The sequence below is a fragment of the Coffea eugenioides genome, chromosome 4 (genome assembly GCF_003713205.1).
Source record: "Coffea eugenioides isolate CCC68of chromosome 4, Ceug_1.0, whole genome shotgun sequence".
Classification (NCBI taxonomy): domain Eukaryota; kingdom Viridiplantae; phylum Streptophyta; class Magnoliopsida; order Gentianales; family Rubiaceae; genus Coffea; species Coffea eugenioides.
Genome location: NC_040038.1, coordinates 2,720,198 through 2,858,909, shown reverse-complemented (window position 1 = coordinate 2,858,909; position 138,712 = coordinate 2,720,198). Strand labels below are relative to the sequence as shown.

Sequence of the window (138,712 nt, the reverse complement as noted above, 5' to 3'; positions counted from 1 at the left end):
CATTTGTGCTGAAATAGCAGTAGGGCAGCACCGTGGGAAACAAGTTTTCTTGCCAAAGATTCCTCTTCAATCCTCTGACAGCGAAAAAAATGGAATCCCTTTCAAAAGAACTCAATTTCCTGTCAAATTATGTTTTGCAATGACAATTAACAAGTCTCAGGGACAGACTCTGGATTATGTCGGAATATATTTGCGCGAGCCCGTTTTCTCTCACGGGCAGTTATATGTTGCCCTTTCTCGAGCAAAAACTTCAGCTGCAGTGAAAGTGTTGATAATACCAGCAACTTTTCATGACATGGTTACTGAGTTCAGAACTAGAAATATTGTCTTTCATGAAGTTCTTGAATTATCTAAGCAGTAGTTTTTTGTTCAGATATGTAGTATCCATATTACTGGTTTAATAGCTATTTTATGCTTCATATTTCTCTGTTGTTCTTTGCCGAATCTTTTTTATCAGTCTGATATTTCATGAATTATCTAAGCAGTAGTTCTTATTCAATTATGTAATATGTATATTAATGCTTTTTTAGGTATTTAATACTTTATATTTCTCTATTGTTCTTTGCTGAATCCTTTTTATCAGTCTGATCTTTTTATTTTGCTTTTCGAAAGAATGGTTAATTTGCTATGCATTGATGATATCAAGCCAAGAATGAAGGGATGGTCAGCCCATGTAACTGTTGAGGAAAAGATTCATGTGGCTACCTCCAAGCATTCTCCCACCAGATATCAAAAAGTTGTGCTTGCTGATTCAAAGGTATGAACATACTGTATAGCAAGCTATTTTTTCTGATTTCTTTTTAGTTCAATAGAGCTATAAATTCAAATAGATCTGTTAATGTAATGTCAGGGATCAAGAGTTGAGGGAATAATGTTCAATACTGCTGTCGAAAAGATGGGACCAAAATTCCATGTTTTCAAAAAGTATCTTATATCAAATGCTGATGTTAGAGAAATTGAGGAAAAGTATCAGACTAATGGTCTTACAATTCAATGGCTGATAAGTACACGAACTGTTGTTGAAGAATTAGATGAACAAGCAACTGATCTTTTACCGTCTCAGTTTACTGCTGCGAGCTTTAAAGACTTGCCCCTTTATGCTGATTCGAAATCTCATGCTGTTGGTGAGCATCATTTATGGTTTTATTTAATTGTAATTCAGTCATTATATGAACTTTAATTCATCTGTTAACTTAATCCTTACCTATATTTGCTAGACATTATGGCAGTAGTTGTTGATTCAATGCCTGTTGTACCAATTAAAAAAGACTTAAAGGAGTCATTTGTGCAGAGATTTCTCATTGTGAATGAAGAGTATGTCATTCATCTAAGTTTTATAATCTTTCAGGTTAATAAAAGAATTATTTAAACAGTCTCTCTGACAAATGTTTGTTAATCTGATGCTTGAATATTAGGATGATTCCTACTGTGTTATCTCTGTGGAATGCATTTGTTGAGAATGAAGGCAAGCTAATTACTGATCAAAGCAACAAGCATCCAGTCATTTTATGTCGTAGGCTTAAAGTTGTTACTTACAACGGTAATTTAAATAGCTAAATCATTTCTGCTGCAAGCTTGTTAATTGCAGTTTCTTTATCAGCTGAAATCATGTCAGTGTTATTCTTGGAACAGGAATATCACTCTCAACAAGGAATGATTCGGTTGTTATTGTTGATCCACCTATAAGAGATGCAAGAACGTTGAAAAATTGGTGATTATTGTTATATAAATGCATTTTTATGTTCTCAGTTAGGACTTCTAACTTAGCATTGATTTATCTTGTTCCCTTCTATTTTGTATATACAGGGCATGCAGAAATGAAAAGGAACTGCTTGTTGTCAGCAATGAGAAACCATATACTAACCAGTCTCCTAAAATGTTTTATGGCCCCCAACACAAACTAAGTACTATAACAGATGTTCTTCCAACGGAAAAGGCAAGTATCTACTGCCTTTTACATTTTTTTCAAATATGTTTTCAATTAGACTCTTATATTTGTTATACATCAATTGACATTGTTTTTTCCCTAAAAGGTTTCCTGGGTCAAGTGTATGTTTTCTTTTGAGCACATCTTACAAAAATATTACTATATGGCATGTGTGAAATGCCGACGGCTAACTGATGCTGACTATGGATGCACCTACACCTGCAACCATTGCAATGAAAAGCAGTCTGCTCAACCAAGGAAAGATGCTTATTGTGGTTAATAAACCTTTCTTGACTTACTTAATATTCTACACATATATTCATTTCTTTTGTTATTTACATCAATTGCAGATGTCGTTTTGATATTGACCTTACTGATCACACTGACACGATAACTGCATCCATTTTCGGTGAACAAGCTGAGACTTTGCTTGGATTTACTGCCTTACAAGCAATGGATTACTTCAATAGGGTTTGAATACGCATTCTCTTTACTTACTCAAAAGATTCTGTGACTGATGCCTATATGATAAAGTTTTCTAAACCCAGCATTGATTTACAGAATGAGGAGCTACCATTAAACAAACTCCATGAAGAATTAAAGAGTAAGATGTTCATAGTGCAGCTCAAACCAGGGAACACAAAAAATGATGGATCATACCAGCGTTACACTGTTGCATACTATTTTGAAGACAATGCTGAAAATACCTCATTCAGATGCCAATCACCTGTCGCCTCAAAAGTTCAGAACAGTGCCCCTGAAAGCACAGCCTCTGCGCATTTATCTCCAGGTATATACTTCCTTCTGTTTATTATGCAGTCTGATTTTCCTAAGATAATAGTTTCATGTTCCTTAACATAATTATTTAACTTTCTTTATGAAATCGATGAAAATCAAGGCACTGCTATTTAAGCTTTAACCTGATCGTTTTACTTCGTTCATAACTTTCTTTTGCAGAAAAAACAGAGTCATCATCGAAAACACGCCGCTCTCTTCTCGAAACATTTAGTGGATCTGAAGAATCTGCTGCAAAGAAGAAGCGAAGCAAATGATTGTATTGCAGCTTAAACTCTATTCTCGAAATTGGCGTTAAACTGATTAAGCAATTGAATACTTATCAGTTGCGTTTGGCAAATTGTATTGCAGCTTTAACTCTATTCTCGAAATCCTTAACTCATTATGTTTATGATGCAACAGTAATTTTATAATTAAGTATGCTGTGCTGAGTTTCCTGAGAAAATAGTCTCCTATTTAGGCCTGTTAGAATTTATTTTTCCTAAGTTAATGTGTGTCAGAGTAAAGCTACCTATTTTTTTTACTCCATTTTCTGCATAGTATTGCAGTGGCTCATTAAGTTCATCACGTACTTCTCTGATGCTTTCCTATACAGGAAGATCATCTGGATGCTTGTCACTTTTTGCGTAATTAGTGATGCACTATTTTTAGAAATTCCCAGCTGTTTTATACAAATCTCTGCCATTGACTTTATATACTAACTAGCATTGGGTAATTGCCAGTAGAGCAACAGGTCGTGAACTGTAGAATTGAACACAGTTAGCATCAATTTGGCAGTAGAAATTTATTATCCTTATGCAGCTTTTTTGGTTATTACTTCCATTCACCTACCATATTTACTACCATTTTAATGTTCAGCGATTAAATACAGACAGCTTTTTCATAGTTTTACACTATATAAACATATGAACAGGTTTCCTTTGCAATACCAGTTTTTCCTATTAGTCCCATAGCTCTTATTCTAATACTAAAGTTTTGTTATTTCATAGTTCCTTCCTTTTCTGCCTTTCCAATTAGTAATGACTAAACCAAAAAATCCCTTCAAGAAATGGTTGGCAGTTCCTCAAGGAAATAAGACTAGATTCTTCCTCTGTACGTTTGATAAAACAAAAATTCATGCAGCAACGATGGTTAAAACTTCTGAAGAACAAACCATCTATTACATCAAAAACAATTTCATGGAAAGCTATCCACAACTAATAAAACATACAGGTGAACCATCTTTTTATTCTTTCGATTCAGTTGCCCAGTGGTTGCATACTATAACCACTCTTTCTCCTGAAGCTTTTACAGATGCAGGTATACTTTCATTTCCTCTTTTATACTTATGTATATTGTTTCTTTGTTATATATTTCCTACATCTTATGCTTTAACTTTTTTGCTAGATACAATTGCCCTTGGTTCTCAGGACGTACCAACAGGACAGCCATGGTGTTATGTTCTTTTTTGTTCAAGTAAAACCAAACAAGTTAGTCAATGACAACATAATCTCTTTCTTTCCTTCTTCTTGGCATAATAAGCAACCTTATTTGTATTTGTCCTTTATAGGAGATTTCAGCAACTGTATTTAATTCAATGGGATTTCAAGATGGTATAACCATTAAATTATATCATGGTCTTCGCTGCTGGGAAATAAAAATCAAAGACAGGTGTTTTGCGGAAGGCTGGGAAACTTATTGTGCTCAAAATCTGATTGATGAAGCTAATATGCTTTTCCTGCGAATCAAAGGCAATTTATCCTATGATACTATGGCTTTTTGTACTTCACAGTCACATATTCTCATGCCATGGACGCTTCCTTTGCCTATGTTACCAAGCATTAATCTCAATGTTGAAGGTTAACCTTCCTATTTAACTATACTTTGTTTATTTACTTTACTGATAACGCTTACACTTACACCTTCTTTCAACATGTACAGATGATACAGCTCCACAGGTCAATTTAACTACTATCACATCATGCATAAATCAATTTTTCAAGCATGATTGGTCATCATTTGTTTCGTTCTACCAGTTTTACACTCCTCAATCTAAATACAGCTTGGTAAATAATTGTTTTCTATACAATATATTCTCAGCTCCATTGTCCAGTATGCCAGCTAAGAATGCATACCTGTTGTCAACAGGAACTTCCACAGTATGCTGATATCCAGCTTAATGAGAACAGAACACCAACAATTATTCTCACCAGTGGATACAAAAGTTATGCCATCGGCATGAAGCAAAGATCTTTTCACCAGAACTGGAACAACTTTGTGACTGAACATTCTCTTCGTCCAGGAGAGTTATTGCTCTTTCTTCCCCAATCACACAACTCCTTTGCTGTTGTTGTATTCAATCGAAAAGGCATCGAAAAAATGTATCCATGGCATTTTAACTTTCAGCTTCAGGTCAATTAGGCCATAATTAATGACGCGCATTTCAGTAATGTATCAATGATCTGGCATTTTAATATATCAGTACTTTTCGATGTTTTAATGCTTCTGTTCATATGCAATGTAAGGTTATGCTCTATTTTCCCAAGTAGTATCTTCTTCAAAAAATATATCTGTCTTTGCTACAACTATTTCTGCGGCAATAGATTAGTTTTAATTGCTTTCATTTACTTTTTTCAAGTTCATCAGAAGACAAAGGTTATGAATCCAAAAAGGTATAGCATCTGCTTATAAAGCTTCAGCCTGCAAGCTACTAAGTTTCTGTTTATAGTTTTTGCTTTTCATATCCAATTCACTAGCCAGTTACATAATCAGAATCGTTGTCGTGTTTATGTAGTGCAATAGATTTAAAGTCTTTGCATTACCTTGAAGTTTATAGCACTTTGGAAACAGTAATTTTTCTGATTATCCGCACCAAAAAATCAGTCTTCTTTTCCAAATTTTACAGCTAAAACAATAATTAAAAACACTGAAGTATTTTATTCCTAAAGAATTATAAACAAAAAAAGTATTTTTAAACCTTATATTAACTGATATTGAATAGGTAAGTGAGCTTATCTTCAAGCTTGGATTAGTTATAGAATTCAAACCAAAAAATTTAACAAGGTCCAACTTTGACTTTGTTATCCCTCTATGACTTTTGTTTTTGACAAGGGTAAAAAATCTAAGCACATTAATTTCAAATCTTGCCAATAAATGTTATACAAACCCTTAAGATTTTGAGTATTGATTCAAATTTAAAGCGCTAATTCCGTTGTGCATTCGCCTAATAACGTATACTCAATTCTAATTTTCCATCTTAAATTTCAATTTTGAACATATTACACTATAAACTCTTGGATCTAATCCATTTGAATCCAGTCTAAAGAGTTTCTTATGTTACCAACGTCATAATTTGAGGAATAATTCAATTTGCTAAAGCTTTTAAAATTAAGTTTATTCATTATTGAATCAAACTCAAAAATAATTTTATTAATTCAAACTTAAATAGCTTGAGATTTGTTACACAAATCCCAAATTAGCATAAGATTGAGTTAAACTTAAAAATTTACACACTCAAAATGTTATTCATTTTGGTTTCATTAGTTAGTGATCCTCTGAAATGAACTCTTATTCTACTATTCTCAATTTGAATATCAAATAAATTGATTTTCTCTTTTAACTCTAAGTTTAGATACATATAGGCTTCAAATGTTGCCATGCATATTCATATTGATATCCAAAAAAAAAAATTGTATACCATGCTGGATAAAAGAAGAATGCATCGAAATTCAATCGCTCCCTTAATCTACATATTGGCAGATTATTCCAGTCTCTTATATAATCTATACTTTACACACTCCATGTTCAGCTTCAAACAATTAGTGTAATCAACCTTATAATTTCAACATTAAACACTAAGCACTATTACCCACGCATATTTAGCATACTTGGCAGGGCATATTGTCTTCAATTACCTACGCGCATCGCGCGTTTTATACCTCCTAGTATCAACATAATAATAAGTAGATAACGTCCCACCAACATTCAGCCAAAACTTTCGTCGTCCTCTCACGTGCCCGGCATGTGGTTTGGAAGCATCATGTTGTTCGCGCATTGCGCGTCAGCTTCCCATCTGGCTTCGCCTGCCAGTGTCCCATGTGCCCGTCCGTCCTTTCTGTGTGTCTGCTGCATTTGCTTTCTTCCCGCTCCCTTCTCTCTCCAACTGCATTTACTTCTCCCTACAATGTTGCTCTGCCACTTACTCGCATGCTCTGGAGCCTGCTGCAACATTTTGTTGAGCTCTGGTATTCGGTTCTCCCAAGCCCATAGCCTTCTTACCGCCCAAGGAGCTGCCACCTTCGCTGTCGGCTGCATCGGTACAGATCTTGTGCCGTTCGTTTGCCTCTAAGCTCTCTTCTTTGTCTTTTATTTTCCTTTCCAGTGAGGTCCGATCCTCTCTTCAAGTTTCCTCTGTTCATTTTTTTTCCCTGGCGTTCCTATTTTTTTCCCTTGTCCGGTGACGTGCAGCTTTCTGTTTTTTTGCTCAGCCACTGTCTTCTTTCTCTTCCCGCTCCCTTCTCTCTCCAACTGCATTTACTTCTCCCCACAATGTTGCTCTGCCACTTACTCGCATGCTCTGGAGCCTGCTGCAACATTTTGTTGAGCTCTGGTATTCGGTTCTCCCAAGCCCATAGCCTTCTTATCGCCCAAGGAGCTGCCACCTTCGCTGTCGGCTGCATCGGTACAGATCTTGTGCCGTTCGTTTGCCTCTCCTCCTCTTTTGTTGTAAGCTCTCTTCTTTGTCTTTTATTTTCCTTTCCAGTGAGGTCCGATCCTCTCTTCAAGTTTCCTCTGTTCATTTTTTTTCCCTGCCGTTCCTATTTTTTTCCCTTGTCCGGTGACGTGCAGCTTTCTGTTTTTTTGCTCAGCCACTGTCTTCTTTCCGCCCAAGGAGGTGCCATCTTCGCTGTTGGTTGCAACTGTCCGGATCTTCTTCCATTTGTTTGGATCTCTTCCTCTTCCTTCGTTGTAAGCTTTCTTCGTCTCGTCTTCCTGTCCAGTCAGCTTCAGTCCTTGCTACAAGTTTCCTTCTTTCTTCTTTTTTTTTTTCCCTGGAATTCGTATGTTTTGACGCCATCATCGCCGACCTTCAGTCCCAGCTTCAGTCCCTCGATGCCTCCCTTTCCGACGCTTCCGACAAACTCACCCTCGCTGACCAAGAAAAGGTCCGATTCTTATAACCAACCCGACCAAGTGAGCACTAATAAAAAAAAAGGAAAGCCTGCCAGTCTATATTTTTACAATGAAAGAGAAATCCATGACCCGTATCAGTTTTCCTATGCCTCGCTCTCCCTTTTTTTCTTTTTTTGTCAATTTAATCTATATCTCAAGAAAGACATGGAAAATTAAGTTCATGCTTCTGAATATCATTGATCAGCTCTCTGTGTTCGTAGAAAATTCAGCCCAACTCTTTGTGCCCGTTTGTCTAACCTCCTTTCCTTGCTTAAGCAGGTCACTCATCATGAATATGAAGTCGAAACAGCAAATGGAAGAACAATTACAAAAAAAGGAAAACCAAAAGTACTGTAATGTTTGCGGTATGTAATTTTGATTTCTGATCAGTATGCATTGTCGTAGGGGAACGATTCTTTATGTGTATATTTCTTGGTTATGTGTAATTGTCCCTATTACTACAGGACCCAAGTAGACATAAAAAACTAGAGACACCAAAAGCTGTTACACCTAGACCTGTTACTAAGGTAATTAAACGATGAACTAGGATAAATTTTCCTTCTCAGTGTCATCATGCTGGTTGTTTTAGCTTTTGATCTTTTGTGGAGTGTCAGTCATGTCTCACCCAACAAGAAGTATGATTTTTGCCTATTTTTGATGAATGGGGTGTACTAGACAGACAATAATCGTGGTCACGAAATTCTCTTACCTTGAAATGGTGTTACTCTTATTCATATCATTTAGGATTAAGTTGTGATTACTAATAGATTAATGCAATGAAACAGAGCAATTGGTTAACCTGAGCAAGGTAAAGTAGAAACAAGGAGAAATTTAACTGTATGTGATGAAGTTTGTCTCTGTACACTGCAAGATGCCTTGTGATTACGGTCACATATAATTTTATGTTATGTGTACTGACATTTGTGATTGGAATTTCATGATAGGGAACAAAGGGACAAGTTCATACAAATTCATCTAATATAGGTGATCTGTTTTCAGAAGGATCTCTGAATCCTTATGCAGATGATCCCTATGCATTTGATTAGAGGTATCCCCGTTTCATGTTAGTTCTATTTGAATTGCAGTACTTTAATTAATGTGCAGTTGACCTTTCCTGCATTGGGTTAATAGTTCATGTACTCAGGTGCAAGATTTACTCCATAAACTAGACAATTATTTTTATTTTTTTTGCTACTGGAAATGGAATGGGACAGCTTTTGATTGTTAAACATTTTCCTTTTTATTAAGTATGAAGTGTTTGGGTCGACTGTGAAGAAGCCGGTGCAAAAAAAAAAAAAGGATTTGTCTACAAAAAAGGTTGCTTCTACCCACTGATTATTCTATAAGATTTATTGCATGCATTGTTTTCTATGTCCTGAGCTACATTAGACGAGGAAACTTTTTTAAACGTTTAGCTTGTTCAATATTGATCAGGTATAATGCTATGAGATCATTTTGGTAAATCTGCAGTCTGGCATGAATACTAAATGTTCAGTTGTTCTTGATACTGCTAAGGAGCTGTTTCTCTTAGTTAAGTTGTTTGTAGTATCAAATCACTGCTGCATCTGGATTTTGGCAGGAACTGTATCATGCAATAGAAGGCTTTGCAAATGGAGGATGAAATTTTTTAATTCTAGACATTTTAGCACACAAAAAATGTACATTGCAACTGTAATAATGTTCCTTCATTGATAAACAAGAATTAAATGTTTGCATGTGTCTGAAATGCGAAATTGCCTGTTTTCGTGGCTCCAAAACTCTTATCTGGAAGTTTGATTGCTATAATAACACAGAGCTCTTGTTAAAGATGTATGGCCAATGTTGCATTCCCCTCTACATCTTGATTTTTTGTGAAAAGAAATTATGTTGATTTTTCGTGTCACTTTTGTTTGTGCCTCCAATCTTTTACCCCAACGGTATCGTGCCACGTGAGAAAACTAAAATCAATTGAGGGTGTCTTGTCAACATATAAGACTATTTGTATACCTTGGTTGAGGTCAGGGAATGTATGATTTCCCTAGGTGCATCGTGGATTTGTTATTAGTTATTAGTTTTTAAAAACCCTATGTATTCCTTGGTTTCCTTTTTTTTGGTGGTTAATGTTATTTTTGTTATAGAGCATGGATCCGGCTCACTTTTCATGATGATACTGGGTGTGTAAATGTTATTGCATTAGGTGTCGAAGCTGAGAAGCTGATTGGTGTTAGCGCGCTTGACATGTTTGAGGCTGCTGACGATGAGGTTATGTGTTGCTCTATTCTCATGCATAGATACCTGAACTTGGAGATTGTTCAACTATGTAGCCAGGTCATTTGGATTTGTCATTAATGAACTTTCTTTTATGCAATTTTAATGGTCTGATTTGTGTACAGGGATTCTTGAATTGCCACTTTATTTCGATTCAACCTTTTTGCAGACCTTTAAGTTGTACCATCGTGTGGCTTGTCGAATTGAACTGACCAGGCTCCTATGCTGTTTTAAGCGTTCATCCGATGTGATCAACAAAGTGACGTGCACTAAATACGCTGTTGTTGCTTGCTACCCAGTTTAGAGAGGTTGTTTTTGGATGCTTATTTCTTGTGCTATCTTGTCAGCTCGTGAACTTCTTTGAGCTTGTAGTGGCGTCGGTATTAGTTTTGAGGCTTATATGCTATTGATACTAATAGCATTTAGTGGTTCTGTTCTTTTTAAAAAATTTTCTTTGGGATGCTTTGTTATGCTGCCAGCTCAGAGCCTTTCTTCTTGGGCTGAGTTCTTAGGCAGCAGTAGTATTTGGAATAGTGATATGTAGACTATAGACCACATGTTTGTTACTTAGACGATTCATTCACTGGACAATTACTAAACTTTGTTTTGTTTCTGCGTTTCTAAAGCCTAGATCTTTGTATAGTTCTTTAGCCTTTGGAGTTTTAAGCAACAAACATTCCTTCTGTCCTAGCTGTTACTTTTGTTATTCCAACTTATTACATCTAATAAAGTCAATGTCCTTTTTATTTTCAAAATTATATACCCACTACACTACATATGTTTTATGGGCATCCATAATAAATTATCACCGCGCCCTGCGCGGTTCATGCCTCCTAGTTCGAGGGTATTAGGCATCAAAGACTCAAAAGCACATTCCTTTGTTGCTTATCCTTTTCTGAACTTTTAACGTACTAATTGTTTCTTCCATTTGCTAATAGTGCATTCTTGAACCTTCCTCCTTTTCAATCAGGTCCAGCCATCACAAGCAACAGCGTCTTAAACAATTTATGGCTAAACGCCACGAACCAGTCGACGGAAATAAATAAATTTTAATCTGTGATGAATGTTTAGCAATGCATGGAGAGACATTAATGGGATAAAGAAAAAAAAAATCAAAATGTTTGTCCCTAGAGACATGCCGATTCAATCATCATTTAGGCCGACAGAACAACCACCACCAGTGCAAGCTTTAATAGAGTGAATGTTTGTTATTAGAATGCACAAAAATCCGTCCTTTTTCTAACATTGAAATGTGCCAGAGCCAGAATCCATTAGAATCAAGTCATTCTGGGCTTTATAATAATATTCAAGAGAAACTATTCCACCATTCCCTTTTTCACCAGTTCTTCTAACCCTTCTCTTAGTCTTTCTGAAGCAACTCGACAACCATCTGCAGCCAATCCGCCATATGAGATCCTTACATAACCAGGACAGCCGCTGGAACTCCCCGGAATTATAACTATTCTATGTTTCCTTGCTAGCCAGCGAACGACTTCAAAGTCGTCCGGATATTCCTCTGGAAGCTTTGCCCACAAATATATTGCACCTTCTCCACCTCTAACAGCACCCTCTCCTAAGGGTGATAATGCTTGAAGAACAAGTGCTCTGTTCTTGACAAGGTCTTTCACTTGATCAGTGACCCACTCCGGTCCCATTTGCAATGAGAAAAGAGCCAGCTTTTGCGAGATTATGGGTGCGCAGATGGGTATGTTGTCTTGGACTTTGAGAAGTTGATCTTTCAAGTCCTCATCTTCTGAAGGGAAAGCAATCTGGATGGAGCAAAATGTTATTTCAAACATCAAAACTCAATGCAGGCATTCTTGCCTCAGAGACAAGTATGTCTAGTAGCATTTTCACGTTAGCAAATAAACAAGTTGGTGCCATCACTAAGTTCACAAGAATAGTTGCTATGTCATGAAGTGAAAGAAGAAGAAGAAGAGGGATGAAACAAAACAACTTCATTATTATTTCTTTAAACAAACATGGGACAATCTCAGGACGGAGCAGTAAAGCATTACTTACATAGCCAACTCGCCAACCCATCATACCATAAGCCTTGGAGAAGGAAAAGATGTTGACTACATGAGTATCCTCTACACAGACATGTTTATGACCATCATACATAAAGTACCTGCACATTTGACATTTTAACCCCGTGTAAGCTATGCGTACTCAAAAGTAGGATTAGACAGATATTTAATGAAACAAGCAACAGGACAGTGATTTTGTTAGCTCTTTTGTCATGCGTCGTCCTTGTTCTTCCATCAAAACACATTTGCGACAACCTTACCAAAATGCACTACCAATCAAGTCTTGTATGACATATTTTTGTAACAAGCTGCTGAATGGAAGGTCTTCAGTTTATTCTGCCTTCTATAAAGAAATCAAACTTGATTACATCCAGCTGTTGGCCCATGCTACTCTTCTTATTTTCAGTTTAACCCTAAACTTAGATGAGACTGCATCAGTGAGATTGCTCTAACAAGGGTGGTGTCATGTAATGAACAGGTTGACCAAACCTGATTTGGGAGGTCATAGCTTGCATAGGTGATAAAGCTTTGTACCACCTATAGAGGTAGCTTTGTACCACACATTCATTCTTAGGGTCGTCCAGACGAGCAAGAGCCTCGTGCTGAATCAATCGTGACTTTTCACGTGTATCTGGTCCATGCAATGAGTTGATTGACAGATATAAACTTAGTTCCGTATATTAAGGGATCTTGTAATCCAAAGCTAAGTTTACGAAGAATCATCCATCTCAAGTCTGTGTGGTCACTTCAGTAATCTAAGGAGTCAGATTGTCAGACCTTTACCCAATGCTGTAGTAAACCAACTATATTACCAGCTGAGGAGGTCACGCATGAAATAGCTATGAAGAATAGCTTAAACCTTTGCAACATAGACAAGCACCAATGAGATACTGCAGAAGTGACTTATGCAGTACAAAAACAGGCATTAGTAGCATATTTCCATGAAGTGAACAAATGTCCATGAGAGAAAGGATAGACTTCAACACAAGTAATTGCTCATAAAAGTAAACTGAAACTGTACTTACTCGTATGTATTATCCACAACAAGCCAACACCCTGCACTTTTGCAAATGTCCGATATCCTCTGTTGAACATGTCATATGTGAATGTAAGTTGGTTTTCCAGAGGATAAGGGCACGTGTGAATATAAAGAACAGACTGCTACCATCATTAGCCGAACAGCACTTAAACAGATATAGAAGTAGTTTTAGAGAGAGACCTTAAGAAGAGGCTCCGGGATATAGGTTCCAGAGGGGTTGCCGGGATTTACAACAGTAACAAGCTTAGGTGTTGGTTTAGTCTCCAGTAAAGTCTTTTCTAACCAATCTGAAAATCAAGTGAGATTTAAGTGAGACACATTGTTCATCACCCAATATGCTATCCATTGTTTTAGCAAACAGTATTGAACTATGACTGTTGTAAACATGGGGTACTTCTGAATACCTCCATATCAATAGCCACAACTTTTTGTTTAATTTCTAGTGCTGGACAAACTTTATACACATCATTACCCAAGCAAGTTGCACTTGACTAAAATTATTAGGACAAAAACTAAGTTGAGAATACTTGTTAAATGCATGACAAATCCAAGAATAGACTTAAACTTTCTAAGCTTTAAAACGACTACAAAACGAGAATAAATCTGCCTAACAAGCAAACGCTACTTCAGAAGCCAAAACCGAAAAATTTAGGCTCTACTTCAATGACAGCAAAGTTTCAGAACAGTGCATCGAAATCAAGAATAAACATAATGGAACGAATAATGACACGAAACAAGTATTTTGCAGAGTAATCAACCTGCATCTGGATGAAGAGTCTTTGGATCACTGGGACCAACAAGAATGTTAGTAACACCTGTCATCTGGAATGACATGTATGCATTGAAGTAGTACGGTGCAAACATAATTACAGAATCCTCAGCATCACATAATGTCAGAACAACATTGACAAATGCCTGCAATCAGTGTAGACAGAAGCTTAAATGAAGATTATTTTGAGTTTAAGGGCAAAACATTGCTGATCAAAAGTCTGAAACTTTGTGAAACAAAGTTCAATCTTTGCATTCTGCCCACATACTTTTTTACGAACCTCCAAATCTTTACCAGCTTCCCTACTTTATCTCTGCTTACTTGGTTGCATCTAAGGCTAGCCTTTTTAAGATCTGACTTGGCTTAAATAGCTTAGAAAGCCTGAGATATTTCTATACATGAGTTGCTGGCTCTTCGAAAAACTATTTTCCCATGCATGAAAATGTACAATATACATGGCCAAGGGATGGGGATGAGTTCAAATTGGTTTAATAACTTCACCAAAACAAAAAGAGAGACAGAACAGAGTAAAATGAAGATAGCAGGCACAAATAACAAAAGAGAGATGCCATGAGATGATTATAATCACAAGAAACCAAGAGAACCTAAAGAGTTAGAACTTGTGTTCTTTATTGTGAACTACAATGCAGCTTGATACCTGATTTGCACCAGCAGTCACCATTACAGAGGATTTGTGCAGCTTATTTTCTTGGCGCATCTGAAGAGACAAATTGAAAAGAATTAATTTGAAAGGATTGGCTAACTTTCTGAATAATAAGTAGCTTTCAGTAGGTTAGTAGCAACTAAAATTTGTTCATTATATCTAAAAAGCCAAATAGCAAAGAACATTCTAGTCAACAATGAACCATCTATGACAAGCAACACAACTTCCAGCTAAAACTACTAGAGTAAATGATGATAATGAAGGACCAAACCTTTTCTACTATTGCCTTCCTTAGTTCAGGAAGACCTTCATCAGCACCATAACGACTAACAGAAGGCTCCCCGACAATTTCTTGTACCTTTTGCAATGCCTGCTTTGGTGGTTGCCAGTATACTACTCCCTGCATGATAGCGTCATAATCAGTGATAGAGAACCAATATAGAAAGCACATCAACTTCCCAAAACAAGAAGACACATCAGGAGATTAACAAATTAAAAATTAATTTTTAATAAGAATACATCCTTTTATTTAAATTTTCATATATGCTTGTAAATTTAAGCAAAGAGGTCTACAGAGTAGATAGACAGACAAGCACATATTTACGTCTCTCTTTCTCTTTCTCTCACTCAAATTGAAATAGAAACAAAGGCGGCGTCCTCCGGTTGATTAATCAGGCAGACTGAGTAATGAGGCAAGTCATGATGACAAGTAAAACGGTTGAAATTGGTAACAAGTCAAAGTCCGGAAAGGAGATCAAGAACAACCACTTTGGTTCTAGTTTTCAGTGGTCATATAAGTCAAATTCAGTCCAATTTATTTGTCCAAGAAATTCCGAATCCAAATTCCAAAGTCGCACATTACAAGCTATTGACAGGGGGAGACAAACAGATATTGATTCCCATTTTTTCGATTTCTTGAAATCCAAAACCAGAAGAACAACCAAGCAAAGGTATACTCGGAAGAACAAACTCCAAAACATAGGGGATAGTAAACAAACCTGAGCAAGAGAAATGCTATCTTTTACACCTCGGATCAATTCTTGAATCTACAAAATGGTAAGCACAAAACTGATTCAGACCTTTACCAACAAAAAGCCCAAGCACGCATTTCAATTTCTTCCACAGACTAATAGATACCAGTTTATGACATATAGGTGCACAGGCTGAATTGAAGCAAATAAGACAAGTAATAAATGAAAGGGCCAAAAAAAACACACAATTGAATTTAACAATCAAATGTGCAATACCTCAACCATAACAGGATTCTCAGTGAGCAGAGCTCTTCTAGCAAGCATTCCATGAGAACCCATATTTCTCAACTCGTCTTTTTCTCTCCTCTACTCAACTCCCCCACCGAATATGCAACTGCATAAAATATAAGCCGAATAGAGAGAACTTTGTCTTCACCTACTCCTCAAAGCCCCCAAAATCAAGTCTTTTTAAATCTGAATACTTTTATGGTAAAAGCAGAAAAGGCCCTTGTCTTTTACGCAGTCTACCGAATTTAGAATTCAGATTACTGAAATGTGGAAAAAGTTGCCAATCATAAAAAAAAGGCTGCCACCTTTTGATTTTATTTAGTTGTCTTCTCCTTTATCCATTTTTCCTTGTAGGAAACGCCTCTTATTGGCTGCCGCTTATCTTCACAAGCAACTGCAGCCAAAAATGAAGGCCAGAGAGATGCACTTACGTTCCACTTTTGTTTTGTATTCTCTTATCTGCCTCTTTTCGCATTCTTGACCTGTTTTAACAGCTTCCAAACAGTTTGACCAACATTTTCTTTAAATTGGCAGCAAGATTAGATTTTTATTTTTTTTTCCTTTTTTAACTTTTTTGGTAGAATAGAAATGTTTTAACAGGCTTCGCATATTATTGAGTTGCCAATAATTTGAAAAGTTTAAAGTCTTCATGGGTTAATGTAACACACAGTTTCTACGCATATTATTGAGCTATTTTTATAGATGTTTAATACTTTTGATACTTCTGAGAAATTTCGTTCTCTATATAGGAATTTAGAGAATCTTGCAACATGAACTGTCAAAAGAACATCGTATAATTTTTCCTAACTAGTTTGGGTGGTGGGACAGGACGGAATGAGGTGGATACTGAGGAAGGGATATATATGAACATAATTCTTGATTTTCCTGAACGAATTAAGTATAAGTAATTGGGATTTGACTTTGGATTGGCATTGTTGCGTTCCAGCCTACGGATGATTGATAAGTCGGCAGAGAAAATAAAAACAAAATCTGGCATCTATAGATGCTCATACACTCCTCCTCCTTTTACCCTTTGGATTTTTCTCTCTAGTGATTTGTAGGTTATTTCCAAAACTTTAAGCACTGATGGCAATAATTCAAAAAAAAAAAAGAAGAAGAAGAAGAAGAAGAAAGAAAAAAAGAATCATCTAGAGGCAAATTAAAGTACACTGTACTAAAGCATTATCAAGAACCAAATGAAGGGCCCTGTATGCCTTCCGTGAAAACATGTGGAGGTTGATTGGCCAATTACTTTTTTCCAAGACGTTACATTTGACCCTTTCGTCTCCTTGATGGTAGAAGTACTTTGGAGTTTGGATCAATATCCCTAGTTGGTTACTTTTGGTTGGTGGAGTAGAATATGTAGATGTCAAAATTGCACCCAACATTATGGGAAAGTAAAAGACCTACTATATTAAAATAAAATAAAAAAGACCTACTATATTAAAATAAATTCATGCTTTTTTTTTTTTGTCAACACATGGACTATTCTAATTTTTTGCTGGACTAATTTCTCTGCGCTTGTGCATTCAGCCCCCTAAGGATATATAAGTAATAGAGAGGTTACTTGAACACGTGATCTCATAACCTAATTAGGCTATCTCGAAACCATCCGAGCTAACTTTAAGGTGCGAATAAATTCATGCTTGCAGTGAAGGGTTTTTTGTGGTATATGGAGGGAGTCTTATTTTTCACGTTTTTGTGGCTGCTACATTTTGGATTGTCTTTTCCGAAGTTGGTCCAGTGATTTGTTTGGTAGTTTCTGTTGCTGGTCCTTGAAGCCAAAATTTGTTGAACCATTCTGGATTTATCTGATTTGGACGACCCACCTGAAATGCATTTGAGAATTTAAAAAGATGCTGATAACTCTTACGGATTAAGCCAGTGCGGTCTGCTTACGTGATCAAAGTTTTTTTTTCCTCTCGTTTTGGTTGAGTTTTGAGGATTATTTGAAAGCACAAATGGAACCCAAAAAATAAAAAATAACGACCATCTTTTTCCAGCTCCAATGTTTTTGGAACTTAGTTGGATTTGTTTCATCTTAACATTTCCAGGAGTGAGTCAGCTAGCAGGCATAATTTCCTGCACAGTTGATTCGAGTAATGTTTTGTATTAGCAAGAAAAGCCTTGCCTCTCCAGACTTAGTGCTGGTCATCTACTCTAACTAACATGATTAATTTTCCTTTTTTTAAAAAAAAAGTAAAAAAAAAAAGTCTAACATGGAACCAAATATTAGAGGACATATTCCCATTCTTGGATTACATTGACATAACAACGATCTAGAGGTTCTAATATTTCGGGTTTTGGATTAGGAGTAACGCTACAATTGCAGGCTTGTAGCTATATAGAGTTAAACTTGCAAGCATACATGCAATTTAATTAGTTGTCAGGTAATAGAGGATCCAAGATGTCGATGATAAATCGTACTAACAACAAAATTATGCAGATGGGTCAACTATTGTTCATGAGATTTCAATCTCATCATTTAGTAAATTCATGCCACCGAAAAGATATCTGTGACAGTCCCACCTTCCCCTAAGGCGAACCAGAGTGGTTAGCGGACTGCCTGCCCAACTCTCGCGCAGGACTAACGGTGCAGTTTAGAGCGATGTATTGCGTTCCGGAACTTATAACGCGCGTAAACGAGTCAAAATGGCAAAATAACTCAAAATAAAAAAAAATAAATTCGGAGTCGGTCATGAATAGTAACCGACCCGTCAGAATCCAACAAAATAGCAAGCAAACATTCACATCTTGAACTTTAGCAATTACAACCCAAAGTGGCATACAAAGGTTTTCAAAAGTTCATATATACACGGGTTGCCAAATTAAAAGTGAAAACGGCCCTAAAGATACATTTAGGGTTTCACTTCAAATACAATACAAAAGAGATATTCATCAAGTTCATTCGGCAACCATCTATCAAGATTCATTCCAAAAGAGTCATATTCCTGTAAGGAAAACAAAAGGAACGGTGTGAGCTAATTGCCCAGTGAGATTACTACTCAAGCAACCAAGTTCATAGATGCATCAAGCTTCTCAGTCCAATTCATCAAGAGTAAATAAAAACACACATCAATAATGAGGATAAAAGGATACGGGCGGCTCTCAAGAGCCCTTTTCCTCGTTGGCATTCTTGATCGGATCGCATTGACTCTCCGTCAATGTTTAAAAGTAACCAACCGTAGACTCCACTTTACTTCCGTTCCTTCCACCTAACATCCCCCTACAGGGCCCGAAATCCAAACACTTGCACTTTGGTATTACTCGAGTAAACCGGAATCAAGAGTCTCTCATACTACAAGATTCCATATAACACTTCCCCAAGGCACATTAATTGGCACGACCAAGCCCTCGCCGGCTCGATTCAATCAACTACCAATGGGGTTGAGCTCATTGATAACAATTGTAGTCGTTGGATACTCGTCCAAACGACACCAAGTCATGTACTTTCATTTCAAGTAACACTTCGTGTAACATTCCAATCACATGATAACAAGGATATAAGGCACATAGTGAGAGTGATAAAGTACACTTTCACTTCAAGCAATTAACATTCAAAGCACCAAGTTCAAGTATCAAAGCCATATATTAACACACAAGTGAGTAGTACACTCACCAAGCTCGCAAATGCGGTTTCATGCACTTCCATCAAAAGAACGTTGTGCACCAACGTCACGCCCTAAAACATGCAAACAAGTACAATGAGACTCGATAACGAGTCATAAACCAATGCCAAATACAACCCCAATAGGGTTCCATAAGCATATACAAACATTAGCGGAAACCAGAAAATGCGGAAATGCAATTAGCTTTGGCCCTGAAAAAAATAGTTTTTGACCTCTTTTTGCGGTAATGGTACCAAAGGCACTACGATTACCAGATGAAGGTCCAAGACCCACCGTTTCGAAGCTAAAAGACAGGGCTACAACATTACAGAAGGTCACTCAACCCAGTTTTGAGTGTAACCAGGTCAAAAATGCAAGATACTACACCAGAATCACAAAAACAGATTCACAGAACGCATTCTAGCGGAAGCATCATAAATCAGGCTATCCAAGTCCAAATACAGAAATTCCAAAACCATCTGAAAGCTAAGAAACAGGGATACATTTCATCAGAAGACCTCAACAACCAATTCTGAAGCAATTCCAGCCAAAACAACCAATTACAGGCGCAATTCTTACATTCGGGTAAAACCAGAATAGCAAGGGTAATTTCGACTTTTCTCATTCTACGCTACTCCGATTGACCTGAAATTTTGTAGGCACCTCTAAAATGTCATTCCATACAACTTTAATGTTTTAATCCAAGGCCAATTCGGCCTCTAACTAGGAGCTATAAATTCGGGCAGAATGTTCCCTAACCAAAACCTAACTTTCCAAAATTTCTTCCAATTCAGCAATTGTTTGCAATTAACCACTTTTCCCACCTCTTAGAGTCATTATATACCATTTCCAATCATCATAGATAGCCACACAATCATGCTCATATTAAAACAGAAAAATCCCCAAAAATAATAAAACTTCATCACTACAACCACAAATCAAGAAATAATCCATAAACTTGCATCTCATACTACCACTAAGCATGATTTAAGCATCAATTAAGAGAGGAGTGTAGTTCTTCACAACTCACCTTAGAAACAAGAGAGAGAGAGCAATAGGTCCTCCTAGCTTTCCAAATAACTTCACAAATCAACTCACTAACACTAATTGAAGAGGTTTTATGGAGAAATTGCAAGTTTCAATGGTTGGTTGGAGGGATTTGAGCTAAATGGAAGCAAAACTTGAAGAGTTTCTTCCTTTCTTTTTGAGAGAAAGAGCCGGCCACAATGAAGAGCAAAATGGAGAAATTTTGGTTATTTTTTGATTTATTTAGTCAATTGGTAAGACCATGAATAGTGGTCTTAAAGGTAAACCCACTTAAATGGTGACACTTGTCACCTTTTATTAAATACTTACCTAATTTGTCTCTCTTATACCAATCCACTTAGCACCCTCTACTTATCTATTAACACTCGGTAAATTAATTCCAGTATTCAAAACTTAATCTAGTTGGCCGAATTTTTCCGAACTTCTCACACTAGTGGGTCACACGTCCGGTATACGCTCTTAATTTCTCAAAATCTATTTGATACTAGAAAAATCATCTAAAAATTATATCTGCTCCTTAAAATTATCTCGAAATGTTTCTAATTACGAAAATGCAGAAAACAAGCCATGAAAAATCCTAAAACCTAGAAAATAACAAATTACGGGTTCTCACAATATCTTTTAATGACAAATATATACAACTAATTATTGAAGTTAAAATTAATAATTTGTTACTTTGAACACAGTGATCATTTGAAAGGAAGAAACGATGTAAAATTTTCAAATTCGGTTTCCAAGTTATGTCTCTTGATTAACAACATCTTATGTATCTCTTGTCATTACCTACAACTTGTATATATAAAGCATCAAATCTAGGGCTCTTAAGTTGAAGTGTTGTCGAATTCTATCCGGCTATATAATTATTATGACGTTCATATAAACTTTTTCCTTTTTAAAGTAACGTAGGTAAAATGTTTCGAATTCGAAATCTCTTACTCACGCTTCGTTTCCCCATCCCACCCAATCAATCCCATCCCTCCTTATGGCATTTGTATAAAGTATAAATTGATACGACCTTAGTGTAAACTTGGGATTAAGTAGGACTAAACATCATAATTACATTAAAATTTTACGAATTTATGACAAAAACAACCAGACAGAACTCAATTAGCGACCAATTGACTGTTCAAAGGTATAAGGTCACCTTTCTGAACATGTAATTATCAAATTTGTTATTGTCGAGTTGCAGAGCACCAACATGAAACTTTTAGGACTTTATATAGCAAATGAAGATGCATGAGACCAATTTCGGACAAGTTCCACAAATGTAACAATTCAAGAAAGTTGGGAGCAATCTAACTAGCTTTGATGCTTATTACCTCAATTTAGCAGCTTTGGTGAGCCTGTTTTGCAATAGTAGCAGATCTTTTTCACCGGAGTCAAGTAATTACCCTCGTGCTGCATTCCGCAAAGGGAAATTTGCCAAATTGGTCCCTAACATTTACCAAAAACACTTTTTTAGTCCCTGACATATAAAATCAGCCAAAATGCTCCTTCACATTTAAATTGTGAGCCAATTTGGTCCTATTGCTCATTTTTCCTCATTTCTCCGGCTAAAAATAGCACGCCCCTCTCACGTGGTCATATTTTTAGGGGCAAAACCGGAAACACATTTCATTACCGGTTGAAAGTAAAAGGATAGGGGACCACCACCAAAATACACATTTTACCTTTGGCTCTCAAATTACCCTTTACCCTCTATGGAGCCACCGGAAAACGACGCCGTGGCTGTTGCATCAGCTGAGAAAATCATCCTCCGCTGGGACTCCACAGCCTCCGAGGACGCCAGGGACAGAATCATCTTCGATGGCGATCGATATGAGATCGACAAATACTTCCAAGCCGTGGATGAAATCCAACGGTCAATGGAATCCGCCAGCATCTCAGACGACTCTGCTAAGGCCAACAGCGCGATCCAGATCGCCATGGCCCGCCTAGAAGACGAGTTTCGCAATATTCTCATTGCTCAAACTTCCCCTCTCGAAGCCGACACTCTGACCGATCCCAGCTCTTGTTCCTTCCGCTCCACCGCTTCTATTGGCAGCAGCGACGGCCACTTGAGCTTGCTGCCGCCGCCGCCGCCGCCCCTGCACACCGAGGAAGACGACTTCACCGAGACCAGCTTGGCAAGTTTGGTAAAGAAAATGTGATCCTTCCAGGAAACTTAGCCTTTCTTTTCGTGTGATTCCTTTGCCTAAAAGGGGCCGCTCAAGCATCATGTATGGAAGGTGTACAAAGTATTCAGGATGCCACAAAAAACTTCACTCATTCAGCGAAATCTTCTTGCCAGATCAGGGCATAAAGCTTGTGAATTCTCCATTTTCCAATCTAAGGGCGACCATTCACTCTTAAGTTGAATTGTCCAATTTTCAAGATTGATTATAACAAAATTGTCCATTCACTCTCAAATCACCTTTGGCTCCATATGCTTGTTAATTCGGGGATGCAAATAGGGTTTCTTGAAAGGGTAATTTGAGAGCCAAAGGGAAAGGGTAATTTGAGAGCCAAAGGTGAAATGTGTATTTTGGTGGTGGTCCCTATCCTTTTACTTTCAACCGGTAATGAAATGTGTTTCCGATTTTGCCCCTAAAAATATGACCACGTGAGAGGGGCGTGCTATTTTTAGCCGGAAAAATGAGCAAAAACGAGCAATAGGACCAAATTGGCTCACAATTTAAATGTGAAGGAGCATTTTGGCTGATTTTATATGTCAGGGACTAAAAAAGTGTTTTTGGTAAATGTTAGGGACCAATTTGGCAAATTTCCCTTCCGCAAAATTTCTAGTTCGATTAACATTTTAAAGTCATACTGATCAACAGCCCAGATTCATCAGGTTCACAGGTCACAAACAAAGACTAAATGCAGCATATCACTGCTTTCAGAATCAATCGCCCACCGTTCCAATCCACCAACAAATTTTAACATGAGGGATTTCGTTTCCCAAAAGCCCCCTTTAAAGGATGAAACACCAACTGACAGCGCCTAAACAACTTTTGTAATTGAAGGCGAAACTCAGGGGCAGATTGTAAAAATCAAAAATTTGCCAGCTCGGATAAGTTGCAGCTTTACGTTAATTGCACCCAATTAAAACGCTTAAAAATCTTAAATGACACTAACTAACTTTGTCCGAGTCAAAAGAGTCCAATCTTAATACTCCCATTCCCATAGGCTTTAGTCAAATGGCCTCACTGTAAATTCAGACTACGCTTTTCTTTTTTCTTTTAAGTATTAATTTCTTGAGTTTGAACTCCACATTGTCCCGCTCATGGGACTATATAAAGATTCTTACTTTACCCAACACTCTTTACATTTCCTTCTCCCCTTTTATGCAAGATTTTCTTGGAGGGTTTTTGAGCTCGGAAAGCAGGGTGTCTAAGGTTCTGACTCTAATCAACAATACTTGATTATGCTAATGCATGTGGTTTCTGGAATTTTCTTGATTGGCTATGCTTTTTTCTGGGATTCACGAGTCTGTAATCATTTGTCCAATGCCAAATTTTTACAGTTTTAAGACATTTATTTGCTAAAAAAGACTTGGCTTTTAGTCCACATTGCTCTTGTTTGGTTGCTGGGAAACCCCATCTCATCAAGACTTTTTGGTGCATTTTGGATTTATCTTGAATGAGAGAGGGGAAGGAAAAAAAAACTTATCTAGATGGGTTCAAAGTTTTTAGACCAATTTCAAATATTCAGAAGAAAAGAAAAGAAGTTGTATGACATTGCTCCTTTTTGGTTTGCCTTGAGTTTCTTTTCCATCAAGATTTGTGCTTCTTGTTCTTGCAAGCAATGTAGAGCATGAAAGAACACTTTTTTTTTTTTTAATATCATTAAAGAAAACACAAATGGGATAGCGATTATTAGTTATGGAAGATTGAGGCTTTTTGGTTTGTGTTATTCTCCCTGTATGATGTACTGATCTTGACATTTTATTTTTAGTCTTCAATATGGTGATTTAGGTTCTATTTACTGATGCAGGCATATAATATCTCGCTTCTTGAAATTTATACTTTAACTTCAATCCTAAGATCCTTTATTGCTCGAAATTAAGCCTATCAGGTCATGCTGATTGAGGTACCATGGGCTATGACCAAATATATCTTCAACAACTAAACATGTTTTTTGGTCTTTCTAGAAGATTTTATTGTTTTCCTTTTATTCCTAGTTTATGAACCAGCAGTGTAAAATACAAGGAAGAAGACAAACTCATCAATAGATTGCATAAATGGAATCTAGATACTCTTCTTTTTTAGTCTTATAACAGCTAGAAAGCCACTTGCTGAAAAAATTGACTTGCTCAGATTACCAAGATTGCACACAGTTTGTACAATTTGAACGATCAGATAGCACGCTGGGCTGATGAATGACTGGTCTAGCATTACTTGCTCTGCATCAGATTATGGAATTGTATAATCTTAATAGTAAACATGTACTAAGGGTTTCTTACATAACTCTGTTCCCTTGTGTTTTTCTTGTATCCTTTTTGCGGGATGGGGAAGAAATTAACCTAAACACAAGGATTATGGTTATAGTAATTGAAATCCAGTATTTGGGGGATTCTTTATTCTGTTCGTTGCCTTCTTATCATGGTGCTAACTGTTCTTACCATTGTATTTGCAGTTTGATCTCAGTTGTTCAGATTGTCATCAATTTTATGTTCTGTCACTTGAAAACTTTCAGGTCTGATGAATTGACCTTCAAGTTAGAAGGACTTGCCTTACAGTATTTCTGAGTCTTCTCAAGATGATGAAGGAAAATCTGGTAAAATCTGCAGTTGGAGAGCCAACAGGCCGAATCACAAGAGCTCGAGCAGCTGCTTATCGTCAATCAGGAGATATGCATTCCAAGGAACTGTCAAAGCTGCAAGATGAGAAGTTGAAACTTGAAAAGACCGGCCTTGAATGGGAGGAACAACGATGCTCCTTCCTAATCTTTGTAATCAGCCAAAGAGGAGGGCTGTTCTTGAAGGATGTCACTAATGTTTTCTGCAAGAATTCACGAAGGAAGTGCCTTAATGACAACTAAAATTCCTGTCTGTACCCTATCCTTCAGCTTGTTTTGTAGTTTGTATCCTGTAGAAGTATTTAAATGTAGAAATATCATCCGTATATGTCACTTTCAGATTGTATATGTCTTCAATATCCTAATACTTGAGTCGCAGAAAGGCAAGTTGAATCCGAAACAATGTTTAAGCTGAAAGTGTGGTTACTCAAAAGAGTCACAAGATCAGAACAAGCCTGCCACTACTAGTTTTCTCTTAGTGTATTTGATACCAGTTCACATCATAGCTTGACAACTCCACTTAGCATGCTTATTAGTGTGTCTTTTACTTATAAAACTATGGAGCTTTTGTTTCTTCTTTCTTCAATAATCACTTTTACTTTTGTTTTCATTCTTCTAATCATTAGAGGAACAGAAAAGAAGGTAGAAAAAGCTCAATAATGGAGTCCAAATTGGTTGCTCCTGTGGCAGTAGAAGCGCAACAGGCTGTGGTTGATTCAGCAACAAGTATCAGCCAAGAAATTGAGCGTACATCACTTCAATCTGGCAAAGTTGCCTGTTCACTGAAGTTGGATAAGCACTCATTATGCAGCTCAAATGAATTTATCAGGAAAAATTGTGGCAAAGATTGTCAGCTCATAAAGCAAGAATGTGGCAATCTCTTGCGACACGAAAGCATTTCAAAGAAAGGTTGGTTCTTCCTCTTTGTCAGCCAAATCATAACAAACTTAACCAGCTACGCTAATGAGTACTAGTGAGCTGGACTTGATACGCATTTATATAGGTCAATTAAGCATGTGAATATGTTTTATGTACAAAAGCTTCAAGAAATTGAAAGTATGCTAGATGCTTGTGCCAACATAATATTTCCTTCTTGTGTAGATATTGAAAGACATTTATCTGTTACTTTCCTAGACAATAAAATGGCGCACAGTTCAGTTTCTCATCAATCTGAGATTTCTTGTTTCAGGACGGGTATGGTGAACAAATGCACAAAGGTCATATAGTTCTTAGTCATATTTTTCTCTCCTTTTCTAACAGTTTTGATGGACTTCTGGAGCAGCACATTTTGTCATTTCTACTACAGGGAGATACATCATTCATGTCCAATCTCACCCATTTTAATATACCAGAATAGGTGGATCTTTGAAGGCTTTCTTTAACTTTAGATTCATTGTGAAGTTATAGCAGTCAGTCATATGTATCCCTAATTTTGTTTGTCTAAGTGAAACCAATCATATTGCAGAGGCTATGCTTGTTAATTTATTGTTCTACTAGAGGTTTCTTGGTTTATCTGGCAGATATTGTACAAACACATTCAACTGGATAGGATGTTTTTGTTTCTTATATTGACTGCTGATATTAAGGAATTTGAACACATTATTTTAACCTGCATACCATGTATGCCAAGGCTTTGCCTTTTCTTTCCTTTTGAAGCTCTGGCAACACGAAATCTGAAATTTCTTTTACTACTGCAGAAACCATTCTTGAAAATGAGATGTCAGCAGCATCAACAACACCAGACTTTACTGATATTGATGCTGATCACGGGGATCCCCAGTTATGCAGCCTATACGCTTCTGAGATATATAGGAACTTACATGTTGCAGAGGTAGGTTCATACAAAATATATTTATGTTCATGTCAAACACATACATACATATAACTAATGGTATAGAATACCTTGTCCTACCTCCTACAGCTTGTGGGATGAGCTAGATAGACCATAATCCCCCGTAAGAATGAGAAGTTAGATTGTCTCTTTTATGATTAAAATTGATGTTAACTTGATCAGAAGTCACTCGTGAATGCTTCTAATATATGCTGTCAAAAGTAAGTTTTCCATTCAACCCAGTTTCATTTATTTAGAAGAGCCAGATTGAGTTCTATTACAATTTTCTTTCTCATGAAGGAAATACTTTGAGATTTTGCAACAAAGTTAGGAGATACCACTGTATTAGTGCTTTTCCACCAGAGGTTGCAGCAATACCATAATTTTACTGGTACACTTGAGAAGTTTGCATGTCAGTGTTTTCATGGAAAGTTTTCCATCTGTAGTTTTTTGTTGCATAACTATTCTATGATGTAATAGTAATGGAAAAAGATCTCCATATCTCTAAACCATGGGTAGAACATTTGCAGCTGAAACATGTTATAACCCTTTATTTCTCCAGATCATCAGAAGACCAGATTCTCTTTATATGGAAGGAATTCAGCAAGATATCAGTCAGACAATGCGGGGAATTTTAGTAGACTGGCTTGTCGAGGTGAGAAAATTTTTTTCCCATCCTGAGATAATGTGCTTCAAGAGAGCTATGTGTTTATATGGCACTTAGAAAATCCAATTGAGTGTATTCAGGATTCCAACTTCAATGTCTGTCCTAGTTATTCATACACTTCACAAAAAGAATGATACTTCCAGTGTGCTTCTGTTGATTCAGGGCTAGCAATAGTTTGTGTTGCTAGCATCAATCATGTCATTTTTTCTGGAAGCATCAGCTTATAAACTTTCTTCTTCCAAATTTTAATGCTGTTGGTTAAAATTTTCTTTTCCTTGAAAAGTTATTGCCAAAGTACAACATAACCAATTGGCAAAATCTATGTAGGCGTGTGATCATTATAAGCTGGTGCCAGACACACTTTATCTGACAGTATATCTGGTCGATATGTTCCTCTCTCAAAAGTACATAGCAAGGCAAAGACTTCAACTTCTTGGCATTACTTGTATGCTAATTGCCTCGTAAGCATATATCCTACCATGTTCTATTACTGCTTTCTTGATAGTATTATCTCTAATTTTTGTTGTTGAAAATTTTTTGCATAAACACTTATAATGTTTAAAAGTTCTACAAAATTTCCTTTTAGTTCTGGTATTGACAAAACATAATCAGTAGAAACCATATTGACGAAATTATGTGCCCTTCATGAAAACTAATGTTGCAATTTTTTTGTGAGAGGGTTTCTTACATTTCAGAACTTTGACACTAGCAGCTCTCTAGCTTCTTCCCACTGTGCAGTTACATAGACAAACTGAATTTTGATTTATCTTTCATAAATATTCTTGGCCAGAATCAAGATAAGATCAATTTCTCCTGTACCAGTAGTTTGAATAACATCTCTCTAAGATACCATGCATTTTTCCTTCATACAATACATTAATCTGAATATCAATTCGCATTCTTGAAGGAAATATGAAGAAATTTGTGCACCACGTGTGGAGGAGTTGTGTTTCATCACGGACAACACTTACACCAAAACTGAGGTACATATTTCACACATCACATGTTTTCCTTTTCACTTTGAGAATGGACACTCAAGCAAACTGAAAATGGAAAAACCAATAAAAGAGTCATTTTGTGAAGTGAAAAGTTGAGAAGACGCGGTGTTTCAGATTCTATTAGGCTTTGTTTTGCTCAACCCGCTCACTGATAATGGGAGATTTTATTTAAAATTTTCTTTGTTATTGGTAGGATCTCACTAATTAATTAGCAAAAGTCATTCTTAAGATTTATATGAGTGAAGCATCTGATTCTGATGGAAGTAAACCTGCAGGTCCTGGAACTAGAGAGTGAAGTTTTGAACAATTTGGGGTTTCAACTGTCAGCTCCTACTGCTAAAACTTTTCTTAGGTAGGTTTTGCTTGATCACAAATCTTGGTTAATTTAGTGTGCTTGACACTCTGATTTCTCACATTTAGTCCTTCCTTGTGTGTTATTTTAACAGGAGATTCCTACGTGCAGCACATTCATCTTATGAGGTAGAACAGTCAGCATTTAGTAATGCTTTACTACAGTGGATGCTTTTAGATCTTGGGTCATTTATTGTTGCCTGAAAGACTCACCAATCCAGTATATTTTGGTGGAAAGGCTAAAGTCGTGTGCTAAATGTTAATATATCTACAGTGCTCGAGTCTCGTGTTGGAGTTCTTAGCCAAGTACCTTGCAGAGTTGACATTGGTCCATTATGGTTTCCTGAAGTTCCTTCCTTCTGTAATTGCTGCATCAGCAATATTCCTTGCCAGATGGACACTTAAACAATCAGGCCACCCATGGGTTTGTACCCTTAGCTTTCATGAGTTGATCTATTTGGTTCAGTTTTCCGCAGGGGATTACCACTAACTCGTCCTTCAATGGCAGAATCCAACAATGGAATACTATACCAAGTACAAGGCTTCAGATCTGAAAACAACAGTTCTTGCTTTACAATGTCTTCAGTTAGACAGTCATTCTTGTCCTTCAAATGCTATACGCACAAAGTACCAGCAAGATAAGGTCAGATATAGTGAAGATAGGCATGGAATCCTACTTGAGTTTATCTGCATTTCATATTAACTTGAGGTGATTATCTGATGCTGTATGACAGGAAGTGCAGTGAATCCTATGCTGCTTCATCCCTTGTATAATGTGTGTCATAGTACTAATGTAAATTGCTCTTTGACAACAGTTTAAATGTGTTGCGGCTCTGCGCTCCCCAAAACTTTGTGACACTGTGTTCCAAACATGAAATGGCCGATGTCCTGATGGATGGAGGACAGTTGAAGACTGATTCTATACCTGCAGATTGCCATTGGCTAGAAACAATTCTGCTTGACCTCCTACTCCTTCTATCAGTCTTGGTGTCTATAGTTATCTTTTGTTTTGGTCGCCATGCACATTTGTTGTGCAGCCTCTTTCTTCATTACCAGCATTGACAATACTTTGAACTTCTCTGAAGGTTTTGGTCCTTCCAAACCTGTCTCTTGAACTTGGAATATTTCTTGGATTAAACAACTTCGATGCCTTCAAATGCTGTAAAATACTGATCTTTGGCTGTAAGTTGTAGGTAACCGGATGCAAATATTACTTGCGAAGTTTCGCTCACATTGTTTTATGTGGATGCTTTTGAGTAAACAGAAAAAAAGAGGGATGCTTTGTACGTATTCAACTTCAGGAGAGAAGATGAAAATGGTTCACAAGAATGGCATCATGTTTACATGATAGGACAGAGAAAAGTAATAAAGTTCTGAATTTAAAGCCTTGATCTTGTTGCCAATTGCTATCGGACGAAGCATATAAGAATGTGAGGAACAGCTTGGATGGTTAATATTGAGCTGAAGGAGGACATCAGTACCGTGCTATCCAATGTCAAAGCTTATATGTTTGTCCACTGGAGAAATCTTTTTATTTGGAGGAGGAAAGAATGAGAGGGCTGTATAAATTGATTAATTCAGGTTAATTCTCAGTTGCAGCTGGAAGAGCCCCTCCAATTCTTAAAAACTAAAATTTGCGTCTTCTACTAGGAAAAAGAGCTAGTCGGCTTTGCAATATATTATTATTATTACCTACAAACTGATGGCTCAGAAAAGAGAGGAGAAAAGAGAATTATTATCCATTTATAGCAGGGTACTTTAGTACTTTCACATGTTCTTTCGGAGAAAACCAACGTTTTATTAACCGTCTCATATTCTCGTACCCGCATTGCCACCCTTGGAGTGAGAAAGAGCACTGAGGGATAAGCCCGGCAATGGCGGCGCTGAATATACTATGGCAACCCACAAATCCAGGGCAGCTGACACAGCCCTCCACCTCACCATCTCATTCCAATTTCAATTCCGATATAATTCATACTGATTGTTATCATAATAATAGTACTAATCGGATAGCTATCAAATCCAAATGGGCTGCCGTCCCAAGAAGAGCACTGACCAAAGTCAGAGCAAAGTTCTCTCCTTTACCTTCCCAAATGTTGCCTGAATCCTCAATTTCATCAGGTAAATTTTATGAAGAATTCCTAGGCCAATTATAATTTTTTTTAATTTGTTTTTCTGGGATGTTTTGTTATTCAGCAAATCTTGACTTTTTTAATTGAATTTACACTGAAATGCTACAGTTTTTTTTTTGGGTGTATTTCCTTTGATTTTTGTTTTAGCTTTACATTACGTTTCTGGAGTATTTATTTGCTGCTGAATGAGATTTTTATTTATTTATTAAATTTTGGTAAGTTTTCCGGTAAAGTTCAATTTGAAATCCCGTTATTTTTTTGTACAATCATGAATTAAGATTTTTAACGTACAGATCAAAGAAGGGTTGAGGGATGATTATGTGTGGCTAATACCAAGTTTAAGTTCATCTTTTTCTTAAAGGCTGAACTGATTTTTAAGTACAGTTATACTTTTCGCTTTTAAATTCTTAAATTACTACACCTACAAGGGAGTTTCGAACTACAGTACATCATTAAATCATTATTCGTCCCCATACAAACGTAATGTGCGAGGAATAATAATCTGTTGGAAAGTGGAAACTCTCAAGAACTATGCAGAGGTTTATGATTTTCTCAAGAGTTAGTCGTAGGCTTAGGTTTTCTCCCCTATTAGAATGCATATCCCAATAATGCAAATCAGTTGCTCCCACCATTCAGTCCACAACAGACTACAAGTGTGAAGCAGCTACTTAGAAGAATCTGGCGTTGCCTATTTCCGTGAACATGATACCAGTAACATGTGATGTTGGTGGCCACTCTAAGGTGAACCAAAGGATTTAGGCTGCCTCAATGACTCGTTGCTCTCTTCTAATCCTGTAACTTTGTGATTCTCTAGAAATCTCTAGAATATCCAATCTCATTTCACGTGGTAGTATTGTGTAAAAGTGGCTGGCAAAGAGCTGCAGTTATTTCTCTACTCATATCATCATTTATACTCAATTGAAAATGAAAATGACAAAAAATTTTGTGCTTAGCAATTTCATTTGCATTTATCATGCTTTTTGGCCTACTCTGTAGCTTTTCAGTATGAGCAATTTAAATGAAAGAAGTAAAAACTTGAAATCATCCTCTCATTCCAACTATTCATAAATGAGATTTGGTTGTAAAGTTTGTTCGTTGACTAGTATTATTGATGCAGGCAGTAAAAGTTCTTGGATACAAGACAATTCTGCCTGTGGTGATAATTTTGTTCACAATGGTCACAGGCAAGGCCCAATACATTCCCGCTTTCCTACAGCCCCTGCTGAAGTTTCAGCTGTGAAGGATCTATTTGATTTCATATGCTCAGGACCACTTCTAGACAAGTTCGGTCTAACCACAGAGAAGGTGGCAGAGTCTATTGATAAGTGGTTACTGTATGGCTCAAAATTGTGTAGATTGTTTCAACTCGATGAGTTGTATATGACAGATCCTCAAAAAGTTCGAATCTACCACTACTATGTTCCAGTGTTCTTGTGGTGTGAAGACGAAATTTCTCAGCATATGTCAACTTTTAATGAAGGAGAAGATATCCCTCCTTTGGTGGTACATAGTTATTTTCTAATGTTCCTTTAGTCCTTTTTTTTTCTCACTGGGTTCAAACGCTAGCGATTGTTAGAAGTAGAAAAAAGAAGGAAAACCCAAGATGGTCAAGTTCAAGTGAGACGCACGTGTCACCGTCTTGTGGAGTTTATGTCCATTAAGCTATTCAACCTAATAAATCTGTCATTATCTTCTAATGCAGATTGGTTTTAGTGCACCACAAGGTTGTGGAAAAACAACACTTGTCTTTGCACTGGATTATCTTTTTCGGATCACTGGGAGGTAGATTGCAAAATGGTGATTTCTATTGAATTTGAGCCATCTAAGTTGTTCTTTGTGTACATGGGAAAAGAAAGACTGATAACTTCTATAATATGTTGAATAACAGGAAGACTGCAACCTTATCCATTGACGACTTCTATTTAACTGCAGAAAGTCAGGTAAATGTCTGTCGGGATCTGGAATTTCATTTCCCTATTTTCTTGCATTTCTGCTTCATGTTTTCATTCCATAGAGAAATACTGATTTATTTTTAGGCAAAACTGCGTGAAAGGAATTCAGGGAATGCGCTTTTAGAGGTAAGGCAATTTAAGTACTCAACATTCTCTGTCTTTTTGTTTCAAATGAGAGCGGCAGAGATGGAAGGAATTTTCTAAGACCTATATTGTTGAAATCAGTTTCGCGGAAATGCTGGAAGCCATGATCTTTCATTGTCAGTTGAGACACTGACAGCTCTATCCAAATTGACTAAAGAAGGTAAGAACATCCAGCATCATTTTCCTTGGCTTGCTGATTGATCCTATAGTTGGAGAATTTAGTTTAATCATACATTGAACTTTTCAGGGTTGAAAATGAAACTTCCTCGGTATGATAAAGTAAGCTGGTGTAACTTTCAAAATTTTTGATCTCAGTCGTACATCTGGAGTTTAGATTTGCCAACCCGTCTCTTGACCTTTCAGTCTGCACACAATGGTAGAGGTGACCGAGCTGATCCTTCGACATGGCCAGAAGTTGAGGGGCCACTAACTGTAAGAGGCTTCAGTTGAGCATTATAATATAGCAACTTGATATTGAATTTTGGTTCTGGTTTCTTAGAAAGTAGCTGGTCCTTCCACTCTTTGTGGGATCTGACTTGAGCCCTTGCTAGACCGCCTTTATGAGTAAACTATACACTCTTATGGGTTTTTTTTTTTTCTCATCTGAATAATGCTTCATTTATGAACATGGCAGATATACATTGAGTTGTAATTTTTCTTTTTTCCAATCTGTTAGGCTGTCCTGTTTGAGGGTTGGATGCTTGGTTTTAAACCTGTCCCTGCTGAAACCGTCAAAGCTGTTGATCCTCAGGTAAGAGTACTCGATATTGATCTAGTGGAACATGTTAGCCGACCGTGTTTACTCATCCTCCCACTGAGTAACAAGTTTGATCAAAACCATAATGGTCAGATATGAACTTGACTTTGCAGCTTGAGACAGTGAATAAGAATCTGGAAGCATATTATGATGTATGGGACAGGTTTGTAAACTCATGGATAATTATCAAGATTCAAGACCCAAATTATGTCTACCAGTGGCGGTTGCAGGTTAATCATTAGTTACCCATTAGCCTTTCTCCTGGGACAGGAAGAAAACTTTTCCTTGCAAAAACCATCCAAGTTTCTAACTAAGTCATGTGGGATTATTTTCAGGCAGAGATTGCTATGAGGGCGGATGGAAACCCAGGCATGTCCGATGAAGAGGTGTGGTTAATAAGCACATATATCTGTTGCTTGATGAATACCAAAATTGATAATTCAATAGGTATATTGGAATCTGCTTTTGAATAGTGAAATGTTTTCCTTATTCAATTCATCACAGGTTATGGATTTTGTTTCACGGTACTTGCCTGCATACAAGGCTTATCTCCCTACTCTTTACGCCGAAGGACCCAAGGGTTCTGATCCAAAGCATGTCCTTGTCATTGAGATTGACGAAGGAAGAAACCCCATCCTTGGTTGCTAGGTAAAGATTAGCAGCTCAATAGGCTTCGGTGCAGGGGGACTTGATTTTTCCCGTGCATTTGCTTAGACATGGTTTTTTGGATCAGCCTTATCATTGTACTATTGTCTTCACCATTTTTTTATCCAACTTTTTGTACAATTTAAAGGTCATATGGTAGGTATTATTAGGTGAAACCGTTGATTTCTTTTTTTTTTTTTCTCCTTCCCCTTTGTTTTAGCAGAGTGCAAAAGGCTAATATGGCCGAGAATAGATGTAAATTTGAAGGTAGACTTTCAATGGCTTCAAAGAAGTGAGACTTGGAGGGGGCAAACAAGGAATTAGGCAAAGAATGGGAAAAAGCTGTGTGTGTAAAAGTGAATTATATGATCCTCACTCTGGACAAGCTGACCGGGCCAGGATTTTCAGTCGTGAAACCATGAGTATTAGAGATTAATCACGACAGCAAGTTGCCACCTAGAAAACGAAAATATTCATCAACGTGAGCTTTTATTATGAAACGTCACACAAGGTGTAAAGCTTGAACTTTGCTTTACTACAATGGATTGGATGTCACTTAAACTGTAAGAGAGTGTTTGGTCTGTTTCGGTTCTAGCGACTTGGTACTAGGCAGAGGTATAAAATTATTTTTGTAAATGCAGAATCATTCAGCCAAAGTACGAAGAAGGAATTAATTACGAAGGGAGAACAGTTTATACGAGTCTGACAATCTTTTTAACACCTGAGACCGGTTAAAGTCTCAATTTTGAACCACACCAAGAAGCTGAAGGAGCTCAAAAAACTAAAACAACAGGACGACATAGTTTGCTTCACGGGCACAAATTAAAAGAGAATTGAATCAGTAGACCAAGAAGACGTTAGAAACACTTGCAGCAGATGATATCCAAACAGCACTCGCATGTCTCGTAGCAACAGAAACAGCAACACGCCGCGAACAAACTGCACATCAAAGGTTTGCAAAGAATTACATGCAATATATGTAGTAGTATTTTCTGGTTAAGGTAAGGATTTGATTAGGTTTTCGGAACTGAAGAAAAGAGATAACATCCATATCCATCGATCTCAGTAAAAAATAAATAAATACAGTAATACAAAAGGAAGAAATTAATTAGATATACAGACCAAGCATAGAGGCAGCCTTTATCCGTATGTCGCTGCTTAACATGATCGTAGTAAGACATCTCTTGAGAGAGCGGCGGGGCATCCATCTTCAACTAGTTCTACTACTGCTACTGCCACTGCTGCTTTTGCTTTCTTATACACTGCAGCTTTTAGCTAGACTGCTTCAGAGTGAAGCTATTATTGCTATCAAATTCTAGTTAAAAGTCATAAGCCAAGCCTGTGCTCTTTAAATTTGTAGCGTGCGGATGCGTTTGATAAAACTGAAATACATTTGAGTGCAAATCATATTCAGTGATAAGTGAATAACTTATCATTTAATTTTGGAAGCAAATTTTACCTAGAAAAATTCAGGGTCACTTAATTAATTCAGATGTTCAATTTTTTGTCATTAAACAGAATTTGAATCCATTAAATTTAACTGCTGAATTGAGTTATCAAATAAGATCTAAAATAAAAGACGTGGACTTGGCATATTGGCGCTTAGGGATGGATGCTCTGGCATTTTGGCATATTCCTCTCTTTAGTCTTCACAATCACATCCGCCTGCGTCAGTTTCGTGTTCTGATGAGTTTCTATTATTCCACAGCACAAATAAGTCCTTTACATTGTAGTCGTGGATAAGCCTATTATACACGTGTCTTTGTTCTATCACACAAGCGTGCCGTGTGTCTCCTTTAATTTAATTTATTTGTGTGTTGTTTAAATATTATAATAGTATATGAAAACTTGTCAAGCTAATTAAGAGAAAGTGTTTTGCATGTTTTTGAGGTTTCGTGAATTGAGAGAAATCAATCATCTAAGACCAATCTAATCATCTAATAGCATTTGTCCTTTCGGCCGGGGCTGTCATTTTCATTACGGCGGATATCATCATATTGATATTATTCTACCTACGGTGATGCTCCGAAATCTATCGCTCAACAGAGTTCAAGAAACAAACCAACAAGAATGGCCCCTCACTTCTTTGCTTCCTCTCCTCCCATGGCGATTTCCTTCACGGAGTAAAATTAAGCACTTCATCGATACAAAATGGAAAGAAAGAGGAATAGAAACTACATAATGATGCTCAGGTTAGTAGCTAAACGGGACGCACTGTCTCACTAAGGCCCTGTTTGATATGTTATGTCATCTCCATATGAAATTAGGAGCAATTTAAATACTCCACAAACTACGGCTACTATTTCACTAACTTAATACAGCAAAGTTGTGCAGTCAAAATAGGAGGAGAGAGAAAGAGGAAGAGGATGGCAGCAGCGGAGGAGAGGAGAGGGTTGCTGGCTATGGAGGAGAGAGGAGGGGTGGTGGGTGGTAGGAAATTTTTTACAAGCTTTTAAAAAATATCTCAATAAAATTTTAAATTTTAAAACACCCCAAAATATATCTAATTCAAATGGATCATCTACAATATAAAGTTTTTAATATACACTGCTATAATAAAATTTTTAAAAAATATCCAAAAAAACACCTAATCCGTCCCGAGCCGTAATTGTTAAAGTTGTGGCCAAAACAATGGTTGAACCAATCAATTTTTTTTTTTTTAAAAAAAGCTGGTCATTGACTTTTTAACTGATTTCTTCCTTATTTGGTCCAATTATCAACTCGGTTGGGTTGAGCAGCCAGTTCACTGGCCAACTGACTGACCCGTCACGGCTAGACCGGGGTTTTGTAACTATGCCTCGCAAATACTTACTTGTTTGGCCCCGTCACCACGGTTTATGCAACCGGTGAATGCTGCTGCCGCATCATTTAAAAGCGAACAACTTAAACCAGTCAATTCGCCGTGTTCTATCATAGCTGTACTGGAACAGAGCAGAGACTTTTCCGTGCGCAATGAGCAATATTGACTAAGAATAGCATTAGATGATTGAATACTAATGCCGCTGTTAGAAGAAAACATAGATAGGACAAGAACATATAATCAAGAATCAGGTCTGTATTAGGTCCTTCCATTAGTTCTAGTTCGTTTCTACAAGTAAAGTCTCGCTCTCACTCTTTTTTGCCAAGCAGAAATTGCATATGAGGAGTGCATTAAGCACGTAAGAACGTGAATGCAATATTGCCATGTATTTATAGCTTCCGCAATAATATTGGCTCTATTTGTTTCCCTTTTGTAAAGCAAACCAGGGTTTGTAAGCCTAGAACAAAAAATTTCTCCGAGGACAAAAAGCAACCAAGATGCCACATAGCGGAATACTGAACATGAAGAGATATAATTCTTAGTCAGGTTGATTGAATTAGATGTCAATTCTTCTTGCTGAGATGAATACTCGAGTAGAATTTGGAACAGCAGGGAAAAGGAATTACAATTGTGGAAGAGGAGTAGATATGCATACATAATGAAACTGCATCTTGTATGGAATTTCTGCCTGACTCTTAAATGTCATGCATCTGATGGGGGAGAAACCAGGTTTTTCTGGGGTTAAGCCTGAGATTGTAGCGCAAAAGTTGAAACACTACAGTTGTCCCTCTTGTAGAAACTACTACCATATATAAGTACCACAGGTGATCTCCAAAAGGCATGCTTGTAGCTCTGCATACGGATGAGAAAACATACTAGTCTAAACACAAACTCTGCATCCTATTTGATCCAGGAGCAACCACGAAAGCGATGATGTGCCAACAAAGTGCGGTCCTAAAGATCATAACATCAGTTACTTCTCCAGTAAGATCAGCTACTCAACCAGGAATCAAGACAAAAACAGTAGTACCTAAAACAGGATGCAATGTGCAAACGGGCAAGCAACCAAAGCAATCTCAAGAGTTCAAGAAAGAGAAAGTGGTTAAGCGTCAAATTGTTTCCAACAAATAGCTGGTCAATTGTAAGAAAGAAATATGGAAACTAGTAGTAAATCCGGAGAACTAATAGCATCATTCTTCAATAAGAAACTGCTAGAAATTGAATAATACAACTATTACATCGAAATGACCCCTAAAGGGGAGCAACTCTACAAGCCTAGCAAGAATAATTGGGATAACAAATGGAAACCAAATGGTAATCTCAGTGTGGAATTAAACAGTAATCAAACAATGTTTTGAACTACATTTTAGCTATCTACCTTCTTCTCTTTCGCCTTCTTATACTCCTCAAGCTCCTTCAACCACAAGTCTCCAAACTCACAATCCTTCCATGCCTCGAACCATGGGCCTCCTAATGTATAATGTATTGCCTTAGGGAATGTGCTTGAATCGCCCTCAACAACCCTGTTATGCCCCACAAGAAAATTCCACACGAACGGAATCTCCCCAATCTCATCATCCTCCAACCACTGAAACCTATGCAAAAATGCCCCTGATTCTGTGTTCACCACCTCAGGAGTCAAGATCCTATTTTTAGGGTGACTACAATTGTACAAAACCATGGAAGACCAATTCTTCCTCGGATAAACCGTCTGCACAGCCCCATCCATTTTGGTTGTTTCTTTAGGGGCATAATCATGTTGTACACACATTATAGCAAATTTATCATCAATCAAATCGGTTAATTCCTTTATATCACCAAGGTACAGAAAATCACAATCAACAAACATGGCCCAACCTTCATAATCAGCTAAATGGGGAGTCAAAAACCGCGAAAACGAAAATTCAGTGCTCTCTAGCTTCCCTCTTTCACGCCAATAAAGACCCTTTCCCCTCAATTCAGATTGTTTAATTGGGGTAATCTCAACCGGGATAGAAGATCTTTTCAGCAATGAATAACGGCAAACCTCGTAAGCGATGTCCTCACGGGGATCATACCCAATAAAGATCTTCAATTTGGGGGGCTTATCAGCATTGTCCTTGTTAGCATTGCCGTTAACCAAACTCTTGGGAAGCGAATCAAGTCCAGCCTTAGTAGGGCTCAAAGATTTCTTTACCTCTTCATTCTTGAAATTCGTTTCTGCCACCAATGTAGACATTACCGTTTTTCCAAGATTTTCACTCCTGCAGCCAAACCCAGAATAATCAAAATTAAATCTTGAATAACAAGAGATCATACATTACCTACGTAAAGGATTCCGTACCTTCTTGGAAGAATTGGATCTTCTAGATCTGGGATGGACCTGAAAATGGAAAAAGAGTGAGAATTTTGGTCTGTGGGGTGGAGAAAACGAGTCTAAGGAAGTAAGAGAGGGAACGCGGAAATTTAGGGGCATTGATGTCTTCGGCGTGGAGGAAATCAGGAGGGGATGGGGGGAAGGCACAAGAATTGAAGGAAGGCATCTTTACAGTTGTCAAACATGTGTCGGCACGGGGATTTTGCGTGGCTGTAAATGGTAATTCCGCTGCGCGTGCCGGCGGTCTTGTGGATGAATTCTAGATGACGTGAAAATCTGTGTACCGCCAAGTGCTAACCCGCTGTTGACTGTTGATTGCTTTTTTCTTTTTTTTTTTAAAGGGTGTACACCTCTTAAAATAACGTGTTGAATTTGAATTAGGGGAAATTGCAGAAACCTCCCCTAAAACTACTGACACTTGCACTGACCTCCTCTCTAAGTTCAGAAATGGCATACAGCATCCTTGAACAGGAACAATATGTTGCAGAATCAGTCCAGGCAGCTTGATGTCCCATTAAAAAATTATTTGTAGAAGTAAAATAAGAAATTTCTTTCAAATTTGCCCTGATCTTGTTTGACAAGTAGTATTAATAAGAGAGAGGCATAGGCATTAATCATCAAGTAAGTTCAGGGGGTATAAATGCAACATCATGCTTCCAGATGCAGACCTGCAACAACTTCATTTGCTGAGAAACCAACGGCTAATTGTGCAGTTCCTTGCACTAGCTTATAAACGATGGTCAGTCTCCCATGAATACCAGGATTACTACAAAATAATGAGCAGCAATTTTCCAACTCAGTTTGCACAGCTTGCTTGATACTCAGTTTGGCAGCTTCAAGTCATATTGATTCCCTAGAGAATGGCTTCTTCCAGCCACAGGAGAGCATCATGGAACTCCCCAACATCCTTCACAATACAAAACAAATATTGCTGGTGCAATCGAAAGGCAACATTGAAGAGTAGTAACAGGAAATGATTAACTTCATCAAGCATCAAACAAGAGTAACATATAATTCTTGACCAGATTTGACTTCAAGTGTTAGAGATGATAATTCGCTTGATGTTTTCAATGACTAACCGGGTAATATGGCACAGATGCAACGACCTTTGTAGGTGATGATGAAACCTTGGATGAAAGAGCATTTACTGCTGCACTAAGGAGCTGAGTCGAGCCACCGCCAAAGACTATGTATTTTCCGTCTGTGATTGCATTTCCGGCTGTAGCATGGAGCTTTCGTATTTGCTCCTCCAGTTCTTTAGATGTTAGTGAACCATCTTCAAATTCATAGCCCATGTGATGCCATCCTACCACCATAATTGCACTACTTGCTGCATTCTTCCTCCAGAAAGGCTCCAAGAACGTCGGGTTTCTGCTGCATGCAACCAAGAGAGTCAAGATTAGATTTCAACGTTTTTTCAGTCCAATTCAACATACGCAAGGAATGCAGTTCTGATTCATCAACTAAAACTGTAATGTAGAATTTTTTTGCTTATCCAAAAGTATTAGAACTTTTCAAAAAGTTTGCAAGTATAGACCACTGGAGAAGGGATTTCAAAAAATTCAATCTAGAATTCACAACGGTATAAAACCCAAATTTTCAGACCTTGGGCAATTGACCCTCCCTTCCCCCCGCTCTAGTTCTATCTGTGGTTAGACTAATACCTATCAGCGTCTGCAATGCAGTCAGGTATAAGCTCTGAACAATCATGGCCTGTATAGCATCCATTACATTCACAAACTGGTTTTCCACCATCTAAAACTAAGCCATCTAGGTAGGCACTTCCATGGCCTGAGCATGAAACTGACCGCAAGTTGTCTTGCAAAAAATAGCGAAAGTAGATCACACGTACGTTCTCTTTGTTTGCAGGAGATTTTTTGATCTAAATGTTTCATTCAAAGTTTTGTTTGACAATTTGAAAGTAGTAGTGGAAAATTTACATAGATTTCATTTCTTTAAAGTTGTTAAGCCTTTCAAGATGCATCATCTTAATTGGATTCACATTTTCATCTAGTTGTTTGAAGAAAAAAAAACAAACTTCATCTATTTGGCTAAAGAGAAAAATGGAAAAAAAAGGGAAAAGATGGGAAGGAAAAAGCTAAATGGTGGCCGTTATACATTCTAATTTCCCCATACTTGATCATGTTCCATTCACATACGGCTCGAACTCTATGTATTGAGCTTGGTTTCATAGACTTTTGCTATGAAAATGCTCTGATTCATTTAGCCTGTTTTTTTTTGTCTTAACTAGTAAATTTTGTCTTAATTATAAATCTAGTCCACTTGATCTGTTTAGCAAGTCACATTAATCTGTTCAGCTCAAGTCAAGGGTAAGAGGGAGTGTTTGCCAATTAATTTGAAGGTGAAAATAACCTCAGATTCTGCAACACTGACATTCAATAATTGAGTTACAAATGTAAAACAAAAAACTACAACTATTCAAATTAGTGCTAACATATATAGGTTACCTTATACAAGTGCGTACATAAAGCATACACAGCTGGTAGAGTTATTGTAAGGTCAAATGTGATATTCATTGTACTTTAGAATCAGCTTACGCGTAACAAGAACTTAGCTCCAATGGTGCGATTCTGGTTCATACTAATGCGGGAAGAAAGAGTTCCCTGTAATCAAATTTACGTCCTTCTTCTTTTCACAACAAATTAACTTATAAGCAAGTAAAAGGTACACGTTTTTTTGTTGCATCTGCGACCATGAGTTATTGATATATAATCCAATTTTTCTGTGGAGAGTTTGTAGATGACTGAATTATTGGTCGTTGGGACATTATTTTATTTTCTTTTCCGCGTTTTGTTTGGACAAATTAAGGTAGTTGGGAGTTGAGACTTGCATTGAAGAATCTATGCCGATGACTGAGAATGCATCTTAGGATAATGTTTTAGGTGATCGATTAATTCAGCATATTAATTGTTTGTTTAGTTTAATAATAATAAGAAGAAATAGTTTGTTTAGTTTAATTTGTTTAAGAAAGGATTTGTTGGTTTGATGAAAGTAAGCTTTAGTTAATTAGTTTAACTATGCAGAAATAGTTTGTTTAGTTTAATTTGTTTAAGAAAGGATTTGTTGGTTTTGATGAAAGTAATTAAACCTTTTATCTGGTAAAGTTAAATTCAATTGGGGGTACTCTATTAAATTCACACACTTTTACCTTTTAAATTGGCTCCAACTTTTTTTTAGGCGAGGTCAATGCTATTTCAAAATTGATAGGAGAGGTCAATGCTAGTAGTAGAAACCTCAGGGGAGGTTTCTGCAATTATCCCTTTGAATTATGTAGAAAAGAAAGCAAGTTGCCCTACGAAAAGAGCTTAACAATGGTCGAATCACGAATGCCCTTTGAGTTGGCTTTTATTTCTAAAGTTTGTACCCTAAGGTATCCCGACATACTAGTATTTGGCTTAAATCAGAGGGATTATTATGTTATGTGCTTCAGAAAAAAAAAATATTAGAAATAGGTGTGTATTATCACGCATGCCGAGAATGTAAGCTTTTTCTCATTAATTAGAAATTTTCGTCAACAAGTGAAGATTATTTTTGGTGTAATTTCCAATCACACATGCAATTGGAAGTCTATGAGGGTTGGCTCAACTAGTACCATTTTAACATGTTAGGTTTGAAATTCTATTGCTACTAGAAATAGTTCCTCATGGTAGGCAATTTTGTAAAGGAACATCTTCATGGTGGATTTGAAATATTATGGCTCGACTTCATAATTGGTTAACCTCATCTTTTTCTCTTAAACTTTCCATTATCCATAAAAAAAGGCCGGGAGAGGGGGGGGAATTAAAGGTGTTTAATCGGAATAGTTTGGATTGCGTTAGGATGAAGAGAAAAGTATGGTATAATACGTGTAAACTCTAAAGAATTGAAAAAAAATGGATGGATGGAAAAATTGTTCGAGAATATGATGCAATCTAGTATATGTCATTAAATCATTTGTCCCGTTCGCAAAGAATCGACAACTACCATTCAAAAAAATTGTAAAATGCACTAAGAAAATAAGAAAAATGAGTAGGATGCTTTTGAGGCTTTAATCTTTAAATACAATAGCTTGTTTACCTTAAAAAGGAGAAAAGAAACTTCGAACTGTTTGTTTTGGACTTAATTAGGCCCATATTGGCCTTGAAACGATAAATATTCTGTCTCAAAGCTTGCACTTCAGCTTTCAGCTTTCAATGATGGAAGGCTCCTTTATCTCCTTTTTACACCACTCCCTATCTTTCATGTCAGTGTTCAGCCCATTAGCCCATGCCATTGAGGTCAATCATAATAAGCCACCTTTTAGTAATCTGGACTCGGCCTCAGTGAAATAACAGATCCAACGTCCGTTTGACTGGTGGTTAGAACCGAAAGAGAATCAAACTTTTTCATACTCAAATTTGAACTCGATTTGATAGGAATTCGTTCAAATTTGATTTGTTAACTAGTCAATTCAATAATAAGCAGCATTTATGTTCAATAATCAAACTCGATAACAAAATTCGTTTACATTCGATTCGACAAATAAATAAAACGAAATTTCAAATTTGAGAAAATAATTAAACAAGAAACTTGAACACTAAGATGTTCATCTTGATTAGATTCGTTTACACCCCATCACATTTTAGTTTCCAGTGAAACGCAGAGGCTTGAGAACATCTCGGAGAGTCTTGCTTGCCATTTAAAAAGAAGACTAAGCCGCTCTATTTTTTATTTTCATTAACCCAGTTTTCTTTATTTACAAAAAAAGAAAAAAAGAAGCTGTTTTAGCTGAAAAACGTCATCAAGATTGGAATATGGTTTCCATTTTTCTGTTGCTTGTCTTTGTTCGGAGCCGGAAAGCCATGATCAACTTGATTCCCAAAAGAACAAAAAATCAATACAAAGTGGAAAATGTGTTGCATACATGATAAGTGTCGAATCATATTTATTGAAAACAAATAACAGTTTGATACTTTGAGGGCTCCAAAGATTTTGCTTTATTCTCTAAAATTAAACATTTTCTTCTTAAGTGGGAAAAAAAAAAAATCCCTTCTGTGGATTCGTTTAGGATAAAAAGGTTGAATTGAATTCCTCCTCTATCCCTTGCTGTAAATTCAATGGTACCTAACACAGACAACAATAGTACGTATTTTGAAACACAGGTAGGTATGTGTAGAAATTAACTTCAAAGAGTATCGTATTCATTTCAGGGTATCCAAATTTTACATTGACTGAAAAGGAAAAAGAAGCCAGAAATTTGTTCTACTACACCTTAAATAATCTTACACTACTAGTATAACATATCCTATAATTAATCCTCAAAACTTTAACTCCTCAAAGAGCCGACCGACCTAGATCTGTACATGAAATTTCTATCCCAAATAAGGTTTTCTTCAGCAAGTGCTCGAGCAATTTGGAGGTGTCCTTGTAGCTGCATGCACATCAAAATTAAGAAAATGTTAAGCAATGTAACAAAATAAAGTACAACTACAGTTTTTTATTTCTATATATATATATATATAAACTATTTCCACTCAAATCAGACTCAAAGCGTGTGTGTAATTTTTTTTCTGAGAACATGTTTAAACAAGTTGGAATCATTCAAATGAAAAGAACACCAGAGGGCTTAAAAAATTGTGCAACTCACCCAATTCAATTGCCTCCGAGCTTTTCATTAATCTCAATCTCTTGCACGATTCCACAAACATTCTGTAAATTCAGATCAATTAACAAAACGGAAGTTACTGCCGAGCCCGAAAGGAAAACGAAGTTAAAGAGATCAAGCAAATCTGGTTTTTCTTTTTTAATAAAAAAAAATATATAATTATTTTGAGGAACAACCAAACAATTCTTGAAAGAACGTACTTCCAAGGAACATCTCCAACTAACATCCAGTCTCCGTCCTTGTCTTCATAGGTTGGCACATATTGCATACCATTTGCAGGATCCATCAGCTTTTTCTGATTCGCACCATTACCTGATGATACACACAGTCATATTATCATGCTACAAATTCATATTTTCCGTGGTCGGCCGGGAACATATGGTTGTACCCAACACTGAAGAAAAACAGATTGCTGTCTACGTACATATGCAGTAATTTAAAATAAAAAAAAATGCTTACATATGGTTTGGCAGGTAAACATGCCCTCCAGACCGGCTAAAAGCTGCTGGTAGCCGTTGTACATCTCCAAATCAACTTTTCTCAGGTATGGAGCTCCATCTACTGCCACCTTTACGTATTTGCTACTCTTCATCATGTTCCTCCTCGATGATTTTACAGGTGGCCATCCTACCACTTGTGCCCTGAAATTCAAAACCCCTGCTTAATTAATTAAGAGTTTAGAAATAGAATCACATCCTACCTTAGCTAGCTATGATTTCATGGGTTGCCGTACAATATTATAGGAGGGGATCGAGGGGGCATGACAAGATTCGGTACATCAGTACTTCTGGTATATATGATCAATACAAAAACTTGTATCTATAAATTGGATTATCTAACGCGGAAATGTGTAGAAGCAATATTCAAAGCATCTGCAAGAAGCAAATAAATTGTTTTGGCCATTTTGTACAAAACATATACTTGCTTAGTACATAATTATACATATATGTATATGCATGCCTAGCTAGTACTAGTGCTTACTTTGCTGGAGGTATGGTTGTTGAGTCTGAGGTTTCATTTTGCCCAGAACTTGAACACCACAGTCTCAGATCAGCACCTCCTGAAAGACTCCGTTTCCGGCTGCAATTCAGGACTCGAGGTCCACCTGGTAAGCCTAAGCTGAGCTCAGTTTCCTCAAAATTCATGGCGGAGGAGTAGGATTCTGGCGACACTTTAGACTTGTCGGATGACATCTTCTTTCCTTCTAGTAGTTTGTCCGGCTGCAGAGGGGCAACTTAACCAAAAACAAAAGGATGACTAAAGAGTTACAAGCGCGTTTGGCTTTTACCTCCGTGTGTATGTACGCATATAAAAAATGAAGCGGAGGAGGAGGAATTCAATTCGGACGGCTGTTCCGGGAACTGACCATTGAGGATTTGACACGTATCTTAACAGGGCGTTCTCATTGGTCCATGTAGATCGGTGACTGAATGATGTGAAGCGTGTGCTTTGATTTTGAGTGCTTTCAATATTTTGGGTCCATGTCGGGTTCGACCTGGTCAGTTTCTTAATTATTTCTTTCAATTTTTTTTTATGTGGAAGCTGTGATAGCCTGTTGCTGGGGCATGTATGTACCGTCACTATAAGTCCCTGTCCATCGTCCATGTGGGATCATCAAGTTTTACTTACGTGATCTAGATCAACATCCGATGGTACAAGAGTAGTTTTTTGTTTGTGTGTGTGTGTGTGTGTTGGGGGGGGTTTGAGGTGCGGCTTGCCAGAAAATAAAGGTCCGGCTAAAGAGTGGCGGGCTTCTTTGTTTCAATCTTTTCCTTTTTCTATAATGGCGCCCTACCTCCGAAGGGAGTATCAAGATTTGTTCTTGATCTTAGTATCAAATGTCCTTTAAATTGTCTGATAAATGAAAATGGGAATGGTATTAGCTTTTTTAGTTATTAACCATGCTTTTATTTTAACCATTCATCGAGATGTAGAATGGGTTAACTCTATTTTTTTATATTAGATGCATGGATTGTAAATACATTCATCGAATTTTTATTCAATACATGTATAACAAATATCATCTTTAATTATAAATATAACTATCAATAGATCGAAAAGAAATAAAAGAAAGATCTCGAACAAGTGTATAATCCAAGTTTTTGATTAACGACTTAAGTAGTTTAATCTTATTCGCATGCTTGGCTCATTTAAGAAAATTAACACAAAGATATCAGCTTTTGAAAAAAAAAAAAAAAGAAGATTAAATCAATTGATCTTTCAACAATAACTCAAAAATTTTAAGCAAGTGAATTTTCGGTACATTAAAATTCCAATTATTGATCACTAAATGAAATTCAACTCCTACCATATTTATGATAATCAATTTCCGAACTTTTTATTTTTTTTGTACTTATTGGAAATTAACTAGCCGGCTGTCTCTCCCTAATCAATGAGGTTTCTCGAATTGTATAAACAATAACCGGAATGGAAAGACCTCCGGAACACGCAAGTGCATGAATAGAGGACTGAAGGGTGCTACAGAGGAGCACAGCCATGTGCTCGTGTGTAGAAGGTGATCAAACGGAAAGTAGGGCCCAGATGTCGGGTTTTATAAGGTACGAGTCAACTTTCCATAAGTCCATATGATAAGAATTCCTCAAATTGAAGATGGGCCCACAGACCAGCATGTGACGGTGTCGCTTTGTCGGGCCTTGACAGTAGTATGAGTCGCATCTACTTATTAGTCTGTTAAGGACCAGAATCAACCGACACGAGTGGGCTGCTTTAATTTTTCCGCCCCCTGCTTTCCTCGTTGCCGTCGCCCCTAGGTTGATACACGTCATAATTTACCGCTGGGTTGTTTCTAGTCAGCCCCGATATTTTTTCTTTTTCTTTTTCTTTTCCTTTTCCTTTTCCCACCGGGTCTCCGCGCTATTTTCTTGCTCAAAAGTACAAGGATTACAAAACTTTTTAGAGCCTATTTAGACTGCTATTTTTTGAAATTTTTATAAAAAAATTTCACTGTAATAATTTAATATGCGTATGGAGTAAAAATATATTTAAAAAATGTATTTATGATTTATGAAAGATATAATTTTTTTTTTTTAAAAAAAATGATAAGCCAAACAAAGCCTTACTTGAAGTAACTTATTATCCTCAAAAAGCAAATAAATATCCTCAAAATATGAAGCCCATTTTTTATCGTGTGATTTTCAACACATAGACCAGTAAAAGTCTCTTTAATTAGATGTAAAAACTTTTAATTTACAAAATCTCATCTAATTCAAGATTCAAAATTATGTAATTACGCTTATCGAATTTGTCGTACAAATCAAAACGTGCAACACACATTCAGTTTCAGGGAAAAAAAAAAAAACAGAGGCAGAAATTATTCACATAAACCAATTCAAAGGCGACAATTCTAATCAACGTAAGCATCATGCATGTCACTATTGATTAACAATATCAATATGAGGTGCTACAAAAGTTTACTCTTTGGATCGAGGCTTGCAACCAATGATTTCAATGCCAGATAAAGACCTCGAACAAAGATCATTAAATTCGTAAAATTGACATTTGCAGAATAAAATAAAAGGCTTTAGAACCAAATTATATTTTGGTTTTGAAGAACATTAGGGACCATATGAAGCGCTTGTTCTCAGAGAAAATATTACAATAACATAACAAAAGTTTACATAGCTAATTAATATGTGCAACAACAAGAAGTTCAGAAATTTTACCAGCTAGTCCACTATTATATGGCGTACGTACATCTTGATGCTAAAATATTTTCGTGCTGACGATTCATATAGAGCAAATGATGAAAATGGTCACCGATCAACTATTTAAAATAGTATGGCTTTGTCACCAAACTTTTTTTTTTTTTTTTTGGCCAGAAAAAATAACTCAATTTTTTAAAATAGGTATTTTGGATCATATTGTCTAATTTAGCTGTTAAACCAACTAGAAAAAAAAATGTATATTTAACCTGCTACTGTAGGTTTTTAGAGGGCAAAAATGTCCTAGATTGTAAGTCATTTCTGGTTGATTTAACAGAAAATGACTGTCCATTTTAAGAAGTTGAGTGACCATTTGGACCAAAAAAATTAAAATCGATCTGGTGATCAAACCGCGCCACTTTAGATAGTTTAGTGATCATTCTGGCTATTTACTCGTTCATACAAATATCAAGTTCATAATTTTAGACTAAATTAACCAACATTCTCTCTTCTTTACATTCTAGCAGCAATATTAACTAGATGAACTAATTTCACGCTGAGACGTGACAACATGCATATGTAAATTTGAGCAGACCAAGCACTTAAATGGATTTCCAATATCACCAAAATTTGTTATAAGAAGATGCCAATCACATGAAGGCGTACGTTGTCATTCGATGGCAGCATGCAAACATGTCTCTCAAGTGTCTTCTATCCGTATTACTGGTATTGGTTCTACACGATACTGAAATCACGAATCAATCAGCAGCACTTTTCCCTTTATAAAAAATTATGTCTTTTGGATTTTTGCCACCAAGAAAATGTCTTGATCATATCGCACGTTTTAATGTTTTGTCATATTGGGCCATTAGCTTGATTTGATTAAGCAAGCAACGTTTTCACATGAATGGGGATCGCCCCTTTCGATTACACATATCATGATTCTAATTGACCCGAACAAATTACTTTATGAGTGAACTTGTATATAGTGCGGATTAACATCTTTGGTAATTTATTATATTCTTCGACAATATTATTAAAGCGTCTATATCAATTCAATGAGTTTTACACATGCTCCTGCCCGGTTTTGCAGTCATCTTTTTATGAGAGGCGTTTCAATTTCTCTTCGCTGCCACTTTATGCAGCCACCCATCGACGTTCAAGTACACGGTCAAAAAATTAGAGATTTATTTGAATATCGAAGAGTTGAAGAATATGTCATATGCGTATGAAATACCATAAGCATGATCATGATAATTCGATAACATAAATTGGTTCAATTGATAAGAACGGGTCACTTGTTCGTAAAATGTTATGTATTTGAATCCCACTGTTAATATGAGAGTTGTATTGATCAATGATCTACAAGAACCCTTATAAATAACCAATGGTCTTGAGAGCATACTCTGACTCGTGGTAGTGATCGAAATCGAACCCATCATACCAAAAAAAGTCATAATAATTCAAGAAGGAAGTCAGCGTGATTTATAAATAACCAATGGTCCCGAAAGCATAGTCTGACTCATGATAGTGATCGAAATCGAACCCATCTTACCAAAAAAAAAAAGTCATAATAATTCAAGAAGGAAGTCAGCGTAACTTAGTTTAAATTGGAGATTTCAAGCGTAAATTCGAGGAGGGCGAAAAATTATTAGTTGGTCTTCAAAGTCAAAGAAGTTGAATAAAAGATTGACTCCCGTTTTCAATTCTGTTATTCAATTCTGCTATACTGGATTAGCATAAACAGTTTTGAGACCAATAATACAGAGAACCTGAATAAGTGCCTGTTTGATAACATAAAAAAGTGCTGAAACTAGGGGTGGGCGCGGGTCGGGTACCCGCCCCATTCACCATTTGGCTGACCCGACCGCACCTTGCGGGTCAGCCATTTTTTGACCCTTACCCGCCCCGCATATCAGCGGGTATCCTATAATAGGGTACCCGCTGAGATAGGGTCGGGTCAACGGGTACCCGCCCCGCCCCATTTATCATTTAATTTTTTTAAAAATAATTTATACCAATTTAATTTTATATTTTACACATTCATCTAAGATTTAAGAAATATTTTTTTTCTAAAAAAGGTTTCCCACCAAGAAATAAGCATGTGAAGAAAATATAAGATAAAGGAAAAAAATTAAAAGAATTCGAAATCAATAAAAGTTTGAAATAAGTAGCACATTTTTTAATATATATGTTCCACATTAATTAAACTTTTTTCTATAAAATATAAGATCATGGCCTCTACAAATGAATCTTGTAAATAAACTATAGTCTCTCATATTTGTAATATAATTTATTCAATAAAATTACTTATTTAGTTCTTATTATTTTATAGTGTGTGTATAAAAATAAAAATAAAATAAAAAATATATATATGCGGGGCGGATCGGGTACCCGCGGGTTTTTAATTATGTGACCCTAACCCGCCCCGCATCTTAGCGGGTACCCGATCCTCTTTTGACCCGATCAAATAATAAAAATCGGATATCCTAATTTTCAGATCGGATCGGATCGGATATGACGGGTTTTCGGGTTAGCGGATAATTTTGCCCACCCCTAGCTGAAACTGAATTCATTCAGACATTCAGATGTTGTGGGTGTTTGATAAATAAAAATTCACCTGCTGAACTTATTAAGTAGTGCTGAATTTGTATGTATTTTTTTCAGCACAAGAATCGTAGCTGAATGCTTAATTTGATAAGAATCAAGAGATTTACTTCAACTACTTTATCTTATCTACCAAATATATCCCTGTTTGTTAATTACATTCAAAACCTTTATCTAATTAAACAATCTAATATTCCCTATTCAAAATCCTTATCTAATTAAACAAAACAACCTGATATTCTCTATTCAAATTTTTTTTTTAACAATAGTATTTTTTTGCAGTAATTTTCATCCACAAACATTTATATTTTGATATATATTTTTTTTGTGTAGATAAATTTTATTTATGTGATGCAGCTTATCCACACACACGTGGCTTTATGACACCATATCGAAATATTAGATATTGGTTGTCTAATTTTCGAAATGCTTCTCGTCCAAGATCAAAAGAAGAACGCTTTAACCAAGCACATGCAAGATTGAGAAATATAATTGAACGTGCTTTTGGAGTATTAAAAACTCGTTTTCCCATTCTAAAAAATGATGAAACCATACCCTTTTCCCACACAAAGAAACATTGTCATTGTATGCGTTGCTCTTCACAATCATTGTCATTTTCATACCTAACAATTTTAAGTTAATTAAATCATAGGTTCTATTTCCTTTTTGGATTAAAAGATAGAAGGGCAAAATTGTACAATTTAGCTTATTAAGCATTAAGTTATGAATATTTATCAAACAGTATAAATAGATTCAGCATTAAGATTCAGACATTCATATATCTCTTTTCAATGTTTAAAATTCAGCAAATTAATTATTTCAGTATTCAGAATTTAGAATTCAGAATTCAGATTCAGTGTTATCAAACGGAGCCTAAGTGATTTAAAGGGTTAATTTAATTTGATCACAAAGACACGGTCAAACTCGAAGCCAAATAAATTGTGTGGACGTGGCTTACTCGTCGACAACAATTATCAAAATCACATGTTAATAAAGATATGACCTTAATATGACTTCAAAATTGAGGATGACTTAAGATTTCAATTCAATCATAGTAATCGACGACAAATACTGTTCACTAGGATTATAAATTTACACAGCCTTGTCAGACTTCATTCATTCTGTCCGGGTACCGTGATGCTAGTAGTTTTAGGTAGTTAAAATATGTGATTGAAGCAACTGCCCAGAACATATATATATATATATTTATGCAGCAGCAGCAGAAGGAGGTTCTGTACCTGGAGTTCATGTGAATATGGCTATGTCCATGTGAATATGTCTGGAACAACAATTCAAGTGTATATACTAAATGTCTCTAAATGTCTAGTTACTCGGTATTTAGAATTCACATGCCAATAGAAATCAAAGGGTATAATCTTCTAAACTGAAATTGCGAAAACAATCCAATTTATTAATCTTCTGTCTAGTTTGAACCATATTTATTCTAGACCAATTAGCAGTTTGTGGCTATATAGACTTTTTCCGAGCCACAAACGAGGATCATATCGTCACTAATCGGTTTATTAGCGATAATCATCGCTTATTATAGGCGAAAAAAATCATCATAATGATCATCTTTTTTTATTACCAACCAACCAAAAAAAATTCATGTGCATCGCAAATTTTTAAAAAAATTGAGCTCTCTCTTTTTATCTTTTCGCTAGCAAATTTAAAAAAAAAAAAAACTTCTACTATAACAAAACTGATGTGCCTAGCAAGCAACTGATATATATACATGAGCCAAAAATGTATTAAGGAACACAATATGTTGTTCATTACACAAAATCCAAATATGACAAATCGATCGTCAATTTGAGCAAATGCTACATATAAAAAGGCAAAGGAATTGTCAACTTACATAAATTTGGGACATCTAGGGAAGGAAACTCATCCATCCCATCCAATCAAAGTTAAAATACTACTGTTTCAGACAGGTAATTATGTGGAAAGATAAGTCATAGTGGGTACACCGAATTCAGTCTCAAGTACTTCTCAGTACTAAGCGTGAGGAAGAAATTGCATATATGTATCATCCATCTCGTGAGGTTCCTTTCAAAGTGCTCTTTGGATGAATCCCAATGCCTTTTGCATCCGTCCTCTTCATGATCCTCAGCCTTTTACATGATTCAATGAACATCCTGCAAATTAATTTTAAAAAGAAACAAGATGCTTTTTAGCATTATAAGATCTTTTCGACTCTAATCGCGATTAGATTAGATTAGATTAGATTTTTCACGTTCTAATGAACATTTAGACACATAAAAAGAAACAACTTAGCATGTAAGTTCATTTTATCAAATTTCGCCTGAGCCTGACACATGAATTAACAAGTAAAGAACTAACGTCCTTCGTGCCACGAATTGATTCAATTTCTAAAACTTAAGATTAGGGGAAAACAAAAAGGAAAAGAACTATTAAAGGGATATGGTTTTTTTTTTTTTTTTGTGGGGGGGGGGGGGGTGTTTTCGGTTCTATCAACATGTTCAAAATCTTCATAGTTTTGCTGCACACGCATGAGATCTGCTAGTACTAATTCTGGCTAGATCTTTCCTAGGGCTTTGCATGCACTAAATCATGTTGGATTGGGATCTGTCCTCAAGGACAATTATGTCATGGAGAGATGCAAACTAGCGGAAAAATCGAGCCTGTCGGCGATATATACTGTATTAAGTGAAAAAGACTGGTGTTGTTGCCAAAACCCATAATAACACAGTATTTCTTTTTCTGTTAAAATATGAAAATTTCCCTTCTCAGATCGATTCAAATATCATCACAAATTAACTTGAAATGCATGGCTTTGTTATATTTATTGTCTGACAGTGAAAATAGGCGTTTAAATTAAATTCTTGCAAAGAACATCTTTTTCTTACAGCATTCTTCTTCTTTTTTTTTTTTTTTTTTTGGCCCCTCCACACAAACTAGAGAAGAAAATTTGCGACATTGCATTTTCGTATGCGTATTTTGTCAAATGTATTGGTGGAAACGAGGTAAAATTGAGACTTACGTCCAGGGAACATCACCCAAGAGCATCCAGTCCCCGTCCTTGTCCTCATATATGGGAACGTATTCTGAACTGTCCGCATCGTTCAACGCCTCTCCTGTCAACAATCAACATATCAAATGAGATCATAAGGACAGCTGAATTTGTTTTTCTCAGTATGAAATAAGTTCTTTCTAGGCTCTTTTTTCTTTTTTTTTTTCCCTATCTTGTACTTTTAGTACTGTTTTACATCATGCATCAGGAGTTCTTTAGCCCTTTCTTTTAGGACATTTTATTTCAAATTGTAATCCTTGTAATAACCCAACTTCCAAAACTATAGCAGCATATGGATACCTAGTTCCGACAATAAACCATGGTGAATTATGTCTTTGTCCCAGAATAACATGTGATACAATAGAAGAATTAAGCAAAACGTATGTCTAGGAAGATAAACGAAATATTGAAGCATTGATTCCTTTTATGTGGTAAATAAGGTGCCACTTTGAAACTTGAAGGGGAAAAAAAAAAAAAAACAGTCCCACATTGAGTTCCACTAAGGGAATTAGTTTTGCTTATTATGAAGGTCATGAGCATAAACTAAGGGAATTAGCTGCCAAAGTCAAGCACTAGGAGTTTGTAGCAACAACATGTGAATGTCTGCAAGGATTTAGTCATACTTTATCTAAATTAAGTTAGGAATTTGCATGGCGAAGGGCGACAAAATAAGTGATTAATTAGCTTCTATAATAACTCCATTCAAAGCTTAGTTAGTGAACTAATTAAGTTTCATGCTAAATGGAATTAGCCAGAGTTGGATAAGATGACTACTTACCAATACCGTAACAACCGAAAAGCCTTTCAAGATTCAGCTGAAGGTCAGAATAGCATTTCTGAGCAGCCAAATCAATTTTGCGGAGAAAAGGGGCGCCATCCATGCTAACTTTGACGTACAGTTTTGTTGATTCCTGGCCATTAAAGCTAATCTTCCTCCGGTGGGAGCAAACTGGAGGCCATCCCACCACTTCATTTTTTGGTATTATTTCAGACTTAGCTCCATTCGATCTCTTCCCATTCTGATGATGATCCTCTTCAATCTCGGAAAACACCCTTTTCTTGCCAGTTTTCAGCATCACTTGATCAAAGCCACCTCCTGGAAGCCCTAACCTGAGCTCGGTAATTTCAAGTCCAAGACCGTCTTTCGCCATCTCTTGTAACGTCGAAGATATTCCTATCTTGCTATTAATGTTTGAGAAGGGTTTTTGCGCAGATATGAGTGACAATTGTAGTTCTCGGTTTTTAAGCAATATATTAAACAGATAGTTAGGTTTTATAGTGCACTTTTGGAAGAAGCAATGCCAGGTCAAGCAAACTGAGTGGTCGGTCACATGAGAAACAATGGTAGGGAAATGTTTGCTACCTAAAACACAAGGAAAGGCCGGCAAAACTCAAAGGTGGATATGGAAAAGATCCTAAGGGTATCCGCTATTTCATGATTTGCAGGAAACTAATCCCCACCGTTGGACATGTTTAAAATGGAACAAGCCATGTGCTTTGCCTAATTGACCAGCAGGGTGGTGAAAGCTTTGGGATATACATATATACACACACTCGCAAACAAGGGAAAACAAAAAGAAAGAGAAAAATATCTGCATGTATGTATGTATTCTTTAAAAATGGATTACCATTTATCAACTAGTTTAGTCTTATTAATTAATTCGGTTAGGCTCTTAATTTGTTGCTTTCCTATTTTCTTCCTAGTCATATTATAATGTATTACTAGAATTTTGGCACCGAAACTTCGACTGCCGAATCTCCCTCCAGAGTTAGTACGTAGTACTCGCGCCTCCAACATGTTTATATGCCTAGACTTTGATTCGTTGCTTGTCTCAAGTTATGATTCTACTCAATCGAGGATGGGACACTGGGGATTCCATAAAGAAAAATAAAAAGGTGCATGAGATACAAAGAAGAGGAATTCCAACTTTTTTCTAATTTATGTCTGCCTTAAAAATATCTTCACCATCATTTTTTTTCCTTTGTCTTATTTTTTTGGGTGTGAGGAATTGAAGGAGGGAGAAATTAAAAAAAATTACTCTTACAAAGATGAAGTCTCATCAGTTTATACACCCTCGTGAGTTGGCTGGCACATATATAGTTTCATTGTCTCTCGCAAAAGAAATCGATCGTCAAAATTAAAGAACATATTCTTCTTCGATGTAGATCGTAGCGAATGATCTTCCATGGAAAAGCAGCAAGTTCACACTTCACAGGAACTACGTACTACAAATCCATTCATGTGCAACCATATCTTGAATGTTGTTGATGTGAATCTTTAGGCTAGTACAAGGAGAAGAATCAACGAACTTTAACTAACCTAACTAATAAGTAGGAGAAAAATTGTCTTATCGTTGGGATCACTAATATTTATACGTCAACTAATTAAAAGCACATCCTACCCTTTCTGACTGAAGGGGACTGTGTCTTGAGTAGTTAAATCGGCTAACTTTGTGCTAGATTTTTATGTGTCCTGACAAATCATGCGATTTCTTATCATCAAAGAAATCAGTCTAGTGAAGTCGGTCTCGCGGTAATAATATAGTGATCATCCCAAGTTTTCTTAAAGTATGTGGCAATATATTAAGTTTAAAATTACAAAGTAATTTTATTTCTATGGAGAAAAGCCCCCTGGGGTAATATAGGATTATCAACGGAGATATTTTGCTTATATCAGCAAAGTGAGCCCCAAACTACGTCTAAAGGAGGTTTATGTAATTTTTTAAACTTAGAGGGTACTTCCTGCAATCGTCATAAACTTAAGGGGAGGTTTGTGAAATTATCCCTTTTTTTTTAAGTCTACCATTAGCATACTTGATGATTAAAGGTCATCTCTATCCATTTATAACTCACCAAAGAGTTAATTTGAATTGAAAGTGTGAGCAAATAATACTTCAAAATTCCATCTGCCACAGTCAAGATTTTGTGAACCCAAGTAGCCTCATATGTGCGTCCACATGAAATCTCTTTGATATTTTCTAGTTTCTTTGTTTCGGCACTACAACAAAAATGGCCTTTAACGGCATTTAAAAGTGTCAGTATAGATAATCTAACCTGACACTTTATCTATCCTCACACCTAGGGCGAGTGTTGTCCCTTCCAATGTGGGGATAGACTCATACTATTCAATATGTCAGGAAAACTATGCTGTTATAACATCCTATCTGCCAACAAAAATCCCTTTTCTTGATAATTGAAAGTGTCAGGATAGGTATAGTACAACATTAGAATATCGAATTCTATGCTGACACTTTTAATTGTCAGGAGTTTTTCTTTTTTTTGAGATAGAAGCAACCTGCAGGTAATGCTCTCTGCTATACATTCCGTCAATCAGAAACCCAAAGGACTTTTAAAATTATCCCAAAGAACAGAATGCATATAAGATACTATATATGCTATGATGCAAAAATCTAGAAACATCAAACTTTAGCAGTACTGTGATTATGAGAACTGAAAATGCCAACTCCCATAAGCAAGAGGAGATTTGTCATCATGTTTCATACATCAAAAGCAGAATGCAAATGAGACTAAATGATATACAAGCCAACACACAGTGGAAAATCTCAGAATAAATGCAAGCGCACTTTGTTTATAGCAATAACAATTCGCACTCCAGCTGCTTTGGCATGAGCAATGGCCTCTTCTGTTTGAGATCGAATTCCATCATCAGTAGCAACTACAATAACAGTAATGTCTATTACTCTGGCTCCACGAGCTCTCATTGCTCGAAATCCCTATCCAACCATTTTTACAGTTATGTTAGATAATTCATCTTGACAAAGGCCTTTTAAGATATGTCTGCAAAATCTCCAAGAAGAGCATTTGACATAAAAATTTTAAAAAAAGAAAAAAAAAACTTGCATGAATAAGCAGTTAAAAGTTAGAACCAGTGCTACATCATTAATTACCTCATGTCCAGGGGTGTCAAGGAAAACACAAGTCTGTGGCTTGCCATCAAAAGGTACTTGTACCTTGTATGCCCCCATGCCTTGAGTAATTCCACCTACTTCAGATGCTGCCACCTACAGTAGGTTGTCTAAGATTTAGTTCCCAGCTATTCAAGTATCATAACATAAGAAAGAATAAGGTACTTCTTCTAAAGTCATCAAATCATAATGGCATTACAAATAATGTACCTCAATGTGAACATCAATAAAAATAATTGATTCATACCTTGCTTTTCCTGATGTAATCCAAAAGTGTGGTCTGCCAACCCAAAACAAAACCAGTAATATATTAGCTAAAGATTGTTATGGGACAATAAATCTAGAATGACTCTCCTAAAGATCAATTAACTGGAAGCACACAAAATGTTCATAGGCAACAATCAAATAACAAAGAATCCTGATGCCTACTATGATTCTACATTTTTTCAAGCTTCATTCTGGTGGCCTAAAATCTAGTACTTCCCTTCAAGAGATCACCTCATTTAGAATGCAAATTGACAACATTGACAATAGTCAGTCCAGATGTTCTAAAAATCAGACATACAATCATTATATAACTGAGATGGCTGCATAAAAGGTTTAAGAAATGCAGTATAGAATTATTCCTTATAGTACAATCAATTAGATTGCTGAATCCGAACTACGTGAACTACCTTTACAATTAAGGTCATTAGAGCAGCTAAAGGAAAGATACATACAGAGAAAAAAGAGGGGAGTGGTGAAGAGATGGACGAAATTAAGCCAGCCGCAGCCAATAACATCACTCAAAGAGGTCAATAAAAAATCTTGTTTCGAGGTTGTGAGTCACAGTATATATTTCGAACATCTACTCATCTAGCACCCACCTTTATCCCAGCCAAAGTCTCTGTTTTTACTAGCTTACTAGAGTTAATCACCTTCTTTCTTACACACTTGCAAAATTCTAACTACAACGTATTTTCGCTACCCATCTAGAGTCAATTTTCCCTTCACAATAAAAAATGTAAACTAGCAATCTATAGTTTGTTTGATGTTTATATAACATACAGCTATGCTATGACTAATTATAAGCCGAGCATTCGATTCATAATTAGCCTGTAGCATATACCAAGAATAAACATAACTGAGAACAAATTTCACAGGATATTAACTTTGCAGCTAAATGGAAACCTGACATATCCAAGATAAATGTTATGTTTAATTCCTCATCTCCCACACCGCCCATCCCTAGATCCCAAATTTATAACAGACATTGGGCTAACGAATATTGCCAAACTTCCAATGCATATAGTACAAAACACTTATATAAATCCAGTAATCAAATTCATAAAGAAAGTTAAAACGCTGTCAAGCACCAGAGAAAAAAAATAGAAACAGGACATCTTTTGCCTCCAAAAAGTCATTCCCATTAGCTGCAAAAAATGGAAGACCTGCTTCACCAGCTATAGCTTTTGCAAGAAGAGTTTTCCTAGTTCCAAGGTGGCTATGGACAGTAGCGTCATGAAGCCTAGTATTAAGCAAACCACAGCAGTCCTGGAGAATATTGCTGCACCCCAAAAGCACCAATATTACAACCAGAGTACCTTGTCTCTGGCATCTTTTTCACTGCAGAAAAGTTACTCTGAATTGGCTTTAAAACCGTGGAACATACCTTTGAATTTTGAAGTACCAAGACTGCTTACTGAACCTAGCCAGTTCCCTCTTAACAGTGGATTTCCAATGAAACTGAAAAGGGAAGAAAAAGGAATAAATGTCAAAAGATCACCTATATTCCTTCTTGGTAAGCAAAGAAGTAGACATCACCTATATGAAGCCCAACTTGCCACATATTTGTCAGGTGGAAACCTTGAGAAGTTTCTGCCTACGGGGATAACCCCAACAAAATTGTTATAAGAAACGTTCATGTGGAAGACATTTATCAGTAACTGCATATGCTTCAAATGAAAGAAAACAAAGGCAGGATGGACTCACAATGTGGCAAGGCTTAAACAACTGGTTAGTTGATTAGAAATTTCTCCATTGAGATTATTATGATTTAGAATACTGCAACAATAACACCCAGACAACAATTTATGATGATATTTACTAAGAAATCATAACATTTTATGCACCTCACCAAAGGTTTGCTTTCTACTTGACATTTTATCGAACAAGTTATGGACAACAAATCTATAACAAAATAGTCACATTCCACAAGTAAACAACCGAGATGAATAAAGCTAATGCACAAAAGGACGGTGGACTACTTGGACCAGTTAGTTACACTTATGCTTTTAGTGTTCGATGAATTGCCTCAAAAAAAATTTCTTGGAGTTAATGTTTGATAAGCTATATTCTATAGAACGAAAAAAAGAAAAAACATGGAAAAACAAAGAAAGAGACATTATGAAATTCACACATCCAAGTATTGTGTGGATTCAACCCAAAAACGAAAGTGGTGCTTGAATTGATGCCCCTAAATCCTAAAAAAAGAGGAGAAAATGAAGAATTTGAGAGTTGGATTAATCAATTACGTAGTTTAAATGAGTAACTCGGATGATATGATCAGTTTCTAATTCACTCATGATTGCGTGTGCCAAATGAAGTATGATATAAAGGTACACTCCCATTGGAATATTTTCCAATTGTTAACTTCCACCAATCTACCTCAACTGATGATAGGTCATTATAAGCTCGATATATAGCAATTGATGTCATCTCTGCTATGCATTTAGTATTTTCCAAATCAGTTGTTAAACGTACTCAAAAAATAGGGGGCGGGAGACCTCGGGTCAGGAGAGGACCCGGAGAGTGAGGTTGACCATCTAGAGATCCTTGGTGCCGGAGATGGCGGAGAAAGTGTGGAGAAGGGTACGGATGTCAAAGATGAAGGGCTTCTGGAGCCAAGGGATGAGGAAGTGAGTACCCTCTCCAATGGTGTCATCGATGACACCGCGGAACTGGTCGAAGAGGACAGCCCGCTGCCCTCCGTCGACAATGTAGAGGGAGGAGTTTAGGATGGTGGCGCTGATACCCAAACCAAAGGCGGCACGGGCTATGTTGGTCAGGAACGAAACTGCTGCCTGGCTGCTACCCATTTTTCCCACCAACTAAGTCGGAATCTGACAATAGAGAGACAGAGAGAAGGGGAGGAGGGGCTGGAAATAGTGGAGCCGGAAAATGAAAATTTTCACCAAGTGTTTTAACCAAGTGTTTTGGCCGGGAGAATGAAAATTTTGAGTATTTTACAGCAAATGAATCTTCCGCCAAAATCAAACGATGCCGTTTTGTATGTTTCTTTTTTTTTATACATCTCACATTTTCTCAAGTGTCATGTTAGGTAGTCTAAAAGCACATTATTATTTTTGTATCTGATAAAATAAAAAAAATTTAGAGTATATATTATTGAGTTGATAATAAGTGTCATGATAGGAGTGCTATAATTACACAAACCAGCAAGTGTCCTTATAAATATGTCAGGAAAGATCATTTTTGTTGTAGTGCGGTGATAAAGCAATACCATCAAGGCAAGCTAAAATTAATTAAGTAGAGATTAAAAACCTCATCCAACCTTCAATAATAGCCTCTTGTGACCCTCCAAGATGTCATGATGGAGAATTATTATTATTTTTTTAATCTTTCAGACACTTTCAACTCCTATATACAAACACTAGGAGCCAAAAAAAAAAAAAAACCCCATGTATGTAAAATGACATATAGTCATTTCGTGGAAAAAGTGACTTGAACTAAGGGGTTACTTAATTTTCCTCTATATATGTATACCATATGTACCTTATTAGATCTATGTGTGTTTGCGTGTGCTCGCTCGCACAAGACTTGCATGCACGGTTTGAGCTTGTAGAAGCAAAAATGTGTACACATATAATTTATTTAACCTTGTGATTGAAGACTAATCATATTCATTATAAGGTTGCTAATTAAAGACTAATTAAAAATTGAGAGCGTGTTTCTTTCCAACCCAGCATATGCTTCATTAGCGCCGGACATGGCAGTGAAATGCACCGATACAACGTCCCACAAAAGGGTTATCTGTGATGGAGTTGTCTCCCTGCACATCCATATATAATAATACTGCCTCTGCCTCTCCTTGGTTGGGAAAGAATTAAACCAACCAAAAAAATTTTTAAAAAAAAAAGCCTGCCAGGATCCGCTATATATTTCTAAGTTTTCTCCCTCAACCACTTACATATAATTATTTAAGAAAATTGGTGTCCGAATTACACGATAGGCTCCAACCGTGAATGGACATCAAGGCTGGAACATACCCTACGTACTTCTGGGCAAAAGATTCAAAATGTGACCTTCAAATTTTTTTTTTTTTTAAAAAAGAAATTGATATATGCCCTATATGCATGTCAAGAATTCCCCTTTGTTAAGCAGCACGATAGAAGATAGGACCATGCAAGACTTTGTTACTACACATTAATGGATTCGGGAAAGTGAAGGACGTCTTCCCATTATCAGTTCCTCTTCTATGTAGGGTAGAGGCAGATGCAGTTATGTCGGGTTCGGTTGTTATGTATATCATAATCTTTGGGGTGTAACTGTGTCTACAATGCTATGCTGAATATATATGAAATATTTGATTTATGTACATTAATGCTTTTATGAAAGCAACAATATAACCGGTGTATTCGGATGAGAGATTATTTAAAATATTATTTGAAATAATTATTGTAATACCTTTTGTGATGTATGTAGAATGAAAAAGATGATTGAAAAATATATTTGTGATGCAAACAAAATCAAATTTGAAAAAAGTTTGTTATTCAAACATGCTTATTATATACCAAATGATGTAATAAGTGTGTGCATGTATATATTAATTTTTAAAAAATGTAATAATATAATATTATAATATATCAAATAATATAACAAGTACAAGAATTGCAAGAAATGGACGAAAGTAGAACTGCAAGAACAGCTAGCTGCCGTGTTAAAAGCTCGTTGTTGAAGCAAGACTCCAGCGGTGTGATGGATAGTCGTCCGTGTGTTGGCGATGCTATGATCTTGAGGTTCTCATTCTCATTAGTGCCATCATTTTCATTCATGTTCGTGGATTCCACTGCATATGATCGAGGCGTCGTCGAAGGCGTTAATCAGATGGAAATTCTAATTTGTGCTCCAATCATGGTTCAAAGTCGCAGTCGCGGCTCAAACGGTTCCACATCGATTTCGGTATATCGGTTGCGGTCTCGACAAGACGCGAATTTTTAAAATATTTAATATTCTAAAAATTATAAAAAATATGATAAACAAAAAAATTAAAAAATTAGTAAAAATAATAAAAATTCGAATTGACTCGTGATGACTCGAAGTGATTCGGTGTGACTCGATCGTTTTAACCCTTTACAGTGACGTCTCGGGGATTCAAGTATTTCGGAATCGGACTCAGCCGAGTCTTTGAACCATGGCTCCAATTCAGCTAGCCCACCCATGACCCAACAGATAGATGAAAAAAAAAAAAGATTCAGTAGATTTCAGTGTTGAGGTCGTCTTGGGAGGATGAACCAACTCCACTCATCAATGTAATTTGCGGTTTCACAAAAACTCGAACTTTATTCAAGAATTAATGTTCCCTATATTGATTTTCATTTTGCTGTGCACTTCTAGCCTTGCGCATGATTGGATCCAATTTAAAAAGAAAATTGTTGAAGAGAAACCTCATTTTATTTAATTATGTAAATTACGCTCCGAACTTATCCCTTTCAGCTCCACTCTTATCTGTCTTCCCATATTCCATTGTATTCTCAAATTTACAAACCTCTCACTATCCGAGTCAAATGAAATGAATTGAAATGGATGAGAAGGACGTAATAGGACTATAGGAGGAGGAGGAGGGCCAAATGAAATGAATTGAGTAGTCCGTACGATGTAGTTTTCCATGCTGCCGCATGCTCGCTCTAAAATCCTCAAGAAGAGCACATCGATCACCGACCCACCATTTCAAGGCAACTTCCAGGTTCCACGCATGCATGCATTGGTGGACGCGAGATTGGAAGTGTGTATTAACATGATCCATGCCTTCAGATATATATCTCATGGCCCTGAAGGCACAAGCTTCAAATACAGAAATCTGAACCATGGGCCACTCTCGAAGTCTCGATCGTTCAAAATTAATCATGTGGCTGTGAAATGTTTCGAAGAAGAGCATTAAATGCCACGGGAGATCCGTTCAGAGAGTAGATGAGAGTGAAAGTTGAGCACAGAAACAGCAGGAGGAAGGTATTCTGAATAAACATTCGATTGAGCAGCTCTTCTGAACCAAAAATAGGAATAAGACGATAAATCTTATTGAATGACTAGAGAACATAAACTTTGTTTCACCCAGAAAAGAAAAGAAAAAAAGACTGAGACAATCAAAGTCGCAGTGAAAGATTTATTATAAAGTTGACACTGAGGGAACGATGTCTAATATTATAAATATGTTAACACGCAACTCCACAGTCCATTCTCGTATTAATATTTCTAATGCTCGGATTTTTTGACAAGCTATTCTCAGAATCCATTTGATAATGTTTCTGAAGTGCCATAACAATTTTCATGTGTGTTGGCCATTTAAAATATTGGTAGTATACAAGGGTTTCTATTCCAATAGAAAGTTCTAAAAAGGCATAGTAAATCAGCTAATTCTTGGCTCATAAGACACGTCACATTGTGCATTTGTAATTTTCAGAACGCGGCATGATGTTGTTATTCCCGGCTTTACATGCAACATGAAATACCAACAGAAAGACCACAAATGAGCATGGCATTGGCATTTTCCCCTCACTACTTAAAATCTTGCGAGGAGATCATGATTTTAAGGGGAACTTGACAATTTAGCACTATCAAGTAAAAAGCAACCCTGTCAAGCATCTTATTCTTAATGTATATTTATGTCGATGCCTCTTTCATTAAATAAGACGGCGGACTCCAGAGAAGATAATCTTACTGAACGTCCGGTGGCATTCATCAAGCAATGAAAGACTCGAAAGGAAAACCTTGCTGGTTACTCATGTTTTCATGGGGTTGCAGAGACGGCCGTGCTCAGAGGCAAATGGATCTGCTGATAAGGAGGCACCCGGTCTTCCCAATCTTTGTTTATCTGCGACATTGCACCAGAGTTCTTGACGGGCACTTGGTCTCTCAGACTGTAGAGCGAAGGGCGGCTTGGGCTATTTTACCCAGGCGGAATAAAAAGTGAAGTGCAGACTGCAGAGGAAACTGAATATATTGCCTTGTGTGAATTTCTTGGCTACAAATCTCAAATGTCTTACTTTATGAGGTAAGGACAAAATTTTCTTACATGCAGTAGCATTTATACATTAAGAATGTGAATGAAATTGGGAAGTACAACATGCTCTTCAAATTGCTATGACTATCAAGAGTATCCTGCTTATAATAAACTAGAACCAGTGACCGGTCAATTCCAAGTGAGCCACTTCAATTGAAAAGTTGCTCATCATGTTGGCAACAGAAGACTCGGAATCTCGGCCTCAACAGCTCACCGTCAAATAGCTAATATAGCGCGCAAGTTCTACCATATTACATTCGGAGCGGTTCACGCACATTCTCAAGGAAATCATATAATTACCGTGCAGAGGTCAAAGTGGGGCACAATGAAAAGGTCCTAAACCAACAGCAAAACTCCCAGCTATTTGCACAAACATCAAAAATTAGCACTCTGGATATTTCTCCTCCTTGAAACGGTAATCCAACGTCTCAAAAGGATGCGTTATCAGCCAGACAAAAACCATCTAACTGCCAGGTTAGCTGAGTACAAGACTTGAATGTAGTTGGCCAGCCAAATCCTTAGACCCTTATGATTTCTCCAGGTTTCCATTCGTTGAAAATTCAGTGGCATGGGGATTGACTGTACCTGCACTTTCAGAGGTTTCCTCTGTTTGGTGATGAGCCAATTTTGTGATAGCAGAACACTTTTTGCCTCCGAAGTATGTAGAATATGGAAAATATTCAGCACAGCGTAATTTCCATCCTGCCAAACGAACATATGTAAAACAAGTTCAGCACTAGATGCTTCTGATTCTTTCTGAACCACATAGCCATGCGTTTATACATATTCTGACACATGAAACTTCCACGTCCTTGCATCAGGCAATAACAAGGCCAAGGATAAATTATATTTAAACATGATACAACATCAGAATGAATGCAACTAAAAACCAGACAAGATAACTTAGATTCAAGTAATAGATTCCCATGCAACTAAACTGCGGACTGATAAGCTAATTACAAGTGTCCTATACCCTCATCTCTTCAAGCAAACAGGATTTAAATATCTGTTACTGAAGTCAAGATAATGCAAGAGACATGGGATGAAGACTTACGCAAGGCTACATCTTGATCATCAAATATTTTCTCTAGCACACTGTGAACAGCAATACAATCTTTGAGCTTCCATTTCCTCGCCGGTCCAAGAAGTCCTTTTCTGATCAACGGAAAACATGTGAGAGCTCCAACATGCAATAATCTAAAAGAAAGCAAAATACCATGCAAAACAGCATCATGGAAAAAAAATAAAAAATTATTCTGGGCTGTCGAGTGACATTACATTGACAAGGGTTCATTGATTGATTCTTCAATTAATTTGACAGCCTCATCCTTCTTGTTTGATTCCAAAACAAACAGCATTTCTGCTGCAGCTGCTCTATGCATCAAAGAATCTGCAGGACAAGAAACAAGAGAAAAAATTCCAGGTAATTATGGTATCATGTCATGTATTGTATATTGGACATTTCCAAGCAACAAGAGGTAGACAATGATGACCTTTATGTGTCTCAAAGAAAGAGGCATTAGCCTCCAGAAGAGATTTCTCGCGCAACTGACTGGAAAAAGTTAAAAAAAGATGGTAAGATACAAGTATCTAGCTGAAAGCCTGCAGCCACATACGAAAGGGGTGTGGTTAAAACAAACTTCAGAAGACAAAAAGTACCCATATGTCAGTCGCTCTTCTTCAATTGCAGCCCAGATGATCTTTTCAGCAGTTGTCACTGCAGCAGGCAAGGATCCTACTTTGTGAAAGAATTTTATCTGCGACAATTACACATGATATCACGATGACAAGAAAACTAGGCCCTTCAGAACTCCAAACACTTGTTTGGATGTCTAGGTAAATCATAAATCCCCAACAGAAACAGTCAAGAAGTCACATCAACTTATTTGATGTAACAACTACATACCAAGCAACGATGTGTGTCTGGATGGTCAGCATTCAACCGCAATAAATTCCTTACTGCCTGCATAAAATAAAGAAATTTCTTCATCCACTTACAATTCAACAAAAGGCAGACGAGCAGAGTACTGACCCAGTTAGGAAAGGGGTAGCAAAAAATAAAAATAAAAACTAGGGGAAAAGCTCAATAATGATTGCTTTAAAAAATGTACGACATTTATATAACCCCTCCAAACACTTTTCTTTTTCCTATGTCCTCCTTTAACATGTCTGAAAGAAAAATAGTCTACCTTCAAAGCACACAAGCGTTTCTGCTTTCTCATATGTACTTCAAAAGAGAGTACATGTGTCTCCAAGAAATCAGGTGAGTATTCCTGAAGAAGCTTCAAATACTTAGTTGCTTCAAGCAATGGATCTTCAACCTACAAAAGCGGTCCAAAATTACATCATCTTGTTTATGAATATTTTTCCATTTGTCAATGACTTGTTCATGAAAAATGTAACTGATGAGAAGACTAATATTAACCTGAGTCATAGCAACTTAAACATTTAACAAACCAGATAAATTTCACAGCACACAGGATGAATTACCTGCAATAACCTTTCACCGTGTGGATCTGGATCTACTGGTTTCACATGACGCTTCACAGATTTAGAGGCGTTACTGGCTTGTGATTCTTCCGTTTTAATTTCTGCCTCCTAAAAACAATTCAAGTATAATCAAAGTGCATATGCAAGAAACAGTTGTTATTAGCCACAGAAAGAAACACAGAATACTTTCTTAGCTCGCGCTTCTGCCTTCTTTTGTTTTTGCCTCAGTTTCTTTCTTTGAGAAGGTGGCAACTTCGACATCTCATCATCTTCTTCAGCTGATGGCTTAGAAGGAGAATCGTACAGCTTAATATAGCATCTGAATCAATTCAAAAAAGACATGAAAAATATTAGTCGCTGGAGATTATAATTATTCAATGTATACTAGCCTTGCATAGAATACAAAAGCAAGACTATCGTGCTAAAATGAGAAGCGCATTAAGGTGTATCAAACTATCAATCAAACAGCCAACTTCCTAAAACCTCGTATTGTTTCACTGGCATAACCATGATGCAATAGAAACCTTCAACTTTGTTATCAAATGATCAGGAACTTAAGAATTAAGCTGATTAGAACCATTACCTGACAGCTCCAAAAGCTGCTTTACGAAAATAAGTATGTGAATGGAGCCTATCTTGAAATTTCAACATTTCAACATAAGTCCGGAGAGTCATTTTTCTTAAGCAATAGGAATGGAAATCAAATTGGTCTTCAACGATATCAGCATAGTGCTTTTCAACAGCTAAGAATTTCTTCAAAGCTCGTCCAAGGTCACCTTGCCGCAAGTAACTTTCACCTGATGCCAATTCATACCTACGATCAAAGATTAATTACCATAATCAAATATTCCAGAATTCCCAGAAATTATTGAAATAGTCCGAATAGAGGCAGACCACATGCACTGCATGTCATAGAGGTTGTTATGTTGCTCTCCATCTTTTGTGAATAATACAGCTGTTTTTTCTGCCAGAGTAACCTTCAAAGAAATGTCACAAGTCGACAGAATGATTCAACAATTGAGACCAAGAATCAACTTATAGCTTCAAAAATTAAGTAATATCTTTCCTTCTTCTGTAGAAAGTAGAAACATTAGTCTTAAAAGCTTGTAACCTGATCAGCCTGCAGCATGCGTTTAACACATTCGCTATTAATATAGCGATCTGCAAGATCCATACACCTAGCTTCATCTGCCATTGCAGCGGCAGCTAAGAAGTCACCTGCATGTTTTAAAATCCTGCTCTGTTGTAGATAGAAAACCACGTAAGTAGCATAAAGAAAAAGCACAATCTAAATCGAAAGCAAATGGATCCTAATTGGCACAAATTGAAGATAGAAACCAGATAAAGAACAACATAGTTGAAAGGCCTATAAATCAACATCAAAATAGTTGAAAGTGCAAGGTGGGCCAAAGTAGAAAGGCCTTGTACCTTAAGCACCCAAATGAAAAGTAAAGACCATGATCCATTCCAACTAAGAGCACATGTTTACACGAAATGCATTAGATTCATCACATCTATGCATTTGTGCAACCATAGCATACACAGTTACCCATCTAATATAAACACATGATGAATCAAGACGTCCTTAGCATATAACATCGAATATTATTGTATTTTAAGTGCAAAGGGACAAGAAACCAGCACCCTTCCAACAAACTGTCAGCCAATCAGCATTTCAAGTTTCCAACAAACATTTAGCAATGGTGAGCAACTTGTTGAATTATGCTTTAGAGCAAAGCTTGTATAGCATTTTTCTAGTCAACAAAACATGTATGTTATTCAGTACATTCTGCATATTTATTCTACAATAAACCAAGAAATCAACAAGGAATCAGCATTTAAAATCAGCAATTACTTATTATGACTTGTGAAGGAAAAAGAAAAGAGTACTCTAGTGTCATAAAGATGTAAAAAACAGGTTCCAGCTATTTATCTGCTTTGATAAAGTCGAAAACCTCTCTATCTTCTACTAAAGGAATTAGCTTAGCATATTATATACATGGATCATATCATTCCATTTCTCACTCCCTGCTGCAGTAATTATTCCAAACATCCACCTAACTTTATGAAAAAATGGTCTAATGTTTTTAGGTGCTTTACATTTAGTAACATGTATCCTAGTTGGATGAGCTACATGGAGCAAAGATTTGACTAAACAAACAGGATAATGGTAAAATATAATAATTTCTACAAGAAACTAACGTGATCATATCATCACAGCAAGATAAGTGAATGGGAACAAAATAGACATAAAACCCATAGACTATGGGCAATGAAAAATTGAAAATAAGCATCACAGCTATAAAATAACCTCTATGCACAGAGAAGACAAACCTTGACAGAGTACAAATCTATCGCAGTCGGAGTGTGTACTATAGCCTCATCAATTTTTGCTAGAGCAATATCTTGTTGATCACGTCTGTCATAGTGCTGCAATAATGAAGCTCCTTAGGAGATTTAGGAAGAAGCTTACATATGAAACAGAAAAAGATGTAAAAGATATTAAGGAGATCAATTGAAACCTGAGCTAAATAAAACAAGGCCCACATCAATGTAGAAGGTGGCTCTTTATCCAAGCTGCATGCACAGGAAAATACAAAACATGTTGATATGCACAAATTGATATGAAAGCATAATTTTGTGCATATCAGGTATTCACTACCAGTCAAAGATAACCAATTAAGAAGGAAAATGAAGCTCCATAAGACACGACCAACATCTAGTTGTGGCATAAGCTTCACAATATCTTTCATTGACAACATCTTGACTTGTTATAATTAAAAAATAATTAGAGAATATGCACAGAAGCTCTAAGGACCAGAAATTTAAATCTGTAAAACTTGTTTTATTCTAGCATTATATATCTTAGAAGGTTAATTATCAGCTGTAGGCACCCTTTTCAGTGCTATATTCATCATTGAAAATTATTAAAAATAAAATACAACTGGTAATTACTCAAAACAGTGCAAGACTGAGAACTGAGTTCATGTGCCGAGTATCAAAAGGACTACAGCACAATACAAGATCTGCAATGACTTTTATAACCAATACCTCCCAGGATATCCACCACTTGTCTTAAGGGACAACTCCAACCCAAGAACTACATGTTCCAGGATATCTGCCTGTAGAAACAGGTAGTGAAATAGGTGTAAACACCAAGCAAGTGTATCAGAAAATAAATTTTTTCCTCTCAACAGAAAAGATTTCACAAGTACACCAAACCTTTCCAGGGTGATCATAGAGAGGGGATAGATCAGAAAATAATGAAGGAACCCCCTACAAATCAACCAAAGAGAGTATTTAAGCTTCATAACCAAGATATGATTCAAGGTCAAGTATTACAACTCAAACGCCAGAAAAAGTTATCTAGCTAGTCAAAAAGTAACATGAAAAGATGAATTTCCATACCTTTGTTAAGAGAGGACGAATATAACTCTCTACCGCTTTCTGGAACTTTTCACCTTCAAGAAAATCCAGTGGGATTCTCTGGCATATGAAATTGAGAAATTAAAATGAAAGGAAGAAGCAAGGGGGAGTGGTGTGATGTAGATTTAACATTGATTCCAGAACGTCCTCAAGAAGTCCAGAAACCAGCAAATTGAAGAACAAACAATCTCAAAAGGGTCTATTTCTGCAAGGATAACAAGCAGAACTGGCTACATTTACCACATCACAAGCAATCTCAAAACGATCTACCTTGATAAGAATAGTTTGCAATTAACAAATTGTGCACAATAAGCGACATTTACTACATCAAAGCCAAATGAGAGTACTTTCCTATAAAGTTATCCTCCCAGGCATACAATCACCAAGTAAGATAACCTTCCAAGTTTTAGACAATGGACCAGATAAATCTTCAAGGCAGGCAAAAAATGTGAAGAGACAATGAAAGGAGCTATGTAACCTTAACAGCAGATGACTTGTTGTATTGCTGAGCAAGTGACTCGTACAATTCTTCTAACTGACCAATCTCATCTGATGAATAATGATCCTTTTCAGAAAAAAGCCCCAGGCATCTTTGTAACCCTTCATAATATCTGAAGAGCAGAAACACTAAAGGTATGACAAGCATCTCTTCACATGTAATAATTGTCAGGAATATCATGCGGCAAAATAAAAGCATATCATCCTCTGAAGTACAGTATCAAAGACAGGGAATAGATAGAAACCCAAAGAAAAGATGACTGTCAGACTAAAAGTCTAAAAGATAATACCTGTAATTGTCAGGATTCATGGAGAGCAGCAATCTGTACTCTTTTTCACCTTCTTCCAGAAGACCAAGCTTCGTCAGAAGAGAAACCTCTTGTTCCTTGTAGGCCAGTTTATCAACCTAGAAATGTCATTCATAGAACACAATAAATTTTACAGGTCTAACATACATGCTCTCTGCATCAACTAGCTACCGAACAAGAGTATCATACATACATACTTACAATTTTGGACTCCTCCTTGTGCAATTCCTCGAGAGCTCTCTCAAGAAGCCCACTCTCCTCAAGCAAAGATATCTGAAACAAGAAATCTCATACATAAAATTACAGCCAAACACCATAAAGACAACAGATTCCAGTCAAATACCATAAAGACACCCACAAACGAGAAAACACAGACTATGCACCAGCATAAGAATACTTCCATCGCTATCAGCAAAATATGCCCAAAACCACATGCCATACACACATTTCAATACTACGAGTTTCAAAGGGTAATTCCATAAATCATTTGGACCAATTCCACCAACACATCAGCAGTATACCTTTCTGTACTTAATACTCCCTCCGTCCCATAAACTTTGTCATGCTTTGGGAGTTGAACTTTTTATGCACAGCGCCATATGAACGCGAGCTTCAGCCTATTTTTCCAATTTTGCCACTCTTAAAGTAACTTTTGAAGACAAGATTGACATGTAGAGCCAACATTGATTACAAGAATTTACAACCCATTTAGAAGATTAAGTTTCATGCATGATTTCATATCTTGTATCTAGGCATGTGTATCTCATGGCAAAGCAAGGAATTTTGGTCTATAGCAAGTGCAGTTCAAGGGGTCCACCAATAAATCAAAAAAAAAAAGAAGAGAATCTTGGAGGGTAAAAAGTTGAAACAAGAGAAATTTTGCATTCCATTTTGGGTGTGAGCCATACTTTGGGACAGCCCAAAAAGGAAAGCATAACAGTCTCAATGCGATGGAGGGAGTACTACTTTTGAAACTCTTCAAGTAGCGCATGGTCTTATATTAACTCTAGAAGGTAAATAAAGCTATGCTCCAGTTGAATCCTAATTCAACCAAGATAATGCAACTAAATACCGAAGTGCTGACAGTTCTTAAATCCCTAAAACGTGCAGTCAAAAGTACATCTTTTTGCAAAACCCAACCAACAAAAAACATCAAATCAATCCTAATTGCTTAGATTTTGGTGTAACAATGTCAAAACCAAGAAGCGACTCAAGTAATAAACGAACAATCATATCATAAAAGTCCAAACCTTTATCAACATCTAGATTAGCAATTAGTTCAATTCCAACCATAACTCCAAAATCAGAAAGAATTAAGTTTATGAATGCACTATTGTGTTAGATTATGCACAATGGCTAACATGTACACCCACTGTATGTTGGAAATACTGATAAAGACATAGCAACCCCAGAACGTAAAGGATACTCAACAAAATCATAAGTTATGTGGAGCCTGTACTATTACCTTGTACAAAAGCATTTCCCCATGCTCACAACGCTCATTATCTGGCGGATGATCATCATCCAGAGTTCCTTCATATGCTTCAAGGATTTCTATGGCTTTTGATCCACTGATTTAAAAAAAAAAAGAATTTATATAGGTGTATGCATCAATACCAGAATTCCACCAGATACAACTAATTTCTGCTTAATTACATTCCAGCAATTATAAAACCAGATTACTTCACATAAGGGCAAATATCAGCAAGAGTCCCACTACCTTAACATGTAATCAGCTTAGGATAGATGGTAGTGTACAAACTTCTTGTACATACAAAGCACAATTAAAAAATTATCATTTCATCTACGAATAGATTTCTGAGAGATAAGCCAAGTTGCAACTCTCATGTCATACAATGTACCAAAAGCATGGACACTCCCAAGTGATTCAGTAATAAAGGTTCAACATGCAGTGACTTGTGGAATTAGACCCATAATTACCAGATTTACGATACTTATACTATCGGTTCAAATGCCATATCACACCATTTCTCTGGCCATCTATCAGCAGAAGACGGTTGCTGCTTTTCCTATCTTCTTTGATAATCTAAACTCAAAAGATTTTTTGCCAACAAATTGTAGGGCTTGTATATAGAAACATGACAAATTCATCATGCCACATGCATAAGCTGAAAGCAGCAGCTACAAAGTTAACCAACAAGTGCAGCCACCCAAAAAACAGAATAAAATACTGCATTACAAGTGTCACCGGCCACTCGTTCTGACCCCAATTTTTCGCAATCCTTTAGGGTATTTCGAAACACAACCCGTGACACAAGGAACCAACATCAATGCACGCAGCAAAAGGTAGAAAATTCAAAACATCAGGCTAAAACAAGCTGAGGTAACACCAAAAAGAACTCAGTTTTATTTCTAGAACTGTCTTTTTAATATCTGCACAGATATGCTCCGGAACTGGAACAAGAGATTCCTAGATCGCAAAAGAATGTTTCATATTTCCTGTGGCTATATGAAACCATTCAACCACGTAGCTTGGAACTACTTGTTAGATTCTAAAACTTAACACTACAGAGGAGGCATAAGCAACTAAGCATCACAAGGCAAGAAGTCAAAATTTCTTATTGTCGTTTTGCCTACAAAAAATGTACAGCCACCCAAAAAAAAAGCTCAGTTTACTTTGAGTTCAAGTGATGGGCTACAGCAAAGCCTATCCAGTTCATGCGGTGGTTTGGTTTCAAAGTGAGCAGTCGTTGTCTTGTTTCAACAAAACCATCCAAATCACGCATTTGTGCCTGAAAGAAAAAGATATTTTTGAGAAGCTCTTACATAAAAACTAACAGGAGTAAAATAAGAAAAACACCATTGAGTCGTCAACAGAACATTGTCATATATTTCTGTTATTTCTGTAAACTCATATCCACGCTAAGAAACCAAAGAATAACCAATTATAAAGAATCCACAAGGAGCAATCTAGTGGAACCAAATGAATGTGAAAATTATAACAACTAGCAGTACAAGATAAGCTCTGTAAAAAATAAGAAATATAAGGAAAGTAAATAAGTACAGGGGTTCCCTAAAACTGATGTACATCAATTTGCTTCTTTCTCAGAGAAGCACCAACCATAGCAAAAGAGCCAGAAAACAATTCTTTGTGCAAAAATGAAATTTTATTAGGTAGAAATTTTAGGCTGCGCTTTACATGAAGCATGCTATGACAAATAATTGAAACAAGTAACTATTTGTTAGTTGAAGGATGCTGCCATTCATTAGGAAAATAAGTCACAAGAGCAAGAAGGTAAATCACTTCAACCTGTAAAAGAGACAGGTCACGAAGTATTTCAATGTTGTCAGGATCAATCCTAAGTGCATTACGGTAGCATTTGATTGCCTCCCTGTACTCTCTGTCAGACCGATACAGAAGACCATAAACATGCCAGCAAACGTGACTTTTAAGGTCATTCTGCAAAGAAGCAGCTTTCAATTTAGGGTACTACTAAAAAAATTTTGAAAGGAAGAGAAGACACAAAGTATCCAAATTATCACCCTAAAAGATTATAAGAATGTGTGTGCAACCTTCAAACCTCGTCGAACAAGTTCATAAGCTTCTGGTTTGCGGTCTAGGCAATTCAATGTCAATCCTTTCATCGAAAGCGTTTCTAGTAATATAAAGAAAAGACAGGTCATAAGACGAAGAAATCAAAAGCCAGACATCAGTATCAATGAAGGTAGATATTCAACTTAGAAGAACAAATTCCAAGCAACCAAATACAAAAAGCATGTCTTCAAGAAGAGTGAAAATTCCGTTATGGTTGGAGACAGTTGCAAAAGGCTCCTCACTTTTCTCACAGAAATCCATGTAATCAGCATTCAATCACTTAGGTTTTTAAATTTTAAAAAAAAAAGAGTAAACAATAATGGTTCAGCAAAGGAAACAGTAAAGGACATATTCTGTGTCTTGTGCTTTGCAACTGAGGACAGAAAATGATCAGGAAAGAATTTCAGATATTCCCAAGTATAAGCTTGTGACAATTCAATATCCTGCTGGCCCTAGACATGATTATGCCGAAACATAAACTGTCTTAAGAAAATAAGTGGAGACTAAGCTCATAGTTGTGGCAATTATACTATACACTCTTTCTGTTTTCTGACTTTTGAGTTTTTCCTTCATACATTAACTGATGCTTTTATTGCCTAACTGTTTATCAATACTTCTTTTCTGACAAGGCACACTCTGTAAAAGATTGCCTATGGTTATAAATGTTCACTTTGCAGCAGGTTCAGGACTAGAAGCTCAAGGTAAAAAGAAGCCAAGAGATTTTTGTCCTTGTCAAGAGCTCCATGAAAACGAGCAAAATTCTAGGTTCCTCTGAGTGATTGGTGTCTGTAAAAAGGGTAGGCGGAAATAGGAGAATCCAGGCTATGCATTTTTACCACAAGGTGGCTTCAAGAACAACATAATAGTCAAGTTTGTCTGCGAGACCAGGCTGGCTAAACCTCTAGCTCCTAAAATAAGGCAGAAAGGACCTCTTTTAGAATTCTGCTACATCCAATATAAAGCCCTTCTGCATTTCTTTTCTTGAATTCTTTTCCTAGTAGGGAGGGGTGGGATTCAAGAGATAGGGAAGGGGGGAGGGGGATTTGACCAAGGCCTCATCGGCATAAAGTTAGTGTTTTGCTAGAGCAGTAAAACAATCATCTAATCATTTTTCTCATTAAGCAATAAGCGAACTACAACAAAGAAAAGGAGAGAAGAAAATGAGAAACCAATCAAATTTGAGAATACATACCAGTTACGTCATACTGATTCACATAATATATATACCACGAGCCTACTTCACATAAAAGGAAAAGACTTGACATACCTCCATGATTGGGAAACTTCTTTAAAATTGAATCGGCTGCCTTCAACCCCTTTTTATACTGCTTCGTTTCATATGATTTCTGCATTGATTGAGCGACAAAAGTTAACTTGTACTCTAAATAGAACCTTCGTTCAACGAAAGGAGTAAAAGAGAAACAAGAGCATAAAATTTGAGAATATGAAGCTTGTAATCAGATTGATGATAATTGCAAAGGTCTTCAATGCATTCCTTCTTAAACAAATTCAAAGTACAAAAAATGTTATCAAATCACAAGTGTCAACTAATTTGTGTTAAAACCAAAAGCAACAACGAAAATCAGAAAAAAGTACCATGCAAACTCGCCCTACACAAACTAGGCTGGAGAGGAAAGGATGTTAAAATCCATTTTGTAGATGAATTTTAACTCCAGAGGATCGATATTCAGAACAATTTACAATGTAAAAGGAGAGCGTTCCAACATTTTATGTAGTTTACTGATTAGTTCCGACGGACGGGCCCATCAATGAACTCAAGGAAAACATCTCAGCTAAGCAAAAACATCGTCTAACTAAAGAAAGAAAACAGATTAGAACTATTCACCTGTACAAGCATACAAGATACAACATAATCAAATACACAATAACTAGCACAAAATTCAACAAAACTCATCCAACACATATCAAGCAAACATCTCAACGAGTCAAAAACAATTTTAACATCCAAAATGCAGCTGGCGAAATAAGATCTAAAGCTCAGCTTAGCTCTCAAACTTTCAGTGCAAGAGAATCACACTTAATCGAAAGTAGAAAAGTCATAAGAATTCTTTGGATATCCAACAGTAAAACACCAAATAGTCAAAAGAATCCAAACTAGTACTAAACCTAGGGTTTTAGCGGTGCAATTTTCAAAGATTGAAGTGAATAAGCTCCAGGTTACTTTCTCAAAAATGCTAACTGCAATCGGAGAACTCACCACAATCAATTTGAAGAGGTTACCCTCCCTAGAAGGAAGTGAGGTGCCCATGGCAGTTGAACACGAGAGAGGAAACCCCTAAGGGGAGAGACTGGGCGGCAAGAGACGAAAGAGGAATAACTGATCGAAACTGGTAAGGTGGCAGTAGTATTTATAGGGCGCCGGAGGAAAAGAATAGACGACGGAGTATGAGTCTAAAAAATGGGAGGGAGGTGGCGTTTATCTACTGCAACCCTACTCAAGAGAGAGAACACTGGAGCGAGCAACTTAGCAATACTCTTCTAAGACCGGCTGCTAAGCTAAACGCCGCTAGAGCTTTTCCGTAATTTCACTGCAATTGATCAAGCGGTTTCTTTTTGCGTTTCCATTCTTTTTCCTTTGACCATTTTACTAGCTTTTATTTTTTTTTCCCGGATTTATTTTTACATTATCTTTTTTTCCTTTTTTGACACTGGGAGATTGGTTTCCAACTTAATGATTCGTTTTTTTTCCCACATGAACTATTCATCGGATTCCTCTAATGCCCACTTACGATGGCACCGAAGGAATCAATGTAGATACATATTGTAAGAGTAAATCGAAATAACAAAGATAATGCATTTTACATCCTTATGGTTGACCTTTTTGCATTAAGCATGACTTGAAGTGGGAACCCAAAGGAACAATCACAAGCAAGTCAAAAAGGTCGCAATGCAAAAACTTTTGTCTTGTAATGACAATAATGGATGAAAAGCTAACACACTCCAATTGCACGTATACCTAACGACATCCCATATAGTACATGTTATGCAAAAATATCCTTCAGAGTTTCAGAACATAAAGCGACGGAATCATTAGAATTGAACTTAAAAAGAGGAAAGATCAAGACTTGAAGGTCACATAAGTTCTGGAATCCGACATATATTTTGCCCCCAAAAATAATCTATCCAACTTTTTTGGTACAAAAAATCTATCCTTTCGAGTTCATCAGAGCTGGAATGTGGGTTGCGAGCCACGTCATTTTGCCGGTGTGGTATTGCCAACCAAGATATGTTGAAGCAACCTTCATTCTTCGACTGAAATTTGAATCGATGGTACAAAAACAGGCAGTGATTTATTTACCGCGTCATTTTCAAGTATATACTGACTGACGTATGATGCAGGAATTTGCAAAGAAAATTCGGAGTTTACCGATTTACTATTGCAAAACAATGAAGAAGACGAGAGGAATCCAAGTATTTACTGCCAATCACTGTTTCATCAGTGCAACTGAGACCAGATGACAAAAGGCAAGCAAAATTTCAACAAGAGCGCACAACAACGTTAACATTAGCCAGCATCAAGTAGTGTAGAAGAAATGGTATTATAAGCTCGCTCTATTTCCTCTTCTGTCATCTCAACAGTATCATCGCTTTCATAGGCATCGCCACCCTTAGAAGCTGTCCCTTCTTCATACCCGCACTTCCCATGGTCATTAGTCTTCGACTTCTTCTTTGGAGATGAATCATCTTCCAAGTTTCTGTACTCATTCTCATAAATCTGTTTACAGGCGACAGCATGTCTGCAAAGATATTTCTTGCTAACTGAAGCTGAATCATCCTTGGTGCCATCAAACTTCATCAGCTCCTCAACCACCCTGGGGACGCAGGCCCACTGCTCATTTATTTGCAGGATAAGCTGAAGAACCAAGATCAGTCAGAAGAAAGCTCTACACAACATTTGCTCAAATCAGCATTGCACCAAGATAACAACCATTTCTTGCCAGTTAGCAAATTAAATATTGCCCTCAGAAATAATTTGTTATATCTCTCATGGAAGAAAATGGAGTAACATAAAACATTGTAGTTTGACCACCAAAATTTCCAACCTGATGCCACTGACGGGATAGGAGGAAAGGGAGGAACCCCAGATTCTGCCACTCAATTATTGACTTTTAGAATATAAATGCCAATGCAACAATTGACAGACCACACAAGTAAATTTACTGTGCCAGAAGAACAAAATACCACTAGATGCCTTTCATCAGAACTCTGAAGTTTTTATTACAGAGCAAATCACTACCTAACTACACATGACCGACTGATACAAATCAACTTGAAGCTCACGATATTGCATATAACACAAACAAATGCTACCAGCCATTTCAAGGGTTGCTTATCCAAATATTGCATTTCTAATTATCCAAATGTTTATTAGATATCCCTCTGCCTTCCTTTTTCTTTAAAAATCTGTGGACGACGTAACCAAAAAGCAACCTTAAGGTCCATTGCAAGAAATCAACTTTGAAATCAGCTTCTATATTTTTGGAACTCTATTAAAACCAACACCATTTTTCTTTCGTTCCGATATGAAATGCAGTACTTAGATAAATAACCCATTCAACCAGTATATTATGACAGTGACAGGAATTCTTAACTATAAACCAGAATGTAGTCCAATTATAACCCCAGAATCCCCTATCAAAAGTTAACATACCTGCCCTTGCTTGAGTGCATCTATGGCATCCTGCAAACAGGTGAGGATCCCCTCTGCAGCTATTTTCTTTATCTCACTCTGTTCTGGCTGCAGAAATGGATTGACTCAAAACATAACTTAAAGATCTTTCACAACTCTTCGGCAAAAGAGAAATCCAACCACAATAGAAACAGCAAATACACATATAATGCTCCTAGATCAGTATGCAAGCTGAACGCAAAAACCTTACAATCTTAATTGGACAGATCAATTAAAAGCAATACAAAATATGCAATGACAGAACATACTATCTTTTTTTGAAAGATGACCAAGCCCGTGATATGCAATGAAACTGATTAGAAAGCAGACTAAGCAAGAAATACTGAGAACTAATAGTCCCATACCACCATCTTGAAGTTGATAAAACCAGCTGTAGAATGTACATACCTTCTCATCTTGACTTTCCAGCCATGATAGCGTCCTAGTCAAATCATCACTAGCCCATTTCTTTACTCTAGAAGGAGAAAAACAATCACTAACTTGGTTAGAAGGCTGATCCTGTTTCATACAAGACATAACACTAGATCAGTGATAAATTGTATGCAGGTAATACAAAATAATAAATCTAAACAGTTTCTCTTATTCTGCATGAACATTTCTTCCAGCCATATTGTTTGTTTTGATTATCCCCATATGTCATATGAACTAAACTTCAACACTTCTTTAACTTGAACTCTATGGCGACGTAGTGCCAGCAGGCACAGATAAAATGTGTACCTCAGAAGCACCATCAGTAGGCAGTGCACATGAGCTTTTCTCCACATTTTTCTGCAATTTCAGAGATGAAGTTGCTCTACAATCTGCACGTCATATGCCAGTTTAAACTTTAAGAAAGCAGGTGGGTCAAAGTACAAAAACTTTCCTTGTCGTATATGGTCAAATTAAACAATGCCCTGTACAAAGTATCATGACATCAACTTAATCACTGCCAACCATGTTAGTGTTTCATATTTCATGAATCCAATATCAGGGATCAGCCCGAAACATAAAACTTGTCTCATGTGCTAGAAAATAATAGAATGGAAAATGACAATGAGGTTGCCTTCTTGCGTTTTATGCTCTTTAATTATTCTCCAAAAAAGTAAAAAGTAAAAAACATATCAAGCCGCTCAACATTGACTGAATTTGGAGAAAGACAACATCACCTACAGGTTGTCATGCTAAAATTACATCAATTACCAAAGTTAAGATGTTTTAGACAAGTCTCATAGCATGAATAAGCAGGTCCCTGAGGAGAAAAGATGCATATTTCTGAGGCTTTGTGCTTATTTCAGGAGCCATGAAACAATGATCAGATGGACTTTGGATAGCAACCAGTAACATTATTTTCCATCTGTTCTCTGGTAGATTTCTAGTTGACCTATATTAGTAATAGATGCAATCAAGAGAAACGATAAGTCGATAACTAACTCTCCATCCCCACTTAATATCCATTATAACATCAGAAAATGAACTGCAGCAGATCTATAAGTCACTAATGTCCATTACTTCCATAAACAGTTACTTGCACCTATATATACAACATTGAATACAAGGGAGCGAGTACCATTGCTGGCTTCATTGGGAACACTTTGCCTCCTCCATGGCTTGCCCGGATGCAAAAGATAAGGTTCAATATCCACAAGCTTTTTCTGCTCATGACACTCCAAAATCCATTCCTGCAGCAAAAGGAAATAATGATCTTAACATCTCATTTTCATAGAGTAGCATTCCAATGAAAACATTAAACAACAACAAATTTTCGGCACAACCAGTCCTTAAAGTGAACAATCATGATTCTTGAGCATTTTCAACTATTGCAGGCTTACAAAGAGTCTTGGTCATTACCTCTATATTAGTCCAATCTAAAAAACGTACCCAGAAAAAAAAAAAAGGTCTAAAGTCTATACTACGATGGAAGTAACAATGCTGCACAAATATATGGATAACATTCATACATGTCTATAGACTTAAGCTAAGCCAAATAGATAAAGTTTAAAAGGTCTCTTTTCACCTCCTGAATATCAAAAAATTAAGCGCTTGCATGGTAAGGGAAGCGCCCCCCCCAAAAAAAAAGGATCACCTTGGAAACAATGGTCCCAGAATCAGCCTCTACTTGCCGAAATTTTGGTGTGTTAGGAAATGCACAGATGAGCAAGGTACAGTTCGAATTCCAATCGGGTTGATACTCCGCTCCCATTTCAAGTGCCCAAGACCGTAACTCGGCCCGCTCCGGGTTGACAAACCCGGATAGCACAAACACCACCCCTTCCTGCAATCACGCGAGTTTTGGATGAAAATTTTATTCTTTTTATTCGTTTTATTCAACGATCAATGGGGGAAAAAAAAACGTCAATAACGGTAGTATACCATGAGTTTTGAGAAGTCGTGGGAACCGGAATTTGAGGCGGAAGCAGAAGATTTGGGCTCCTTATTTTTACCACCTGAACTATCTCTCTCTTCTCTGGCACTCATCCATGAAGGAAGATTCCGTTTGGTTCCGGCGCTATTTCGGCCGTCGCCGGAGCTTGCTTTCTTCGACTCTGACATAAGCGCTATTTGCTGTACACTTAAAAAATTTTCTCGCACGCTGTAATTAGCATCAGTTATTTACGGGAGAATTACAAAATTTTGCTGCTCGATTACAAACAAAGGGAAAATTAAAATCGATTACAAACAAAGGGGAAAGTAGAGCATTCTCAAAGTCAAGTGAGGACTTCGAAACTTAGGCGACCCTAATTGCTTTTCTTCTATAATTCTCCATAGAAAGCGGTCATCTATAATACCGTCCAGCTTTCTGGCATGCAAAATACTAGACGAATGCCTCACAAATCTTTGAGATTGGGATAGGACCGAGAGATTTGACGAAAGAATTCAAATTCTTAAGTTTATTTAGGAGATATTTAAATTTTTAAATTAAATTATTATAGTATTTAAAATATATTTTAATAATTCGTGAATTATAAATTCAAATGTTGCTTAAGTAATTTAAATAATAATTAGAGCATTTGGATAGATTTCAAATTTTTTAATCCATTCTTCATCAAATTTCTTAATCCAAATGAATATTAAAATACTTTGTATGATAATTTCTAAATCAAATGGGTGCACTCATAGAATTTTATCTATCAACTATATATTCAAATTAAACATTTATAATTGTATATCTAAATTATTACAACAATCGATTTTGTGCACTTTGTAGAATTTTATGGATTAATTGTAAATTTGAATTTAATATTTGCAATTCTGTATCTAGGTATGGTAAAAATAATAAAAGCAACTTGACTCTACGTCTCAATGATTGAATTGGATTAAATGCTTTACCTTTTTTCTTTCTAAGGGCACCAAATAGACACACTCAAAAGGAAACTAAATTAATTATTAATGCTTTAAATTACCATCTACCCTTTATTTATCAACTATATATTCAAATTTAACATTTATAATTGTATATCTAAATTATTACAACAATCGATTTTGTGTACTTTGTAGAATTTTATGGATTAATTGTAAATCTGAATTTAATATTTGCAATTATGTATCTAGGTATGGTAAAAATAATAAAAGCAGCTCGACTCTACATCTCAATGATTGAATTGGATTAAATGCTTTACCTTTTTTTTTTCTAAGGGCACCAAATAGACACACTCAAAAGGAAACTAAATTAATTATTAATGCTTTAAATTACCATCTACCCTATAAATTGGCAATGCTTTCGTTGATTAAATTTGTTGTTTACTGATTAAAATGATATTTGATTCATATCTTATTTGGTGTTTTAAAGGCACCAAATAGACTGGACCATGGATAAAAATTTGTAGATTAACTACCTAAATGAAAATTGGCTTGAAATTTCAATATTTGGTAAATTTATTTAATACAATTAAAAAAATCAGCAATGATTAGTGTATGTTTAATTTTTGGGTTAATTACATTTACCTCCCCTGAGGTTTGATCATATTACCAATTGATCCCTGTAATTTGTCCAAATAACGGTCTCACCCTTTGAATGATCAAACGTTTAACAAAAACCCCCTTAATGCCGAAAATGCCCATATTGAGGCCACGTTGCATTAAAAAAGAACATATTTTTATTTATTAACCTTCAAGTAATCCAAAAAAATAGAAAAAAGTTTTTGCTTATTATTTTATAAAAATCATATCTTTGCTTCCATAAATAGTTTTGAATCAATAATTATTTTAAATCTTAAAAATGAATATTAAAAATTAGATAAATTGAAAGAAAAATAAAAAAGAAGCAATTATTTTAAATCTTCAAGTATGGTTCGAATTTGTGGTTCAAGGCATGTTGCGGAGAGCACAAGGCATGTTTTCCTCAATTTGAACCATACTTCAGGAATTAAAATAATTTCTTCTTTTTTTATTTTTCTTTCAATTTATCTAATTTTTAATATTCATTTTTAAGATTTAAAATAATTATTGATTCAAAACTATTTATGGAAGCAAAGATATGGTTTTTATAAAACAATTCTATTTTTTTGGATTGCTTCAGGGTTAATAAAATAAAAATATGTTCTTTTTTTAATGCAACATGGCCTCAATAAGGGCATTTTCGGCATTAAGGGGGTTTTTGTTAAACGTTTGATCATTCAAAGGGTGAGACCGTTATTTGGACAAATTACAGGGATCGATTGGTAATATGGTCAAACCTCAGGGGAGGTAAATGTAATTAACCCTTAATTTTTTCCACCATCTAATTTGCCAATTAAATGTTTTTCCCCCCATCTCCCAATTAAATGTTACGAGCTGTTTGGATAAGAGTTTATTTGGATGATTTATTTGAGATATTTACTGTAACACTTTTTGTGATGTGATGTATGTGAGATAAAAAGGTGATTGGGAAGATAAAAAGGTGATTGGGATTTGTGAAAACAAATTAAACAAACCAAATTTGGCTTGTCCAAACATGCGTCCGAGGGCATATCTGACAATCCAAAAATATTTTCCCCTTCACTCCCGCTCACGTCCCCAGTTTCGAAAAGAAGCATGACCACCGAAAACAGCCAACTCTTAAGTGACACTACTGTCACTCCCACACACAGAACACACACTGACAATATTCATCAGTAAATTTAACCAGTGATATATTTCTATCCTGCTTCAAAACTCACACCATTTCCATTTTCAGCCGCGTGCTTAAACTGATGATACAAATATGGCAACCGAATCTCTGATGGTATCCGAATCGGTGGATCCACTACAGTCGTTATTTGGACCTTCTTTGTTCCCTCGAGCAATTGTTAGGGCTCCGACGGATCCCGCGATGCCATCTGACCCCAAAGATCTGGATTCAGTTCATCACCTCATGAAATCCGTGGTAATTTACCTCAATTACAGTTTCCATCATGTTTTACCTAGCTCTACATTTTTGCATTACTTCATTCATGTTTTCTTTATGCTTTTGTTAATTGTACGAGATTAAGGCGAGGTGATCTTTTTTAGATTGAAATGTTTATTGTCTACTGGGAGCCTGCGCTCAATTTTGGTCAAATGTTTTCAGTTTTGAATTTTGTTTGTGAAGGTTATCGGCATTTTCTGCTGAAGTTAAGCTAGATTATACCACGACTGACCCTTTTCTTTTCTTTTCTTTTTTAAATAAAATTTCCTTCTTTCTTGTTGTTTATGGTTTGTGTTTTGAAGGCATTAAGCAGTCCTGAAAAGCTTTTGGATGCGGGAAAGGCTATTGTTGATAGGGGTCCAGAGCTTCTGAACTCTGAGTTTGAAAAGTTTGCGAAATCCATTGGAATTGATAAAGAAGCTCTTCGTCCACGAGGCAATGAAAAGCCTCAAGAAAGAAGGCCTGGCCTTGGTCGTCCACGGCCTCGATTTTCTCTAAAGCCGAACACAAAGTAAAGTTTGTAGCGATGCTTCCTATTAAGTTTTGCTCCTGAGAAATTCGTATTAATGGTTAATCCTGATGTGTCATACAGTAAGCCTTCTGTGACTTTGGAGCCAAGTTGGGATATTGATCGCCTTCAGGATCCAGAAGAGTTTTTCTCTGCTTTTGAGAAAGCTGAAAGTAAAATTTGTTTGTGATCTTCTTCATATTTGCACGTAGTTACCATTAAGATTTCTCCAGCCATCGTTTGTTTCTCATCTGACTTTCTTCGTTTTCCCTTTTCTCTTTTCATTTTGGGTATCTTGCATGAAATTTGATTTACAGATGCTAAAAGAGAAATACAAAGACAGGAGGGTGGAATTATGGATGACTCTGATAAGTATGATTCATCCACTCGTAACCGTCCTCGTCGACCTGGAATTTTAGGGTACATATCCTTGAGGCATAATTTATCTCTGCATAGCTAGTATCTGGTTTTATTGGATACAACTAAGTGAACACTTTACCAACCTAGGAAATCAGTCAGTTACAAACATCGATATTCGTCAGTGTTTCTGGAGAGTGGTGACAAGCCTATATCGTCCCAGGGGACAGGGGGGCTGGATCTTCTGGGTGCACCTGGTAATGTTGCTGACACTGAAACACAAGAGACAGATGTGGCTGGTAAGTGGAGCTTACTGGGGTGACAATGTTATGCCATTGTACTACAATTTCGTCCTTCAGCAATTACCACAATATGTCTCCAACGTCAAACTTAACTTTTGTGCAATACTTTCCAATTATTTTGTATTTGATGAATGTATATGATTCAGTTTCTACAGGATCAATAACAATGACTGAAAACAGAGTGAATGGCATTTTGGATGAACTAATCTCAAGAACCAGCCAAGATCTAGATGCGGATGAGGCATTGTCTCTCTTGCAAGAAAGATTTAAGATCAAACCTATTGATCTGGACAAAACATGTGTTCCTCTTTTTCAGGATATTGGGAGGACTGATTTCATGGCACTGGGAGAAAAGGTCCCAAATGTTAGGAAGACCTTATCAAACATATCTAATCTGGTCAAACCATTAAGTGGGGAAACAACTGTTAATTGTGAAAAAGCAGCAGAGATTTCCATCAGTCCTATAGCTTCACCTACCCCACCAAAAAGTCCATTTGCCTCAATATCTTTGTTGAAAAAGCGCAGTACATATTCCAATTCACTGAGGGACCCGTTTTCTCCTTTTAGTGTTGATTTATTGGAGCCTAGAAATCCAGCAGGATCTCAAACTGACTTGGCAGATAAAGGCAGTGGCAGTGCATTACTTGAAAGCTCTAGTGAATGCAACACATGTAGGGGTGCAGAAACATTGCTTGAAAACTCTAATGAGCGCAACACAAGTAGGGGAGCAGAAAGTAATGATTCAGCAGATGGAACAGACAAACAAATAGAGAAAGTAGATCTCGCTGTACATTTTAAAGGCCATAATTTGGTAAGGCTATAAAGTCTTCATCCTAATCCTCTTATATGTTGAAACGTGCAGGATGGAGATAAGTATGAATCTGCAGGACGATCTGTTAAAACGAATTCCCATGGTCATGACTCCACACCAGTTGGTATTGACGCTGGTCTTCACATGCATGCATCTGTTGAGGTACCAAAATGCAGGTTTTCTTGCCTTGATGCTTATATGTAAGTCAAAGCATCAGATTGGAATCTGTTGATTATTCCTAAATGCAGGTTGAAGGTATACAATCCAAAGTTGCCATCCCTGCTCGTCCAGATGCGAACATGGACAAATCACCAGTCATGATTAATATGCATGGAAGTCAGCCTCTCTCTGGTATGGTCCTTGACTTCTAGTGTTTGGCTTGGTTTGGCCTAAATCATCTTCTACAACCTGATCTGACACATTAAAGTTACAAGTGGATTTTTTTCTTGTTAGTTGAATTGAGTTGCAATTAGATGTTGAATAGTAAGGAAAATTGAATAGGGTTCATAATTTGGTCAGGTGTTTTGACATATTTGAAATCTTTAACATTTGTAAAGTAAATGGCTACACGAAATATAAACCACAAGTTGGTAGTACAGGTTGCTGGCCACAACATTCCTTTTTGGAATTAGGAGCAAAGCTCTGATTATTATAAAGAAATTTTAAACCTAAAAATTATTCATCGGTCATTGAATTTTATGCTATGATTCCTTTAGACAGCTAATAGCTCATTTACTTTAAGAGCTTTAGTTGAGCTGAATGTTGTTTTTTAACTGAACTATCTTTGAGGTAGTTGATCTGTTTTCTTTCATTTTACCTTTTTATACATCCTTCAGAAGGCATGAAATAATTCAGGAATACGGAGGATTTAACTTCAAATTGAGACTTTAATGAATTGACATTGTTAAAATGTTGGTATCTCAAAGCCTTGCGCTGGAACCACCTCTGTCATATAAGCATGCTTGTGGTGTGTGAGTAACATAGTTAACATGTGTATTACCCTCATTTAACTAATGTACTTCAAGTGGTTTTGCTGTCCCAGGACTAAGTTACTGTTCATAATGATTTAAGGACTTTCATTTGTAAATTTTGACACACAAATGCTGCATAGTAAATGGCTTCTGTCATATAAGCTTACTTGTGGTGTGTGATTAACATAGTTAACATGTGTATTTCTCTTATTTAATTAATGCACTTCAAGTGGTTTTGCTGTAACAGAACTAAGTTACTGTTCATAATGGTTTAAGGAACTTTCATTTGTAAATTTTGACACAAAAATGCTGCATGGTAAATGGTTTCTAGTGTTTTTTTGAGTTTCCATATTTGAGTTGGGTTTTGTCAATTCAGGTATTGGGATGATTAATTGTCTTTGCTCTTGGTCCCTCCCTAATGAATGGAAAAGAAAACAGAATATCTGTCCTGCTACACTGCGCTAGTTTCTTCACAACTATTTGAAATAGTTCTGTTTGTTTTATTCCTTTTGTTCTCTTGTAAAAATAGTTCTTTTTTGTTTTTTTTTTCAACCTTTGCATTCAGCAAATAGCAGATATTGTGCACTAACACTTGGTATAATCTTGGATTGCTAATCTTATTAAGCTCTGCCTTCTGAAAGATATAATTAACAATAATCATAATTCCATCTTTTCTTTCTTTTTCCATTTAATCTTATGGCAGATCAACTAAATACAGCTGCAATTGAAGACAATACTGTAGTTATTCCCTCAACAACAGCAGAGATTAATGCAAAGAAAAATTCTGAGGTTGTCTCTTACTGCTTTATGTTTTCTTTATTTGTTACTTGATGTTGGTTTACTTTTCTGAGAGAATCATTCCTTGGTGCATCTGGTGAGTTAATTTGCATTTGATACACCAGAGTATGTTGGAATAATATGTGCTGTGATGTGAGAATTTGTGTGACGCATGAGTAGGCCTATGTGTTTTTATTGTTTTCTGCAATCTACTTTTGCTTACATGAATTGTAAGACCAGGCACTGAGTACTCATGAGCTTGAACAATTGGAGATTGACGTCCATCACATTCAGGACTTCTCTTCTTTTCCATCCTACTTCTGATGTTATTTTAGGTCTCTTCTGTTGCCCATGTTTGGTTCTCTGGTGGAGCAAGAAGCCTGTCATTTTGCTTGAAGGTCTTACATATTTTGCTTCTTCACTTCTCCTGGCTCAGCCTCATGGGACTTGACCTAAGGAGTTTCTGTGATGTTTATCACTGTATACAGAAGAATACTTGGTGTTTGTCACAAAAGATATTTTACATATTCCTGTATTTGTGCATGAAAATGGCAAATATTCCAACCAGACATGGAGCATGACTGCGTTGCTGAATTTTGTCTCTCTGACTTGTCAAGTCTTATGCTTTATGATGAAACCCGACTGATTTCACTTGTTATACATGTGTAATATCGTCAACAACAGAACCTTCCAGCCAAGGAGCAAGGGAGGACAAAAAGACCATGGCGTGAAATTCATGAATTGAAAGCACTTGCTCGTAGGAAAAGCATTCAAGGTTTTGTTCACACATCAACTAATTAAACGCCTTTTCCTTGTTCATAGCATAAATTTTAGTCTTAATCAGTGTAAATATTCATTGATTCTGCAGAAGCTGGCACTTCATTTGAATCTGGGGTAAGGAGAAGCAAGAGAATCAAGACTAGACCTTTAGAGTACTGGAAAGGCGAAAGATTTTTATATGGTCGTGTGAATGAGAGTGAGTATCTCTGCCACAAGGAAAAACACTTGCGTAGTCCTTTTGTGTTCAATTTTAGTATATTGTTAAGCTTTATTTCTGTCTTCTTGGCTCACTCTGCAACCCCCTCCCCCCTTCTTTTTTGTCTTTCTGATTGACCAACATTGTGCTTTGGTTCTGTGAGAGTGAATTTTGAGGTTGAAGGACAGCAACTTATTCTGATTGTTCGTGCTGTTTACATAGAAGTACAAATGATTGTTTAGCGTATTTGGCAGTTTTCTGTATGGCTGCATATTTGCTTTTAAACATTTGAAGATAGTTTCTATCATCTGTTTTCCTGTTTTATTTAATTGGCCTTATGGCTATCTAATATTTTAGAAGATATTCCCTCAGAGCACATAATTTTGCACTAGAAACTTGGATTCCAAACAAGGTTTTGGGCATTTTGTTGTGTTTACTTTTTACGTGTATACAAAGGCTCTGATTGAGTGTCAAAAAACAGTCCACCTCAGCCCACTCCTACAGTGCTGCTATCCACCAATAAATAATGCTGGCGAGAAAACCAGACTGATGTATAGGGTGACCTTCTCAGCAATGCTTTTTTCTCAAATTGTCAACGGAAGCTACAAAAGCTATATATCAAGTATTTTGACATGATTACAGTACAGTTGAGGCAAAACAGGCTGACTGGGATTATATGCCATTGCAGGTGTGAAGCTGATCGGACTGAAGTACATATCTCCTGCTAAAGGTGATGGACAATTGAAGGTGAAATCTTATGTGCCGAATGAGATTCTTGAAGTTGCAGCTCGTCTATGACTTTAGCTTCATTCCAACATTCTTTCGGAAAGGGATGTATTCTGTCTCAATCAGAATTTGCTTTGGCTTAATCTCTCTCCTCAAATTGTGTAGTGGCTATCAACAGTCTGAGTTGATGTAATGATAGGTTAGAATTTTTTCTAACCTCATGCATCTTGTGCTTGTTTTTTATTGATGGGGCATACTGTGGTGGTACTTGGTCGCTGTTTTGCTGTTTAAGAGTACAGGATATTGCCACCTCTGCACCCTATCATATTGGCTATCCCACCAGTCAAGTAGCTACGACGGTATGAGATTTGTTTCACTGTACTTTATCATTAAATTACAGTTTATATGATGTGCATATTAAATTTCCATTGTATGAGACACGAGTTGCTGAACGATGCCGTTTTGGAGGATTATGAACTTTTAAATAGAGTGTTTGCTTCATACACCACTTATGGTGCATTTAACAAACGATTAACCTCTAACATTATTCGAATTATATAAAAATAGAGTTCAAATAGTATTTGGGTTGGTTCAACTCTTTAAAAATTTTAAGGGTCCATTTGATAAAACTGAAATCTGAAATCTGAAATTTGAATATATTAAGTTGTTGAATTGTTAAACATTAAATTTAATATATTTGAGTGTATATTACATTCAGTGATAAGTAAATAACTTATCACTTAATTTTGAGAGTAAGTTTTGTTTAGAAAATTCAATGTTACTTAATTGATTTAGATGTTCAATTTTTAGTTGTCAAACGATCTGGATATGTTAAGATGTGATTTCATTAAATTTAAATGTTGAATTGGGTTATTAAATAAGGTTAAGTAAGAGTTTGACAGGCAGACTTAACTCTTTGTATGGGAGCAAAATAAATAAATAAATAAGGACCAAGTTCAAAGAAACCAAAGGGAAAAAGCCGTGCAACTACAATATTTTAGTTAGGCACTTAAATTGTTCCAAACAAATGGTGGACCAAACACCAACTAAAAATGAATTAAAAGTTTGATTTTGGTCTGACATTCTCTAAACAATTCAATTATAATTTGATTTCGAGAAGGCCAATAAACACATCAAAACAAGAGTTTTGTATTATCTATTGTACCTATTTTGTGATGTGATCTTACGAAATGAAAAAAAAAGTGGCTAAATTTTTTTTAGCAATTTGTTTAAATGAAATATTTTTTTGTGTGTGTTTATATTGAGAATGACAAATTCCTATTTTTCTAAATAGTCCCATCCAAATGAACAAAATTTTATTACAGTCTAGTCTTTCACATAATGAAAAATGTTTCAAATCAAATTGTGAAGTCCACTAATTTTACATGGAATACAATTTGAATAAAAATGTGGGGTCATTACTTGTTTAATTCACGTTATTTTATTAGTTAAAGACCAACTAATTCGGTCGTCGGTCCGGCCTGTGACAAAATTCTTCCTCTGTTGACTAGCTGCTAGAGGAATTATTACATTGTAGTAAACTTGAAAAAAAAAAAAAGAAGAATGGTATGATAGAAATCACCTCACAATGGGCTTAGCATAAAATTTTGGAGGGTCAAAATTCGAAACTTCCGAGTCCCAACTCGTACCTGCGTCAATCTAGTGGACTTCTTACTACAATGTAATAATTTTACATTGTAATCCAATGTAATAATTTTACATAGAATTAGTAATTCAATCTTGTGTTATTCCACGAATCAAACGGACCTGTAATGGATTAGTTTTGCTTAACTTACAACGGAATTAGACATTTATTACATTGCAAATGCCTGTTCTCGATATCATTTTCCAAATTTTTAGGTCATTGTGGAAATGCTAATGACATCACGGAGCAAAGGCTATTTGTTCTCTATTTCAAGGGAATATTTAAATGGTTGATATTTGGACTATTGTCACATTTAGCATCATTCCCATTTTATCAAGCATCTCTTCTTACCGTTTTATCATTGGTTGGAACTTTGATACCTTTCCTGCCTGATTTAGGTAATTTTGCCTTCGCTGTAATCCTGAATTGACTTCAATCTGTTGAAAAAATTTTAAATTCCTGACATGGCCTTGTCTCTTAAGAATACGGCAAGACACCATGTTGTTTAAAGGTTAAATTGAATTTATCCGTACTTGATAGAGGGAGTTACATTAGTCAGCTACTCCTAATGGTGGATTAAACTGTCATGAGAAAAGTCTTGCCCTCTCTGTCTTGAGTCAATTGCTAGGCATTAAAGATATATACCTACTAGTTGGTAGACCAAAACCAAAGCTTTGTCGCTTGTTCTCGTCATTTTGAAATGAACTAGGAGGCATAAAACGCGCTACACGCGTTGGGATAAACAGAAAATATGCCCACTTAGACATATGGATTCATGGAACAAAAATGTTTGTCAGTTAATAATTTGTGTACACAGCTAAATATAAATATACATGAATAAGTAGGAGTGGAAAATAGGAATTGGTGAATTCTTCTTTTATCGTACTCTATTGCTTGTTTAGAATGAGAATAAAGTTCAGCATTTTTCATGAAGCGTGGAAGCATATGATGTGGTGATTAGAATATATTATACTTCATAAGACAAAAGAAGAAGTAATGCTGAGGTATAGAACTACTTTAGCTGGAACTTGCGTAATTCTTCTTTTATCTCACTCCATTCTTCTTTTATCTTACTGTGTTGCTTGTTTAGACTGAGAATAAAGTTCAACATTTTTCATGAAGTGGAGAAACATATTATGTGATGATCAGAATATATAATGTACTTCATAGGACAAAAAAAGAAGTAATGTTGAGTTATAGAGCTGCTTTAGCTGGAAGTTGAGTAATTCTTCTTTTATCTCACTCCATTACTTGTTTAGCATGAGAATCAAGTTTGCTATTTTCCATTTTAGTGTAGAAGCATAGAGTGTGACCATATGTATATATTATGCTTCATATGACAAAAAAGGAAAATACTAAACTAAATAAGGAGGCATCTTCATTATACACGGCAATATTGATCCAATTGTGATTATAGTAACTTGAAAAAAAAAATGATTAGGTTCTCATGTTTAGTTGACTATGAGTTAACCGAGCTGAGCAGTCAAATTAAAATGCTATGGATACAGTCTTTGCATTCCTTTTCGATTGAACAAAATAATAATACAAGAGTTCTTAGATTGTGAAATAATAATACAAGAGTGTGTTCAGCAACCATGCTGTATCAATTTTAATGGAAAATCCTACCCACTCGTAAGAATTATTGCCAGGCTCTTCTAATTAAGTCTTGACAAGCTGGCCTGCTCATGCATGTTGTCTACAGATATTAAAAGAAGGCATAAACATGAGTGATTGATTATCAGTATGGTGACCAAGGAAGGCATGTTCCCAAGTGTCAGCTATTATCTTGAGACTTGAGCAACCAGTTTAGTTCTTGATAGCATAGTCAAAGAGAGCATCCATGTCATCAAAATATTTGACTGTGGAGTGCAGAAAGGCATAGAAGCATAGCTCAAATTTCCATTTGCTCGGAAGAAAAGCATGTTATTCGCACTGCAAGAATAAAAGGGGGGAAAAACAAAGCTCAACAACGCTGCTCATGGCAAAATATCAAAAAACTTATTCCTACTTTTTAACATCTCTTATGACTAATCCAAAAGAAAATCAAACAAAACACCAGAAAAGACAAAACATCAAAAAGCAGCAAACAATCACAGCCATATATTTAGCATCAGGAAAAGAACAAAGCATACAAGGAAAAAAGATGAAAAAAATTAGCATTAACACCATTGTATAGCTCAAAAGCATTAGTAAAGCAAGGATCCAAGAAACACATAATGGAGTAGGGGGGAAAGGCAATTCTCTAAGATTCCAACTCCGTAAAAAAATTACCAACCATCGAACAAGCGAAAAATGTAGGTAAAGCAGAGCAGCAAACAACTGCAACCTTGAATTTCGGGCCATGGTACAATTTAAGAACTCAAGAGGGCTAACAAGAGTCAGTCAAGCCAATTTAGCCTACATACCGCTTTAGAACTTTGATGGCTTCTATTGTACCCAACATGCCAACTACCCCATCATTTTTCCCAGAATATGGTATTGCATCAGTATGAGAACCTGTTGAAACTGCAACTGGAGCAAGCTCAGTTTCGGAACCAGTCCTACAAAAAACCAAATGATGATTTGGGTTAAGTACATGTATAACAAGCAGAAGAGAATGAACAATGGATTATTACAAATGAATTTTTCAATCAGATTAAATTTTTTCTACATTAACATCCAACGTCGTTCTGCGAAACTGAGAATAATTCTTCTTAAACCACCACTTCACCCTATAAATATGAAGTTTGGAGTTGATGATGTTTAAAGTTCAAAATTTGGAACTTAACATCAACAATGTAATTTCAATTATACAACTTTTGAAGGGATTTCATCTTTTATTGCTTGAAATATTCTCAGTGCCAATTATTCTTTCTTATGGACCATAATTCACCAAATATCTCTCAGATAATCTTTTTAAATAGTTCAAAAGTATTCAATCACTTTTCAAATTTTCAATACCTTCTCTTTAAAAAAAAATTGCACAAAGAAAACAAATGTTTCTTTCAATGTTAAAAATGGCAAAACTATGCATCACTTCCAGAGAATTAGACCTCTTAAATATCCTCAAGGCCATTTATAACCTGGCAATAGATAGAGAATGTAAAGCCAAATTGCTATGCACCATGAACCAATTTTTTTTTTTTGAATCGGTGAACCAAATTTTTAAGGCAGTCAGCTGCATATATGACCTTATCAGCAATTACAACTTCGTCTGAAATTTCTAATTTGGTTCCAAGTTTTGCAGTTATTGTCACTTTCCCCTTAATACAAGGGAAAAAAAAGAGAAAAGAAGAAATTAGTGCATATGCCATATGGACACTAAATAAGAAATAACAAACCACTGTACAACCACAAATTGCCACGTCACAAGAAAATCTACAAGGAACAGATACATCCATAAAGCTTCAGAAACAGAGTAACAGGGAAACAAAGTAATAGGGAGACAAGTAGTTAGTTTGTATTACCTTCAGGGTGATGCCAGATCCAAACCACCATCACCCCTCATCTTCAGGCTATCTAGTTCAACAATACTGGGAATAGACTTGATACGACTTAAGAAGTTGCCTACCTAAAAAAGTGAAAAAACAATTAGCAATATAAACAATTCAACCTGTGGAGAAAGATAGGGAAGGCTTAAAATCTCAACCTTCTTAAATTCAGGTCCTAATTCAATAGTTGGGTTAGTTGGATTTTTCCTAGCCTCGTTGCAGACCACATAGCCGTCATCAGACAAAGTGTACAGGTCGGATTGTAAAGGTTAAATGCATGAATAAATAGCAATTCATATAGTATTCAAAACAGAATTCAATAGCATGATCAAAGAACTGATTGAGGGGTGGGGGTGAAAGTAAATGATTTTACTTCTTACCTTTGGTTGTTGGTAGAGAGGAGACTGAATGTGAAATGCCATATTGATAAACCTAAATGGAAAGAAATGGAAAATAAAGATGTTTAAAATGAATATCAAGAGATAAGGTTAATGTACCCTTATTGTAGCGCCAGCAGCAGTTTCAAGTTGAAGAACTTTCACCCCATCTAACCTTTGGATTTGGAATAATCTCCATCTTCAATGCACTTTCTTGTACAAGTCTTTCGATTGCTTTCAAGTTCACCCATCTGTATGATAGCAGAAATATATCATTCCATTGCATTTTCCATGAAGGAAGCATTGCCCACAGTGCTTGAAGCAAATAATATTTCAGCTTCAAATGAGAAGCATAACACTTACAAGTTGTTGGAATTGAAAATTTTGAACTTCTCTATCGACTTGAATTCATTCACCTATAAAAAAAGAGGAGCAGCATAATCCTTTAATATCAAAATGATGCCTATGAAATTGTGTAACCCAAGAAAAAGATGTTACATCAAGAATGGGCTAATTCTAGATACCCTTGTTTAGTTGCCTAAATAGATCGATGGATCTAACTCCACATTAAGTAAACAACCATACTGATTAACCTAACTGGTTGTATGTAACATGCTTATACCCCTACATACATCAATCCTGGGACCTTCTTATGTAGAAATAGTTATTTAAAGAGACAATGTTTAAATTGTACAAGATTGCATGCAGTATGCCAATAGTTAAAAGCATTTCGCTAAAAGGTAAAGAAACCAGAAGAAATTGAATCTCACATGTTCATCAAGAACTTGAGCTATTTCTAGGAGCTGCAACAGAAGATAGAAAATGAATTAATAGCAACTATTAAGCATGAAAATAGAAAACATTCCAGTGCATCATTGAATATATCCATCTATCTCATGGCATGGTTTAAACCATTTAGCAAAATACAGGTAAGAAAAATGCCATGTAAACAATATAGTATGTTTATCAATCTTGTCAAAATTTTACAAATATACCAAGTTTGAGTAGCTATTCCAATTTTCTCATAAGTACAATTTTTAAATGTTCAAGTATGTATTAACCTACAAAAGAATGAATATGGCAGGTAATTGTCCCTTTTTATCTTTTGTATATTATACCTACCGATTTTAGTTTGGAGTGGCCAAGAACTTTCATCAAATCCCTGAGAAAGCACTTTCTGCAGCCGAACCCTAATAGATTAACAATAATAGGAAAAAAATAATAAATCATCTAAAAGTATAGAACAAAATGCAAATACTCAAACTAATACAATGAATAGAATACAGGGAAAACAAAAAGCAGAAAGTTAAAGAATACATTATTACTTTCAATTGCCAATAAAATCATCATAGGTAATGGTATTGCTGTTCCAAATAGCAACAGTGACCTTCCTTAGCCCTTCAATCAAGGAGAAGACAAATTTCTCTTCAAAAGTAGGGTTTTTCCACTGTCTACATGAGTAATTAAGTAGCAGTAGAATAGAATAGTTAGGCAACAAAATGGAGAGTTTTCTTACAAGCTCGAATATTAGTAGTAATTGAAAAAACAATCAAACAGAGATAAAAAGAGGAAATAATAAGAATTACATACCTGTGTGGGTACGGGTACGGAATTTAGTGCTGGAACTCCAGAAAAATGTAAGGATCTTGTCTTGAAATCCACTCCGTATCCTTCAATTTGCTGTAGTCTACAACGGCAAAGGTGCATTCCAGATTCCCGAAAGAATTCGTCAGAAATACCAACAATGTTCAAAAGAGAACAGGAACTGGTAAACAAAAAAGGAGAAGAATGATTACTAGTGATCTCCAGGGGTTGACCTTGAATTCCAGAAATCGACATGGACGCTATTATGGAAGAGTACCAATTTCATCAGAATAAAGAAGGTAGTACCTTAAAAAGGGAAAAAAACAGAGCAAACAGCGGAAGATGCTTCTGCGCTTCCAACTCTATCTTAGACGGAGAATAAGAGTCCAGAAATTAAAAATCAATCCAGTCGCAACCTAAAAAAAGTGAAAAAAAATTCAATGCAATGAAGGTTTTAACACAAAACCAAGAGAAAGAGAAAAAAAATGAGAGATCGAATGTTTTGGAGAAGAGAAAACAAAGTAGAAGAGACGGAGCTTCTGAGAATAAAGGTAAGGCGAAGAGAGAAGGGGAGAAGAGAAAGCGGCGGCAGCGGAGGAAATTTAAGAAAACCTTAGAGAGGAAGTATATGCAGACGTCTGGCGCATCGCGTGGAAAAAAAAAAAGGCTGGTGACTCACAAGTGCGGCACGTGAGAGGACAACGAAAACCATCCAAGTCGTAAGAGCTCTTCGGCTCTTATACTATATATGTTGATAACAATTTTTTCTTGGCAAACCATTATGATTATGAGTAAACAAGTATGCACTTCATCGCTGATGGAATTTCATTTTGTGCATAAATGAAGGATTGCATGCTTTCTAACAAGTGGAATTTAATTCCACCGAGCTATTTAGGGCATTTAGGGAGGAAGAGCATGCCAAGAAGGAGATGTGTGTCACTGTTGAATGGGTTCCTGAACATCTGTTGGCAACCTACGGATTCGAAAAGTTTGCTACTAAGTAGCGAGGGAGATCTGCTCCCTTTGTTGCCACTAGTGACACAGGTTGTGTTGCTGCTTCTCCGTCTTCTTCGCCAGCTGTTGTGCCAAAGTACAACAAGGAGGGAAAGAAGAAAAAGAAAGGGAAGAAAAAAAAAGACTGTTGTTGTTAATGAAGGAGAGGCAACCGTTATTGATGGAGAGCCCCTTTCTGGAGAGAAACCTTCTCCTTCTCCCCCCGCAATGCCAAAGAACAAGGGAAAAGCGAAGAAGAAAAAGCAAAAAGACCTCTATGCTGTTGATGATGCCCATTTTCCTGGAGCTTCACCTCATTCCTTTGCTACTCCTGGTGGCGAATCCGAGACTGTGGCATAGAAAACAAGGAAGATGAGAAAGCCAAAGGGTGATGTCTGGAAGGTGACGAGGGTAAGGAAAGGGCATCTAACAAGTGAAAAAGCAATCTACGCACATGGGAAAGAAGAGAGGATCCTGTGGTGAAAAAAGTGTGATTGTGTCAAGACCCCAAGTTTAGAGAAAGGAATTTATATACACTCTTACTAACTCAACTAACTAACTCTTACAACTTACAATTGTTTCTGCAACTTTCTAACAAATTTTTTAACTAATTTTTTAAAAATTTGATCACACCCCTAGACCTGAGCAACTTTGATTTTATTTCAACTTTGGTTTTACCTGCGCAAATGGCACATAAGGATTTCATGTAAACTTGACCTCAATAAATATAGTGAAACTATAGTAAAAATGATCTTAACAAAGTCTCGAGTATACTCACTAACCGTGTTATTCCACATTAGCAAAGTTCTACTTAATCTCTCTCATTTATTATTTTCTTCTAGACCCATTAATATCCCTCATTTATTCCTTCCAAAACCCACTATTACAAATACTCTTGTCGTATACCAAAATTTTGTTAAATTAGAAATCAATAATTCTTGTGACATGAAATAAAAAAAATGCATCTAAAGTAAATTGTGCTTACATATTTGACCATTTGTAATTTGCATATTTTTTTATCACAGGGAATAATTTACTATCTAACACACATCACCGGGCAACTTGAGGTTAGGCCTAAAAAAAAAAAAAGTCACTTCAACATTGTCATTACTGCAATCAAATGCCATAAAAAAAATTGATCTAGGCCAAAACTTTTTTCCTCTACTCTATCTTCTTTACTTCCCTCTTTTTTCCTCTCTCTTCCCTGACTTCCTTCATCATCTATCCTACTTTCTTCTTCTCCTTAAGTGCTCCATAAGATATAAAAAATTTTTACTGTCACAACCAGGCTACCATCTTAACCACCACAAACACCCATCACACCTATAAAAAATTAGTTAACTATGCTGGATTAAGTTTTAACAACTTTTACTTAACCTCTATGAAATTGAAGAATTTTGGTATAAAATCCTTAATCCTTTTATTGCCCTCCCCTTCCCCTCCCTTTCTCTCCCTCTTTTTAAAATCTTTGATTCAATACTATATATTGCCCCCCTTCCTTCACTATTGCCTTATAAAAAAAATTCAATATCTACTCTTATGAAGACTCATAAAGTATTTATATTTAACACTGATGAGTCGTGCCCCATTCATATATTCTTGGCTCTACACCAAAGGTAAAATTCTCTGTTTGAATTCATTAATTTTTCAAATATTATAAAATTTTTTAAAAAGTACTCTGCCAATCTCACCAAAGCCGAAGATCGTGTGACTAGATTAACACAACGTGTCTATAGTTAAGACTCTCTACCCCTTTTGAGACCCTATCAATTTCACTAGTTAGATGCAGATGATTCCTATATTAACTTCAATAGTCCAACATAAAGACGAAGTATTTTCATTTTAAAGTTCAAATCTCTGTCTTAAATCAAATTTTGGTTAAAATTTTCAGTCATGTAGTATAATGAAAGACAAAAGATATACATGTCCAATGAGTAATACATGTTAAAAGATTATCATCTCTTACACTTCGCTGCGATCTTTGCCTACGAATGTATGAAGTCAGGCAAAGGAAAGTATATAATGTCATTTGGGCTAAATCATTTTGGTCACGATCATTTTTACTAGTCGCTGTCAGTTGAACATTTTTTGATTTAGAGTTTTGTTGCAAATTAGGGTTCGTGCTGTTGTGGATGTATGAAGTCAAGCAAAGGAAAGTATTTAATGTCATTTGGGTTAAATCATTTTGGTCGCTATCATTTTTACTAGTCGCTGTCAGTTGAACATTTTTTGATTTCAAGTTTTGTTGCAAATTAGGGTTTGTGCTGTGAGTGTGACCAAATGTTTGCATTATTGCACCTGCGGTACAACCTATCACTAGAAAAAATAGAGACGGCCAGGAGAAAATTGGAAGACATTGAATAAAAAACAAGAAAGTTGTTGATGTCTGTGCCTAACTACAGGTGTTATTGCCTAATGAATGATGAGGGGCAACGTTCTGCTGTTGTACTACCTAGCCAAGTGGCTAGGTAGGTCTTGCATCTGCTCACTTGGATCCACTGTTCGAAGTCCGTTAACAAAACTTGTCCGAGATGCATTCAAGGAGCGTTTCGGAAGGAGGTTAAGCACTTCGGGTTTGTACTCAACATGGCGTAATAGAAATAGTCAAGTTACTGCTCATACTATTAAGCGAATCTCTTGGCCTATTGCTACTTACTATCCATGTGAGGGGAAGGTAAACTCCTCTTATGAGGTTTTATTTTTATTTGCTTTTTTGGTGGTTTGAAAGAGTTTTGATGCAGTGTGTTTTTTGTGTTTTAGGTGGATACAGACAGTGAATCAGAAGAGGTGGATGCAGAGGAGAATCAGATCGAGTTATGGCCATGGGATGAGTAAACCTACAAGTGCATGCTTGGATTGACGAACAAGTGTGTTGCTGTTTTGATAGGTTGCATTTTTGTCATTAATTCTATAATTATTTTCCTCTTCTATTATTCTAAATATTGTATTAATTGATAGATTCTACTTATATTTGGTATTTGGTACTAATTTTAGGAAGGTGGAGTAAAAAGAGATAAAAAATGTGATTTTTCAAGAGTTTCCCAATTCAAAAGGAGTCTACGTGAATTATTGGCGGAATATTAGGAGGAAGTCTATCTGGTTTCAAAAAGCTAAAAATTAGGAAAATGATAGGATGGCCAGCCCGGGCATCAGCTTTTCTTTATGCTTTTTCTAGCCGAAAAGAGAGGAGGAAATTCCTTCAATTTTGGAGTGGAATCAACGTGAAAAAGGAATTGCACTTTCCTAAGTCTTTGATTTTTGTTTTGGTTTCTAAAAGACAATTAGGGAGAAACCAACAAGGCTAGCCGCTGATGTTGACTATTGGCTTTTGGCTTTTTACTTTTGAAAAACACAATTGGAGAGAAAAACGAGGCTCTCTCGTATGTCACGGATTGGAGACAATTGTAAGTTTCGAATAGCTTGTTCTCCATCAATGGAGAACTAGCTTCTTAATTCTAGTCAAGGGGGCAACTGATGAATTGGTTCGGCAATTACTGTGAGATCTAAACCGCTTTTAATTATTTCTTTTATTTATTGGTATTTATATATTTTCTGCTTTTAACTGTTATAGCTCGTGTGTATGATTGATTAGTGTGCAATAATTAATTCTTTATATAGGCTATTTTGCTAGTTAGGGGTAATTGAATCCGTAATTGTTCGAATATCCCTATCTCAGTAGCAACTGGTGTAATTGGGTTTATGTCAGGGAAACGTATGATCTAATTTAAACAAACCCTCGAAGCGTGTTTGTTAGTTAGGATTGGGCCTTTCTAATTATTAATACAATCTAGAAATTAAATCCTACGGTCGTACTTGGGGTTGTTTTTGGGTTAGAGAAATAGTTAACGGTCGTACCTTAACTATCGAGAAATTAAGGAAGGGTTGGTTGTTTATCGCATGCATGACAACTATAACCAATCTATTAATAATTTTTGGAATTATTTGGGAATCAATGATCAGTGCCTAAACCATTTCTGAAGTGTACCCTTAGCTAGAGCTCTCTTAATTATTTCTTTTAATTAATTATTTTCTGTAATTAAATTATTTAGTTAGCTTTTCATTCTAAAATCCCCTATTTGTTTTGACTTGAAAGGAAATAAATTTCTCACCAGTCCCTGAGGAGACGACCCTGCTTACCACTTTCTGCTAGTTAGTGAATTTAGTCAGATAATTAATTCGGGTATATCGGATTAAGCAAATTCTTCGGGAACATGGTGAATCAAGTAACCCATTGCACACCTAGGGTCCCTGCTCCAGTACTAGAATTGATTATTGACTGCTTTTAGTGGTAGTTAGGTTTTATTTATTATTATTGCACAGGTTCGGTACCTGTCATGTTTTTCCTGTTTTACATCCTTACAATGCATGTATTGCAGTAGTAGAATAAGCAAACGTATTGCAGTTTTTTCTGTTGACTCGTAGGCATCTGTGCAGCTATCTTGGAGCACCTACATGTGTTTTTCTTTTATTTTTGTTGTTTGAAACAGGGTTGAAACACAACAAAGTTTGATGCTTTTAGTGCCTTTGTTCTGAGTGGTATACTTGATATCATCCCTATTTGTTTTGTTGGGGATTTGTTTTTTGGGAGATGAATAAGGTACTCTTCAAACGGGGTTTTTTGGTAGATTGTGCGGTACTTTATTAGGACTTCTTGGTTTCTTTTGGTCCAAACTTTGCAGGGATAAATCATACTTATGGTACACTTTTTTCAAAGAAATTTTCATTCGTCCATGTCTCACCATGCAACTCCATTGTCTAGATTCAAGGCTAATTTAGCTAGCTACTAAGCTAGGGTATTCCCAGTTCTACCACTTGAAATATCTTCTACTATATCTTCTTTACTTCCTTCTTTTTTCCCCCCTCTTCCCTCACTTCCTTCGTCATCTATCCTACTTTCTTCTTCCCCTTAAGTGCTCTATAAGATATAAAAAAATTTTACTGACACAACTAGGTTACCATCTTAACTACCACAAACACCCATCACACCTATAAAAAAAAATTAGTTAACTATGTTGGATTAAGTTTTAATAACTTCTACTTAACCTCTATGAAATTGAAGAATTTTGGTATAAAATTCTTAATCCTTTTATTGCCCTCCCCATCCCCTCCCTCTCTCTCCCTCTTTTTAAAATATTTGATTCAATACTATATATTGCCCCCCTTCCTTCACTATTGTCTTATAACAAAAATTCAATGTCTACTCTTTTGAAGACTCATAAAGTATTCATATTTAACACTGATGAGTCATGCCCCATCCATAGATTCTTGGCTCTACACCAAAGGTAAAATTCTCTGTTTGGATTCATTAGTTTTTCAAATATTATAAACATTTTTAAAAAGTACTCTAAAATTTTGTTTTAATGTTTAAAAAATATTCCAAAATATATTCTAAAAACTCTTCTACTCTTAAATATTCCAAAATATTTTCTAAAAAAAACCCAAAATATACTCTAAAAATTTTGTTACAGTAAAATTTTTCAAAACACTCCCAAAAAATAGCTAATCCAAACGGAGCCCATTTGCATGAGATAAAAGAAGGGAAAGAACTTTTGGTTTTGTGATGGATTTTTAGTTGACTTTTTGTAGAATCAAATGAATGGGATCGAGGGGCTTAAAAGTGCACAGGGATAGGTAGCAAACGAAATTAGGGGTTTTCATGATTGGAAGAGAAATTTGATTCGATCCGCTTGATGCCACTATTCACATTCCATTTGACCCACATTTGATCCTGCGGATTCAGTATCTGGCAAAATTGGATCAGATTTCTCTGGGCTTTCGGATCTTCAATTGTTTTTGGCACACCCCTATCTTCAGCATGTGTTTTCTGTGATTAATTCTCCCATTGCAGATTTGCGTGAGAGATGGGACTGGTTGAATTTACATGATTTTCGTTACCGGGAGGATGGAGGATATGGATTCATAGAGTTGCTTTTCCGTTTTTCTTTTATTTTATTTGGTCTTTTATAGCACAAAAAATAAGTATGAGATTTGATACTACTTAGCTGACATCAAGCACTTCTTTTTGAAATTAAAAAGAAAATACTATGGCACTGGGAGGGAAAGGAAAGAACCCTCCATTGTTTTGGTCAACTTTGTGCCAATCTCACCAAAGCCGAAGATCGTGTGACTAGATTAACACAATGTGTCTATAGTTAAGACTCTCTACCCCTTTTGAGACCCAATCGATTTTACTAGTTAGATGCAGATGGTTCCTGTATTAACGTCAATAGTCCAGCATAAAGACGAAGTATTTTCATTTTAAAGTTCAAGTCTCTATCCTAAATCGAATTTTGGTCAAAATTTTTAGTCATGTAGTATAATGAAAGACAGAAGGTATACATGTCCAATGAGTAATGCATGTTAAAAGATTATCATATTGAGTGAGACAACATTCACTAACTATTCTATTTAGAATTTCTAAATAAAGATAGGCAAGGTGACATACATGAAGGCTTTTAGTAGTATTATGAATATTGAACTCAAGACATATTTATCTGTTCTGTGCAAGGTTTAAAACCCAGAGAGTGAGACCGTTCATTGAATCGGAAAAGTCACTAGGCCACGGATCACTAGTTCAACCATTGGACTGATCGTTTTTGACCCTTGACGTCATAAATAAATAAAAAATAAATTATATATTGCTAATTTTATCATATCTGCAATTTGCACATCCCATTATAAAGGTTTAGACACATTATCATAAGTATAGTCCTTTTGCTAATAAGTTTATAATAAAATAAACTAAAAGAAAAGCGAAGATACAAAGCAAAATAAAAGAAAAACAAAGAAAAAAAGAACTATAATTATACCAATATGACAAGTTTGACACCAAGAAAATAAGAATCTTACTTTAGAAAATTAGTAAACTACAAAGTAAAACAAAAAAAAAATCATAGATTAGAAAATCAAACCTACACATATTGTTTAGGCACAAAATTGAACTTTATTGAAGGAATTTGAGAGATTAATGATGAGATGATGAAGAGAGGGATGATTAGGAAGAGAAGAAATTGAAGAAAATTAGGTGAAAAATCAAAAATAAAAGAAATGAAGAAAATTGGAGTCTTGATCTTGACTTGAGTCGACTATAGGTTGCAACTATCCAATTAACACAACGTATCATAAAACATTGGATGGTAAAGATATGTGTATCAATAAAACTTTTGACTTGAGTCGACTATAGGTTGCAGCTATCTAATTAATACTACGTATGACAAAACATTGGATGGTAAAGATATGCGTATCAATAAAACTTTTTTTAAATTTTTTTGTGTATCAATAAAACATTGGATGGTGCTAGTTACAAAAGAGGACAGCCGTGTTAATATCTACCTGTGTACTCTCATCTAGCCACAGGGGAAAGCTTGAATCCCATCTGACGTGAGAAATTAGCTGCAGAGTCATTAGAGCAAGATTATGAGCTTATCTATTCCCTGTCCTATATACAAAAGAGAAGGTACAGTGAACAAATATCTCACTCAACATTAATATCCTCTAGAAGAGTCGCTATGGTGGGGACTTCCTAATTCGTTACTTATACTTTGTCTATGATATTTTTGTAGTGTGATTAAATCTCAATCTGTTGCCATCCTGCCTCCTTAGCCATGATTAGGGCCATCCTTATAGCATCAGCTTCCTCTACTATTGCATAACCTTTCTTTTGTTTTTGTATCTCCCAAGCTCTGTGACCACTGTTCTAGTCTAATTCCTTGCTACAATGCTCAATCCTGTTCTGATCATATTTGGTGAGATAGCTGCATTTGTATTGATCTGATTGTCCCTTCAAGTGGAGGAGTCCACCGTCGTCATGGCGAATTTGCTTTATCCGGTATCAAGCGGGAGCTACGAGCAAAACCACTCACTTTGAGCCTTTTCTATGACTGATCTATATAGTGTGTTGCCATTAAACTGATACTCATTTCTTGACTTCCGGATTTGCCATGGTATGCTGGCTGTTAAGGTAATATGATCTTGTCCTTGCTGTCTGGCATTTCACCGAAAATCATCCCTCTCACCATCTCCAATAGTTACCTCTTAACTCCCCCAGTCTATCCTATATTGAAATTGAGATTGAAAACTGTTCGGACATATGACGTGTAAATTGGAATTGTGAAAAAACTAAACATTGGCAATTAATCATGATTCACCCGGGAGTAAATTGAAAAATTAAAGAATAACTAGTGAGTGATGTTGAATTCGTCATTTGGGACACTGCTGGACACAATATGAAAATACATCGACTTCTTTACGGGTCGAAAGCAATGGTCAATAAAAATTTATCAAAGTTTCCACTCTCATCATTTCACGTAATGGCACTCCTGTACTTGAATACTACTACCATATCAATCCGGTCAGCTCCTGAAGAGAGTGATTGATTGTCTGCTCCAGCTTAATGTGCACTAGAATAATGGTGAAGACCACGGGCAAGGCTTGATGATTTTGACCCCCCCAATTATATTATATTAGTCGTAACGTTAACGGAATAGGTAGCAAAAAGTAGACAAATCATACCTTAGACTTGAAGGCCATCCCGCATCCGGCCCCGGGACGGGACCTCCGCAGAAACAAAAGAAGGAATATGACTTGCTTGACCGCTGAGGCAGGCAGATTACATTTAACTAGCTGTTTAAAACGTACTATCACTTAATCAAAGTCTATTATTATTAACTGTCTGGTCAAAGTCAAACAGAAAAAACCAGGAATAAAAGTTCAAAAAGAGTCTTCAAGAACCACGTAGACACAAACTAATCCCAATTAAAACATAGTTAATTAGTACCATACAGACGGGCCAATTGGATTACAAGGCTATGGTCTGCGGGTCTCCAGTCTCGGGTTGATAATAAATTCCCATAGAATAATACGAAACCATGAATCAGGATATTTGATGATGCTGCTACAACTATAGCTATACTGTGGATCTGATCATTTGTCCCTGTCCTTCTAGAAGAATTTGTAGCCCAGATTTGGTAGTGCCCCTGTCCTTCTAGAGATTTGGTAGTGTCCCTGTCCTTCCTTTTTCCCTTGGCAGAATCACACGCCACTTTCTCTTGTCTATAAAGAGTAGCAATACCCCACTTCTACAAACAACAACGTTGTGACGGTCCAGTTCCCTGCATAATCATTCATCATCCATCCTCCTCAACATCTCTCCACCTTCTAGAAAGGCTTCAACTTTATTCTGCCTTTCACTTTTCCTTTTTTCTTTTTTTTCTTTCAATCTGCGTCAAAAAAAATTAACAAACTCCACTTTCCACTATTTATAAAAGCCCGTCTCTGCTTTCCAAATCCTACAACAACCATATTATCATCAAGCAAAACAAAAAATATGGAGCTTCTTCCGGGTCTTCCAGATGATGTCGGACTCGAATGTCTTGTACGTGTCCCCTACAATCATTTCTCCTCTGTTGCATCCGTGTGTAAGAGTTGGAAGCTTCAGATTCAGCAGCCTGAGTTTATGCGCCGAAGGAAAGCCGCGGGCTTTACAAGCACAGTCATTGTCATGGCCCAAGCGCATTTCGACCCGACCCCAAAATCCGGATCCGTGAAGCTGCCCGCCACCCCGGTTTACAGGCTCACCCTTTGTGAACCCGAAAACGGTTACTGGACTGAGCTTCCACCGGTGCCCGGATACACCGAGGGGTTGCCTATGTTTTGCCAGCTTGTCGGGGTGGGGTTGAACTTGGTGGTCATGGGCGGGTGGAACCCAGATACATGGGAGGTTTCTAACGCTGTTTTTGTCTATAGTTTTTCTACTGCTTCGTGGCGGCGGGGGGCTGACATGCCAGGTTGCCGGAGATCATTCTTTGCATGTGCGTCGGATCTTAAGCGGACGGTGTTTGTCGCCGGCGGGCACGACGATGAAAAGAATGCATTGAGCTCAGCTCTAGCGTATGACGTGGCAAAGGATAAGTGGGTACAATTGCCTGACATGGCAATGGAACGTGATGAGTCAAAGGGAGCTTTCCAAGGTGGCAAGTTCCATGTCATTGGTGGCTACCATACAAACATGCAAGGTAGATTCACAACAAGTGCAGAATCGTTTGATCTTTCTACTTGGCAATGGGATCCAGTCCAAAATGACTTCTTGGATATTGCCACGTGTCCCCGGACCTGTGTTGGTGGCGCCGGAGATGGGAGATTGCTTATGTGTCGAGATGCTGACGTGGCAATTCTTCAGAATTCCAAATGGCAAGCTGTGACTCAGCTTCCGGCTGACATAAGGAACGTATCGTATGTGACAGCGTGGCAGGGGAATCTACTTTTGATAGGCTCTCCTAGATTCAGTGAGCCCCACAAGATTTACATGTTGGACTTGAAGAGTTACAAGTGGACAAAGGTTGAGACACGAGACGGTTTCTCTGGCCATGTCCAGTCAGGCTGCTGTCTACAAATGTGAGGGATTTGCTAGTGATGATTAGTGTTGCTTGCAGAAGAGATGACTGTATATATGCTATAAAGAGATTTTTGTTTCTACTAGCACCCAAGTTTTGTTTAGTACAGCACCTTAAGTCTTCCCTAAGAACAAAAAGTTGTGCATATTTGATGGTTCTCTCCAAGATCAGGCATTAATCGTATTCTCTAGATGTTTGAACTTTGAAGCCTCAGATAAGCTGAATAGGCAGCCCCGAGCAGCGGGTAGCCAAATTGCATCATGTAGCCGCTAAGATACCTGCTGCAAACCTTCCTCTAATCCTCTGGAGATGATGCAAATTTCCCTTTGGATCATTTGAAACCAAAATCTACTGAAAAGACACCTCAAATGAGAGATAAAAATGGAAAGTGATTAAATACACTTGGATGGTTTTTCCATGTGCCATTTGGAGGTAAAGATTTATCTCATGGCACTAACCATATAACATCACTTGAATGGCTTGATTTACTCGTCAATCCGTTTTTGAATTGATCCCAAAAGCACCTCGCAGGAATGGATGATAATACAATCATTACAATAAATCGTTTGTGGGGCTACAGATTTCCTGTGTAAGATTCTATATGCCTAATGGTCAAAAAAATGAAGATAAACTCTAGCGTGTGCTATTTTATCCTCGTGCAGCTGTAGAGGACCTCTCCAAATTTCTTGAACAGGTGTTTCTTCAAGTACATTTTTTCCACTTTCTTTCTTCCTTCTGTTCCCATTTGCTTTCTTGCCGATGGATTCTCAAGCAAGTACTGAATATCTTTGGCGAGAACTTGAGCCCCTGGACGCCCCAAAGGATGGAGAAGACCAGTTACGTTGTGTTCAACAATCTCCTTTGTGCCTCCAGAATCAGTGCCCAGCACCTGTAACACAAGATGAAGTCAGTACTTGAAAGTAATTGTCAAATTCATTTTCACCGGCATGAACCCTTTCTTGATTCTTTCTTTAATTCTCCTAGTCACTTTCAAAGGATGCCCAGCGATTTGTTCCTGATAAAAGGTTTCTTATACTTAACTATCACCCCCTTGATCCCCAAGGAAGCAGGGATAGAAAGGTTACTTGCTTTAAAGCCAATAAATAAGTCACAGCCATGCAAATGGTCTTTCTATGTGCTAAATATTTTTAATTGCTTATGTTCATATCTACTTGCCAAAGCATTTGACATTACCATATAACATGTTTCAATCGAAATCCCAACCTGAGAAAACTCGCACATATTCCATTGGCAGGTAAGATTTGATTGCATAAGTAAGAAACTAGAAGCATGTATAATAGATCATCATTTCGTTCCATTTCTATAATTGTGCGCTTGACTGCAGTGTTTCAAACATCCAAGTACTCGAAGAGTGAAAATAGCAATTCAATGGAGGCAGGGAAAGAAAAATTCTGTGTTCATACCGGAAGACCAAATGCCATTGCTTCAACAGTTACTCTTCCAAAAGTTTCTCCAAGTCCCTGCATACATTTACACAAGGTCAAATTTTAAGATAAACATGAGACCACCTTCAAGTTAAAACTGTGAACAGACTAAATTATAATTGCATCTCTTTCACAAGGACAATTTCACTAGGAGGACGCATGCAGAAAAGAGACATTCACATTATTGTTACTACAAGGACTGTAACAATTATCTGAATGTTATTCACTCAGAAAAATTAAGGAAAGACAAAACTAGGCAATTGAAACCTTTAAGGGAAATGGAGGAGTAGAAGAATATCTATCATGCTAATTAAAGCAGCATAGTAATACCATAAGTGCTTTCTAGACCAGATTTATTCCCAAAAAAACACAACATCTTCAAATTTTTAAAGGTGATAATGGCCCAATAAAAACATTTTTGGAAACTTCAGCTGAATTTTATCTAGGTATGAGAAACATTTCAAAAATAAATAAGGGGTAGACAGTTGTACAAAGAAATGGTTGAGGCCCATAAACCGGTCCAAACATGGACATAATCGTATACGGATTCCAGATGGGCAGTGAATCTAAGTTCACTTAAGAATTTTGGAGTAGAAAACAAATCAATCAATCACCATAATGGAAGAAACTTGGATTAAATTACTTGACTATACACAGAAACTTCAGTTGGGTTTGCATGCAAACTGGACTAAAGTGATCTATGAAGATGATTACCTGGGCATTCATCACATATACATCTGCTGCAGCATAGAGAGATGCCACACGCGTGGTTGCTGGAGTCCATAGTATTGATTTAGATAAGTTCGTGTGATGAGATAGAAATTCGAGAAGTGTTTTAACATAAGTCACTTTATTGCTCTTGGATCCTACTGAACCAATAAGAATCTTGAGCCTCTGTTTCTGCTTTGTTTCACCATTAGCCAACAGTTTCCTCAGACTGTAATCACCATAAAGTGTTGTGGCATAATGTGAAGGATGAGTGTTCTCTCTTGATCTAAACTTTGCCGAGTATCCCTCAGAATGGAATAACTCAGATGAGGATTCTCCAATTTTGAGCCCCTCTTGAAGAAGAGCCCTTGCATGATAATTTCGACCTCTCTTAACTGAACCTTTGATTGTGGAACTGTTCACAGCCATGCCTTGTTCAACCACCTTGTGTGCTGATTCAAGAAGCAAGAATTGACCTTTTCCAGGGTTAATACTACTTAAAGACACCACAAGCATGTCATCATCTGTCAATCCCATCTCCTTTCTTACTGAACTTCTCAATAGCTGCCTCTTTTCCAGCATCTTCTCAGTGCTAAATGCTGGAGTATTGATTGAGCAAGAAATGCCAGCCACAAAAGCCAGTTCATCATTAACAGAAAGGGGGATGAGTTCAGGCGGAGACTTTAACTTGATCTTTTCTTCCTCACACCAGGCTAGCCACTGTTTAGACTGCAACTCTGACAGGAAAATAAGCCTTTTCACATGGTTGAGGGCAAGCTTTGCACGATCAAAGTACTCCCGCCTGTTTTCCATGATCCACCAAGCAATTTGACTGGCACCAAGGACAGTATGTTCTCTGTATTTTTCTGCAATTACGGTAACAATCATCAATTGTAATCTGCACCAGAAAAAGAAACAAGAGAACGTGTACTTCTGGGAAGGGGGAAAAATAAGATACATTTTCAGCTTTTTAGACGGTTAGAAAAGGTAAAGAAAGGACATAACTTTGTTCAGAAATAAAATACAGGAAGGAAGATGAAAAGGGAAAGAGACATCGCATTAGTTTTGCTTTCCCTCCAATTTTTCTCCTTGCATTTCCTTTGAGATCCCATGAGCTAAACCGCCTAAGAGTTGCATCAGTATTAGACAGTTAGGAAAAAAAATCTTATGCTAAATCATACTGAAAGGTGATACTGCCCATTTCTAGCAAGTTAAATTTATTTAAGTTTACTTCCAAGTGTTTTGCTATTAAGAATCCACTTGGTAGTTATGCAAATTGCAAGTAACAATGATAAACACAGAGAAAACCATAGAGATGCAAAACATATCTAAATGAAGCAGAAAGGTTATTAAACAAGTTGTACAAGAACAAACAAGTGGACTTAAGAAGTATGGACTCGTAGCATTCATATATAACCAACATAGCAGGAATAGTGCTCACCGATCCATGATGCAGAAACTGCCGACCCTGCAATGATGAGATCAGCTTTCATGGCAGTTTTGAAGCTAAGATCCAATTTGTCCTCGAGCACTTTGATCTTCCTTCTAGCAAGCTCTGGCATCAATCCACCCCTCTTGCTAAGAACAACCACAGAAACTGTGGCCCCACAGCTCAAAAGCTCTGTTGCCAACTCCATCATTGCAAGTGGAGCTCCAGTCATCGAAAGCTCATGGAATATCAAAACAAACTTTCTAGACCAAACTAGACGTGCAAACTGACCCTTTCTGTTGCAGGTTCCTAACCGCTTTTCGGGAGTCCATTCCAGGATACCGTCTTCTATTGAGCCAAATGGACCCACTATCAGGCCATAAGTAGAATTTAGCATAGGAATTTCCACTTCCTGCACATCAACTTCAGATTCTTGGACCTCTACAACTTCTTTCTGCTTAACTCGGGACTTGTTACGTGAACCACGTCTTGATCTCTTTCTGCTCTTCTTCAAAGATACACTCTTACGACTTGGATTAGCATTCCCACTTTTGGCCATAATTGCATCTGAAATTCTCGAAAGGGACTGGTTTTTAGATAGCACAGCCTTAGAATCAAGATAATCATCAGTTTCAATCAGATCTCGGCGATCCTTTGGCTTGACCTCAGTCTTTTCATTCTGTGGTTTGAGTTCATTTATTTCATCGGTCCCATTGCCACCAAACATCCCTTCCTTGTTGTCCCCATGAGCCCACCTAGACTGAATATAAAATCCACCGTAGGTCCAAAGGGTGATCAAAAGCAGCCAAAGCACTATCCTGTTGTTTCTGAAATATAGACTACTAATTCCACCTCTACGTGGAGTACGCCCAGAGCCAACTCTCCTAAATGAAGGGGAACCTCTTGGAGTTGATTTTCCAGATAACGTAGATTTCAAGCCACCTGGTCTCAACGACCACAATCTACCATTGCTTTCCTCCATCACTCAAATTGTAGTCCACAAGCAACCCCAGTCCTTGTTAAACATCACTTCTACAGAATCAATCCATCAAATCCGACAAATTATACAGTAAGCAAATCCAGGATCAGCAGTCATCCCTTCAACCACTTAGCTTCTTAAATCTACCATAGAAAGTGACGCACAGTCTTTTAGTTCCAGTCTATAAACTCAAACTACGCATCATAGATTACCTTCCTTCGTATCTCGCATACTGAAGTAGAAATATAAAACATTTAAAACTTCAAGTCCACGAATTATAAGAGTTTATTCCCACTGCATCCAATGGGAAGTTACCGAAATTGTCAAATCCTAAATTAGGACGGTTGCAAGGGCAGCACTGACAAGGAAAAGTCAAGCAGTAGAATTGTTCGACTTTCTACTTGAATAAATGGTAAAAAAAAAACAGGGGTAAAGAAAGTGAAATAACTGAATTCAAGCCCTAGGAATTACCGTAATTCAAATTATATAAGAATTGAAGCGAGAAACGCTAGCTGGAAGTTGAGATTCAAATCCCCAACTTCTAAGTCAAAAGCGAGCGAGCGAGCGAGCTAGGAAGTGATCTACTTCACTTGGAACCTGAAAATGCGGAATTTGTATCAACAGCATGCCATTCTTCCCTCTCGGTAACTAGAAATATAATTGTGCAGCTTCAATCTTAAAAAAAATTAAATAAGTTCCAGTAATTAACAAAAAGCAAATTCGAGATCTTACTTAGAATTTTCACAGAGGAACTGAAAGAATGCGGAGTTCGATACAGGTACCGACATACATTGCTCATCGGTCACGAAGCTTTCCAGAAAGAGAGAATGAACCGAGATAGGAATGAATTAGGGAAACCAAAAAAAAAAATTTTATCAGTAAATGCTGTGAGTTGAGTAGTGACAAGAAGTAAGCTAAGACATGAGGAGAAGTTTGAGGGCGGAGAGAGAAGCTTGGGGGAAGGAGAAAGATGGCACGTGATCTGCTAATTATAGCAGTGCTTAACCGGTTAATTGTACTTTTATCAAGTTTTAGCTTCCCATTGAACTTTCATTTCAATTACTACTAACTTAAATTGGGATTGGGTTAAACTAACGAATGATGCAACTCTAGAAAAAAGAAATATTGGGGATTTTCATGTATTTTTATGTTGTGAATTCATTTTGTCTCTCCAAGAAATTTACATAAAAAAAATATACAACCAAAAAATAAATAACTAAAATTAAGGTTTCGAAAATTAGAAATTCTGAATTTTAATTTTTCATTTTTACTCTCTTCTTGCTTCTTAAATTCCATCTATCCACCACCTCCTGTTGGTATTTAAAAAAAAAAAAAAAAGATAGCTTCTTGATTGAAGCATTGACTATTTTGATAAAAAAAAAAAAAAAGGAGGAAGAAGAATTGCGTGTTAGTCCCATTAACTTACGAAGCTTTGCTTATCATCGGTTTTAATTTATTTCGTGATAAGTGACAGTACTACATTGCTCATGGGAAAGGCTAAACCTTATCAGCTGAAATATAAAAATGATTTCTCCCATGTCAATATGAGAGATTCTCATATTGCATTTAATCATTGCGATTGTTAAGTGTTAACAAGTCTCATCTGCAGCAAACGTCATCTTATTTGTTGGGAATTGGTGACCAGCCCATATTATATTAGCTTATTATATTACGTCCACCACCGGCGTATTTAATTACGCCCACTATTCCTACGGAAAGTCATCCGATTATATGGCATATCGATAAGGGAGAACTGCACAAGTAGTCCCTTACATATTGCAAATGTGAAAATTTAGTTCCTCAGATCGAAATTGATCAATTTTAGTTCTTAGCAAATAAAAAAGGATCAATTTAAGTCCCTTTTCACTTTTCCAACTGATTTTTACGCGGCAATATCTCACGCGCACACTACGTGGCCAACTTTTCAAGGGTAAAAATGCCAAATCACTTATTTGTTGATCAAAACCAAAATGTAAAGGACGAATACTTCTCAAAAAAAATCTCCATTTTGGTACTAACTCACCGTTCCATCTCCGTTCCTCTCAACCCAAAAAGAAATTTAATTATCACTATCCAGCAGTGGACTGATTTTGATGAAAAGGAGCGTTGGTGATTGAAGCGAAGAAGAAACAAGGGTACCAGAGTGATGGACGAAGAAAACATTCAGTGGATCCCAAATTACAGTATGTATTTCTAAACCCTAAACTGTAAAATTTATGAAATGATGTCAGATATTATGTGAATAGTTTAAATACAGTTGCAATAAGCATGATTTGTGCAGTTAAGAAGTTTTATTATATTGATTAGGGTTGTTGGTGGTCAATTTTATGTATTAAATTATTGTAAGTACATGTGGTCCCTTGTATTGTATTGTGTTGTCGCTTTACATAGATGGGCGGTTGGTCCCAAAACAATTTTTTTGTTTTTAACTGTCTCCTAAATGGTTGGCAGATGGTATGAATCGATTTTCTATTAGGGTCTACTATGAAGGTGAATTCACTAAGTTGCCGAACAAAGAATATCGTGGGGGTAGTGTAAAAACTGTTGACTATTGCAATCCTGACAGATGGTCTATATGTACACTTGATAGGGTTGCAGAAAAACTAGGTTATCCTGAGTTTAGTGTAATATACTATTATTTAATACCCGGAAAGAACATGGAGGATGAGTTAGTGTATGTGTTATGTGAAGATGTTGCTCAAGATTTGGTTAGAGACGGAGTGAAATATGGTTTGGTTAATGTATACTTTGTGCACTTAAGAACCTACTCCATAAGTGAATGTGAAGTTGGACCATGTAAATCAAAAGAGGGGACTGATCCTAAGGAAAATCAACAGGGTGGTAAGATGCATGAAGAATCTTCTGATGTAGAAGAAATAGTGATGACTAATATTCCTGTAACTCAATCTGAAAATGAGGGTGAAAAGGATAGCATAGGTGCTGGTGAGTTAGGAGCTAATAAACACATAGAGGAAACAGCTATAAGAGAGGAGAATTTAGATGAAATGCTTTCAGAAGTTGACATTAGAGTTGCTGATAAAAGAGATAATGCAGCAAATATATGAGGGCCTGATTAGAATTTTAGAAAAGAACAAGATGGGACAGACTCAGAAGTACAGAATGCAGGAAAAAATGCACCTTCTACTAGCAAATCACTAAAAGAGAAATCATTAAAAAAAAATCCTCAACAAATAAAAAGCAGGCTAAAAAAATTGAGAGAAAGAAGAAGAGTGAGAACGAGACACATGTTGATGAAGATGAGGAACCTGGTGATGGTGACAAATTCATTGACAGTGACTATGAGTTTAATGATGAAGAAGACATAGTAAAATCTGTTAAAGACAACAAAGCTGAATGGGAGAAAATTATCAAAAATTGCAAATCAAATAAGAGTACAAATGAGAGAACATGTCAAGTGGAGGGTGCTGAGATGGAAGAAGATGCTACTGACTCAGAAGAAGAAGATCAGCTAAGAAAAAGAGCTAAATTTCCAAAATTTAACCCTGAAACTGATATGGTCGATCCCAAATTTGACGTTGGGCAGATTTTTACTTGTAAGCAATTGTTCATAAAGGCATGCAAGAGTCATGGAGTGGTTCACGGAAGGAAGATAAAGTTTAGTAAAAATGATGGCAGAAGAGCTACGGCTTATTACAAGGAATGCAGCTGGAAAGTTTCTACAGCTGTTATGCTAGACAAAAAGACTTTTCAAATCAAGAGCATGCAAGATGAACACAGTTGTAGGAGGACATTTGACCACGGACTAGCAAACTCAACTTTTCTGGTTGATAGATACAAAAAGGAGCTGGCTGCTATGGCTGACATGAAGGTAAGTACACTCACAGATAAAGCGAAGACTGATGTTAATGTCAACATCTCTAGGTGACAAGCTTATAGAACCAAGTAAAAGGAAGAGAGTTTAGTTAATGGTGAACATGAAACCCAATACAACAAACTAAGAAACTATTGTAGGGAAGTAAAGAGGGCTAATCCTGGCTCAAATGTTTTAATGACCACTGTTGAAGATGATGAGGGAGAAGATAGGTTTGAAAGGTTGTATATTTGTCTTAATGCATGCAAGACAGGCTTTTTAAGTGGTTGTAGGCCTGTTGTCAGGTTAAATGGCTGCCATCTTAGAGGGCCCCACAAAGGTGTGGTGCTTACAGCTGTAGGAATTGACCCCAATGATCAGTTGTACCCCATTGCCTATACTGTGGTAGAAATAGAAAATAATCTGACTTGGAAATGATTCGTGGATGAAATGCTGAATGACCTCCAAATAAAAGATGAAAATCATTGGACAATTATTATTGATAAACAAAAGATATGTTAGTGTATTTTTCTGGGGTTTTTTTAAGCTGAGTTTGCTAGTTTTAATTTGATGATCTGTTTTCACCTTTTTATTTGTTGAAGGGACTGATTCAAGCTATTCAAGAGTTGATTCCAGATGTGGGGCATAGGATGTGTGTGAGACACATGTACAATAACTTTAACAAGCTGCATGGTGGCTTGGCATTAAAGGAGAGAATTTGGGCACTTGCAAGAGCTCCTTACAAAAAATCTGTTCAAGGCTTTGATGGAAGCTTTGAAAGTAGTTGATGAGGGTGCATTTCAATGGTTGTTTGACAACACAACACCGCAGCAATGGTCTAGAGCTTACTTCAGAACCTCCCATAAATGTGACATTTTATTGAATAATCTTTGTGAGAGTTTCAACTCCAGCATTTTAGAAGCAAGGGAGAGGCATATACTAGGTATGTTGGAAACAATACGACATTATTTAATGGTTAGAATGGAGAATAAGAGGGAGTGGATGAAGAATTATACAGGAAAGATATGTCCCAAAATTTTTAAAAAGTTGGAAAAGGTAAAAACTGCTTCTAGTGCATGCATAGCTACACCTTCAGAGGATTGGAATTATGAGGTGAGATGTATGTATAGGGATAGGTACACTGTGAATTTGGCTAGCAGAACTTGTAGAAGGTGGGAACTAAATGACATTTCTTGTGCTCATGCAATGAGTGCCATTGCTTTGACAAAGGAGTCTCCCAAGAACTTTATTCATGAATGCTACTTAAAAGAGACCTATATGAGGGCATATGGGCCTATAATATATCCTCTCAATGGTGAGCATTTGTGGAAAGATTTGAAACACGGGCCTGTTTTGCCACCTGAAACCATCAAGCTTCCTGGCCAGCCAAAAAAGGTAAGAAGGAGAGAACCAGATGAGCCACCAGCTGCAACAACTTCTTGAGGACAAACAAAGAGACTGTCTAGAGTTGGTCTAATGGATTATAAGTGCAGAAAGTGTAAACAGAAGGGCCACAATAGTAGGAAGTGTCCAAGCAGTCATGATCAAGGGAATATCCAGCAACAAGCTACTGTGGTTACAAGTAGCTTTCAGCCACAACAGCAGACTCCTAACACTGTGAATCCTGGTGCAAACAAGCAGTCCCAATCTCAGCAGTCCCAACCTCAGCAGTCCCAACCAGATTACCGACCTCAAAATGCTACTCCTATTGCAAAGAAGCAGTCCAATTTCACACCTGAAGCAGTTTTTGGTGCAAGTGGCATGAAGACTGATACAAGTGACCAAGTCTTATTTGATCTCATCAGTCAAATCCCAGGTCAACTTACAACAAGCCAACCACCTACTCCAACATCGACAACAAAGAATGCAACATCTCCAGTTCATGTTTCTCTATTTGTTCATACTAATAATAGCATGTTGACTTTTTTCTATACTATTATTTACTTGAATTTCTGGTTGCCAATTGTCAGAGTAAGAAAATCAAGTACAGATGTGATGTATGTCGGAGATTTGGACACACTCGAAGTAATTGTGATTCAACATTGGCCTCTCTCTATAGGAGACACCCATGGGAACCACCTGGATTGGCTGTAAGTATTGTCTACTACATGCATAATCTAAAGAAGAATGCAAAGATATATACTTCTAAGACTGCAAAAATTTCTATTGACTGTAAGTAATGACCTCCTCATTGTTTTGATTGTATCAGAGGCCTAAGAAGACTACAAAGATATCTACTTCTAAAAGTGCTGCAAAGAAGGCTAAAAAGGCCTAGATGACTATGGCATGTTATTGCAAAGAGGGATACTTCTGAAAGTGCTACAAATGGATTATTTTTCGCCTTTTTGTCTTTCATTTTATTTCGGCGGACCTTTTTTTGGAGTAATGGAATTGACTTCTTAGTTCATTGCATTTTTTTTTATAAGAGCGTATTGTAATAAATGTATTTGGCTTGGTTATGTGCTATTTTTTCATTGTAATGGAATGCATGCTCTTCTTATTTTTGAAGGGACTGATTATTGATTCTCGTTTTACTCTTTCTTCGCTTATAATATCGTCATTATCATCTTCATTGTCTTTCAAGTTAGACTTTTATTCCATCTTATGCTGTAAGCTCATATTTAAGAAAAAATCACAATATACCAGAGAGAACTTAAGCTTCATAATTGCATTCCAACTCCCATTTATACAATCAACAGGGCCACTAAACGTAACCCAACCTAAATACAGCAAATAAAAGCCACCCAGTTCCCAGTTCACCACCTGCACCAACAAATGCCAGTTACAACTCAATTTTTGCTCAACAAATTCTGTACTACGAAAACAAACGCCACAAACAACAACAATTTCATCATTTTCTCCTTGCATCTTGTTTCTTCCAACTTTACCTCCAACTCTCTTAATCTCTTCGTCAATCTTCTTGTGTATCTCACTAATTTATCGCACCTCTCGCAACTGTCTGTATCATACCACTTGAAATAACCACAGCTGTCATCACCATTATGCTGTTCAAAATTACCTCTTCAAATTTCACATTTTCTAAAAGAAAAAAGAAACAGGAATCAGGGACACTTACTTCGTAGTAAGCGCAACCATAGAACCTCTTTCCTGAATTTTCAGCTGTCCACGACGTCTTCACCCTAGCTGGTACATCGAAATTACAAGTTGGTGGTTCTGCCATGGAGATGAAGCTTTGCTTTTGGGTTTGATTGAAATGAAGAAAAAAAAGAATTTTGGGAAGTATTTGTCCTTTACATTTTATTTTTGGTCAACAGATAAGTTGTTTAGCATTTTTACCCTTGAAAAATTAGCCACGTGATGTGTGCATGAGATATTCCGGACAAAAATCAGTCTGAAAAGTGAAAAAGGACTCAAATTGATCCTTTTTTATTTGCTAAGGACTAAAATTGATCCTTTTCGATCTGAAGGACTAAATTTTCACATTTGCAATATGTGAGGGATTACTTGTGCAGTTCTCCCTACCGATGAATGAAACCACCGTTTCAGAGATTTCCGAAGGATGATGCAGGGTTTGCGAAAACTTGCTTTTAATCAAAGTGAGAAGTTCCTCCTCCTTCCCAGTTCAGCCTTGTGGGATCGATTTTTGATAGAACCCACTAAGCTTCGCATGGAATCCCTTGCCAACCAAACTTAAATTTCTTCACTGGTTAGTTTGTACATTGTTCAAAGGTAACAAAGAAGTACCCACCAAAGCAATCAAGTAGAAAAATGGTTCAAACAATGGCTCACAATCCATAGCCTGGAATTGCAGGGCATGACAATGACAATGACAACGACAATAGCTCGAGGCAGCTGGATATTCCTAAATAAGATCATCCAGAAAAACAATTCAAAACAACCAGACGCACCCTACACATGAATTAAACGTCAACACCCAACTATATCCAGTTTCAAAAACAACTATAAAATGTGATATTATTGAAAATTTTGCTGACGAGGTTGAACAAAGTAATATAGCCACCAAGTCCTTGTAAGCAAAACTAATATTACAAAACATTATAGCAAATACAATTTTTTTTCTCACTTTATAAGAATCCATTCACCAAATGTACCCTCGCACCATCAGTAAATTTCTCAAAAATTACGACAACTAATCATAAAATGAACCAAAAAAGACAACCACAACCATCCAATAGAAGAACAAAAAACCTTAGTCTCACGAGGCAAACAGCTGCTGCACAACAATATCTTGTTCTTTTCCATAAATTTTTTTCAAGAAGCCAGATACACTTCTCACACGCTTCATGATAAAAACCAAGCCAAAAGAACCTGACATTGAAAAAGGAGGAATGTCATTTTTATCTATAATCTTTCAATTTCAAATATCAACATAAAGCATGGGAACCCTCTGGCTCTTACCGCCTATTAGAATATTGAACTACCACCCGTCAAGCTGTGTTGTTTTTCTTTGAATAAAGCAGCATAAGGAGGGTGTTTGTCACATAATACCTGGAAACACCAAAAAGGGAACAAAAAGAACAAATGATCAAAGACTCGACTCAATAGATGATATGCTGAATATTGACAATCCACAGTGGCAATAAAATCATACAGAAATCTAACAAGATTGGTGAAATGACAAGACAGAATTCTAATAGGCATTAACTATAGATCACTTATCCTTGGCTTTTCAATCAAAAGAGCTAAATGGTGCAGGATTTCAGCAACAAACTCAGGACAAATCTCTAGCAAAGAGTAAGATATGCAATCTCAAAAGCATATATCAGTGCAGAAGATAAGAACCTCCAGTCTGTACTGATTGATGTCCAAATTCCAAATATAGCATTACAGGTCACAAAATAGTTAATCCCGTTACCGCTACTGTCCTTGGGTGCAAAACAGATGCAAAGAAATATTGCAACATCTTCCAGTATTTCAATGTAAAATGCTTTTTCAACAAAAAAGCTTTACAGAACATGTCTCTTTGATTTCAAGACAAAAACAATCATTACCCAATCAGTCCATACATGTCCACACAAGTTAAACCTTATTAGAGAGTATACACTCAGAATACTCAAGTGATCAGCTAATAACATTCTATGGATCCTCCCTCCCCCCCTCACCACCTGCGTAATATACCCACCAAATAAATCAATTTGTCAAATGCAACAGTATAAGACAGAGAGACCAGAAATCCAACCCTGAGAAATTTAACGTGTATCGCAAACCAGAGTATAAAGCACATGATTACCAATAAGCACACTAACAAAAGTTAAAAATTCCATTACCAACCTAAAGTACTTCAGAGTACAATGGCAGCCCAAAGTGCACCAGATCAACAACTGGAGACAACAGAGGGCGTGGAAGGAGGCCTGCAGCACCATAAGTAGTACTCAAATTTTGCTACACCCACAAATGAAATATTTTGCTTGGGAAAATGTACAACTTGATAGCTTATTTAAACTAGGTCCACCTATCTAGTAACTTCACTGGTTAAATTTCATCTCTGAGTATCTGCACAGACGAAGAAACAAAATAAATAAATAAATAAGTTTACTACAATAGACTGGTTTGATCAACATTTATCCACTTATGCAGAATTCAGCTGGGGGTGGGGGTGGGAATGGTTTAGTTCCTAAATGACACCGAGAGAGAGAGAGAGAGAGAGAGTAGTGGAAAGGAGAAGAAGATAGCCTAGCAGAAAGGGTCACACAAGAGCTAAAAGTTATCAGAAAAATTTGCAACTATCAACACCAAACACGAATAAGGCAAATGATCAGATATACCTGATGGGCTTCTTTTGTTGCTGTACAAAATCATCATTTGAGACCTCTGAAAATGGAAGAGAATGAATGAGCTATGATGAGAAATCATAAGATTGTCCCTGACAAAATATAGTCACAAACCCCGCAGGCAATAAAAAAGCAGCAATTGTATCTTACCAGGCCTCTGTGAGGGATTCCATTCGTTATTGGGCTTGTCAGCATTATTTTCTTTGCTGCAATTGAATAGTAAGAATCAGGTTAACCAAAAAAATAAGTAAAACCTGTATCAAGCACTGAATACCAAGAAAAAATCAGGATTTACTGTCATCTATTTACTGAAAGAAATCAGCTAAAAAGTAAAAAGTTAATAGGCCACCGAAGCATTGATAAGATCATTTACAAAGCATAAAATATCACAAACTACCAGGAAAAAGTACGTCCACAGGTCGTAATTCAACTAAAGAAAGCTGGATAGCCTACTGACACATCTCAAATAACAGACAAGAAGGATGCTACACTGGTAATAGCATTTTGACCAATCTCAATAAGGTCAAAAACATATTTGCACTAACAAACAAAATACACTACAGTGATAAACTGTAAAGTCGATGGATGAAGCCAATAATATCACAAAAACAGCATATTCAAGAATAATCTTAACGTATTATCATGAGGTGAAGACAGCTGTGCATATACAATTGAAAAAAGATGAATATCTGGTTACTCTACTGACATTGAAGCAGCAGCCGGTGAAGATGCCTGTCCAGATGGGCGTGCATGATAAGAGCCATCCATAGCAAGATATGGCGAGCAATAAGAAGCACCCAATGCTCCGGCAGCACCAGCCAAAACAGGTAGCCTGAGAACAATGGAAAAATTGTCAGCCTTATTATTTTAGAAACCTAACTGAAAATTCACACACAATGCAACGTTTTTAGGAAAGAAACCAAGGAATCAGATTACACGAACAAAACAAGCTTGAAATTCTACTTCAAATGCTAATCAGAAGTTCATTGCAGAGGTCCATACAACAGAAAAGAAAGATATTGCCATCCTGAAGAACACTAGTGGTAGTCTATTGAACTACAACGGACAATGGGACTTGTAGTTGTGTGTCGCAAATGAAAATCTTTGTCCCAACAAAAACCAAACTAGCTCTTCTAACCTTTATTGCTCTGTTCCAACCCCTGGTTACAGTGGCATGGGGGCCATCCTAAAGAGGTGGGTCTACAAATACCTCAGTACCCATATCCAATCCATCTTGTTGTCATCACAATGATACATCATCATCTCCATTATTGCTTGATCTTTAGAGAATCAATCCTTACAAGTCCTATCTGCCACTATAAACAACTAACACCATCTGAAAGGCTAATTGCTTCAAAGCATCCTACCTTCTACCTTCCCAAAAACCACAGTGCCCAGAGTCCAAATATCATCTTTTCAAGGGAAAAAATAAAACACAACTCTTTCCTGACTAGATTCTGCACTGCTTCCAAGCCAATTTCTAATACTAAATTCCAAAAACAGACAGGACCAATGATTTTCAATACAGACTACAATTTGAGAGTATCTAACTCTTGATGGTTTCTTTCAGATAACCATCCAAAGGCTAAAGTCAAGATGAAAAATTTAGAGAGGAAGCAATTAACGGAGAAAGGAAAAGAAGGCTAAACTTTTTTCATTTCAAAGGAAGCATTACAAGATTACCTAGGGGGGATTGTAGCTCTGACCATATTCTTCCATTCACTAATTGTTTAGAACAACTGTAATCACTTCCAAGTCACCTGTTCAAAGCTTTATTTAACAAACACTTTGTGCCCCCGGTGACCATTCAAGTGTTTGGTCAGAACTGCTCCAACCAAAATAATTAATTCATCTCATAACTCTCCCTATTGCATTAAACGCTCACTGAATTATAGAGGTTTCAATACTAATCTTGCAAAATAATTTTCAAGCTGTTAACAAGGAAGTGAAACTCTCCTTTTTTATCTCACAATAAGGCTAGCTTTGTAATCAAGATTGCACTAGTATAAAGTCAATAGGTTAACACCAGAATCAGCATAGTATCCACAAGCATAGTCCTAATTCATATGTCAATTGCTGGTCATAAGTAGTGTGCAGGAAATTGATTCCCGTTTCGAAATCAAATAGACGAAAAAATAGAAAATCATACTCAATATGTTGGAACTTAGAAGCCAAAAGAACACACATTCAAATCTCTGAGATTTTTAGTAGGAAAATTAATACTCAGATGAAAACGTTGAGAAAAATGATTACCAAGTCATCTCAGAATTCCCTAAACCACCAATTTGGGGTTGGGCAACATATCCCGGGAAGGCCATGCCAACAGCAGGAACTCCAATACCACCTGGACGCTGGCCCCCAAATTGCATAACTGCATTTTCCATTAACCAGAAGCATTTTAGACAACAAGCTGAGTTTAAAAAATTGTATAAATCTCATCAAAAGCAAAAAGTAGAACATTCTGATCAAGTAGATAAAATAAAATGAAATACGGAAAATTATTGCTAAAGATCTCCAAAACCATTGCAAGTCTACCAAAAAGAAGGCCAACTCAGTTCAGTTCACCAAGTAGATAGACTCAAAACTATTACATGGCAAGAAGGCAGGGAAATTTTGATCTCCAGGACCACTTCCTAGGTTGCCAGAAGCCCCAATAACTTGAGCTCCACCATACAAAAAGGATCCCCGTCCACTACCCTGAACACTGCCTTTTCCTTTTGCCATCAATGCAGCCTTAGACTTGTTTGATTCTGAAAGAGGTTCTGTCTCTGCTGATTCAAAAGAGCTTTTGTTAATAACTGCTTTTGGAGAAGAATCTTGAGATCCACCTCCTGGATTCTGAGCCAACTGCTGACCAGAAGTTTGCAGAGATGGTTGTCCTCGGTTTTGAACAGGATTCCGCTGAGTAGTAGTATGGACCTGGGACGGGGGAGAGATTCTATTGCCCTGGCTATTTGGCCCTGTTGATTGGTAGGTCACTTGGGGCAAGTTATTTATTCCTCTACCTTGAGCCCTCAGCTGCGGAGACTGACTAGAACTCATTGATGAGGATCCTGGTGGAAACTGCAAAGTGGTTGAAGATTTCCCAGCAACTGTGGCAATTGAATCATTGATGTAAAGTTTATCCATGCCAATAGAATCAACTACACTCTTTCCTCGTTGGACTGCACTGGATTGTGCTGTAGAAAAATTTTCATCCACAACAGGATGGATCCGACGGTTATTTGTCCCAGGTTGTAAATCCCTCTTCTGCGTTACAGCAATCTCTTTAGAGCTAGAGGTAGAGGCAGAGGGATAAAATGGAGGTGAAGCTGAATTCAAACTTGAGGCAAAAACATGTTTTTTAGCAGGAGCTACTTCAGATTCCACATTTGATGCAGGTGCAGATACTCTCCCAGCATTAGCATTCAATGGTTTCTCAGCTATCTTTCCAGACCTATAAACAGAAAAGGAAAAAATCTGTTCCTCAATATGCTGAAACAAGAAGAAGAAACTAACTACTAAAAAAAAAAAAATAGAGATCCCAAAATACAGCTACTCACTGTTGGTTAAGGGCAGGACGCACTTCGTCGTTGCTCTTAAAAGATGGCTGATACCTTCTAGGTCCTCGTCCCCTCACACTTTTCAGCGCATTATTCTGATTGTTATTCTTATTTTGATTGCTATTAGTGTTATATGCCCTTGGCCTGCTTCCTCTTACATATCCGCCCCGTTCTGCACCTCGTTTCCTACCTCGACCTCGATATCTCCCTCTTGAATTCCTCCGACCCTGAAAAAGTATAATACAATGTGTATCAAACCGACAGAAAAACTAACAGCAAAAATAAACCCGATAGAAATTTAAGCCAAATTCACAGTAAAATATGATGAAGAACCGCCAAAAAAAAACCACTCACCTCATCAAAATGCCTTTCCTGCATAGTCAACTCCTCAAACTTGTCATGACCCCATTTCTTGTCATCCTTTGATTCCCACAATTTTCTACCACCAAAAGTCCGCCTAAAGAAGCAAAAGCAGAAATTACAAAATCAATTAGTTTCACAAAAGTACTTGCATTCATATGCCAAATAAAACCATAACAAAAGAATTCAAATTGTGTAACCGAGAGTGCATTTATGTTTCTACGCAAATACAAGTGTTTCAAGGAGACAGATTAAGTGTGTGTGCACGCATGTGTGTATTTGTTTGTGTTTGTTGGGGGGAGGGGAGCATAAAAAAAGTCCACAGAGCATTTAAAGTGTCATACTATTTGCACAAAACATTAAAAGAGCTCAACATATAGATCTCATCAACCACTTAAAACAGGAAACACAATATCCAGTTCTGTCATAGTTATGGCATACATCCATTATGTGCATGTCTCTAAATTATTTCCAAGGTTCATAATACTCATGCAAGAGTGAAGTGCCAAAAAGATAAAAAAAAAAAAAAAAAGTACTTAAGATGTAAGTTAAAGTTCAGAAGAATGAACCATAGTATATTTGGATATAGGATACACAAGAACTTACTTGATCAACTATCTTAAATGGCCTGTCAGTAAACACTGTTTCCTAGCACCTTGAGCAAATACGCAGTTCATGAAAAGAAGCAAAGCAAGAGAATAACACGTATGCACCACAGCTAGCCTTAGTCCTAGCTATCTTAGTTTTGGATAAATCTTCGTGAACCTGCCTGCCCATAAATTTTTCATGGTTGACCAAACACATTCAACATTGAAGAAGGTCACAACATTTAACTGCTTAATATGTTCTACTATTATATTATGACCATGTTTGGTTGTCCATGACAGTTAATACAAAGGCTAAAAAGTTAATGAAAGAAAAGCAGCACCTAAGAGACTAGGTCAATGTTGAAAGCCCATAACTTGGCACTTCTGAGTTTCTGGGTTGCTTCAGCGAATAAACAGAGATTGGGTACTAACAATAATTACCGAACAGCGTCCTAAAATTTCTGGGCCACTTTCACTAGAATCAGTGATTAAAGGGAAAAAGAATACACACACACACACCAAAAAAAGGGGGGGAATATGAAGACTGCCACAGCATCATATCCGAATTACATTTCCTAATGAAGATAAAAGAATACAGCTCAAATTACTCCACATTCTCAAGCAAAGTAACAACGAATTAAGAAACAAAAATGCTTCAAGATGCAGCAAAACCACAATTCCTACCGGGCGGTTAATTTTCCCTAAATATGTTTGTCCATGTAAATTTGCATATATTGCACCGAGACCAAACAGAATGCCCCTTGAATTGAACTAAATGTCATTCACGCGCAGAAATATTTCATCTGATTTCACAAACCAGATTTCAACGCTAATTAAATCAATCAAAATCAAAACAAATACTGCAGCAATCCAACTAATTAGATATACCATCAGCATTGGTACCTGTTTCTTCCACCAGCATTGTCGCGAAACCTGTCATCATGCATATAAAAAGCCCCAGCAGTAGGTACAGCATATGGCTCGATCTCTTTCTTCTCCCCCTCGTCCCCTATCTCTTCCCCCATCTCTTCCCCCTGCTGATTCTCGTTTGCACCGTCTTCAAAATGACCATCGTCAATGGATCCTTGTAGCCCTTCAATTGACTTGGGTCCCACTCTGTCCTCACGGCTTTCTTTTCGTCCGTCCACCTGCGCCTCAGCCTCCTTCCCCACCGCCTCAACTTCTCCAATTTCACCCCTTCTCTCTTCCACATACACCTCATCCTCCTCCGCGTAGTCTTCCTCGTCAATTAATTCATCCTCTTCCTCCTCGCCATAGTCCTCCTCCTCCTCCTCTTCGTCCTCGTATTCTGCCGCAGCCCCTTGACCGTCCGACTCAACGTCGGAGTCAACGATTCTCCTACGCGGCTTAAAGGCCTCTCCCCTCTCGCTATCCTCCCCATCTCCACCCTCTTCCTCCTCATCATCGCTCGCCTCCCTCCTCCGCATCTTCAACGACAGCTTCGTCTCCTCCGGATCGCTCTCGTACTCCACCTCTTCTTCTTTCGCTGCCTCTGCCATCTCTTCAAATACTCAGGAAAAAAAATAGTCCTAACTCCTCACTCAAAATCCAGAACAATGCAATCCAACGAAAAAGTTCAAACCCTCCTCGAACAATTAAAGCTCAATAAAATCGAATTAAGTTAAAAATTAGGGTTCTCTGGGGGTAAAATCTTGGGAATTGGAGGGTGGGGGTTAGGTCAGGGTGCGGAAAACCCTAGAAATTTTTTTCCCCTCTATTTGGGAGGAAAATAATGGAAAGAAAAGAAAAGGAATATTGGATTTATTTCTAATATTGTTTTGGATTTTCTTTTTATAGGAGGTGTTGTCGTCAATGGCAGCAATCCGAGAATAGTTGGGGAGTAAACGAGAGAAGGAAAAAAAGGAGAGTAGGTGATGACGTTTCGATTTCCAACTTAATTCGATTTCTAACTCACATGGGTGCGTGTGAGCGTGGATTTCTCTATCCTTTTGCCTATTAACAAACGGTGATGGTGTCCGAATCGAACACAGCCTTGCGAGGTAGTAAAAAATTTTCTTAGTATTTTCACTATTTCTACACGTATAGTGTTAGTGTTTGGCAGATAAGTTTTTTGTCAAATTTATCTGTTACAAGTTTTTTAAATTTAACTATAATAATCTCAAGAAACTTTTCAAAATTTTTAAACTATACACTTCAAAATATTCAAAAAAAAAAAACACTTCAAAAAAATTTTTAAAAACTTCTACAATAAGTTACAATAAACTCACTTGCCAAACAGGACCTTGGTGTTTGAATAAAAACTTATTAATATATTTGAATGGTATATTATTTGCAAAAATTTATTTGATTGAGTCATATAAATATTTTTCAATCACTTTTTTTTTTCAATCACATCTTCACGTCATATACATCATGTCGAAAAAATGTTATAATATTTTTAAAAAAAATTTATCCCAAACAATTTCATATCCAAACTCACTCCAAGTTAATCCTCTCACTACCCACTAGAGCCTGTATATATTTTATTCATTGCATTAAAATAATCTATTCAAATTACACAAGCAATGGACTAAGCGTTATTTCATCACATTTTGTTGTTAGATTTATGAATTTTGTTAATTTTCAAGATTATTTGAGTCAAATGCGTGAAAAATCATATAATTTCAAAGGAAAAAGAATGGAATGAGGAAAATTATTAGGGAATCAAGTAGGCAACTCAAAGCGAAAAATAATTTAGTGATCAAAAAGCATACAAATTGAAGTTTTAGTGCTCAAAAGGCTTTTTTTTATTGCTTAAACTTGAGTAATTTGATTCCTTCTTATGTAAATTTTTGTTATTAAAGTCCAGCTCAAAATATTAATGAATGTCAAACGCTAGCAAATACTGAACCGAGGTGTCTAAAAGATTAGATATAAAAATGTGATTGAAAATATATGGCAAAAGAATATTTCAAAAAAAATTTCTACAAAAAAATCACAATCCAAACAAGCTCTTAGCATTTTGCAACTCAAGCCCACTGAAGTTTCATCACTTTGTTTAAGAAATGAGTGGCTGGTTCTTTGACGAGGGAATCCGTTCATCACGGGCCTCTATCAGTTCCCATCCTAACCATAACAAAAGCTAGTTAAGACGGATTATAGTTCGGATATAACTATGCACCTTATGGACTAAATTTTGGACTTGGCCCAGTTTTTTGGAAAATACTTGGCCCAACAATTAAGGTGAAATATTACGAGCAAAGGCGAAAGCTGCACCCTGATTTTCCTTTAGTTACTTCAGCCTGAACCGAGATTAAGCAAAACTTTGATGATTTGCAATTCAATGCTAGAAGCTTTCACGAATTTATTACATGCACATTAGCACAATACCTTCCCCTCTTATCCCTCCTTTCGATCAAATTTTCAGGGCCAAATATGTATTCAAGAAGGCCTCTAGTTTTTTATGTGGAGTACTAAAGATGGTTTATTCATCTCACCATCTTATTAACATTATAATTTCAATTAAATGTTCACGCTTGCTCCTAATCCTGTATCTGAACTTTTGACTATATTATTATACCATTTTTTACGGTCCAAATCACAGGCCAGCATGGAAGGCACTTCTAGTACTACCAACTACTAGCATGAGCATTTTCTTTTGTCCTTTGTCTCGGAAAGCTAAGAGCACCCGTGAAAAGAAAATTTATGCCTAAGATTTTTCAGAGACGATAAACCTAATTTATCCTACACTAAGGGGAAGGGGGCGGATCTAAGCAGGCCCAGAAATAATCGGAGAGGACTGAACCACCACCGGACCAGACGGGTGCACAGCACACCCGTCTGAATTATTTTGGAAACAAGCCACTTTTTTTTTTTTTTTTGTCGAAACGATAGATGTCCTATAACCTAATCTAGGCTAGTCTAAGGGGAAGGGGAGGGGGTTCGATGTGAGTACAGACTCCATCGATGAAGGTCAATTAAGACCGCCACAAAGTGTGGCAAATTTGTGGGAGGCAGGGATTGAACCCCTGACCTCCGGCATCACCTTTAATGGTGATGACCACCGGACCAAATGGCCAGTGGCGAAACAAGCCACTTAAATGTGACATTTTTTATAGGAGGCAAGGTTCACCAACTAGGTGGTGGCCACTGAGCCAATGACCCAAGAGATAAGGTAATAATGCACAAATTTTGGCATATGCATCACTACAAAGACACTCCAGCCCATTGTGTGGTCGTTAAGTTCCAGTTTTCTTTTTAAAAAAATAATAATAAAGTGAAAAATGGTCATCCACTTGTGCTGCTGTTGCTGAATCTGTGGGACTAATCAGTTCTCTCCTGCAAAGAAATTTGGAAGCACATCAAAGTGAAGCCTCCTGATCCATCGCTAGCTCACTCCTCCCAAGGCTAATTTCTAAACATTCATCAATGAAATGTTAATGTTATCAAAATTAGTCTTTGACAATTTTGGTTTATGTGGGCTAGTAATATGAGTTTCTTAACAGTAGTGAATTTTCAAATTGATACCATTATTTCTATTGTTACGCATTTCCACATCAGAATCTTCTATATGAATTAAGTTAATGTGAACTTTTTCTTTGACATAGTTACAGCAAAAACTAGGACAGGAATAATGCTTACCAAGTTTGTAATAACTGGAAGTGGTTTTGGTTGTCATGACAGAACTCTGATTTGAGCGAGCGCCAAGTGCCTGTCCATTTGGATTTCAGCAGTCCATGGAGACAAGGACAAGAAACATTCACATGTTGATCTTAAATGACTAAATTATTATTTATCGAGGGGATTTGTTTAGGAAATATACAATCCCGCCGTATAGTAAAGAGAACTCGTGGTATCGTGACCTCAAACTAGAAGCAGCTTGCAGTACTGACAATGTTTCAAAAGGGGAAATTCCTTGTCACGGTACTAATGAAACGGGTTCATGCATGGAGCAGTATGGACGCACGGGCTATATAAACCCCCATTCAGATTTCAGACACCACCCGAACTGCAATAGATGTAGAGTTGAACAGAATTCTATAGGCCAAAGATATCTTTTTTGAACAGTGAGAAAATGGAGGCCAGGAAGAAGAGGGCACTTGTTGTGATGGTTGTGGTTCTGGGGTTGCTTGTGGGGCAGTCTGCTGCTTCTTTCAAGGACTGCTATGCCAAATGCTTTATTTTCTGCATGATTGAGCCTTCTCAGACTCTTTGTTCCTGCTCCACCCACTGCTTGAAAGATTGCATCTTTCCGGAATCCCAGAATGATCTTCGTGAGGATCAAAAAGATAACGTCAACTTCTGCAAGCTTGGCTGTGCCGTCTCCATTTGCTCAAGCATAAGCTCAAAAGGCAAACCAAGTAAGTTATGTATTTCTCTATTTCTCACACACACACATTCATGCACAGATTATTTATAGCTCTGATTCTTGTTTATTCTTTTAGATGGAGATAAAATGGATGACTGCGTCGGTTCCTGCTCGAAGACTTGCACCAAGAGTTGGTCATTACCTTAGCTTAATCTTGCAGCCTTTAATATCTACCTTATTGGGGTCATAACTCATAAGTCGTCACTCATTACTACCATTAGAACTTCTCTCTCTCTCTCTTCTATCATATTGGGATTATTCTCCTCGAATTTACACCAGGGACGCTTACGTAATTAGTAGATTAGGAACTAGTTTCTTTCTCTCTGTAATCATGCAATTTATGAGCTTGGCCTTTTATTGTCCGAAAGTCAAGTTTAAAGGAGATAGTCTGAAAGGTTCAGCAGGTTTTTCAATTGTTAGATTCTTATGATTTTTTTTCCCTTGAAAAAAGAGGAGGGGGGAGGGGGGGGGGTAGCACTTGCAAGCTTACCTTACCATCCGGTGACCATGAATTTGGTCATAACCAGAAGCCGGCGTACACGTAAATGCTTTGTGTAAAAGAGTGTGAAAGCACAAAATTTACACCGGCGGACCCAAAAAGGCAAATACAACATAGAATCAAAATTTATTAATATGTTTGAAGGGAAAGTGGCCAATTTCGTTTCTAAATTTTTTTCTAGAATCGATTTAATCCCTAATTTTTATTTTTGACCAATTTAATACATAAACTTACTTTTGGATCCAATTAAGTTCCTTTGCGGTGGTGCCACCACCAAAAAGCAATTGGATTTCTAATTTAACAGTTAATTAAGGATATTTTGGAAACTTCAGGTATGAATTGTAATTAAACTGAGTACATTAAAAAAATTAATAGTATTTTAGGTATTTTTAAAATTTAAAACTTTTTAAAGGTGTTTTTAAAATTTTTAATTAACTTCTTAACCATTCCCCTACCTCACCTCTCCTTGCCACTGTTGCCGCCGCCACCACCACCGCCTCTCCTCCCTTCGTCTCCTCTGTCGACTACTTTCCTCAGTCACTCCCTTTCCCATTGACGCACGCCATCCCCCTTTCCTCTACACCCTTGCCCTTCACTACCCCTTCTGCAACCTCTTCACAACCCCTTCACCAGCATTCCTCTCCCAACCCTCTCTCCCCTCTCTCTTTCCCCACACCCCGTTTCCTTCTCCAGTGAAATCTAATCAAATCTGCGACCAAATCTCACTTTTTTATATGTTCTCGTGTAAGAGTTACTCAAGAATATTCACCTCACATCGTCCATTCCAACAATTGAAAAGGCATTCAATAAATTCAAAATGCATTCCAACAACTGATAGATACCTCCTTTCTACTAGCTACCAATTCCATCGGGTCTTACAACAGCACAAGCAATTTGCTTTGAAATGCATTTGACAAATTCGAAACATCTTCAGCAAATTTGTAGAAAAACTAAGATGATTTTCAAAAGTTGTTAAACTATTAATATGAAAGCAGAGGGTGGACATCAGCAAAAGGGCGGACTGATGATTATGACAGTGCACCAATTGTAGCTAACTAATGCTCCAGCAACGATTGCGCAAATGGTTGGGACTTCTTTTCTCCATCAACCATAATGGTAGCAGATGTGATAAAATTTGCATATTTATGCTATTTTTACTTGAGCTAGAAAGCATTTGCAGGTTTCCTCTTCAATTTTCTCAATTATAATGTAAACTCAAAGGTTGGGAAAAGAGGGCAGGGAAAGAGAGGTGGAAGAAGAAGGGTGGGAGAAGAAGGAGGTGGGTGGCTGGTGTTGGATGTTTGCAGTGGAGAGAGGGGACAATCAAAGTTTCCAAAATATCCTTATTTAATTGTTTAAGTAGAAGTCAATTTGACTTTAGGTGGTAGTGCCGCCGTAGAAGATTTTAATTGGATCCGAAAATAAGTTTATGTATTAAATTGGTAAAAAATAAAAGTTAGAGACTACATCGATTCTAGAAAAATGTTTAGGGACGAAATTGACCATTTTTCCTATGTTTGAATATTATATTATTGGAAAAATCGTTCAAAACGTCCTTCACATTTTGTAAAATAACTTTTTTCGTCCCTCACTTTTCAAAGTGTAATTTTATGTCCCTTACATATTCACATCGGTCAAATTTAGTCCCTAACTAGGTTTCCAATCATTTTTTGGCCGGAATCCATCATGTGCAAGGCACGTGATCATTTTTGTAGGGTAAATTTGTCAAATTATATTTTACATAATCTGATCTATAGTCCTCCACATTTTATAAAATAATTTTTTTTATCCTTCACATTTTATAAAATGATTTTTTTCATCCCTCACATTTCACAAAATGAATTTCTCCATCCCTCACATTTCAAAAAATGAAATTTTCATTTTCTCACTAATTATGTGTGTGAATACATTTTTTTTAAACATATGTATATGTCTATTTGATTTTACTTAATAATAATAGCATAAACATATGTATGTAATTGGGCCCAACTTGTGGGCTATCTTCTCTTTTTGTATGATTATGACTAATATTTACCAATAGAATCTTAATTTGCATATTCTTATTGTATTTTGATCGAAAATAGCTTTATTAGCCAACTTGACAATGAATGCTAGATTTTTTACTAGCTAATACTAGATGAAATCAAATGATCACGTATAATATATGATATTCGTATTGTTAAGTGAAATCAAATAGACACATACATATATTTATGCTATTCGTATTATTAAGCAAAATCAAATAGACATATACATGTGTTTAAACAAAATGTATTCACACACTTTTTTTTTTTTTTGGGTTTCCCTCACACACATAATTAGTGAGGGATGGAAATATTCATTTTTTGAAATGTGAGGGATGGAAAAAATCATTTTATAAAATGTGAAGTGAAGAAAATTTTGTTTTATAAAATGTGGAGGACTATAGATTAGATTATGTAAAATATAATTTGACAAATTTACCCTTTAAAAATGATCACGTGCCTTACACGTGGTGGATTCCGGCCAAAAAATGATCGGAAACCTAGTTAGGGACTAAATTTGACCGATGTGAATATGTAAGGGACATAAAATTACACTTTTAAAAGTGAGGGACGAAAAAAGTCATTTTACAAAATGTGAGGGACGTTTTGGACGATTTTCCCTATATTATTTGCAAAAATTTATTTGATTGTGTCATACGTACGCTTTTAGCTATCTTTCTATTTTTTAATCACATTTTCATATTTCATATATCATATTAAAAAAATGTTATAATATTTTTTTATAATTATCCCAAATAATTTCATATCCAAACATGCTCCTAGTTAATCATCTAACCATCCAGAGTGTGTACAATTTTAGTCATTGCATGAAATCATCTATTCAAATTACATAAACAATATACCAAGGGTTATTTCATCATAATTTGTTGTTAGATTTATTAATTTTGTTAATTTCAATATCATTTGAGTCAATGCATGAAAATTCACATAATGTTAAAGCAAAAAGAATGAAATGAGAAAAATTATTAGGGAATCAATCATAATAAGAGGAAATCAAAAGAAAACGAAACAAAGGTAAATAATAACAAAGTATGTAAACAATATAATAAAGTTTTCTTAAATCTCGATGATAGTCCTAAAATTAATGCCTTAAAGAAATCATAAAACTAACAGCAAAGCGAAAACCAAAGGACAAAAGTTGACAGAATAAGAACGAGTACACCCGTGAGTAGGCAACTTAAAGCAAAAAATAATTTAACGATCAAAAAACATACAAATTGAATAGTTTTGGTGCTCAAAAAGGCTTTTTTTTGCCCAATTTTCTATGATTAATGTTGTATTACGAATTACAAATAGCTTCCCCCTAACCCCCCCCCATCAAAATTTGAGTTAAACTTATGTAATTTGATTGCTTGTTAAGTAAATTTTGTAATTTACTTTTATTAAAGTCCATCACTCCAACTCAATATATTAATGAAATGTCAAACTGGAGTGCATATTGAACAAAAGTGTAAGTTTAGATATAAAAATGTGATTGGAATATACGTTAAAAGAATATGTCAAAAACTGTTCTACAAAAAATTGAACAGGCTTTTAGCATCTTGTAACTCAAGCCCATTGAAGTTTCATCGAGAAAAGTTGAAATAATATTCCACAATTAGGCCATTTAACAAAATTTCTCCTCAATGATCAATATCAGTTAGAACTATGAATTTTGAAGCCTCACAAATTTTTATTCTCGAGTGCAATTCGCATGCAAGTTTGAAACCTTTTAACACTCAATATGAAGCATCCAAGCTGGACACCTTCAAGCAATTGTGTTTCTCACCTTCTTTAAGCAATTGTGTTTCTTCTTCCCTTTCCCCTTGTTCTTTGGCGTAGCAGGGAGAAAGGGAAGGAGGATGAGACGTCTCCCTTGTATCAACAACAGCTGTCTTTTTTTTTTTTTTCTCTTCTTCTGCTTTCCCTTT

The 138,712-nt window shown here is 36.6% G+C and overlaps 16 protein-coding genes and 2 long non-coding RNA genes across 22 annotated transcripts in view; 7 read left to right on the top strand and 11 right to left on the bottom strand.

Moving 5' to 3' along the window:
* Positions 1-361, top strand: part of LOC113767888 (ATP-dependent DNA helicase pif1-like) — a 2,292-nt gene extending 1,931 nt beyond the window's left edge. The window contains exon 2 of the mRNA XM_027312091.1: positions 1-361. This exon is cut by the window's left edge and continues 351 nt beyond it. Within this exon, the coding sequence (XP_027167892.1) occupies positions 1-361 (361 nt within the window).
* A 252-nt stretch (positions 362-613) lies between these two features.
* On the top strand, positions 614-2,979 carry LOC113767886 (replication protein A 70 kDa DNA-binding subunit B-like). Its single transcript, XM_027312090.1, has 10 exons — positions 614-757; positions 851-1,124; positions 1,218-1,314; positions 1,416-1,540; positions 1,633-1,711; positions 1,807-1,936; positions 2,034-2,170; positions 2,278-2,398; positions 2,489-2,717; positions 2,885-2,979. Exons 1-10 carry the CDS (start codon positions 614-616, stop codon positions 2,977-2,979), a joined length of 1,431 nt encoding a protein of 476 aa, XP_027167891.1.
* An 8,294-nt stretch (positions 2,980-11,273) lies between these two features.
* LOC113767918 (aromatic aminotransferase ISS1) lies at positions 11,274-16,321 on the bottom strand. Its single transcript, XM_027312120.1, has 9 exons — positions 15,870-16,321; positions 15,621-15,668; positions 14,894-15,022; positions 14,617-14,676; positions 13,948-14,104; positions 13,370-13,476; positions 13,176-13,234; positions 12,143-12,251; positions 11,274-11,889 (listed from the first exon to the last, which is right to left on the bottom strand). Exons 1-9 carry the CDS (start codon positions 15,930-15,932, stop codon positions 11,437-11,439), a joined length of 1,185 nt encoding a protein of 394 aa, XP_027167921.1. The 5' UTR covers positions 15,933-16,321; the 3' UTR covers positions 11,274-11,436.
* Positions 16,322-23,857: 7,536 nt separating this feature from the next.
* LOC113768544 (cyclin-A2-1) lies at positions 23,858-30,643 on the top strand. Its single transcript, XM_027312946.1, has 12 exons — positions 23,858-23,913; positions 25,214-25,565; positions 25,942-26,224; positions 27,013-27,146; positions 27,709-27,801; positions 28,141-28,274; positions 28,721-28,796; positions 29,087-29,163; positions 29,258-29,291; positions 29,437-29,586; positions 29,671-29,805; positions 29,978-30,643. The coding sequence occupies exons 2-12, from the start codon at positions 25,503-25,505 to the stop codon at positions 30,035-30,037; spliced, it is 1,239 nt and encodes a 412-aa protein (XP_027168747.1). The 5' UTR covers positions 23,858-23,913; positions 25,214-25,502; the 3' UTR covers positions 30,038-30,643.
* Positions 30,644-30,990: 347 nt separating this feature from the next.
* LOC113767629 (D-glycerate 3-kinase, chloroplastic) lies at positions 30,991-35,057 on the top strand. The gene is made up of 12 exons (XM_027311783.1): positions 30,991-31,283; positions 32,412-32,797; positions 32,997-33,076; positions 33,183-33,234; positions 33,331-33,372; positions 33,472-33,550; positions 33,638-33,669; positions 33,754-33,822; positions 34,067-34,141; positions 34,261-34,377; positions 34,483-34,533; positions 34,652-35,057. The coding sequence occupies exons 1-12, from the start codon at positions 31,037-31,039 to the stop codon at positions 34,793-34,795; spliced, it is 1,374 nt and encodes a 457-aa protein (XP_027167584.1). The 5' UTR covers positions 30,991-31,036; the 3' UTR covers positions 34,796-35,057.
* A 207-nt stretch (positions 35,058-35,264) lies between these two features.
* On the bottom strand, positions 35,265-36,062 carry LOC113767630. The gene is made up of 2 exons (XR_003468037.1): positions 35,915-36,062; positions 35,265-35,731 (listed from the first exon to the last, which is right to left on the bottom strand). It is a non-coding gene; the product is annotated as an uncharacterized LOC113767630 (long non-coding RNA).
* A 2,052-nt stretch (positions 36,063-38,114) lies between these two features.
* Positions 38,115-40,222, bottom strand: LOC113767892 (protein CDI-like). 2 transcript variants are annotated; one of them, XM_027312095.1, is made up of 3 exons: positions 39,916-40,222; positions 38,971-39,835; positions 38,115-38,546 (listed from the first exon to the last, which is right to left on the bottom strand). In XM_027312095.1, exons 2-3 carry the CDS (start codon positions 39,808-39,810, stop codon positions 38,493-38,495), a joined length of 894 nt encoding a protein of 297 aa, XP_027167896.1. In that variant the 5' UTR covers positions 39,811-39,835; positions 39,916-40,222; the 3' UTR covers positions 38,115-38,492. The 2 variants fall into 2 exon arrangements, with proteins under 2 accessions (XP_027167896.1, XP_027167897.1); XM_027312096.1 differs by lacking the exon at positions 38,115-38,546 and having other exon boundaries at positions 38,707-39,835; positions 39,916-40,217.
* A 4,884-nt stretch (positions 40,223-45,106) lies between these two features.
* Positions 45,107-46,874, bottom strand: LOC113768113 (auxin-responsive protein IAA1-like). The gene is made up of 5 exons (XM_027312354.1): positions 46,574-46,874; positions 46,052-46,233; positions 45,793-45,904; positions 45,575-45,636; positions 45,107-45,358 (listed from the first exon to the last, which is right to left on the bottom strand). Exons 1-5 carry the CDS (start codon positions 46,783-46,785, stop codon positions 45,321-45,323), a joined length of 606 nt encoding a protein of 201 aa, XP_027168155.1. The 5' UTR covers positions 46,786-46,874; the 3' UTR covers positions 45,107-45,320.
* Positions 46,875-53,576: 6,702 nt separating this feature from the next.
* LOC113768465 (auxin-induced protein 22A-like) lies at positions 53,577-56,144 on the bottom strand. Its single transcript, XM_027312829.1, has 3 exons — positions 55,674-56,144; positions 54,866-54,959; positions 53,577-53,999 (listed from the first exon to the last, which is right to left on the bottom strand). Exons 1-3 carry the CDS (start codon positions 56,044-56,046, stop codon positions 53,891-53,893), a joined length of 576 nt encoding a protein of 191 aa, XP_027168630.1. The 5' UTR covers positions 56,047-56,144; the 3' UTR covers positions 53,577-53,890.
* A 9,872-nt stretch (positions 56,145-66,016) lies between these two features.
* On the bottom strand, positions 66,017-78,867 carry LOC113767777 (N-terminal acetyltransferase A complex auxiliary subunit NAA15). Its single transcript, XM_027311964.1, has 26 exons — positions 78,594-78,867; positions 77,643-77,721; positions 76,354-76,436; positions 76,091-76,240; positions 75,457-75,572; positions 74,285-74,390; positions 73,021-73,092; positions 72,802-72,917; positions 72,492-72,624; positions 71,996-72,073; positions 71,810-71,863; positions 71,639-71,709; positions 71,110-71,164; positions 70,922-71,017; positions 69,699-69,827; positions 69,482-69,564; positions 69,171-69,401; positions 68,774-68,906; positions 68,588-68,695; positions 68,287-68,418; positions 68,004-68,060; positions 67,757-67,854; positions 67,591-67,649; positions 67,376-67,487; positions 67,152-67,252; positions 66,017-66,799 (listed from the first exon to the last, which is right to left on the bottom strand). Exons 1-26 carry the CDS (start codon positions 78,642-78,644, stop codon positions 66,624-66,626), a joined length of 2,679 nt encoding a protein of 892 aa, XP_027167765.1. The 5' UTR covers positions 78,645-78,867; the 3' UTR covers positions 66,017-66,623.
* A 917-nt stretch (positions 78,868-79,784) lies between these two features.
* LOC113767376 (DNA-repair protein XRCC1) lies at positions 79,785-83,904 on the bottom strand. The gene is made up of 7 exons (XM_027311443.1): positions 83,436-83,904; positions 83,149-83,337; positions 82,633-82,744; positions 81,804-81,886; positions 81,474-81,584; positions 81,048-81,134; positions 79,785-80,249 (listed from the first exon to the last, which is right to left on the bottom strand). The coding sequence occupies exons 1-7, from the start codon at positions 83,613-83,615 to the stop codon at positions 79,902-79,904; spliced, it is 1,110 nt and encodes a 369-aa protein (XP_027167244.1). The 5' UTR covers positions 83,616-83,904; the 3' UTR covers positions 79,785-79,901.
* Positions 83,905-86,128: 2,224 nt separating this feature from the next.
* On the top strand, positions 86,129-92,288 carry LOC113768396 (centromere protein C). Its single transcript, XM_027312736.1, has 12 exons — positions 86,129-86,406; positions 86,730-86,938; positions 87,020-87,108; positions 87,253-87,355; positions 87,443-87,591; positions 87,741-88,369; positions 88,457-88,567; positions 88,654-88,756; positions 90,080-90,165; positions 90,838-90,928; positions 91,022-91,129; positions 91,818-92,288. The coding sequence occupies exons 1-12, from the start codon at positions 86,245-86,247 to the stop codon at positions 91,925-91,927; spliced, it is 1,950 nt and encodes a 649-aa protein (XP_027168537.1). The 5' UTR covers positions 86,129-86,244; the 3' UTR covers positions 91,928-92,288.
* Positions 92,289-96,951: 4,663 nt separating this feature from the next.
* LOC113767883 (UTP--glucose-1-phosphate uridylyltransferase 2-like) lies at positions 96,952-98,292 on the bottom strand. The gene is made up of 6 exons (XM_027312086.1): positions 98,275-98,292; positions 98,118-98,150; positions 97,711-97,763; positions 97,523-97,598; positions 97,351-97,402; positions 96,952-97,050 (listed from the first exon to the last, which is right to left on the bottom strand). The coding sequence occupies exons 1-6, from the start codon at positions 98,290-98,292 to the stop codon at positions 97,004-97,006; spliced, it is 279 nt and encodes a 92-aa protein (XP_027167887.1). The 3' UTR covers positions 96,952-97,003.
* Positions 98,293-98,722: 430 nt separating this feature from the next.
* Positions 98,723-99,383, bottom strand: LOC113767446. The gene is made up of 3 exons (XR_003468015.1): positions 99,144-99,383; positions 98,938-99,034; positions 98,723-98,798 (listed from the first exon to the last, which is right to left on the bottom strand). It is a non-coding gene; the product is annotated as an uncharacterized LOC113767446 (long non-coding RNA).
* A 9,853-nt stretch (positions 99,384-109,236) lies between these two features.
* LOC113767795 (F-box/kelch-repeat protein At1g80440-like) lies at positions 109,237-110,595 on the top strand. The gene has a single exon (XM_027311993.1). It carries the CDS (start codon positions 109,250-109,252, stop codon positions 110,318-110,320), a length of 1,071 nt encoding a protein of 356 aa, XP_027167794.1. The 5' UTR covers positions 109,237-109,249; the 3' UTR covers positions 110,321-110,595.
* A 140-nt stretch (positions 110,596-110,735) lies between these two features.
* LOC113767794 lies at positions 110,736-115,817 on the bottom strand. 2 transcript variants are annotated; one of them, XM_027311991.1, is made up of 6 exons: positions 115,609-115,817; positions 115,348-115,473; positions 113,910-115,019; positions 112,475-113,334; positions 111,740-111,796; positions 110,736-111,204 (listed from the first exon to the last, which is right to left on the bottom strand). In XM_027311991.1, exons 3-6 carry the CDS (start codon positions 114,877-114,879, stop codon positions 110,959-110,961), a joined length of 2,133 nt encoding a protein of 710 aa, XP_027167792.1. In that variant the 5' UTR covers positions 114,880-115,019; positions 115,348-115,473; positions 115,609-115,817; the 3' UTR covers positions 110,736-110,958. The 2 variants fall into 2 exon arrangements, with proteins under 2 accessions (XP_027167792.1, XP_027167793.1); XM_027311992.1 differs by lacking the exon at positions 115,348-115,473.
* A 6,830-nt stretch (positions 115,818-122,647) lies between these two features.
* LOC113768114 (protein MLN51 homolog) lies at positions 122,648-130,793 on the bottom strand. 3 transcript variants are annotated; one of them, XR_003468053.1, is made up of 11 exons: positions 129,833-130,793; positions 128,337-128,439; positions 127,983-128,209; positions 127,032-127,876; positions 126,694-126,811; positions 125,147-125,272; positions 124,591-124,646; positions 124,435-124,480; positions 123,941-124,020; positions 123,068-123,157; positions 122,648-122,977 (listed from the first exon to the last, which is right to left on the bottom strand). XR_003468053.1 is itself a non-coding variant. In XM_027312355.1 (10 exons), exons 1-9 carry the CDS (start codon positions 130,447-130,449, stop codon positions 124,135-124,137), a joined length of 2,166 nt encoding a protein of 721 aa, XP_027168156.1. In that variant the 5' UTR covers positions 130,450-130,793; the 3' UTR covers positions 123,939-124,020; positions 124,122-124,134. The 3 variants fall into 3 exon arrangements, 1 of the variants encoding a protein (XP_027168156.1); XR_003468054.1 differs by having other exon boundaries at positions 123,941-124,162; positions 129,833-130,792; XM_027312355.1 differs by lacking the exons at positions 122,648-122,977; positions 123,068-123,157 and adding an exon at positions 124,122-124,162 and having other exon boundaries at positions 123,939-124,020.
* Positions 130,794-133,765: 2,972 nt separating this feature from the next.
* Positions 133,766-134,671, top strand: LOC113768427 (thionin-like protein 2). Its single transcript, XM_027312777.1, has 2 exons — positions 133,766-134,250; positions 134,335-134,671. Exons 1-2 carry the CDS (start codon positions 133,965-133,967, stop codon positions 134,403-134,405), a joined length of 357 nt encoding a protein of 118 aa, XP_027168578.1. The 5' UTR covers positions 133,766-133,964; the 3' UTR covers positions 134,406-134,671.
* Positions 134,672-138,712: the final 4,041 nt, after the last annotated feature.

Excerpts from the sequence above, each read along its gene's own strand:
- LOC113767886 (XM_027312090.1), top strand. The coding sequence starts at position 614 with ATGGTTAATTTGCTATGCATTGATGATATCAAGCCAAGAATGAAGGGA. Across the intron at positions 1,315-1,415 it reads TTTCTCATTGTGAATGAAGA|GATGATTCCTACTGTGTTAT; the intron begins GTATGTCATTCA and ends CTTGAATATTAG. Across the intron at positions 2,171-2,277 it reads AACCATTGCAATGAAAAGCA|ATGTCGTTTTGATATTGACC; the intron begins GTCTGCTCAACC and ends CATCAATTGCAG.
- LOC113767918 (XM_027312120.1), bottom strand. The coding sequence starts at position 15,932 with ATGGGTTCTCATGGAATGCTTGCTAGAAGAGCTCTGCTCACTGAGAAT. Across the intron at positions 15,023-15,620 it reads ATAGCATTTCTCTTGCTCAG|GGAGTAGTATACTGGCAACC; the intron begins GTTTGTTTACTA and ends GCTATCATGCAG. Across the intron at positions 11,890-12,142 it reads TGGGTTGGCGAGTTGGCTAT|ATTGCTTTCCCTTCAGAAGA; the intron begins GTAAGTAATGCT and ends TGCTCCATCCAG.
- LOC113768544 (XM_027312946.1), top strand. The coding sequence starts at position 25,503 with ATGTCACTAATGTTTTCTGCAAGAATTCACGAAGGAAGTGCCTTAATG. Across the intron at positions 26,225-27,012 it reads CGAAAGCATTTCAAAGAAAG|AAACCATTCTTGAAAATGAG; the intron begins GTTGGTTCTTCC and ends TTACTACTGCAG. Across the intron at positions 28,275-28,720 it reads ACTTGTATGCTAATTGCCTC|GAAATATGAAGAAATTTGTG; the intron begins GTAAGCATATAT and ends GCATTCTTGAAG.
- LOC113767629 (XM_027311783.1), top strand. The coding sequence starts at position 31,037 with ATGGCGGCGCTGAATATACTATGGCAACCCACAAATCCAGGGCAGCTG. Across the intron at positions 33,077-33,182 it reads CTTTTTCGGATCACTGGGAG|GAAGACTGCAACCTTATCCA; the intron begins GTAGATTGCAAA and ends GTTGAATAACAG. Across the intron at positions 33,823-34,066 it reads AAGTTGAGGGGCCACTAACT|GCTGTCCTGTTTGAGGGTTG; the intron begins GTAAGAGGCTTC and ends CCAATCTGTTAG.
- LOC113767892 (XM_027312095.1), bottom strand. The coding sequence starts at position 39,810 with ATGTCTACATTGGTGGCAGAAACGAATTTCAAGAATGAAGAGGTAAAG. Across the intron at positions 38,547-38,970 it reads AGAAGGCGAAAGAGAAGAAG|GACCGCACTTTGTTGGCACA; the intron begins GTAGATAGCTAA and ends TATGATCTTTAG.
- LOC113768113 (XM_027312354.1), bottom strand. The coding sequence starts at position 46,785 with ATGTCATCCGACAAGTCTAAAGTGTCGCCAGAATCCTACTCCTCCGCC. Across the intron at positions 46,234-46,573 it reads ACAACCATACCTCCAGCAAA|GGCACAAGTGGTAGGATGGC; the intron begins GTAAGCACTAGT and ends TTTGAATTTCAG. Across the intron at positions 45,637-45,792 it reads GTTGGAGATGTTCCTTGGAA|AATGTTTGTGGAATCGTGCA; the intron begins GTACGTTCTTTC and ends CTGAATTTACAG.
- LOC113768465 (XM_027312829.1), bottom strand. The coding sequence starts at position 56,046 with ATGGCGAAAGACGGTCTTGGACTTGAAATTACCGAGCTCAGGTTAGGG. Across the intron at positions 54,960-55,673 it reads TTTCGGTTGTTACGGTATTG|GAGAGGCGTTGAACGATGCG; the intron begins GTAAGTAGTCAT and ends GATTGTTGACAG. Across the intron at positions 54,000-54,865 it reads TTGGGTGATGTTCCCTGGAC|GATGTTCATTGAATCATGTA; the intron begins GTAAGTCTCAAT and ends ATTAATTTGCAG.
- LOC113767777 (XM_027311964.1), bottom strand. The coding sequence starts at position 78,644 with ATGGGCACCTCACTTCCTTCTAGGGAGGGTAACCTCTTCAAATTGATT. Across the intron at positions 72,918-73,020 it reads ACAAGGAGGAGTCCAAAATT|GTTGATAAACTGGCCTACAA; the intron begins GTAAGTATGTAT and ends TGACATTTCTAG. Across the intron at positions 67,253-67,375 it reads ATCAATGAACCCTTGTCAAT|AAAAGGACTTCTTGGACCGG; the intron begins GTAATGTCACTC and ends TCCGTTGATCAG.
- LOC113767376 (XM_027311443.1), bottom strand. The coding sequence starts at position 83,615 with ATGTCAGAGTCGAAGAAAGCAAGCTCCGGCGACGGCCGAAATAGCGCC. Across the intron at positions 81,585-81,803 it reads CTACTGATGGTGCTTCTGAG|GATCAGCCTTCTAACCAAGT; the intron begins GTACACATTTTA and ends TGTATGAAACAG. Across the intron at positions 81,135-81,473 it reads TGGAAAGTCAAGATGAGAAG|CCAGAACAGAGTGAGATAAA; the intron begins GTATGTACATTC and ends CCATTTCTGCAG.
- LOC113768396 (XM_027312736.1), top strand. The coding sequence starts at position 86,245 with ATGGCAACCGAATCTCTGATGGTATCCGAATCGGTGGATCCACTACAG. Across the intron at positions 88,757-90,079 it reads TGGAAGTCAGCCTCTCTCTG|ATCAACTAAATACAGCTGCA; the intron begins GTATGGTCCTTG and ends ATCTTATGGCAG. Across the intron at positions 90,166-90,837 it reads ATGCAAAGAAAAATTCTGAG|AACCTTCCAGCCAAGGAGCA; the intron begins GTTGTCTCTTAC and ends CGTCAACAACAG.
- LOC113767883 (XM_027312086.1), bottom strand. Across the intron at positions 97,599-97,710 it reads ATTTTCAATTCCAACAACTT|ATGGGTGAACTTGAAAGCAA; the intron begins GTAAGTGTTATG and ends GCTATCATACAG. Across the intron at positions 97,403-97,522 it reads AGATTATTCCAAATCCAAAG|GTTTATCAATATGGCATTTC; the intron begins GTTAGATGGGGT and ends CTTTCCATTTAG.
- LOC113767795 (XM_027311993.1), top strand. The coding sequence starts at position 109,250 with ATGGAGCTTCTTCCGGGTCTTCCAGATGATGTCGGACTCGAATGTCTT.
- LOC113767794 (XM_027311991.1), bottom strand. The coding sequence starts at position 114,879 with ATGGAGGAAAGCAATGGTAGATTGTGGTCGTTGAGACCAGGTGGCTTG. Across the intron at positions 111,797-112,474 it reads TATATGTGATGAATGCCCAG|GGACTTGGAGAAACTTTTGG; the intron begins GTAATCATCTTC and ends AAATGTATGCAG. Across the intron at positions 111,205-111,739 it reads CAATGGCATTTGGTCTTCCG|GTGCTGGGCACTGATTCTGG; the intron begins GTATGAACACAG and ends CTTGTGTTACAG.
- LOC113768114 (XM_027312355.1), bottom strand. The coding sequence starts at position 130,449 with ATGGCAGAGGCAGCGAAAGAAGAAGAGGTGGAGTACGAGAGCGATCCG. Across the intron at positions 128,210-128,336 it reads AGGAAAGGCATTTTGATGAG|GGTCGGAGGAATTCAAGAGG; the intron begins GTGAGTGGTTTT and ends ATACTTTTTCAG. Across the intron at positions 124,481-124,590 it reads GAATCCCTCACAGAGGCCTG|AGGTCTCAAATGATGATTTT; the intron begins GTAAGATACAAT and ends TTCCATTTTCAG.
- LOC113768427 (XM_027312777.1), top strand. The coding sequence starts at position 133,965 with ATGGAGGCCAGGAAGAAGAGGGCACTTGTTGTGATGGTTGTGGTTCTG. Across the intron at positions 134,251-134,334 it reads AAGCTCAAAAGGCAAACCAA|ATGGAGATAAAATGGATGAC; the intron begins GTAAGTTATGTA and ends TTATTCTTTTAG.